The following is a 124,743-nucleotide window of genomic DNA, read 5'->3' on the forward strand; positions in this document are numbered from 1 at the left end:
GGCTGATTAGTGATTAATACAGATAATTACTACATGGCAGCATAGAAACTATTGCAACTAGCATTATAATTTAATAATTAGCCTTGTAGCATCAACTTGTATTACAGACCAACCTCATTTTCTGCTTGATAATTTGTGACGACCCCTAAGCTTAGCTTCTCAACAGCTGCTCAGAGCCCACTGATCATGTGAGTGTCACAGACACTTTTCAAGATGGTGACCCCCTGTGATAAGTCTGAAGTCCTGGATCATTGCTGCTATTGACAGGCTGAAACTTTAGTCTGGTGCAATAAGTTCAGTATATAACATATGACATTTTTAGCCTTATTTATTTTTAGGGTATAGTTCTCCTTTAAGTCTCATAAGAGTTACATTACGAGGTTGGGAGCTGAAAACTGGAGACTACAGCATTTAAAGTTGATCCATAAGGGTTGTGGTTCCTGTTATAAAAAAGTGGATAATCTTAAAAATTGCTCTTATTGCCCAAAATGTGAGGCTGAGAATGTGGACATGTTTCATTACTTCTGGTCCTGCCCTTTAATCTCTGAATTATGGGAGAGATTGGAAAGGTTTCTCTAGAGAAAAAAAATCAAACGTTTGCTTCATTCGATTTAATTGAGGGTTTTTTTGACAACTCAGCTTTGAAATTGGAGAAGGAGATTCTGAATTTATTACACCTCTTCACGGATGCTACGAGGAAACGTATGTGTCTTTATTGGATACAGAAGGAAGTCTCTGCCTTAAAGGAAGATCTTTCTCTAAGCCAGTTGTGCTTGCAAGAAGCTTTTAGATTTCATTTTGAGACAGAAAAGTCCTCCTGTTCTTTTCATTGTCTATGGTCCAGATATCTAGATTTATTTGAGAAACCCAAAAAGGAATTGCTGACTTAATTGGGATTGATAAGGTCATCTGAACACGGGAATTGAAAGTCAAAATATTATCTCGTTATTTCCCATTTAATGTTCTAAGTGCTTTCATTTTTTTTATTTCTTTCGTGTATTTTTTTCTTTGCTCTAATGTAATTTTTATTTTGTTTTGATTTATTTTGATGATTTCTGTTTGTTCATGAAGATTATCATGTGTTATTATATTTGTATATTTCTACATTCGATATTTTGTAATTTTTTTTATGTACTGCTCCATTATTGACTTATGAAAAATAATAAACATGTTAAAAAAAAAAAGCTTGGTCTGTGTGTCTGTGCAGTGCTGTGCAAAAGGGTTCAGTCTCTACGACCAGTTATCTCATTTTACTAAATAACAAATCCTACTCTGACATTTTGCACAGTGTTTAGGCCAAACTGACTCCCACTATCCCCTTTAAATTAAATATTAAAGGGACACTCACTTCTTCACAAAATAAGGATATTAGAACTCCTTGTAATTCTGTGACCTGTATAAAGGTTCCTGCTCTGTGGCCAGGTATCACTTTTGTGGCACAAAGCTCATTGGTGAAGTCTTCTATCCCTGGCAGCAGAGTCCAGTGTCAGAACAACAAAATAACATTATCGGGTGTCAGATTTAAAGTAGAAGTAAACCCTAAAAATAAATATGTCTAAAAATGCCATATTTTATATACTAAATTTATTGCACCAGCCTAAAGTTTCAGCATCTCAATAGCAGCAATAATCCAGGACTTCAAACTTGTCACAGGGGGTCACCATCTTGGAAAGTGTCTGTGACACTCACATGCTCAGTGGGCTCTGAGCAGCTGTTGAGAAGCTAAGCTTAGGGGTCGTCACAAATTATCAAGCAGAAAATGAGGTTTGTCTGTAATATAAGCTGATACTACAGGGCTGATTATTAAATTCTGATGCTAGTTGCACTGGTTTCTGTGCAGCCATGTAGTAATTATCGGTATTAATTATTAATCAGCCTTATATCGTGACCTTTCTATTCTATGTGTACTGTATATTGTGAGTGGGTCCCTAAGCTCAGTAAGTGACAGCAGCACAGAGCATGTGCAGTGAATCAGCAGAAAAGAAGATGGGGAGCTACTGGGGCATCTTTGGAGACACAGATCTTTACTGCTAAAGGGCTGTGGTTGCCTTGGGCTGAAACAGAAACCCAAAACATAATGTACAACATTTCTAGCTACTTCTTTAGTTAGGTTTTAGTTCTCCTTTAAGTTTAGAAGTCACGTAGTATTACATATAAGATAATCTGTTACAATGGTCATTAGTGTGTAGTGTGGGGGGGCATTGATTTAATATAAAATACATTTATTAAAAAAGCAGCCATGATTGCGGCTTATTTTATTTATCAAGTCACTTATGATTCAGTCCTGTCCCAGGTGCATTACGATTTGTAATTAGAGTTCAATGCATTGTCCATCGTCTTTTAATTAGTGTCCTTCAATTAGGTATAAAAAACAATATTTCCATTCCTGCAGATGATACAAAACTATACAATAGAATCTCATTTTACTGGCGCTTCTGCTCTCCTATCATTGGATGCAGTCGGCATGTACTGTAGGCTTTACACTGCAATGTCTTTCTAACTGGAGGGTAAGATCTTTATTGTTGCTATGGCCGGACTGGGTTCTGGCAAATGCCAGAGGGGCTGCTGTAAATTCCCATAGACAGTCACTATTTAGTGGGCTGGTGGGGGCTGCTTGGGCCTTTGTGTACTTGGATCGCCAGGGCCTATTATAAATCCCAGTCCGGACCTGTAAATGCAATTAACACTGAATCCCAAATCATTTGTGAAGGATTCGTCCGAATACCAAACCCAATGTGATAATTGACATATGCAAATTAGGCCAAGGAAGGATGAAAGAGAACCGCACACGCAGTTTGCGGTTACAAATTTTACTTCCTTGTTTGTGCGACTAAAAGTCACATGATTTTAAGGATTCGGATTTGGTTCGGCCAGGCATTCAGCGAATCCAAATCCTTCTGGAAAAGACCAATTCCTTAAGAGAATCCTAGATCCCTAATCACTGATAAGATAAGTAAAGGCAATGTGTTGCTGCAGTCAGGTCCTATGACTATGCAGCTTTATCCCTAATGGTGGCAATAGACACACAGATAATATTGTACAAAACTAATTTTTGTACGATATTCGGTGCTTGGATGGTGGGAAAAGAGCCGACCAATATCGGCAGAAGACTTGAATATCGGTCGATCGGGCTGGACGGAAATTTTTGATCGTGTGCCTTGAAGGCTTTATATCTTATATCTGACGATTCAGCTCTACACGTGTGTATTGAAACAAACAAACTTTCTTGGAAATATCTTTTTTTAAGAAAGATCGTAATTGTTACGTCTATTGCCACCTTAAGTCACAATGTAAACGCTCCGGAGAAGAGACAACAATAAACGTATTTTATAACGAAAGCATCTGATCTGCAGAAATTATCACATCTATGCCCTTTACGGCAGGTTAAACGCATTGAAAAGCATGCTGTAGAATGAGAGACTAAATAATATGTATTAATTATCTGTATAGCTCTTAATTGAATCTGGGGCAACATCCATACATCTATAATTCCCATATAATTGTGAGAAGCAGATAGAAAGAAATGAATGATACTCATGGTTGTACCCAGCAACTTCTATAAATGGACCAATGTAATAGAAAAAGTAACTGTAGGCAAAACTGGCAAAACCTCACGCCATTTCTTATTGTGATTGGTTTGTCTAGGTCTACATGTGGCCAATCAGAGAAGGCAGGATGCACCCCCCTCTAAACATCACTTCTTTCAGGATTCCAGGAAGAATAATCACGTCAGTGTCATTAAACTAAAGGACACATTATTCATTGCATGTCCTCAACGCTTACAGTTATTTAGAAGAAAGGCAGAGGAAGTGTCACGGCCGGCACCCAATACCAGAACAGGTGCCAAGTACCCTGGTCTCGGCTCGGCTTCACCAGTAGTGTGACCACCGTTGGGCTTCGGGAGGAGCCCTCAGCTTACTTGGGTGCCACCTGGACTTAACGAGGGGTACAAGGCGAGAAGTTCTGGCTGGCAGAGGGGCACGGCAGGTAGAAAGTCTTTTGGGCCGAAGGTCACGGTACAAATGGAGCAGGCAAGAGAATCGTCAGACAGGCAGGGTCAAGGCAGGCAGATATCAAGAATCGTCAGGCAGGCAAGGGTCAAACTGGGTAATCAAACAGATGGAGTCAGGCAGAAAGAGTAGTCGAGATGCTGGCAAAGGTCAGGATTCGGATATCAGAATAGTCAGGAACAGGCAGGGATCAAAACCGGAATAACAGATACAAATTTCACAGGAACAGACAGCACAAGGCTTCAGGAACCACCAGAATCAAGATTCTATCACGGGCACTGGCTGGGGGTCAGAATGGGCTTTATATACATTCAAAATTAGCGCCAAAACGAGCGTCAATACGAGCGCCTGTACCATTAAGAGGTGCGCCCTAGAAGAATCAAGATGGCGCCGGACCAGGAGCGCGGCGGCGTGGCGGCCGTCCACGCCGCCGCACACCAGGTAATTTTATTACAGGAAGTTGATTAAAAAAAAATGGTTATTGTTAAGTCAAGGTTAAGTCATTATCTCTATTCCTTACATACACCCTTACACCTTCATAGCTTGCATGTGCAATATGGTGTGTCCTTGATTCAAAAACAGTGACTCCCGAATTCCATTGACTGTAAGTGACACTGGAACCCCCATTGGTCAGACCCCCGAGTGTCTAACATGAGCCATTGCTTTGTCTGGTGACAGTATAAAATGCACCTAGAGATGTACCGGTATTTAGATATTGGCAATGTTGATCCCAATTCATCAAACCTTATTCAAACAATGGAACTTTTGTTTTTTAAAACAGATAAAACTTTTTATTATATATTTACTTCTCTATTTTAACACATAAAACTATATACAACAGAGTTGAAAGTTGCAGAAAGGATACAAATAAATATGCCGCATATTAACCGTTGCAGTTTATTCTGTCCCACCTAAAAGATGGATGCTGAGAGAATGGCTCGAGTCTATAGGAATGTGTGTGTCCTCCAGTGTTGTTGAGATGTTACACACATTAGTCCATAGAGTATAATAGTAGAAACGTGTATTTTAGTGTAATCATATGAGTGGTCGCCTCCTTCTCCAGCATGGCAGTTGCAGGATTGTCCAGGGAAAGCAGGAAGGAATCTGTCTATCCCTCAGACAGATTTTGTGTATATCCATATTCTGCACTCTTGCATAGCTATATATACAGTCTGGTGTGTGCAAAATACATTGTATAAGGCCGGTCTGTGATTTTTATTTTCGAGGCACTTGTGCAGTTTAAGGCACCGTACACCTTGCAGGTGGGATACACCTACTATAATGTATGTGTTATGACAGTACAGTTTATTGTGTCAAACAGTCTGTGCTGACCAGGCTAAACATGTACAAGAACATGTGTAAAGCTAAAGCATGTTCTGATCTGTACATTTCCTATCACAGTCACTGAGCCACGTGCAGCACCAGTTTCTGTAGCTGAATGGCCCAACACAATCTGTCAGTCATTTCTGAACTCGCATTGCCCCAGTCCCCACCGATCACTCGTTGTAAAGGAAAGTTATGTCTCTGTCCTCTGCTTTATTCCCCCACTGAGCATGCAGCAGTCTAGAAATAATCCTATGTGTGCCACAGTTTATAATAATGAGCTCCTAAACATGAAATAAATCCATTAACCACACATTATAAAAAAGAGCTTTTGGTATTTGCAGTGGCCTCCCCAATAACATCGCTGGTCCCCAAGCCTTGTGCATTGTCTGGATCCTACATGAAGATTAAACTGGACAATATGGCCTCCCATAGGCCCATCAATTTTAGCTGTGGTTGACCCTATCACCGGATTGGTCCCTATGATGAGCAGCTATGGAAGCTGCATTTGTGATCTTGCGGCTTCTAAGAGTCCAGTGTTGTTAGCCTTCATACACAGGGAAGATCACTGAGATTGCCCAACTGTATCCACTCCGCTTTACCCACATAATCCAGACTCAACTCTCCACAGACCCAATGCCTATCATCACATTACTAAGTAAACTTGTATATTTGAAGCTGCCATGATGCACTAAAGGGTCTCTTTGCCTAAAAGAATTGTTATTGTGAATCCTACACTAAGCCCACAACCTCTCTAGGTCATATAGTGCATTGGACTGATGTATACCTATACAGTAGCTCTATGTAAGTAAAGTTATACCCAACATACTTCTCAAGGAATTTATGCAATATTTAGTTTTAATATAGGGTCTCTATAAACTGTGGTTGCACATTATAGCAACTGGAAGTGACCTACTGCCTGGATCTTGACTACAGCTAAAAATGGTAGTGATCAGTTGCCTCATATGATATAAGCCTCGGCCATTCTTCTTGTTTCTCACTTCTGCAGCAATAGGACTATTTATAAAATACTTGTAGCTTAAAACATGTTTTTTAAATAAAATTAAGGAAAATTCACCTTATAATGAGCCCTGCCTGAAACCTCAATGTAATGTGTTGAGGGCAGAAGAGATAGAGGTTACTGTATTAAAATATTTACACCAGGTCTAGCAACCCACAGTCATTAGGCTGCATATACTGATCAGCCATTTAAAAGCAAATATCTAATGGGTTGCTGCGCCTGGTGCAAATTTAGCATTTTTATTACATTACCAACATATTGTCTAATAGTGTATCATGGTATAATATATATATAATATATATATATATATATATATATATATATATATATATATATATATATATATATATATTATATATATATATATATATATATATATATATATATATATATATATATATATATATATTAAAGCAAATGGCCACCTTCTAAACCATATCCCCTCTAATAAAATAGTTCTGGCCAGAGCATTCACCTATCAAGTATTACAGGAAGTATTTTCAGTCCCACAAAAATACAAACTCATCTAACAGCAAACTTTACACTGTTAAAAAAAAAAGACAAATGTACATAATAACCCCCCGGCAACTAGTGATGGAAAGAATGTAACACAGAATGTTCTTGGGCTAAAGCAGCAAGTTCTTTTAGGAATTCTGGAAACAGGACAGCAGCCAGCATAACATCCTTGTTTTTTTTAAATGCTCCCGAAAGAGGTAGTGAAGTGTTTGCTCTATGTTCCTTTGATGTTTGTACTACTCCTTTGGAAGATTCTGCAGCAACAGGTTCTTTCTCTGCGTTTGACATCATCTGTGTGTTGTCTGAAACAGAATCAGAACAATAGCATAATTATCGAATATCAAAAAATCCCAAAAAACCCATAAAAATAGTTTTTTTAATATTTAATTTTGAAACCTGACAGCTAGACATGGTGTCAGTTTCCCAGTTGCCTTCAGCCATGTGACTTGTGCTTTGATAAACTTCACTCTTTACTGCTGCGCTGTAAGTTGGAGTGATATCTCACCCCTCCCTTTCTTCCCAGCAGCCTATCAAGAGAACAATGCGAAGATAACCAAAAAACAGCTCCCTCACACCTGCATTGCTAAAAATGCTCCCATGGTATGAGAACAGTACTCAATAGTAAAACACCCAAACACCACCACGACTTCTCCAGTTACACTGAATAGGAGAAACAATAGCCCAACTGAAAGCAGTTCCATTGTGAAGTGCTGACTACTTCTGAAAGCACAAGACCAAGCACAATGACCTGTGATGGCTGCCAACACACACGTCATAAATAGTCAAAAAAAAAATTGTCTCCCATAGATTTTCATCATTTCACAAAGTTTTGGTGAAGCAAAACGGGTCAGATTTGCACCTTCCTAGTCATAGACATTCCTGTTCTGGCCAGTCCTACTCTCAGTTTCATCTTATACATTCAGAAGTTTAGCTTTTAATCTTTTAAATGGCTAAACCAGGTCATGCCTTTTTATCCTTTTTTGTACTTAAAATGTGTTTTGCCCCTGATGAAGACCACCATTGTGGTAGAAATGCGTAGAGCGTTCTGCTAACATGTAAGTGTTTGATATAATAAATTTGGACTTTTTATATAGACTGAGTGTGCAATCCTTATATCTTTTTGTCTGACTTGGGTGCTCCAGAACTAGTGGACAGACTATAGGCTTATATCTGAGGCAATATCTGGTTGTGGCAGAAAATACTTTTGGGTAAAGACCAGCGGCATCATAGAACTGGTGATCAAACTGAGAGGTCTGAATATGGCCCTACTATGATTTGGTAGTTGCTACATGATCAGTCTGATTTGGACCACCACCTAAGTTTTTTCTTTGTATATCTCAGCTTAGCTGCAACTTCACTGTTAATATACTGGCAATTGGGATACATTTTTTCTATGAATTATGAAGCCACACACCCAAATCACTACTTTGACTTTTGTTAAATAATATAGCAAGTAGAATATTTTGCTTAGGACCTCACATCTCTTGATGGTATTCCACTTGCATAAAGTCATCACAGCTACAATCCAGTACTGAGTATAAAGACACACACACAACCCATGCATCCTCTTTAGTATCATGTGCACATCAGCCGTACCTTCTAAACCTCAGCAGCGGTGGTGAAATATTAAAGACCTCACAACAAAGAATGCTACGGCAGCTGTAACTTTGAAGCCAGACATTTGTCAAAGATATGGAGCAAGCCATGAAAGAAAGATATTGCAGAGGGCAATCAGTGTAAGGCAAAAAGATTCATAATACAAATAATAATGGCAATAACAATGACAAATTGATGTGCAGAATAATAAAAGGCTTTAAATCCTGCGTTCCTGGACGACGAATGCAAATGTATCCTCTTGCTTGCACTCGGAAATGTTTTATAGATTAGGAGGCTCTCTATTCATTTGCTGCCAATCACTGATTTGCAAAACAAATGCATTTAAAGTTTTGTCTAAGCTGCCACAATCATTCCCTGATAGGCACAAGTTATGACACATAAAAAGGAAGATAATATTCATGCTCCAGCATATCTTGCTCTATACTATACAGAGTATAGGGAGGCTGGCATTAAAAATCATGCTAGGAATTATTATTATTATTATTATTATTATTATATAAAATATTTAAAGGCTACAGGTAGAGGCAGAGTTAGGCAGAAAGCTGCAGACATTGGTATGGGATAATACAACAGAAGGTTCCTGAACATCAAAAATGGACAAATTGCTTCTGGCCATGGGAATTAAGACAATATAATGCAACCCTCAAATATTAATGCATCAGGATTTTAGGGTAGATTAGGCAGGTAGAGGAAATTAAACCCTCAAGATATTATCAAACTTCAATTGATCACCACCAAGTTCCTGGGCCCCACAAACGTTAGTTCCCAGTTTCACTGCTGTCAGTAATAAGAAGAAGAAGAGGATGGCAATGCCTCAACTGCCAGCCAAGCTAAGTCTAGTACCAACCAACCAAAGACAGCTTTCTCTGCTTAATTCTGTATGATCTTCCTCTGTATGGCCAAAAAGCAGCCTGAGCTGATTTTACCTTTGTGTGAGATAAAGTTTATACATATCAGTATGTTTTTTATATAAAATAAACGGTATTACATAGACGTGCCTCTCTATAATTTAAAGTCACCCTGAAGGGCAAGAACAAGCCAATCCCCAAATCTGAGGGTGGCATGGAAGAATAATGAGAAGTAAGAGTGCAGACAAATAAATAGAAAATGGAGCATTACAAATGCGTGCCTTAGCTGTGCTATTACTTATAAAGCCAGGATGCAAGGGGAAAAATACAATATATTTTATTCATGCACATCAACCTCTTAAACTTGCATAAGTTATAATCAAATGTACCTTTGGTAAATGTATCTCCAGACTGGTTAGGCATGTCCATGCGAGAAAGCAGGTACTGCTGAGCTTCTGCAAAGAGCACTGGAAAATTCTGCTGTGTTGTAGCAAATTGCTCAATTTTCTGTTTGACAGAGGCCAGCACCTGAAATAAAGAGGGTAGAAAATGCATTGTTTATGGCCTTTCTTTCCTAACTAGCTTTTATCACGCTTTTTTTCATAAAGAGAAGTAGGCTATATTTATCTTATAAAGCAAAGATAGAGACATATGGATCCCTATGAGGTTCAGAATTAATCTGAACTCAAAATCAATGTCATGATAAAGTGTTTAAAGTACGGTATATATTACTTTTTTTTACATTCTTAGCTCTAGATATGAAGAGTCATTTAAAGGAGAAGAAAAGGCATCCTGCACTTGGGGATGCCAAATGGTAGACACCCCCAAGTGATTGTATTGACTTACCTGAAACCCCGGGCTGGTGCTCCTATCAGCAGAAAACTGCACCAGCCCGGGGTTATACCATTGAGCACCAGTGAGTGTCTAACATTTGGCACCCCCAAGTGCAGGATGCCTTTCCTTTTCCTTTAAATAGGCACATACCAGCGAATGGAATTGCTTCCTAATGTGCTATGGGTGGGGTTCCTAGGGACTAAAGTTAAATATCATTTAAAAAAGATTGCTACAACCTGTGTGCCACAAAATAATATGACATTTTAGAGCATTTATTCTCTTACTGTGAGACGTCCACGTGGACTTGTCACACCCCATGCACTGATCTGCATAGAGCCTATGTAAATGCCAATTTCCTTATTCTGCAATGAAGTGTATTAATTCCAGTGCTTTTCTTTCTTTTCATTCCAGTTCTAAAGTTGCATGTGTGAATTCTAACTAACCCTTTTCAGTTAATCATTTTTAACACTGAGAAAGATAAATCCACAAAACTAGATGTCAATACATGAATTTTAGGTGTGAAGCTTTTCCAAAAATACAATATTTATGAACAGGGCTAACAGCTACCAAATCATAACTGCCACAATACAATTTTCTTGGGAGAAATTGTAAAATTCACATTTTTATGCAACTTTAGAGGGGTTTGTGCAAAAAGCGTAAACAATAAATTGATAGAGCATTGTCCCTGTCTTTATAACATTTAAAATATACTACAGGTATGGGAACAATTATCCAGAAACCTGCTATCCAGGTTTCTGCTCCAAATTACAGAGTGAAATTCCGCCACTTCCCATTCATTTCTATGGGGTTTTTAAAGGCGTATTTATCAAAGGGTGAAATTTCACTTTCACCCATTGATAAATACGCCTTTCAAAATCCCATAGAAATGAATGGAGAGCTGCGGAATTTCACTCTAGTGGCGGAACTTCACTCTTTGATAAATTTACCCCATAGACTCCATATTATCCAAATAATCAAAAAATTTTTTCACAGGACCTGACCTCTCATACAAGTCCATATTATAACACAGTATGGGAGAAGTTGGCCCAACCACCTAATCAAATCTAGGAATGTCATCTAAAATTAAGATATGATGTTTTTAAATGTTTGTCAATAAATAATGTTATTGTAATAGCATTTAATAATGTAATGATCTCATTGTGTAAATGTACAATACCTGATATAGAGATCGCACACTGGGCTGAAAGACTATGTTGGTGTTGAGCAGAAAAGATCTGATGAGTGGCTGGGGATAGGTGGCAAGCTGAGTAATTATCCCAATCAACAGTAGATTAACATGCAAGGAGTTTTCCAGCATGTTCTCTAGTTTTGACAGTACAACACTGATGAATGGTCCTGTAGGAAAAATGAAACAAATTATAATAATTATGTGTCAAAAATAGCTGATCTGCCGGCATGAAATAGATGAACCCAAAAGGCGCAAGAAATAAATATCTGGCAATGCTTTTGTGACTGGCAGACCGAGCATACAGAAGGGTAATGAAAGGAAAAAGAGACATTGGTATTTAACACAAAGTCAGAATCTGCAAGCACTGTCAGAAACATCAATAAATAGATAGCAGAGACACTCGAAATGATTACTATTGCACAGTTACCTCTTTATATTCCATTGTAAGAGAAAGTTGAAACAATAAAGTATAGCAGTCCTTTAATTGTAATTGTAAATATTGTGGAGGCAGGCCAGCCACAGATTAAGAAAACAAAAAGTGGTAGACAATTTTTTTCAACCAGGGACTAGAATGATGTTTCTTGTACTTGGCAAAATAATAATAATACCCTTAATCAGTCAGTGGCCCGCTTTTCATCACGATTACTTTCAATGTATTATATTTGGAGTATTTGTATTTGTTCCCCCAAACCTAACTGTAGAAAACAAACCATCTTTCTCATGGCTCTACATTATATAAATGGAAAGCAAAATGGCAGGCCAGAGCATTGATTTAGTCTCCTACAGCTGCTTCTATATGAAATCCATTTCACCACTCAAAATTTCATTATTTCGTTATACCACTCACCCATACAAAGGCTGCAAGTGAAGGTGAAGTAAAGATGACTACCTTTGACTCTCAGATTAATAGAAATGATGTGATTGGGGAGGGGGAGGCCAGGTACTAGATGTGCAAATTACTGCTACTCAATCTTTAATTCAGTATTTAGTAAAATTATTATTTTCTACAATATTATATTTAATGTCTCACCAGTAAATGGAGCACCCTGAGGCCTTGGAAGATAATTAGTAAATATAGATGCATCTCGTGGCCCAAATGGCGATGGCATGCTCTCTGCCTGTGGTATGTCCAAAGAATATTTGTCAAACTCATCCTCATCTTCTTCCATTGGAGAAGCCAAACTGTGAACTGGAGAAACAATCTCGTCCGATGTTGAGGTTTTCAGTCCATTGAGCAGGTCATCATACCTTGCAATAAATTCCTCGCTGTCGGGGCTTAGCGTATTCATATTAGAGATATCATCTGCTGCAGAAGAAAGCTGAATCTCTATTTTTGGTACTGTTTGTTTAACCTGTTTTTTTACAGTGTCATCATTTAGATTTGCATTTTTATTGTTGTTTGTGTTGGTCTGGTTTCCTTCCTGAGGTTTTGAAAATGTATCATTTTTCTCTTGATCATTTTTGTCTGATATATCCTGCATATTTGCATCATTAGCATCCTTCTGAGCACATAATCTGTAAACCATTACATCATCCTGAAAATCTGATTCTTCAACATACGATCCCTTGATGAACATAATCGCATTCCGCTTCATCTCTTGAATATGGTGAGGAAGCTCTGGTGGTAAATTTGCATCAATTGATGGTTGAGGGGAGCAACTTCCAGAGTCAGGAGTCATCCCAGTATCATAACTGTCATCCCATTCAAGGTCTATCAGAGTTTTACCTCCTAGAGATGGTGTCTCAGAGGAAAATGAATCCATATATTGTCTATTTGCACGTCTGAATGTTGGAAACTCCCCTCTTCTACAATTATCCTCCATAAGAGCTTTAAAGGAGGTTTCAGGATCTGGGTTTTGTCCATCGTATGGGGCAGACCAAACTTTACAGTCTTCTAAGCATTTCAGAATATTTTCATGAGCTTCCCACAAGTACTCAAGGTAGTTATCATCAACCGGTTCTGCACAATCACCATCCATCAAGGTATCCTTCTCGTATAAACTTGAAGAAGGCTTGGAATCATCAGAATCTGTTAATGAAAGGATGCAGTGTTTGACCAAATCTGACAAAAGCCAGCATTTATTTCTCTAAATAATAATGATAATTGATATAAAATGTAAAATAGTGATTTGACTGCAATGATACCAGTATATACATTATATATGAAAAGAAGATAGTCAAACAAATAAAAATGTGAGTTGGCTAGTATCTGATTGATATTAGCACCGTACATTGTTGTTTGAAAAAGCTGAACTTGTGGTTGATTCATACTGAGATGGATATGGAAATAAGCATTATGCAAAACAGGGCACATTTACTAAAACTGAATAAAATTGCATTAGGGGTACATTTATTATTATTGGAGAAAAACATCACTGGTGATGTTGCCCACAGCAACCAATCAGATCTTTGCTTTTCTTTTCTAGCTTGTAGGTGACTGTTTAAATCTATTTGCTGATTGGTTGCTATGGGTAACATCACCAGTGATGTTGGTCTCTGATGTAAATAAATGGGACCCCTAGTGTAGCAACCTATCTCAACAAATCAGTAATTAAAAAGATTGCCGCATGCAGAGATATCAAAGTAAACTTTTAATTGGTTGCAATAAATTACTGCACTGAAACAGATTTGCCAGTGTTATTAACTGACCCCCCTATATCCATCTCTTAACTGAACAGACAGGCATCGTGTTAAATGCAGGTACTGTCAATCTTCAGCTGAGAAACTGTAACTGCAACCTTTTTCCCTGCCAACTGTCATAGAGAGTGGAATGCGGAGTACTTCAGTTCTACAATAGAGGTTGGCCTACAGCTTGCCTATGTCTGGTGAGTCTCTATATTTTTGTAAAGCTGGCCATACATAGGGAGATATGCTCATTTTGGCAATGTTGCCAAACAAGCGGATATCTCCCCAATATGTCCACCTTGAATGTGGGCCCTAGGGCCCAATGATCAGATCACAACGAGAAGATTACAGGAGGTCTGATCAAGGACTGCATTAACGAACTGATGCAGCCCTCAATCCGACAGGATTTTTAAAGGAGAGCTAAAGCTGAAGGTAGAAATGTGGTACATTATGTTTTGGGCTTCTGTACCAGCCCAAGGCAATCATAGCCCTTTAGCAGGGAAAATCTGTCTCTCTGAAGATGCCCCAGTAGCTCCCCATCTTCTTTTCTGCTGATTCACTGCACATGCTCTGTGCTGCTGTCACTTAGGGACCCACTCACAATATACGGTACACATAGAATATAAATGTCACAATATAAGGCTGATTGGTAATTAATGCAGATTATTACTACATGGCAGCACAGAAACCAGTGCAATTAGCATCAAAATTTAATAATCAGTCCTGAGGCCAACCTCATTCTCTGCTTAATAATTTATGACGACCCCTAAGCTTAGCTTCGCAACAGCTGCTCAGACCCCACTGAGCATGAGTGTTGCAGACACTTTCCAAGATGGTGACCCCCTGTGAAAAGTTTGAAGTCCTGGAGCATTGCTGCTATTGAGAAGCTGAGAATTGGGTGGTTGGGCGCAATAAGTTCAGTATATAAAATGTGGCATTTTTAGCCATATTCATTTTTTAGGGTTTAGTTCTCCTTTAAACCTGCCCAATCAACATCTGGCCGACTGTCGGGCAGAAATTGATAAGGGAAGGAGGAGGGTCCCAGATGCTGCCCAATAAGATGCTGTCTTAATCTGTCAACAGCTTATATCTGTACGTGTATTGGGGCCTCAAGAATTGTAACCAATATCCACAAGAACTAGAACCGCTGTTCTAATTTATGTATGCAAGTGCACAGTGCTAGAATGAATGCATAACTCAGTGTGCATTGAGGCTATTCAGAAAGGTATTTGAACTCATACACTGTACATGCTCCTAGCAACTTGCGATGAGCACTAAGGCCCTCAGTCTGCTGTCATGGATTGTGCTCATGGACACTAGGAAACACTGCAAATACCTCTAGCCTGGACTCAGCAGTAATTCTGGGGTTCCCAGTATAGAGTGTTGTGTCCTTAGTCAAAATATTTGGACACTAATGACATTACTGAAACTGCTGGCATAAAAGAATGCAACTTGCATGCTATTCACAAAAGTGCAGTCTATTTTGACACAAGATACTGTACTTAGCAGGTGCCCTCAATTACCCGTGGGGACAATCCTGCATTCTGGCTATAAGCATGGTGGTTTGCATCAGAATTATGATCTGGTGTGTAAAATTAAAGGTTCAGTTATAGAGGCCGAGCAGAGCTGATTTGTCGAGCTGAATGGAATGCTCACATCCTATTGTACAGTAACATCTTACATTGGATGGAGTATGTCAAGCCAAATACATAAAAAGGAATCTAAACAATATAATTTCGCTAGCTCTGCTTTTGTTTAAAGAGATGAATTAAATGCTCTTCTCTCACCCAGCTGATTGTAAATGGAGATGTTATTATTGCAATTGTTCTGCAGCCTGATCCTCTTAATCTTCTGAAAGCACATAAGGAGAGGGCATGTACGCTCCAGCTGACAAGTGAGCCACTGGTTTAAATTGTTCTATTGGAATGAGACTTTTGAGGGCATGATTGTTAGTCATTCTATATTTTGGTTAAAGAATTATCAGAAGAAAGGATCATATTTGCATTTCATTATACGAGAACACTGTAAGTATGCCCAAGTCACATTTTCTGCCTTGTTTTTAAAACAAATGTATATTCTTGTAATTTGCTGGGAGTCGTGCAACTGCTGCGTTACTCAGACAGACAAATTATAGTTATCATTTTGTTCTGGAGAACACAGACCTTATGTGAACTAGTTTTGTCATGCAACACATGGCTACCAACATATTGCAATGTATTGTGGGTAACAGACACATCTTATTACAGTTAGGCATATTGTGCTAAATTATAAATAGCAGCTTACTAGCTGTCCCCGTATAGTGTACCTATTTCTGCATAAAGTAAAAAATATATAAGCATTTATATGAAGATGCAGTCTTTTATATATATTCCTAAAGTTTTGGTAATTGAGCTCCAGAACATTCCTTTTCTGTGAATTTGCCATTACGTATGGTATTAGGATGATGAGATTGGGTTACACCAGGGAATCGCCCTTGCCAAATGCTTTGTGCTTTCCTCTCTACTCCATTTTTCTTTAGGCCTTTTCACAGATGTTTGTTCTTGCGCATCCTTGCTGTTAATTCTTCATGTGTCCCACCACTGGGGACAGCAGGAACAAACACAGCCCATCCTTCCCGATAGGGCTGCACTCATTGAGGCACATATAAACATTGTCTTTTTCTTTATATTTATCTAATTAGTTTATCTCTTCTTTCTCTTCTTCTTCAATATTCATCTCCTTTACCCTTTAGTCTACTCTGTTCCTTCCATTACACTAATCTCATATTGTCCTTTTCTCATCCTTCATACCCTCTTCATCTTTCTTTCTTCCCCTCTCTAATCTTACATTTTCCCAAACCTTTGGGGCAAATTTATTGAAGGGCAAAGTGGCTAACGCTGGCGAAAATTCGCCAGTGTGACGTCATTTCGGCACTTCACCTATTTACTAACAGGCGCTTGCATAATTCCGCTAGCGAAGGATACAGACATTACTACACAAATTCACTAAGTTTTTGATTTTACTGAACGTAACCTCTATTGCCAGACTTGCCTTCGCCACCTCAGACCAGGCGAAGTGTAATAGACTACTAGATAGGACTTGGTCCAAAAAAAGTTGAAATGTTTTCTAAGTCCCAAAAACGCTGGCAACTTTTTTTTTTACAGGGTGATAGGTAAAAAGATCATACTTTTTTTTTGGTACCCTCCTTCCCCCCTACATTTCCTTACATATGGCACATAAACTATTCTGTGGGCTCATGTGTAGGGCAATATCTATTTTCTATTATTATCTATTTTATTTTATTAAGGTTCCCTGGGCTTGTGTAGTGTATTTGCTGCAACATAAACTTCCATTGAAATTTAACTTAAAATTATCTAACGCAACTTTGCTATTCCTGCCATAGTAACGCTAGCGCAACTTCGCAAGCGTTCAGCACCGGCGACGAAACTTCGCAACTTAGTGAATTAGTGTTGTCTGTGCGAAGTTGCGCCTGGCGAAGTGTGGCGAAGGCGGCGAAGCTGTCGCTGGCGAATTTTCGCCCTTTGGTGAATTTGCCCTTAAATCTTTTGCTTTTTCTTTCTAATCTCCTCTTTCCTCTCACCTTCTCTCTCCTCTTATCTTGCCTTCCTCTGTCTCTTCTGATTTCTATCCCATTTTCTTCTGCTCTGCACTCTCTCCCTAAATGTTCTACTCATTCTTTACTCAGGCCTGTACAGACATGCATTAGTTATTTGATATGATCTGCTTCTAACAGGATTATATCATGCAGCGTATGGATAAACCGGCAGAATTAAAATGAAACCTTCTGGCTGTGTATCCAAGGCACTGAAAAATAATGAAAAAGCTTCAGCACATCAATGGATCTGGTTTAGCCTCATGACATTGTAGCTGCACAGACACAGGGAAAATGGGTATGATTGGCATGAAAAAAACAGCCGCCAGACATATTGTTTGAAAATATGTGTCCTATGTTTTGAAACCCGCTATTGTGATTCCAAGACATCGGTAGTTACCCTTAAAACCTTGCAAACAGCTCCAGTTATATATACAAAAATAAGAACCACATCATTCAAGTTAAAGTTTATGTTTAAGTTTAACATTAGTATATCATGGACAGTCAGTTGCCCAAACACAGATGGGCAAACATTAATAAAACAGCCCCAGTTGCAAATGGTCTTAAAGGAGAAGGAAAGGTTAAAACTAAGTAAGCCTCATCAGAAAGGTCCATCTAAATATACCAGTAAACCCCCAAAGTAGTGCTGCTCTGAGTCCCCTGTCAAAAGAAACAGCACATTTCTTTCCTTCTATTGTGTACTCATGGGCTTCTGTATCAGACTTCCTGCCTTCAGCTTAAACCTCATTGCCCTGGGCAAGAGCATGCTCAGTTTGCTCCTCTTCCCCACTCCCCTCCCTTTTCTACTGTAATCTGAGCCCAGAGCAGGGAGAGACTCAGGCAGGAAGTGATGTCACACCATGTTAATACTGCAGCTCCTATCCTAAACAAACAGAGAGTTTCTAGAGCTTTTTACTCAGGTATGGTAAAACATTCTACAGAATAAATATAGCATTCTAGCTTGCACTATTGCAGCTAATCTATTGGCAATAAAATACCTCCATAGCTTTCCTTCTCCTTTAACACTAATGTTTATAATGCACTAAAGATGGTTTTAATGTCCTCCTACACTAAAGATGCCTTCAATGCCCCTTTAATTAGCCCTTTAATCATTCCTTTTTTTCTATGTTAATCTCCTTACCTGTCCTTTGTCTGAGCTTAGAATACATGTTCTGCCTTCTCTCCAAATATCCAGTGCTACTGACAGTAATAACGCAGCATTCAGGAGCCAAAGACATGAACTTTGCTGCACATGCAGAATAGCAGTCTTGCTCTCTGACAGACGATCGCTGAGTGACCATTACATGATTGCAAGGGATTAAATACCTAGAAAAATAAAGTTTTAATTAATCCATGTGCTTTCTCCCAGTAATACGGCAAAGTGGCCCAGCCCGAGGAACAAAAGAAATAGAAAAAAGGCCCAGTTTGATGCAATTCATGGTGAGATTTGGGGCCAAACACTAATATGCATTTTACGTACTGGCAGAATTCTATATAACAGGGTAAGTCAAGACTTCATGCAATTTTGACCAATAAGCAACGAAGGTCTGAGTATACAGTATGTTAACCATAAAGCAGGTATAAAAACTTTTGGCCAACGGTAATTTGTAATCATTTTTTTCCTGAAGAAAAATTGCTCTCTTTAGTCTCCTAAATTACTGTCACTAATTCCAGTATGAAACAACAGAGTATTATGTATAAGACTTTTGATCTTGTGTACTATGAACAAGCCCAGCATTAGCAGCAAAAGCATACAAAACTTTGTACATGTTAAAATACCCTATCTGTACCATATTTTTTTGTACCTAGCACCTGTGCACCCACTGTGTTTATTAAAGTGACACAATGCACTGAGGCTCAATGGAGGCTCTATGCCTTAGACCAGTGATCCCCAACCAGTAGCTCGTGAGCAACATGTTGCTCTCCAACCCCTTGGATGTTGCTCTCAGTGGCCTCAAAGCAGATGATTATTTTTGAATTCCAAGCTTGGAGGCTATATTTGGTTTCATAAAAACCAGACTTACTGCCAAACAGAGCCTCAATGTAGGTTCACAATCCACATAGGGGCTACCAAATGGCCAATCACAGCACTTATTTGGCACCCCAAGAACATTTTTCTTGCTTGTGTTGCTCCCCAACTCCTTTTACTTTTAATGTTGCTCACGGGTTCAAAAGGTTGGGGATCCCTGCCTTAGACTTTACATTCCTTCCTAGAGGTCACTGCTCTCTCCACATTCCACCAGTTCTCTTAACCATTTAATTGTGTAACCAGGGCATGGGGATGGACATCAGGTCTCCCATTCTGGTGCACAAACAAGATTCTGAGATGACGCAAGGATTGTCTTAATAACTGTGTCCACAAAATGGCTCCTGCCTGCTTGTTATAATTATGAATTCCCAGACTGATGCAAACAAGATTCAAATAATTTATACAGCGTAATCAAAGTTAATTTTGCTTGACTAACATGATAAAATAGGATTTGGAATAATTTTTTTGGGTGACGGGTCCCTTTTAAAAGGTATAAAAGTACCAAATTAGCTTCATCTGTACCTTGCACTCCCACCAGACACCTAATCCAGTGTTCATATGTGGGCAAAGTGGATTTGATAGTACGCATACACAATCTAGAAACCTTGCTGCAAACCTCAGTTCCAATAATCCATGTAATGTAGAAAATCAGATGGCACACACTGTGGCAATTGTGCTTGAGAAAGGAGGTTGTACCTCTGAAACGTTGTGTGGAGATCTCAATAAATTAGAAATATTCAGCACAATTACCACAGTGTGTGCAATCTGATTTTCTACATTACACACCTATTATTACAGCATATTGTTACTAAAAGTCATCAAAACCAGATTTTCTTGAGTTTGGACTTAGGTTACCCTTGTTTAAATATATAGCCATAGACCACATTTGTAGGCCAAAATGAGGGGGAGAAAGATCACATCAGTGTGACACATTTTGGACTGAGAAAACTGGAAACCTATTCACCAAAGTGTCTTAATTAATACAGCTCCTTTAATTGTTTCTTAGGGGTGTTTTTACATGATCATATTGACTGCTTTGTGTAATTTCCTAATGATTTATGTATTAGGGGCATCACTTATGTTAGCAATGCTGTTCTCACTTGATTTTGTAGCTAGGAGAACATTACATTCTGGCCATGTACATTAATGATATGTTTATTTTATTGCTGTTTTTGGATATTGATTGACCATATAGGGGCAGCCATCAGGGCCATGGGGGGGAGATACCATTGATATGTAAATTTCAACCATTGCTTCCTACCTACCACCTCCATTACCTAGATATAGATATAGATATAGATAGAGAGAGAGAGAGAGAGAGAGAGAGAGAGAGAGAGAGAGAGATTAAAACATCTGAGAACCAAAAAAAGAATGAAACTGCAACCCTCTCATTCTGCTCTGAGACACCATGTATGTACTGACCACCAGCAACTGCTGCTGTAAATGATTAGAGAACAAAAACTCTCACTAAGGAATCTTGCATATTTTATCTGAAATTGATGTTCTACATAAAACTAAGGATTTATCGAATAAAAAGGCAGCTTTGTTCCCAGCAGGAAGTCAATGAGGAAGCACACATAAAGGTGCAGACATCTCGAGTCCATCCATGCTGAAAATAAATGTGACCAGAGCAGCTTTTGATTAATTTTAAGCCTGTCTGACTAATACCCACTACAAAAAGAATTCAAATCATGCAGGTCTTTCATATGTAGCCTATTTAACCTAATAAAATGAACGCATGCCACTCTAAAAGAAGGCATTGCCACTGCCCAGCATTCCACTTCTTTAATTATTGGTGGTTCCTGGCAATATTGGTACATCAAGGATCTATCATGCTATAATCAAGGGTAAAACATGACAGGAGTGTGCAACTACAAAGCAGAGATTGACTTTTCACATATTCTGAACTCTGGCATCTTTTTCTGTGACTTAACAGAAAGACACAACTCATAGTTTCACCCTAGATATCCACTCTGTAGCCTTATATTTTATTAATTACAACATAATATACTTTATTAATTACAGCTGTAAAAAATTCAAAGATTGGGTTTCAGGCAGATGTACCCTACAATATTAAGCAGGTTCAGCTAAAGGAGCCATACATTATTAATAATTGTAAAATAACGGCTTCCTCCCACCAATATTGACTTGACCCACTAGTACCCTATGACAACTCATCTTGTGAGTTAAGGCATGTGGTAGGGATCATTTATGGAGTGCAGAGTGCTTTCTTGTTTTTGGCACAGGGCAAAATATTCTTCATCATGTTGAATGTATAAAATATGTGTTTTTTAAAATAATAAATTTCCCTCTGTATTAATTGGTTGCACTACAATTGTACCAGAAACCATTTTAATGTTGGAAGAGTGTCATACATTATTTTAGCCATGATCTCAGGAGAAATGTTCCATCTGTCATTAGTCTATGAAGATGCCTTTAAAGTAACAGTTCAGTGTAAAAATAAAAACTGGGTAAATAGATAAGCTATACAAAATAAAAAAAAAGTGAGTGGATGTCTGACATAACAGAAGAGAACACAACTTCCTGCTTTTCAGCTCTCTAACTCTGAGTTAGTCAGCGACTTTAAGGGGGGCTACATGTGACATAACTGTTCAGTGAGTTTTCAATTGATCCAATTATGACCCATGTGACCCCCCCAAGTCTCTGATTGGTCACTGCCTGGTAACCAATCAGTGGAAACCAGGAGAGCTGCAAAACAGAAAATAGTGCTCTGGGTGTTACGTTAAACAGTCATCAGGTCTCTCCAGCATTTACACATTATATTTTTGCCTAACTAACTATATTAGAAACATTTTTTTATTTTGCACAACCTATATAAATAATCTATTTACACCATTTTTATTTTTACACTGAACAATTCCTTTAAAATGAAACACTTAGGGGCCGATTCACTAACTTCGAGTGAAGGATTCAAAGTAAAAACACTTCGAATTTCGAAGTGTTTTTTGGGCTACTTCGACCATCGAATGGGCTACTACGACCTTCGACTACAACTTCGAATCGAACTATTCGAACTAAAAATCGTACTGTCTCTTTAAGAAAAAACTTCGACCCCCTAGTTCGCCATCTAAAAGCTACCAAACTCAATGTTAGCCTATGGGGAAGGCTTTCCTAAGTTTTTTTGATCGAAGGATATTCCTTCGATCGTTGGATTAAAATCCTTCGAATCGTTCGATTCGAAGGATTTTATCGTTCGATCGAAGGAATAATCCTTCGATCGTTCGATCACACTATTTTCGCTAAAATCCTTCGACTTCGATATTCGAAGGATTTTAATTCCCAGTCGAATATCAAGGGTTAATTAACCCTCGATATTCGACCCTTTGTGAATTGGCCCCCTAGTGTGAAGTCCCAGTTAACTTGGCTTACAAAATGCATCACAAGCCTATGCTAAAAATTCACAAGGAAACTGCAGGAAACTTTGTAAAATGATAGAAAACATATAAATATTCCTTGAATAATCAAGAATATAATGAAACCATTACCTCAAAATGAGTTGTAACATCACGTCTTCACAATGTAAACCAATAAGAGTTCGGAATAATGCCAAGGACACAACACAAAGCTAAGGGAGAAAAAAAAACCTTGTAAATCACTAAGTTACTGGCCTTATTTGTCTGGAGATGATAATTGGCACAGTGAGATACATAGCCCGAATGCTTTCATTCTAATGATGCTTCAAGCTAAGGGATGAGTCCCTTTAGAGTAAATAATCTTTCATAATATCTTCCGTTTTCATCACCTAACTTACTGTAAATGTCTTCACAAAAGCTTGTCACAGCTTTATTAAATATATCTCCACATTGCCATGGTCTAATGTAATAGTTGCCTACAATCAATTAGTTTTGCACAAGGTAGACAAGATTTGGTGTGACATTAAATTCTGCAAAAGGAAAACTTGTCACAGATGTATGTTCTGTAAAAAGAAATGTTTCTAAGCAACAGATCTGAATTCGTCCCTTCTTTTGCTCCAACGGGTTAAAGAAGAGGAGGTCAACCCTGTGTTACACATGCTTGCTAAGATACAGAGAGAAGACTAAAATGAGTATTGGTAGTAATAACAAGTGCAAAAGCACAGTACAGTGCTATTAAGGCCATAACAAACTGCAATCTGATTTTCTCAATTGAATACTGCATAGAAAAAAATAGATGCCTTCGCCTGATCTTCTTTTAATATTCTGCAATGCCAGTTTGGCTTTTACAGTTCATTGATTTTGTTTGCATTGCTGTCTGGTTTATAAGATTCACAATGATTTGTTTCTTATGCACAGCGATTCACTATTCAGAGAGAGTAGACTGTTAAGTTTGTAGAATCTCATCATGGCACTACCATCCTCAATATTTCAATGTGAATTACCTGTGCTGTAGACAGGGCTTGAATATGGATTACAGCTTATATACAGTGAACAGCGAGATCTTCCTTATTAATGCTAATTAGAATTACATGCAACGTGGCAACGAAAAAACATTATCTCTGGTCTTAACAACAAAAATCTCAACCTTTTTAAGATGGTACAAAAATATTATTGAAAACAATGTCAGGTCGCTCTTCATGCTATGGGCTTAATGCAACCGAAATGTGATATTGGGTTTGCAGGTTGGACATTTATGATATTACAATGCATGAAAATAAATAGTGTCCTAGAAATAAGTGAGATTTGGGCTAGATCATAAAGCTATCACTAAAGTGTTAGAAAAGGACTGACTGTCCACATAGTGAGAACCAGCAGTGACAAAGCTTTAAGTAGAAAGGGTGAAAGGCAGAAGCTATAGAAGGGAAAGATGTTAATATAAACACTTGTTGTTTCCAACCTAAGGCCCTCCAGCTTGTTGCTAAAGTACAATGAGTAGTGCTCACCAACTGTTAAACATTTTAGGGAGAATGGCAGTCTAAAACCAGCTTGAGGGTGGAATTTATTTTGGCTGAAGGCCTAAATGCCATCCCTGCTTATATGCTGCTATCAACTAACTTTGTTCAGGTCCTGAACTGATGAGACTCTAGACAAAACCCTAGAGAGCATTATGCATACTCCAGCACTGTGTAAGGAATAGTTTTGGAGTCTTGTATATCAAGGCATTAACCAAAAACATGCAATTTGCCAATAGTCTTTATCACCAGTTTTTAGTCTTTTTAGTCTATGATCATTTAATTTCTTGCAGATTCTATATATTATGAGTTTACAGTACTTAAATTATATAAATTAGTGTAAACCTTAAAGAAAAAAGCAAGAAAACCAATGATACAAATATTATGTATTAATGGTAGCTACTGTATATAATCTAGGCCACTGACATTTTGCACAGATTAGTGATTGATTGATATGTGTATGTGGATTCAGAAATAACTAACTTCATGTGCCTTCAGGTTGTATTTCTGATGGCAAATATAGGATGTATAGAAAGAAATAAGAGCAAATTCATTCTGCCCAGGTCTGGTTTTACTGTGTATGGTCCTAGCAAAAGGACAATTAAATAATTTCACCGTGTACATGGTCAGATATGAATGTGTAGCTATTTTAAGTGGCAGGGTTGTATCAGACCAATACACTGCAGGTTCTCCCAAATAATAGCACACAAGTAATGGTGGGTGATACTGATAACTTATATCCAAAGGACTGGTTGGTGGTCAACAACAGCATATTAGTCAGTAATCATGAATGCAGTCTAACTATTGCTAATAGTATACAATCTATATTACACATATCACAACTGTATTGCTCTCTATAATGTTATACAAATGGCTGTAATAACTACAGGAACCCACTGTGACTTACCCGAAATGGGGTATTGATACGACTAACCAGTGTATCTAGGATGTGCACCTTCTCATGTTGATGAATCAGAATAAAACGAAGTAAAATCTTAAGTAGGATGGGTTCTGAGACACTTCGCAGGAACAGATCCAGATAAGCAGTAGTAGTCATTACTTCCTCCACAGTCACCTGAAATGAAGCAAGTGCAAGAATGAGTCAGGTTACAGTATGCTAAATATTACTGATGTAGGCATTATTAGGTCCAGCATGAGTTTGAATACGCTTTTCCTGGTCCATTACTCCAGGAGTTGGCAACCCAAGAAGAAAGGTATGGCTAGCCACCCCTGATTATTTGATATAGGCACACCAACTATTGAGCATTATATAACCTTGTCTGACCTGAGGAAGAGCAGTGAAAGGAGAACAAAAGATACAAAAATTATATTGACAATATATTATTGAATATTATATTAAAGAATAAAACCCCATCTCAGTGTGTATCCCCACATACTCTTAAGGAAGTCAATTTATTTTGTAACCTGCTCTAAATGCATAATTCTTTTAGCTATAGCTTGCCAGCAATAACAAAGCTGCAGATGAAGTCTGCAGTTCTTTTCAAGAAGGGCAATACAGCTGACCTTTCCAATGCTTATTCCTACATGACAGCCAAACAATATTAATGCACCCTCTTGTGATCGCATTTAAAAACATAAATTACTCAAGGCAAGAATATAAAAAGCCTTCTTCTCTTTGTAGGGAACCAAATTAAAATAGTCTTAGGAAATGATGCATTCCACAAATGACAACATTATGATTTCATTAAAATAATTACTGTTCAATGGATTATTAAATGTCATTAAAAGTCACTTATGAGACATATTTCATTTACAAAGTGCAAAAATTATAGACCTGTGTAAGCTGCCGGCACCTTGAAAAAAAAACCTGATTAAAAATCTATAGCTTTAGAACAGAACAGCGGGAGTGTTCCATAGTTTGCAGAAACAAAACAAGTTATTGGCATTATTCTTTCTTTTATTGTTTAGGAAATATATATTTTACATCCCAGCATGGCTACTTTACCAGGTCAGGAGTCCTGCTGAATATAAAGATGTTCTCAAGATAAGCAAATTATAAAACATTTGTCTTATTTGTAGAACTAGCTAATCAAATTAAAATTCAGAGACCAGCAAGTAGATGTGGAAAAGAGTGTACAATTTCCCAAGCCCCAGCACAGGTACTTTTCCTAGTTTGTTCAACTATTAGACAGGCCAGGCATCTTTATCACAGGAAGGTATACAGGGAATAGAATAACTGACAAGAATCATTCCAACAGATAATGAGATTCCCACTTTGACATTGCTGGGAGCTGCAGGGATGTTGCATATAAAATACAGAACAGTTCAGTTATCCAGGAAAGTGTCTTTCGGTTACGAGCACTACAATTCTTCCATTTGTTTGTTCTTAGAAAACTACAGATGCCAGTGGCAGTACATTTTCATTATGAAACCTGTACAGTCTGGCAAAATGGATTTTTACTACTAGAGCAAACTGAAGATACAGTGGAAAAGAATGTCATTTGTTAAAAGGGGCATAATAACGTATGTCTGTATATTGTGTATATTTTTATTAGTATGCTTTATCATTTACCATATAGCAATAAACAATCACATAGTACTCTAGTCAGGATTAAACTAAAGGTTTCTTACAAAACATATGGGTGGCTTTGGAACACCAATTTATTTGCAGCATGCCAGGGGCATCATTTGGTATGGGATGACATTGCAAGAACGGATGGCATTGAAATGCTGTGAAATCTCCATGGGTGTAAACCTGCCTCGCTGGCATTAAGGCTGATGCATAAGTGAACTGTTACAGCCTTCTAGTTCCTAATGAACCTGCCCTTTTCAGAGCAGTTAGTACCCACTGGTCCATAAGACCATCCTGGAGTCTTTTATTCCTAAAATGCTCCTAAATTACAAAACAAAATGTCTAGTTACTATGCAACACAGTATAGCCCTAATTTTTTGCCCCTGGGTCTTTCTTTGGAAGTGATGCCACTTTTTCCTCTACCCCACACAGACAGCCTGTCTGTTTGCTTTCTCTGTATTTACATTCAAACAAAACGGGGTTCTTCTAGATAACATTTTGTAACATAGGTATCCCTAACCCAGAACTAACTCACAATGTTCCGGTCTAAGCCTGCTCTTCTGCATTTAGCAGCCGCCTTTGACTTCGGGTCGAGCCCTCCACTACTCAGAGAGAGTGAGACAATGGAGATTTCCCCAGTCAAATCATAAATACCCCTGGCCACTAAACCAAGCCATCTTGTCATGGGGATTATAAAACAAAAAGGAGCCTGCAACAACTGTAGTTTAGGCACGACTAACTGCGAGCCTTCACATATTACTAATGTAAATAGTATATATTTCCATGAGACACATGCAAAGACAAAATAAAATGGCAAATTTAAGTAATAACAGAACTCAATAAATATGATATGTGACCCTGAATGATGGATTGCTCAGAGGCAAGAATAGATAAGAGCATTATACAAGCCAACTGAGAGAGAGAGAGAGAAAGAGAGAGAGAGAGAGAGAGAGAGAGAGAGAGAGAGAGAGAGAGAGTAACACATGATTATATCCAACATACACATGTCAACCCTGGAGGATCAGTGAAACAAAAATCCTGCTTCTATAAGCTGGCTTCCTCCCTGTACATCCCATGTAAAGCCATGCAAAGTCACTTCACAACTGTATGTTCCCTTATAAATAGCAGCTAAAGGAGAGTTTTATGGGTGCCAAGGAACTACTTCAACAATTGGGGTGCACCTTATGCAGACGTGCATAAGTAATTAGTAATTGTATCCCAGTTTACAAGCCTAATGCCAACTTCTCTTCAGCTGAGATCCCTTACCTTATGAAAATTGGTACTGACAAGAAATTAGCAGAGCACTGACAAAAAAGCACTACATTATATTTTAACGTGGAACCTGAATATTTCTCATTTCCATTAGTCTTAAAAGATATTCTGTTTACCTTCAATTTATAATAGTCAGCTCCATTTAGAAAACAGTAGCAAGAGGCAATACTCTACTTTTAAAAACCATTAAAGCAGAAACACGAACTAGCTATTGTTTACCACAGCGCTCTGAAATGAAAATGCATCCACAGAATTTATTTAAGGCTCACTTGAAAATAAGAGGATTTAGGAAATATTCATAAGGGCAGCATTTGAACAACATGCTGGCAGTATTAAAATCACAGTGCCATTAAACTGTGTGAACCATGGCAAAGATGAAAAAAAGGATTATATTTTTAAAATATACAATATAAGCAAATTTTGTACTTTTTAAATATAGAACTGTAGTAACTTCCAAGTACAAAGAATATACTTTCTCTCTCTCTCAACAATAATAAATAACTTTTTCACTTTCTAAGACTTGAGAGTGTGGACATTGTTGTTCGATTATTCTATATTTCATGACTGCTCCCAGGCACATTGATTTTTTTGCTCTCTCTCTCTCTCTCTCTCTCTCTCTCTCTCTCTCTCTCTCTCTCTCTCTCTCTCTCTATATATATATCTATCTATCTATCTATCTATCTATCTATCTATCTATATATACACACACATTAAACTTATAAGACTTATGTGAATAAAGCAATATTTATTGTGAAGACACGTGTTCCGACTGTGTCGTTGTTTTATATGTGGTTGACCTTCATATTCATGGAGTTTACCCAGGCCCAGCTGTTCTTTTTGTCCTATTCACATTGCTGATTCACTGTTACCAAGTAAACATATTAATATATCCCCTGACTGTGCAGTGTCAAACTGCCAGGCTGTTTTCCATCACCTTTTAAAACTAACCTTCCATACCCACAAATCTTACTACACTCAAGATGACAATGAATATATCCAGGTTGGGATTGAAATAGGCAACAGCTATAGTAACAAACATGTAAGGTATACAATAGCATTCAATTATGTAACAGCTTCATTACAGAATAATATGAACACTTAGGGGCAGATTTATCAAGGGTCGAAGTGAATTCAAGGGAATTTTCAAAGTAAAAAAATTCAAAATTTAAAGTCATTTTTTGGATACTTCGACCATCGAATAGGATAATACGATTTTGAATTTACTTCGAATTCGATTCGAAGTAAAAATCGTTCGACTATTCGACCATTCGATAAGCAAAGTACTGTCTCTTTAAAAAACTTTGACTTCAATACTGCGGCAACTTAAACCTGCCGAAGTGCTATGTTAGCCAATAGGGACCTGCCAAAGCGTATTTCTAAGTTTTTGTGTTTTGAAGGAAAATCGTATACGATCGTACGATGGATAAAATCCTCCCACTTCGAATTCGAATGTCGGAGAATTCTATTCGATGGTCGAATTTGGAAGTATTTTCCACTTCGAAATTTGACCCTTGATAAATCTGCCCCTTAAGGTGAAACGTCAATTCATACTTATTATCATAGTTATTATCAATACATATGCTTGCCAAAACCTATGACCCAAATGCCATGCTGAGGACTTTCAGTTTTGGGAGGGCAAGTGAGAGTGATCAAACTTAATGCCTGGCTCCTGGAAACCTTGCCAAGAGTGAAATCAATACATTTGTGCATAATGTTAAAGTACAGCATTTCTCCAAAAGTTATGAAAAGTGACAAACTACTATCATTAACCAAACCAGATAACCCCCACACGCTATATTAAACTAAATTGCTGCTTGCATAAATAGGCCTTCCTTGCCTCCTGACCTGCTCACTATTCGATCCAACCTTTTTTCTCCTGACTTTCCCTTGACCCAGAAGAAGGGGTTTTGTGGATCTTTAGTGTGCCTTCTCCTTTTTTGGAGTATACAGACCTGCAGCAAAATAAAAAGAGATCCACTGTGCCCCCCAACTTTTTTCTTATACCCATACCTTCGTTTGCAAGGAAGTCGTTGAGGTCTGTAGTCAGTCAAAAACAATAAAAATCTTGGTCGCTAATGCTCACAATGGTCTTTGTGAACATTTTTTGTCTTAACAAAACATATTACAATCCCCCATTAGACTATAATATCCACATCTATTTATTTATATTTCACACTGTTTCAATAAACTATAATTAAATAATATGATCTTGTAATTTTCCTCTATAATTACATTTTAGCTTTCACGCTTGAATGATGTGTCCTTTCAAATATATATAACTTTATTTATATAGTACTACTGGGACACGCAGCACTGTATAACTATATAATGTAGTAAAGAATATTCAAGTTTTTTATTAAATGTTTATATCTTATTTAAACTAGATTCCCCCACTTCTTTTGTATGCTGTTGTAAAATCTACAAATACACGATTAAAAAACTTTTTTTTATTTTAGACAAAAGGCCTCATTTAAAAGAAAAAATACATAAATTTATACCGCAGATATGCCCAGCCTCAGATACTGTTTTTCAAGTATGGCATTGATTAGAATTCATGTACTGAAAGAAGTGGCATGTAATAAATAGCTGCATGCAGTGTAACTAATATAAGTTGTGACATTGTCCTGCTTGTCCTTAGCAGTACTAAGGGTTTCATTGTTTGACTGGTACATGAGTTTTCAAATTAAATTGTCAACAAATATTCCCAACTGTTCAAGGTGACCTTCACATGTGACAAGTATGCCACCTACAGTACAATGTCGATAGATATGCAGATAGATATAAAAACAACAAATGACTGTGTACTCTTGCTCTTGTATCACTAGACATACATGTTGGAATATATTAAACCTGTATTTAAATTTTACCTTACCTGGATTTAGCTAAGGATTGCAAGCTGGCATTGGCCAATGACTCATTTTTTTTCAGTGTCTCTTTTATTTACACACTAAAATAACAGCCTAAGAGAAAGTACAGGCATATAAATACAGTGAGATTCATGTTTGATCTGTCTGTGCTCTCCCAACACTCTTGTTTCAGGCATGAAGCTTAGGAGGTTAACTGTATTTCGTTATTAACCAGCATAAGAACAAATCTGTTGTCAGGCTGCTTTGTAAAGTACAAATTTGGGCTTGCTTACATAACACATATATATGAGACAAGATTCCATTGGTTGCCTGTTCCTGACTTATGGTGTTAAAATGAGCATTATGAAATATGCAACAGTATTCTAGTTAACTAAAGGGGGAAATGTACGGACATTGTCTGAGTGACAGATTGCGTTCTAATTATACAGTGCAATCATTTGTGTCCTAATTTGACCTGATGAAAAGCAAAACATTTTTGTTTCCAGTCCAATTGGCGATAAAGAATTGCACCATATGTCTGAAGGGCAGTTTAAAATAAAAGGTCAAATGCAAAGGATTAAGCACTTGTGCTTTCACTATTAGAGCAGAAAGAAATTCCTGTAGAGTAGAGAAGGTGCATGTGAGTCTGCTTAGCCCTGTTTCTCACTCTAATATCTTCAGATCGCTGCTTCATAACTGGGATCTGGTGACTAAATCTTTGGTATTACTGTCAAAAAAACCTTGCCACAAAATACCACTGGGATACAAATAAAATCACTTTACTACTAAGAATTCCTAGAAGGAAATAAAGCTATATATATATATGGCCAGCTGTATTAATAAGAACTACACCACCTTCGTATGGACCATGGAAATGAATGGACTGTGCAAGAACAACATGGCTAGCTCCGAGAAACAACATGTCAAACTAACACTGTTCATCACGTTTTAGTACCTCAGGCCTCAGTTTCAAATGAATATTTTCAAGATATTAGTGTTATATTAGTGCCCTGTGTAGACAATGCTCTCATTTTCTCATTTAAGGTTGCCAAGCTCTCATTAATAAATCATTTCAATTTAAGATTTATTTAAAAATAGACGTAGCAGAAGTCTCTGAAGTATAAGATTGTTCCCAGTTGACAGAAACTAAGGCTGTGGATATGTAATCTATTGGAATTTCACGACAAAGTCAAAGTGAGGTTTGCCCTAATCATTGCATAAAAAGATTATACAGCCTGGTCAATTGAAGCTCAGGGAGCCTTTGTAATGCCATTTATTTATATACTTTATTAGGTTTTATGGCCATGTTTTTTTAGCATCCTTGTTAAACTAATGCAAATCGGATAACCACAATGGGATTACAACTTGCAAGTATTATATTTATTATAGAACTCAAAATTCAGTTTTATATTAACCAAACAATTCAGTCACAAAGCATTTGAGTTCTAGATTCTGCTAAGCAATGTCTATTGATATATTTTTTGTGAGCTATATTTCATTCCTGTATAAGCATATATGAAAAAAACACAGTGAAATATAATGATAAAAATGATAAGGCAACAAAGATAGTTTTTTCTGAAAAATGTCTCAAAGTTTGGATGGATCACATACATTGTAAAACATGTTGTGTCCACTTATTTTTTATGTTCTCTGTTGAATTACACATTATGGTCTCCATTCCACATATAGATTCTCTGGCAATAAGACTCTTGGTACTTGACAGAGGAGCTTAGAAATCTTTCTCTAAGCCTCTCAAGTTACTTGTGAAATAGTTCAGATGTACACATTCTACATTCACCACATACTGCACCATGAGGACAAGGGGTGAAGACATGGGGTCAGTCTAGGGCACAATTACAGAGGCTTAGGTCAAAAACTAATTCTATTCCATAAAATCCTAAAGAAGACATAGGATCATGTTTGCAATATCAGTTACACTTTTTCTTAACCTTTTTTTTCCTGGACCTTTTGAATAAATGTATCTTTCTGTTTATCTATCTCTATAGAAACCATCTATTTTTCTATTATCTGTCTATCTCTATATCATCTTTCTATAGCTATCATTTATTTCGCTATCTACCCTCTACCACTCTCTGTCTCTCAAGCTGTTGTCTATCTCTCTATCATCTCTCTAGCTATCATCTATTTCTTTATCTTTCTATCATCTATTTCTATATAATCTACCTATCCATCCATCTAGTATAATGATCTGGTTGGTTGTGGCCCAGGCAGGTATCATCTTTCTGGCTAAAAAAAGTACTGAAAAGTAGCTCTATATAAATAACAAATATTAGACATTCCTAATTATTTAGCCCAGGGACCTAAACAACATCAACAGAAAATAGACTATGAGCTAACATGCTCATATAGGTGATAAAAAGAAGTCTGCCACCTGTCCAAACATTCAGAAATGATAGTCTATTTTGCATGCAAACAGATTCATAAACATGGTGTTTATTAGGATCATTAATAACATGCCTCTGAGCAAGAGAGACCTCATCACTATTGCTGCTTTGCTTCTGCTGAGGTAGAAGCCGGTTGCTGTCCCAATAACAAGTCTAAATCTGTACTGAGAGAAACCTACTCTTTATTATCAGCAGTATTGTAGGAATGGCCTGTATGCACAACAATTTATATGCACGACCAGCACTGCTGCTAAGCATAACCTTACTGACAAGTATCACTCTCACACTTCCATATTGAGCATGTAAATGTATAGGATTGCTTTTACTAATATGAGATATCATTCAATCATTCACAGACATGCATGCCAAGAAGGGTATCAAACTTGCTGTTTGGCCATGCTTCCCTTGTAATGTTGCAGACCAACTGGCAGGTATCAGCCAGCCTGGGTGACATGACAAGCAAAAGAAAAATAAACTGGCATATTTTATAAATAAGCAGGGTTTACTAACAATGACTTTTTCGTGCACAACATTTCACATATAATGCACCGATTCCGGCCACATCAGCTCATGAACACGTCATATAGGTTGTAGAGCTAATTACAGATGAAATAGCCAACGTTCTTATAAAGTAACACATATGTGCTGGGGGCATGCATAGACGAACTACTAAAAAGTAAAACATATCTATGTGCTAATGTGCTTAATTTAAAGGTGCTCAGTTTCGTGGATTAATGCTTTAAAAACTAAGCATCTCCATGTGCCAACAGCAAGACTGCCTACTCACCAACCATAAATTTTACTAAAAATTCACATTCACAGGGCAGGTTATAAATATGCAAATGGGGAGCTAAATATAGTTTAGTACTTTTATTATAAAATTAAAAAAAAACAAAAGATCATCTCCTGCTCCGAGGAATAATACAGCATTAAAGGGCAGAATCTAAATAGAAAAAAATCAGCGCAGAATCAGCATCGAAAAAACTGTATAAAAAATTGTACATTTCCAAGTGGGTTTTGTGCCGACATCTTAGTGCTTCTTCAGGGTAAACTTATTATAAATGTATACAGTTTTTACTCTTTTTCAATTCTGTTTTTTAACTGCAGAACACTTTGACCACTGTTAGTAAAATAGGCCCACAATACGTTATGTTCTACATGTCTAAATAGGATCTATAATAAATTTATTTTATACTGTGAAATTATTCATGATTTTTCAAGAGCATTCCTCTGAAAAGAAAGCTAATATGGCAATAGCATTTCCAATGGTGCCTTTAAACAAGCAATCAAGTTGATTAATAGAAATATGCCAGTGTCAATTTAAAGCATTTAAAGCCGTCACTCAGGGGGGGGGGGTTCAAGTACAAAAAATATGCATAAACACTAATCTAATTTAATGCACCATAAAAATATATATTGTTTTACATAAACATGATTTCTCAGATTGAGATTAAACCGTGATTCACTGGAGCCAATTTCCGAACCCTGCTAAGCCTAGCATTCAACACCTCCATTGTTATTATCATGTATTTATAAAGCCCCAACATATTTCACAATTCTGTATAGTTAAATTGTGTAAACACCGAATGCACAAATTAGACACAACAATAGTACCCATAAAAGATATAAGAGGAAAAGAGGTTCATTCCCAAAAGAGCTCACAATCTAAAGAAGCCTCCATGCAATTTCTATACACAATTAAAATCTTTGCAAAAAGTTGATTCAGTAGAGTTTTTCCTTGCAATACAATTAACAAGGCTATATTCAGTTCAATGCTTTCCCGTTATTACATAATGCATTTTTTACACTTCTAAGACTGTGGTTCCTTAGAGAAATACTTAGCAAAGAACTGATAAAAGAAATACATTCATTAATAGCATTATCTAGCCTGAATAGCTTAAGTGCTAATGACAAGAAAAGGAAGCGTAAACAAGAATTAGAATCCATTTTATTACCCAAATAATTTTACTTTCATAATAAACAACTTGAGTAGAATTCCTATTTATTATGCCATAGGAGATACTGCATAACAGGCATAAAATTTATGCTCAGGCATTTATGTTAGCTTTTTGGGAAATAACATTGTAAAATCTAAACAATACCACAGGGTGTACATTATGTCTTCACATTCTCCCCCAGCAAATCAAGTAAGACATTTGCACTGCTTATATTCAGGGACTGATAAGGCAAACAATGAGTGTGTTACTGCTGACCAGCAAGAAGTTGTGCTTTGGAACCAATATACAGCTGCAGACTTTATGAGTGCTTTAATGAGAAATTAATTATTAATTCAGTGATATGGGATAGTTAAGAAATTAAGGATTTTTCTTATTCCAAGAGGACAGTTTTAATTGCAGTGCTATCCTTTCACAAACAATCTTATACTATCCTAACTTTTTTGGCCAAATTCAGTTTTACTGAACACATCATGAAAGGTACACTGTTTTTTAAAAAATATTAAATGGCTTAATTTGCACCAGTAAACCCTTTGAGTAATCCATAATACAAGAGTTTAGTCTACATTTCCTGCATATCATACTTGCAGACACACGTTGCCATTAGGTTTATTCAAAAAGCTATAGGATCCCTAGCTGCTCCTGTTTAGGCAACTTCTGCTTCACTCTCTTAAAGTGGACCTGTCACCCAGACACAAAAATCTGTATAATAAAAGTCCTTTTCAAATTAAACGTGAAATCCAATTTCTATTTTTTATTTAAGCATTCATAGCTGTTGTAAGCTCATTTAAAAATTTCAGCTGTCAATCAAATATTGTCTGCCCCTCCTCTATGCCCGTGGCATAGAGGCGGGGCAGACAATTACTTTCACTTTCAATTCAGCACTTCAGCACTGCTCCCCACACATTCCCCCAGTTCTCTTTACCATATAATTGTGTGGTCAGGGCATGGGGATGGACATCGGGTCCCCCATTCTGGTGCACAAACAAGATTCTGAGATGATACAAGGCTTTTCTTAATAACAGTGTCCACAAAATGGCTGCTGCCTGCTTGCTATAATTTTGAAATCCCAGACTGAAGGAAACAAGATTCAAATAATTTATATAGTGTAGTTAAAGTTCATATTCCTTGACTATACTGATAAAATAGGATTTTGAATAATTTTTTTGGGTGACGGGTCCCCTTTAACATCCCACAATTATATTAAATAGTAGAAAGCAGAGAAAAGCAAATAAATAAAGCAGATTAAGGACCCCCCAAAGAACCCTTTCTCAAGAGTCACACCAAAAACATGTTGCGTGACTAATGAAGATTTTTGCAGTTAGGGCTCTTACTCACTGGCGTTCTGACCTGCGTCCCCCTGCGTTCCGTTTTTTGGCGTTCAGCCGCAGGGGAGCGCAGGAATAGACGCATGTCATTATTTCAAATGGGGCTGTACTCACTCAGGCGCGTGTAGGCGCCGAACGCAGGTTGAGACGCAACATGCTGCATTTTTCCTGCGTTCGGCGCCTACACGCGCCTGAGTGAGTACAGCCCCATTTGAAATAATGACATGCGTCTATTCCTGCGCTCCCCTGCAGCTGAACGCCAAAAAACGGAACGCAGGGGAGCGCAGGTCAGAACGCCAGTGAGTAAGAGCCCTAATGATATTTTATGGGCTTACTGTCATTAGGTTTAGTATCTTTATTCCTGCATAATAATCCTGACGGTATGAAGCTCTATACTGACTAATAGGGAGGCACCGAATTCAATATTTTAGGATTCATCCAAATCCAGAATCTTTCAGAAAGGATATGGTGGAATTCCAAACCGATTGGGCAAATATGCATATGCTAATTAGGCTAAGGAAAGAGCAGGAAATCTGCATGTGCAGCACGTGAAAAAACTTTCCAATATTCTTTATCATATGAAATAGTGTCACATATTTTAAGGGTTCTTATTCAGTTAGGCCAGACACTTGATCAACTAATACCAGTGGTGTCCAGCATCAAGTTTTAACGACCTTAACTGGTAAAAATTTAAAACTACCCATTCTTGACTCCATAACGATTAATTGAAAGGAAAATATAACCCCCCTTTGACAAAAGATCATTCAGTTGGGCGTATGTAAAAAAGTTGTATAAACACTATCTGAAATCATTTTGATGAACATACCTGATTTCACAGATTGGGCCAGATTCAATTTGATAGTAAATCTTATCTCCTTATATAATTGCAGATTGTCCCATAGAGCCAAATGCAATTCAGTGAGAAAAATGTAGTTCATCACTGATGGACTGAAGTGTTTACAGAACTAGAGTTTGAGCTAAGAGATGAAGACAGATAAGAAATGACACAATAACCTAGGCACAAGATCACTTTTTACTATGGAGACCAGACTTCTAGTCAATATAATGTACATCACAAAAATTGTATAGCATATTCATGTTTATTCAGGTCAGTGACAGCAGCCATGATTGTTCTGATGATGTCTCCTTATTCAAAGCCTTGGTTTGGTTTATGTTTATTATCAGATATTTTTTCCCCTGAACAAAGCACCAGTTGTTTGAAGGAGCTTAAACTGTCAACATTTAGATGATGACATTTTGATTTGGGGTTCCACAGAAGTTGACAGCGAGTAAAGGTTAGTAAAAGTCATACAAGTAAAAAAATAAAACGAGCACAGACAGAAATATCTGATAAATGTCAGTTTTAGAAAATGTACATTTTTTTTAATTAAAAGAAAAAACATGTCCCTTGAGATGAAGCCCGATTTAGTTAAAACTGCAATAATTAAAGAAGAATAAAGTTTTGGCAAATGTTTATCGTTTACGTCATTAGACGCTTTTAGGTGCTTTCTATAAATTTTCTGTAGTCGGATAATATCTAGAATGTCAAAGTCTGTGCAGGTTTATTAAAAATACGGCTTGAAAGAGTTATTAAAAAAGTGTCAGGAACGATAAAAAGACGACCAATGAGAGGTCACAGCTTGACAACACTAGTTTTATTCTTTTCAATGCAAAATTGCAACTGTCTCAGAAGCTAGTGAAGTAATTAAGGGATCACACTTCTGAAGTTTATAAGATCACTAAAGTTCTTCTCCATCTCTCATTTAAAGAAGTATGCTCAGGGATTACAGTATATAACGTGTTTTGAACTCTCTAAACTCTGCCTTATCCCTTGCTTTGAAAAGCTTTTATTCAGTGTCACTTTTGTGCTGCAAAGGCAGATTGGGCAATCCTTATGACTTAAAAACTTTAAAAATATGATGGCACATTTTAGACTTTTTTTTCTTTGCTGAAAAAGGTTATGCTGACTAAAACCCTGAGTTCTGAAGTAGAAACATCTGCTGTGTTTGTGTAAGATATACTTGGCCACAGACACACAATTTGCTAAAGAATTTGCCCATTATAGTACTTTCTGCCAATCCAATGTCATTTTCATGACCAGATTTAGCTCAGAACCCTATATTATGATTAGATGCATATTCTCATCTGATGCAAGTCAAATGAATACTGATTAGAAATAGCATCAGAGTGACTAAAGTGACACAGCTGCAAACATGGGGCTGGTACAGGTTGTTTGTGAGCTGCCTGTATATAATGACTAGTTATTGTGGGGTAAAAATAAAAGCACTTGTCCTCATAGGCATATCCCAGATCCAGGTGTCTTTGTACAGTCAAGTTGGGGGTGGGTTTCATGAAGGAAATCCTTAGAAGGTGGTCAATCAGCTGGTTATACTGTAACACAAACTGATGGAGCAAGCCCTTTAGCACCAATATACATACATCTAGGCACGTCACACATATTCTGAACATAGGAATCTGTAACATGCTGTACAATATAATACATAAAGTTCAATGAAGTACCAGGTGATGTGTTTAATTCAGGTGTTATAAACTATAGAAACTGAACAGTAGGCCAATAAATGCATAAGTTGATATGCTACCATGGATTGGTAGACAGCACTACAGCTAATATAATTAAGGATTCAGCATTTGTGCCATGTTAATAGCAATAAATCAAATGTTTGCTTTCAAACAAGTAATTTAGGCTTTATAAATTAGGCTAAAGTGAATTATGTGGCACAAACCATTTTTATGACAAGAGAGTAAGGGCTTCATGTTAATTTTTCCTAATACTGCAGATTTTTATGTCAAATTTACCAGGGCCGGAACTAAGGGTAGGCAGAGTAGGCAAGTGAATAGGGCGCAAAGCTGGGGGGGGGGCGCCGGGCATATACCTACCTGTTATTATACTCTCTGCACCTGTTGTAACCAATTAAAGTTAATGGAACAAATTTAGACAGCAAAGCATTTGTGGCATCAACAATGATGTAAAATGCATTGTAAACAGGGCCAGATTTGTAGAAAGGCCAACAGGCAAGCAGGCTTCACCTGACATCTATAGAAAGCTACCAGTAAGGAAAATGCCACCCGCAGAAATATGTGACATCGCTGTCTTAAATCTTGCAACAACTTACACCTAACAAACAGAGTATAGTCTATTTAATTATATTGGATCTTGGTAGAGCCGCACTTCACATAAACGCCTTCTCTGATCTGACAGGCAGAAAATATTGAATTCCTCTGGCCTCACACATTGATGTCACAGTGTAGCATGTAAGCACGTGTTGACATCACTGTGCGCGACAATTTAAACTGGCTATGCTATTTTTACAAAATGCTAAAAACATTGTGTATTGCAATTTACAATAAGCCCTTATATGTTAACAGGTGTGGATACGGGAATGTATCAATGAAAAACTGCAGAAAGGTATAGGAATCCAGATTATAAATTTCATAGAAGAGAAAGAAAGGTGCTTTGCAGGAAAGTTGCCAAAAATCATACAAAAGTATCTCATGGACCAAAAAAGCCATCATAATAAGTTTTCTAAAATTGATCTTTATCTAAAATAATAGGGTCCATTGAATGATCCAAATGTGGATTTTAAACAGCCTAATGACACATTTTACACCTTTACCTACAGAAGTCACCTTTGGGTGATAAGTCATATTTACACTATGATCTGTTCACTTTTCCTATGAATGTTCCACTACTAGCATATTAACATACATTCCCCCTGTCCCAATATATGGTGTGCTTACACATCATTCACAATTTGTGGCTTAGGGAGTTATTTATCAAAGCCCAATGTTTTTTACGCTTATTTATTATTACATTTTCCCAAAAAATTTACTTTGTGGGAAAAAAATCAGATTCTGATTTTTCACCCGAAAACTCCGATTTCTTATGCTTTTTTGCCCGAAAACTTGGGAGTATTGCGCGACACCCAGGGCACATCAAAAAATCATTGGGACTTCTCCCATTGACTTATATGCAACCTTGACAGGTCTGAGATGCCGGATTTTCTGATTCGGACTTTTCCATCCTCGGGGTTTAATAAATTCCGAAAAATCGCGATTTTTTAAAAGTCCGATTTAATAAATTAAAATACACATTTTTCGGGATTTTTGCATTTGGAGTTTACTAAATAACCCCCTTAATGTCATGTGTTTTGTGGTATCCTTATTTTTTTGAGTAATATTCCAACTTTTTGTCAAAAAGCAGCAGCCCCTGACAAGAATTCGTAATATCTATTCTAACATGAATATGTTCCTCAAAGCACATTTTTACAGAATCTAAATGTGACACTTTGTTACTGGTTTTATCTATAGAATAAATATCTGGCATTTCAAACGATGATTCTTCTTTTTATTTATATATTGCCGACATGTTCCACAGTGCTTTACAGGGAGTTATAATAATTCACAGCAACACCAGGCCCTGCCCCAGTGGAGCTCACAGTCTGAGGTCCCCATCACACACACATTTTGGTCAGTTTCATCAGGAACCAATTAACCTGCCTTTATGCTTTGCAGTGGTGAAGAACACCAAAGTACATGGAAACTAACAAACAAGGGTAGAGCATTCTTGCAGATACTGTAGGATACACAGTTCTTTGAGAAAGGTCACATTATAGTGACTGGAACGTTGGAATATGCATATGAATAAATAAATATTTCTGATGTATTTGCCAAAGACTCGTGAGTGAAGAAATGTTTTCGTTTATTTTTAATTTTAAATGTACCAGGCAGCTGTTTTTTACATTGTTTGGTGAGCACTCTGTGTCCTGCGAGTGCGGCCTCTCCATATTTGTTCCTATACATATATACAGGTACAGTATGTGTGCATACATCTTTTATATCAGTCATATGGATCCCTATACTTCATATGTATTGATGTATATAGCCCAGTAGATTAAACAGCCATAACACAAGTAAATATGCTTGACAAAAAAATTCTTGCATGTTAAATAAATAGTAATTTTTTAATTTGTATAACTAGAAAACTAGATAACGAGAAAAATAATTGTAAGTACATAATAACAAAAATTACCTTAAATATACTACTGCATTAAACATGCCCATAATCCTTATTAGGATGAGAGAATTTTTTCGCCGGGTGTCACGGAGGAAATGACGCCCATAGACTTTAATGGGAGAAATAAAAATGATGCACTTCGAAAAAAAATTGTTGCCCATATTCATTTGGGAGAAATTTTGCCAGCGGCAAATTTTTGGAGAAACGGGTTAAATTTGCCCATCCCATTAAAACAAAACTTGAAACTCTCTTATTTTCCCTTAAATTATCTGTTTCTCACTTGAACGTGTCTATATGATTATGACTAACATCAATATAATTGCATGAACTTTACTCATTCTAACTAAATTTATGTGCTGATTAACAATGTGCCACCAACCATCTAGCTAGATGTTCTTTATGAGCATTCTGGTTGTATTTCCTAATGGTAAGGACAATATAAACATTTGTATATTTAAAAGATGTCAATAAAAGCTCAGCTTATTCGATGTACCTTAATAAATCATTGCTGTATCAAAAATGACAAAGTGTTTATATAATCATAATGTCTCAATTGTACCCTAACCTTTTAGTTTGTAAACTCTAATCTCTAGGTCCTTCTAACCCTATTGTACTCTGTAATCCTTGTTTTTTTTTATCGACCATTTATTCCCTGTTTGCTATAACTGCAGTAAAGCACTGCGTATCTTGACAGCGCTATATAAATAAATGATGATGATGATGATGATGATCTGTTCTAATGGATAACAAATATAATTAAACACAATGCAGTGACATGAAGCAATCACTGCTATCCAGACAAGTGTAAAATGCTGAGATTTATAATTCAATGACAGTTTCAAATAGCTACAGGTTAACAATGTCAGTCCTGTGTTGGCACAGTTACCAAACAAAACCAATATAAATACAAAGTGACACATCTGCCAAACAAGAAAACTGACCTTATGCAATGCAGGAGCCATTACCGGTAACAGGAAACCATTGTATATATAATCTACAAGCTGGGCACGGATAAGAGGATGAGCCACCTGAAAATACAACAGAATATTGTCATTGTCCCCAATAGCATATAATTTCTTCTTGTTTCACATATATACCCCACAGAGCTAGCAGGTATGATTGATGGTGTCAATGAATGCAATTGACAATGACAAAGATGTGCATAAAGAAATATCATTCCAGCCAATGCTTATTAACTCACATGATATGGTTTCATTGGCTGCAAAAGTCTCCTTAAATACAGGCTGTTGAAAATAGTTCTGTTTAGTAGAGAGCAACCTATGCTTGTCTGGTCTTTATTTAAGCAAGAAAAATACACAAAAAAAGGACTCACTAAGAACAATGTGCAATATTCAGACATCATTATTCTCCAGCAATTCAGCATTCTGCTAAAAAAGCATTATGGAGAGCATGGCATGACTTCCAAAATCGAATTCACTTGCTGCAAGTCAGTTGTGTCTATGACGCTAAGGGAACCATGGAATGGAATTGCATCCATGCGTGCAATTGCACACAACTCATCAAAGTAGGCTAAGTGGGTGCATTGGCTCTCAATGCACATTCTTAAGAAGCATGTATGGACCTGTTGAATTGTGTTAATAAACACCTTTGCCTCAATTTAAGGGGCAGATTTATCAAAATGTTAAAAGCTTCATAAATAAAAACTCACCCATGTTCTATTCATTCCTATGGGATTTTTAGAAGAAAGAACTCACCATTTGATAAACATGGTTCTAAAAATCCCATAGGAGTTAATAGAATGTGAGTTTTTGTTTATTAAGCTCTAAACTCACATTTTGATAAATCTGTCCCTTAGTGATTACTTTTTTTAAAAAATAAAAAGCAATACCTTTCATTTATTAACCATTCAAAGTGCAGAACAGAAAGTTCAGTTTATAACATACAGCATTTCTAGACATATTTTAGGCTTTATTGCTTCTAAACTAAAACGGTGATTTAATACATTATACCTGAATAAAAGCGATTTATTTAAACCTTGCATTTACTATTGGATCTGTAACATATTTGCTGTATTAAGTCTGTCTTACATCTACTTCCTTCAGATATGGGGTTTACTAATTTTTCGGGATTTTTGCATTCGGACTTTAGTAAATAAACCCCTAAGTCTCCTCCATAGGAGTTGCGGCTGGTATGGTCTGAATTAAGCTACTGAATTCCTGTTGATCTTCAATAAAAGCTTTTTTGCTTGTTAAGTAAAAGTTTGTTAGCCTAGCCATGACCATGCCTGCACTACTAATCAAAAGAATCTTAAAAGTTCTTCCTGACAATGTATGTTAACAGTCCAAGAGGCTCATTTAAGATTTCTTAACCCTGCATGAGGTTTTCTTACCGAAAAAAAGCTCCTTTCTCCTCTCTGTTCTATTAATATGTTATATGAAAATGATACATATATACATTCATACAAATGCAAACATGGGTTCCAAAGTAAATGGCAAATTAGCTATATATTGACAACTGTTTTAGCTTCACGCTCATTGGCATCTAGGTGCTCATTCATATGCATACTCCTCACAGGCTTTAAACTTCTGTGGTCTGTTTTTTTCCAGTGTATTCCTTGCTTTTTATTTGACTCTTATATATTAACCTCAACTTGTTTTCTTGAGTCTTCTTGTACCCTTCCTGTCCCAAGCCTTTGGTTACTTCTTGGTTTCCTGCTTGCTTTCTGTTTTGTACCTATTGGGTCCTCAAGTAAAAGGATTACACTCACAACCACATGGGACACAGAGTCTACTTCCTTAGGGGTCCGTTTACTAAAGTGCGTTAAAAATATTCGCACAATATATAGACAGAATTTTCGCCAAATATGTTATCGCCAGTTTACTAACCTGCGGTAAATATAAATTTGCGAATTTTCTTGCGCAAGAATAATTGTTCGCCAGTTATCGCATTTGCTGAAAATAACGCTACGTACACATTAACGCATGGTTTACTAAACAGCGAAATGTGCTAAAGACAAAATTAACGCCAGAATATTCGCAAACTTTTACCGCCACCTATGAAGTGGCGTAAAAGTATTTTTTCCGCCAGAAAATTCTCAAGGGGCAGGAAATATCCCATAATAATGTTTTTTTTTTTACCCATCATTCTTTGCTGACAGGAGACAGATCTGTAGCTATTGCTGACAGGATGTTTTGGCTTCTGCTTCTATCTGGTGCAACAGCAGCAGTTTCAGCTCAGAGGTGTATTATTGGCAGTGGCATCACAGTCCAAGGATTCGTCAGCCTCTACACTTTTTGGTTTCATTGGGATTGGCTACATTAAACTGTGCATTTCTATGAAGCAAAGAGATTGACTGGTATCATTTCCTATGATTCTATTGGCAGAAGGGTTTATATGATGCAGACATGTTTGATTGGTGTTACTCTGGTGATGTTGTTGGATGGTATAATCATCAGTCAATAAAGTTTATAAGTTTTGAAGATGCATTTCTGGCCATAAATGTCACAGTAAAAATTGCCATAATAACCGCCATAAAACAAGACTATTTTATAGCATAAATATTCGCAAAAACTTAATTTTTCGCCAGAAAATTCGCAACTCGCTAAAATTACCGCTAACGTAAGCTGGTTCCTTAACGTAGTTACCGCAAGTGATCGCAATGACTTCTGAGCGCATCGCTGTTTAGTAAACTTAGTCGCTGCGAATATTCTGGCGTAAAAATATTCTCAGCGATAACATGCGGAAACTTAAAGTCAGATTTACCGCACTTTAGTAAACGGACCCCTCAATCTAAAGCCATTTGGCTGCAACATCCTGGACTAAAGGGTTCCAGAAATTGTACAGTAGAGTACAACAGCACACACATTTCTTTTCTTAGATACACCAAAGTTATCTAACATCTTAGATGGACCAAACAGAATACTTCAAGCAGCTAAATGTATTAGTTTATTTTAAAGCTTTTAAAACTTTGAAGTTTTAAAGCAGGGCCTTACTGCTTCCTGCTAAAACCCATCAAAGTCATTAATAAAAGGCTAATTATCAGGGACAAAGTGTCTTGGTGTTATTTAGAGCCATGTGAAAATAAGAAGCACATTTCAAGTAGATTGATGAAGTTTCCTCTGCAGAGTCAATGTTATTGATGTCAGTCTCAAAAATATCGCAGAGGTAACGTGCATGCACAGAATTCTAAAATGACAAGGTTAAAAAGTTATCATGGAGCAAATTATTTTTCTAAAAGGGATAAGGGCTTATCCTTGTCTAGTAATTCTCCAGGCTACAATGAGACAGCAAAAAAAGAACAAATACATTATTTGTTTACCTTGTGATTAGAAATGCTTCTATTATATCAGTGCAGCAATAAACATCTTCATATCACAAATATGGTTTACTGATTGTATAAAATATGACTTTAAAACATACAAATGGCAATGCTCTGATCTATTTCAGTAAGAAGATAGGTCTTCTGTGTATTGAGCTATTCCACCATGTCAAAGCTTAACAAAGGCTGCAGCTAAGGGTTTTTATATTATACAGAACTCATTATACCCCATTAAAATTAACCTATTAACAGAGGGTAGGAATGGGTCCAGGGGGAAACAAAAAGAATTTCATTAGTGCCTTATATTGGCAAAAAAATATATTGTTTTCATAAAAAACAGGTACAATACATTTTTAAACATTAGTCCTATTTATTGTACTGTATTGTACCGTTTAGTAAAGGTGTAGATAGGAGTATGTTACCCCTTTAAATATAATGCCTGTACAGCACAAAGCAATTCTCTATTCAATAATCATCTAAAAAGGCTATACGATTACATATAAATGTTCCTTTTACTTTTAATACCAACAGAAATATTGTATTAAATATAATTCCAAGAAAATGTGAGTAATAATAAATCCTAAGCACTGCTTTAGGAAATGTTGTTTCAGAACTGAATCATTAATCTCACAGCAACTTTCAAATGTTCTTTAACACAGAAAAGCCTTCATGATTATTAATGTATCACATTCCTGAGGTGGAAAAACTTACTATTAATTATGTTACAACTGCACAATATTTTATACTAGCTATTTATAAAATAATCATAATCAAAACCTGAACTATCAGTCAACAGAGGATTTTTATTAATAGATAAGCTCCCTATATAGATGTTTCATACCTTACACACATTTTGGTTTACAATTATACATAAAATGTGTCTGGTGAGATTGAAGTCATTTGTTGAGCCCTTTGCCAGACTTGGCCACCCAGGTGGTGGGTCAAGATTGGGTGCTTTATCAGTCCATGCAAGCTATATTGTTTTGCTACTAGGTGAATGATGGGAACATAACAATGTGGTCCTTGACAGAAGGGATTTTACAGCCAGCCTTATTGATTATGTCCAACCTTTTCACCAGATATTGGTCATTGGCGTTTTGGAAGCAATAACTGCATACAAAGTGATGGCTTACTTACTGTCTCATTATAAAGGGAATGCAGTTTGAAGTTACCGGTAATATATACTCAGCAGGATTATTTTTCCAGTTATTCTCTTTGGTTCAGGCAACTGTAACCATAATGTTTGACTTGCAAGTCCAACAGATCAATGTCAGTCTGAATGGAAATGTATCTGGTGATGCTCCTTCTCAGTGTCACAATTATAACTCTGGACTGCATAAATCTTATGTATTCTTCTATACTGAGCTACTTGAGACTCTCTTCAATCAGCTTTGATAACACATTTTTTAGGCATGCAGTGACAACTTTACAGTATATCTACGTGTCCTGTTTTGACTTTTTTTAGGCAAGGAACTCACATGAGCCCAGAAGCAGGTAATATACAGGCAATGCCAGCAACAAAGGGTTAGCTTATTAAGTTTCTTGATCACAAGATTAAACACATCTGGTTTTAGGTAAATGTCACAGTTGATAAGTTTTCTACCAGCAGGAAAATGGTAGTAAAGAATGACAAAATTGGCAGATTCTGCCGGGCCTGCAGTCATTGACATGAATGTAATCTGTATCTCCCCATTGTGGTCAAGTGCACGCCCTGTAGCCAAAATCTGCCCCATCATGCTGTCACACGCAGATGCCATTTCTGTCACAGTCGCGAGTGAAATCAGGTGGTGTTTTCTCTGTCCTGCCCTAACCTATAGAATTTTTACCAGTCTTTGCTTTTGCTCCCAAACCTGACCTCTAGTCTATTAACTGGACTTGTACTTACCTGCCACATCGATGTGCAATGCTTATCCTCTGCATCTAACTCCACTGGGACTGATCTACCAGCAAACCAGGAACCGCACTTGCCTCACACTTATGATCCACTTGCTCTGTGTGGATGTGCATTATGCACAATATTAATCAAAATTCAGAAAAATGTTTAAACTGTCTTTGATTCCAGGATGAGGCCATTAACCTGTTCACTCCCTTAGTTTAGGCTGAAGGGCATAAACACCATTATCAGGGGCAGGTTCAAAAAAAACTTTAAATCCCCAGAAATGCTTTAGAATTAACATTCAATACGAATGATTCTGTAGATTAAGGTAAGGTAGTAGAGCTAAATTCTTTTTTACCTGTATTACTGCATTGCAGAACTCTAGAGAATTCTGGAACTGGATGAGTTCAGGAATCTGTTGACAATCTTCCTTCAGCAGACAATGCCACTCCTCCCCTTTGTCATCTAACTTTGTGGGTAAAGAGGAGTAAAGGCCACTGAGTCCTGTGGCAAGAACCTGTGAACAGTGATAGGATAGTATTACCATCAACCTTTAAGCCAAAAACAGGACTGTCACATATCCATGTAATCAAGCTCTAATTAGGTCCATGACATAAATTCTTTAGAGATGAAATTTTACTGTATGGAAAGAATTCCAATGTTTCCATCACTACATGGGATTTTCCTCAGTAGTAATTGGACAGTTGGAATCATCATAATTGATCTTTGATCTTGCTGAGTGTGGTACTTTGATTAATATATATATATATATATATATATATATATATATATATATATATATATATATATAATCCTCTCCAGAAGAAGCCGCACAACTCAGGACTTATTGTAAAGTAGTAAATTTATTGAACACACTAACGTTTTTTTTGACAAAGGCTGATGTTGCAGCCGAAACATTAGTGTGTTCGATAAATTTACTACTTTACAATAAGTCCTGAGTTGTGCGGCTTCTTCTGGAGAGGATCGTATGAAGTGTCATGAGGCATGCACCCAGGCAAGGAGAGGATATTTATCGTGAGTGCTGGGAGTTTGGGGAAGTATATATATATATATATATAATACACAAAAGCCATGAATATCTTGTAAATTATATCCTTATAAACGGTGAGTAGTGATGTCATCAGTTATAAACGGTGAGTAGTGATGTAATTTCTGTCACATGACTCACTAAAATTTGTGTATTATAATAAATAAAGTACCCCCAGTTGTAAAATATGAGGATATTAGAAGTTACCTCGGAGTTCCATGACCTGTATAAAAACACTCGGCCTTCGGCCTCGTGTTTTTATATGGTCATGAAACTCCTCGGTAACTTATAATATCCTTATATTTTACAAGAGGGGGTACTTTATTCACTATATATATATATATATATATATATATATATATATAATTCAGTAAATGGACCCGCACTCATTCTTAAAGGTGAAATAAATGTGCTTTTATTCACAGGTTCATTGAACCTGTGAATTAAAGCACATTTATTTCACCTTTAAGAATGAGTGCGGGTCCATTTACTGAATTGTAACATGGAATTTTGACCAACGCACCACCATCAACAGAATCTGAACCGGGAGGAGTGCGTTCACTGTACAAACTTTATATATATATATATATATATATATATATATATATATATATATATATATATATATATATATATATATATATATATATACACACACACACACACACACACACATAGGTGTGTATATATATATATCTATATATATATATATATATATATATATATATATATATATATATATATAAATATACACACATTAAAGGAAATCCACACTTACAAGTCTTGTTTTGGTCAAAAAGATTAACATAGTCCAAGTCCATAGTTTGACAACATCTCGAGGGTTGCATGATGGACAATCCACATAGGTTGTCTACTGCATAATCCTGAAAACTGACATTATCTAAAAATGATATCTCCTACCTGAAATAATTCAGTTTGCAATTCTCAGAATCACTGCTTAGGAGTAGGAATTAGAAATACAGTAGAACATCAATTTATATTTATTGTGTCAAATCCAGAAAAATGTAAAAGGAAATGTATTATTTGTTGTAAACTAGCGGGACCACAGAAAAATGGTGTAAAATGCGGGAAAATTGAGGTTTCACTGTAGGAGGTAGAGTACTGCACAGGTCCATTTTTTGGAACCCGACCGGTACCCGCAACCTGCAATCCGCAACCCAGACCCGCAACCCGCATTCTTACCCGCTATCCGACCTGCACCCGCAAGTCCCTTATCCGCAACCCGGACCCATCAAGAATTAGGAAGTGCTGTCATTGTTAACAGGAAGTGACATCAACGGAAGTAGACATGATCAGAAAAAAGGAGCAAAAATCGCTATTGAGAAGACCCGCAGCCAAACCCGCAACCCACAGAACCGCTGACCCACGTCTATACCCGCATCCGGAACTTCTACCCGCAACCCACAGGGTACAGCAGGTTTTTGCGGGTAACCTGTGGTACTCTAGTAGGAGGTAATCATTTTGTTCTAACATCAGCAATATGTATAAATAATTTGTGATTGAGGAGATCCACTTGTTTAAACTGTCATGTTTATTTCTAAATGTATTGCAAACAGCCACTGTAACCTTTTGATGATTTACAACAAGTGATATACAGAAATTACATGCCAAAAGCAACTGTTAGCAGCTAAAAAAACGTTAAGTAGGCTACATGAGGGACCTTAGTTAAGCCTTTGCACACCTTGATGGAAACATTTGCATACATATGTCCACTTTCCCACACTCATTTCCAATACATTCCAGAATCACAGCCCGTGTACAGTACTAACACCCCTTCCAAGTGCCAACAGTAAGATCACTGCATGACTCAATCAACATTCCCAGCAGCACTTTGTCTATTTTAGTTACTTAAGGCAGCATAATTTAAGAAGGATTAAGATTCTAATCACAATAGAACATATTAATTCTCAATGGCCATTCTACTTTTAAACAGGCAATAATCTTCTGCCAAGGACAAAGATTTCTCTTACTTATGCAAAAAAATGCAAGCATAATAATAAGCCACTGAGTCGTTTGTGTTCTGTGTAAGCAACTGCAGTGCAAAAGTACACCTCCACTAGAAATATTTACAGTTCTAATATTAAAACTCAGCTACAAATCTCATTTGCTGATTTTCACCTACATATTAGGTGTGTTCTATTTTAATAAAGGACACAGCAAGCTTTTTTTCTCTTTGCTTTTATTAATCCAATAATTTTAGTTGTAGAAGGACAGACAGAAGCTTACTAAAACTAAAACCTTTGAGTTAGCTTCTAGTATGATGTAGAGAGCTATATTCTGAGACAATTTGCAGTTGGTCCTCATTTTGTATTATTTGTGGAGTTTGAGTTATTTAGCTTTTAATTCAGCAGCTCTCCAGTTTACAATATCAGCAGTCTGGTTGCTAAGGTCCATATTACCCTAGCAACTATGCATTGAGTGAATGAGAGACTGGAATATCAATAGGAAAGGACCTGAATAGAAATAATGACTTGGCCATTCTATAACATCCTAAAAGTTAACTTAAAGGTGAACCACCCCTTTAAGAATGTGTTCTGCCTAATATTTTCATTAAAATAAATAACTAACAGATCATTGTTTTGCTAACTATACTTCCTCTGGGGGCATGGCTAGCTCATTGAGCAAACTATAATTCCAGCCAGGTTTTCGGATGGAGGGCTTCATTATACAGAGGCTTTATCTGTGGATAAGTTGATAGAAATAAGAGGCTTGTCTTAAAAACTGACTTTGATGGAACTGAAAGTGCATCCCTCCTGGCCCAAATGGGAATCAAAGAATGGGATAGGGATTAGAGTAATGTGAGTGGGTTTGGGGGGGAATTAAGTGTTTTTGTGTAATGAGATGTGGCATTTGTGTCTGATTTTGAATGGCATAATTTTTTAAATGCTATGTTCTGCCTAACCACACACTCATTGGAGTATATTGTATTTTGAATACTGAGCATGATACCTCCTGTTAAAGGCATCTATAATTTTATTACAGAAAGTATCTAAACCTACAGCAATACTGCTGACTCCTATCAAATTTTTTTACAAAATCAAGGATAAAGAAAGCAGGACAGTACCCAGCAGTGCAATTAAATTAATATCACTGCTGGGTTCTGTCCTGCTTTCCTTATTCTGTTTTTTGTGTTTTTGGAGAAACACCTGCACATGCACCTATGAGGATTCAAAACCCAAGGCTGCATTTAGGAAAGAATGCCATATGTTTAAATTTTTCGACCAAGAGAACAGACAACAGAAGGGGTAACAAACACTGCTTTCAATTTCATATATGTCAACAAACAACGTCAAAACCAATGAAAAGTTTTAATTAACTATAATGCGAACTTGCTTAGAATTATATTTACTTATGTAAAAAACACAGTGTTTGGATCAAACATCTCTTAATCATTAAAATGGAATGCTAAACTTTGCTATTCTGCAATGTCAATAACCTTATTTGTTCTATAAAGCTCCTCATTTCAGGTACTCATACAAATCACTGCTCCATCACAGGCCACAAGAAAGGTACCATTTTAGTGTATTTTGAAGCCTTTGAAATGGCAGTACATGGCAGCATCGTATCAGAATCTAACTTTGTATTAACATGCAGCTTTCCTCACAGCTCTTTCAAGGAGCAGAATGACTTATTGATGGTTCTCCTTTCGACTGTTGCAGTTTCTAAGGAGATTTATGATGGCAAATTTATTCTGTGGGCAGGGTATTGAGTTACAAGAAGGATGGAAAACATACATTTTTAAAGAATAAGATAAAAAATCTGAATGAATTCAGAGGTCCTGTAAAGAGTTCTCACCTTGCATCATGGCAGGAACAGCCCTTCTGCCAAAGAAATAACAGTATGGAAAAAACCTAAAACCATTTTCAGACTTAGCTGAACCCCTGAACCACTGCACTACTGCACCTGAGCTTTACAGCTTTGTAATGCTGAGTTCCATATTGTGATAGTTACTGATAATCTTAGCAAGCTTTTAGTTTCCAACGTACCTTCAGACAAACACACAAGTGATTGTTTTTAATGGAAAATAATCATTTAACTTATTTATGTGCAAACTCTCATAAATATTTCCTGACAATGAAATCTATGAAATCAAGATAAGAGATGTGTTATATATGAAAAACAGTATATTCTAAGCTGCACTGCTAAAGAGTGCAGCTACTTTAAGATGACTTACTGGGCAGAAATAGGTGCTCTCGACAATGTGTTTAGCGACAACGTTATTCTCGGCAGACAGAGACATGATGAACAGCAAAGCATCCCGAGCCTGTTGCCCCACTGTGCCTTCTCTATGGATAAATGGTATTAGGAGAGAGAAGATAAGAAAATTGGCAGCTCCTTGGTCTTCACTAGTGTGGAAAAACAGTTCTAAGATAGATGGATCTTTGGCAAGAATTGAGCAGAGTTGATTAAGAAGAACAGCCAGTTTTGTCTCAACCACTGGAGTAGATGTACCAGAGCAAGCACTTAGTAACATCATCAGAGGTTTCAGAATTGGTTTGTGATGAAGCAAGGGTTGATGAGACTGAGTGATCAATAACTCATACATCTTGAGCTGTTCATGCTTTGTTTCATCTGTAAATTCTCTCCTAAGGCTCCACAAGAACAGCTTTTCCATAATATTCTCAGACACAACAAATTCCAGAATTGGTCCCATGGCAGCATCCGTCACCTCTTCCTCAATTAAAAGCATGAGCATATGCTCAACATAATTCTGTACGGCACTGACTTCGTCACCAGAAATCTGTCTATATTTGGCCTGAGTATTCTTAAAAGGATCGTGGCTCTCTAAAATACGCTGGACCTTGAAAAAAAAAAAAAATAATAATTAAATATTTAGAGATAGATCAAATCATTGTAAAAATTTATTTAATATAATATGGGTTGTATTTCATTAATTTCTCTTAAAGATGAAGTATAGCACCTTGTTCAACATGAGTCAATGAATGAGGGCTTGTCCTGCCATACTTTTTGACTTTATTTTGAAATCATAAATTGTGTGGTGTTTGTTGTTTCTTGATCTGAATAGGGCAATGTGGAACATTGAAACTAGTCTATGTTTTGTCAAATTATATATTCCAATTAATATAACTTATCTATAAGTTATATTACTTATCTATAAGTTATATATTTTTATCCAGAGGAAGGCAAAAAAACCCAGCTTGAAGCCAGTGCCAATTATGCCTCAAGAGCATCCACTTAGTAATCATCACACAGGTAATAAAGTTAAAAATGTACCCTCTTGTATTCATTTAAAATCAAATACGAGGTTCTAAAATTCATTTAAAAACAACAGAATCTTGTCATTCTTTAGCTATCGATATGGTTAATACATACAATAAAAAAACATGAGCATGTGGTAGACAGCACAAATGTATCTATTTAAGAAAGATAATTTGCATTCCCCTTCCTGTGTCGGATATTCTGCTAACCTTTTCTACTTAAACTTGCTCTAATAAGGAGTTGCCTGTTAAAACCCATCTCACATATCTGCAGATAAAATACTACTAGCCTGCGTCAATAATCAAGTTATAAAATGTGCCAGATTCAGTAAGAATTATGCTAATGAGTAGGGTTTGACATAAATCTGTGGTTGTAATCTTTTGAAAAAACAGCAAATCTGGCACATTAGTATAGACTAATATCACTACTGACACATATTTAATAAGAACTGGAGAAAACTCTGCCTGCATCATGCTTATATTTCTTTTTAACTATCCACTTATTCAAAATTAAAATACATTCCATTAAACAAACTAAGAAGTCTTGTAAAACATTTAGGTTTACTTTTAACGGGTGAGCTTGAATGTAATCTAGAGAAAGGCATTAATTAATTTCTTACTGAAACTGATGCATTTTTTTAATTCAAAATGAGTCCAAATTAATGCCTTTTAAATTATTTTTTCACACTTCAATGCCCAGTATCCAGATCTGACCTTGTGTCTCAGAAATAAAAAAGAGACCACATTTTAAGTCAGTCTGCCAAGGGAATGCCATGATGTGCTGCCCCCTGCCATAGTGCTGTTGCCAACTTTTCCTACTAACTAAATTCTCGAGTAACTGCCTAACATTTGAACTGGGTTGCAGGCATGAGAGGGGCAGTATACGCCTTCAATTAATAGGGTTTGTGCGGTACATACTTTTTGGCAATTTGATTTTATCACAAAAAAAGCTTGTTTTTTGTTATTTCTTGAGCTAAACAGAGCAAAGAGGAAGATTGAAGGTACTCCATGCTTGGTCCTTGCGAGGTAGATAATTACCTCTTTCTTTCACCATCTGTTGTGGCTTATTATTTACCCTGCAAGGAACAAACATATAGCTTCAGTCTTCATGTTTGCCCTGCTTGGCTCAAGAAATATAAAATAACATAGATTTTTCAATCTGAAAACAACAGGCAAAATGCATGTTCAGCACAAGCCTTATTCAATGCACTCATGATGAAATACTTCCCCTTTAACTGACAGCAAACTGAGATGTCTGCTACTAATTCAGCTCAACAATTGTCTGGGCTGTTTGCTGCAGGCTTGGAAAATTACTGCACTGGGTATTATTTTCTCCTTTTGTAAAGACATACAAATGTTATAATATCCACTTACAACTAAATCATATACATATAGTACACAGTCAGTAAGCTCCTGAAAAGAGAGGAAGGATGTTACCACCTAGAAACCATTCAGTCTATAGTAGTACCTGACTTCAAGTCTTTTAGAGAGGGTTCGGGATTAAAGCGCTTTATTCAGCTCTATTCAGTTCCATTTGTTTAATTTATATTGTAATAATAATTTATAGGAAAAATAAAGAGCAATAATAAGAATACATCTGACATTTAACTGAACAAAGACTGCAAACAAATTGTTAAAAAGGTTTTTATTCAGTGTACTTGAGATTTGGAACATTTTATAATAAACTGATAATATGAATCCAATGTTATCCAATGAAGTCCAATGTTTGTCTTTCTGCTGGCTACATTTTTCTACACTAGGAGGCACATTTACTTAGCTTGAGTGAATGAATAGAAGAAAAAATACTAATCGAACGATTCAAATTAAAAATCGTTCAACTATTCGACCATTCTATAGTCGAAGTGTTGTCTCTTTAAAAAAAAATTCCACCCCCTACTTCGCCAAGTAAAACCTACCCAACATCAATGTTAGCCTATGGGGAAGGTCCCCATAGGCTTTCTAACAAATTTCTGGTCGAAGGAAAATCGTTCGATCGATGGATTAAAATTCTTCGAATCGAAGGATATAATTGTTCGATCGAAGGATATAATCGTTCGATCGAACGAATTGCGGTAAATCCTTTGACTTCGATATTCGAAGTCGAAGGATTTAACTTCGACAGTCGAATATCGAGGGTTAATTAACCCTCAATATTCGACCCTAAGTAAATGTGCCCCTAGTTGTTCCTAGGAGTTGTAGCTTACAAAATCTGCAAGGCCCATGCCCTATCATTGCTCTATATAAGGTGATGTTTATATACTCTGAAAGAGGCACTTTCACTTACTGACACCAGACTTACAACAACCAATCACCACTTTGTTTTTTTCAGCCTACTACAAGTAAGACATTTATGGCTTACTTCAATAATGCCTTATTGACTTAACTGAGCCGGATGAAACTACCAGCCATGATGAAACTTGCCAGCCCATGAAAGTCCTGGTGCATCCTTGTGCCTAATGCCTTGAAAGTTCGACCAGTTTGGCTTGAACAGCTTGAAGATTTGAAGCCTAACAATATGGCTAGAAATCACTAATTTTACATACTGAAGCTATACCAGCTTAGAGGATCAGCAGCCCTCTAACAGTAATAATCCATGCCTTCAAATTGTCAACTATTTTTAATTGTCAGTGACAACCGTAAGGTCTGGGTGTTGAATGGCATAAGGAATTGGGGGACTACAGCACTCTAAAGGCAGCTTAAAATGGTTGAAGAAGCCTTTAACAGTAATGTCAAAACTGTAAAAGAAATGGATAAATGGACACTTCTAAAAAAAAATCTAAATCTATATATAGTACAGAAAATATATTTCTGTAGAGAAAGAAGAATAACAAATAACAGATGAACATAAAAATATGTTATTTTATTTTTTACACTTTATGATCTAAATATATAAATTAGATCATACCTTTCTTTTGTTGATTTGCAATACTGGATTTCTAAATTCATTACAAACTGCAGTATATAATTAAGTGATCCATGCAGTATACAGGGACTCTTCATCTCATTCTAAAAAGTGTTATTTTCTACCCACGCAGGCACAACTCGTGCAACTATGGTAATGACTCACTACATTGGCCATTGTTCTTCAGGTAAGAGGAATGAATCATGGCATGCTATGCAGTTGTTAAGGGGACCAATGCTTTAGAACAATATTATCCTACAGAATACACAGCCCCTAATAAATTATGTCTTTGTTCGTACAATTGTATTATTTTACTTCAGAACTAATTAATATTTAATGTATGGACTATGTTATTTGTACATGTAATGAGAGGGGATTTTTTATTTTGACTATTCTGATAAAGTTGTATGTCTGATCAATGAGAGTGTACTGTGTAAAAGCAATGATTACTGTACAGAGGGTGCAGGTTCTGTGCTCTCCCTTCTCCTATACCAGGGGTTGGCAACCTGCGGCTCTGGAGCCTCACGCGGCTCTTCATCCTGCTTGCTGTGGGACGTCTATACAGCCCTCGCACCTGCTGGCGGCTTCTTGAGTGTGTGACCACGGTAAGCTAACGGTTAGCTTACCACGGTCGTACACTCAGAAAGCCGCCAGCAGGTGTGTGGGCTGTATAGACGTCCCAGGAGTGACAGGCAAGACCGAGCCACAGCAAGATGATTCATGGTCCTTACTGCAATCGCACACTCAAGACAATAGAGAAGCCTCCAGAGTCCAGGTGCAGCAGGTGCGAGGGCTATAAACATGGACGTGACGCATATTTTAACCCTTTAAGTGCCACAGAACGTAGAATCTACGTTCTGTGGAAAAGTAACTTGAAATGCCACAGAACGTAGATTCTACGTTCTGCAGCACTTCCGGGTTGTGGAGCGGAGGAGCGGCTGTTCGAGCCGGTCGCTCCGTTCCGCTTCGATCCCCTGCCCCTAGGCAACGAGCAGAGCAGGGGATCGAGTGGCCCCTGGGGCACGATCGCCATGGGGCCCAAAAGCAGCAGCAGGCACGTGTTACTTACGTGTCCTGCTGCTGCAGCCTGCACTGCGCCGTTGATCTCCGCCCCCACAGCACAGGAACATGCAGATCGTCGCAGATGTCTTCCTGGGACCCCTCCACATCGTGTGCAACACTCTTCAGCGACTTTTTCAGGTTAGTGCAACAATTACACACACAAACACACCAACACACACTTATTACAGTAATACACACTTAGATTCACACTTACACACACTTACACATACATTTTTGGGGATTGGGGGGGTCACTTACACTCACTGCACTTACACACACGTGCACACGCACACACGCGCACATAACATGTAATTTACCATTTGTACACACGCACACGCACATACATGGCATTGTGGCTTTTTTTTTTTTATCGCATCGTCTCTTTTTTTGGCTGAAAAAAATGTTTTATTGCCATTACGAATAGCGTATTCGCTAACCGTACTGTGCAATATCTTTTGTATGTTATTTCGGTGATTATATTGCAATTTTGGGTATTTTGGTGCATTTTTAGCCATTTTATTGAATTTTTAGCCATTTTATTGCATTTTCAGCTCTGCATATGTTGTGTTCACTTGTTTCTAGCCGTATAACCTGTTTGGCCCAGCTAAAATATTCAAACTGTGATTCTGACGGCCGATAACACTAGTCTGGAAAAAAAACATTGATTTTGCCTTGTAAAAATGTTATGTTCAGCATTGCTTTGCAGTTTGGCAGTTTGCAGTAGAAACACATATTTACCCATATTGCATTCGTCAGAATGTATACTTTCTGAAAATATATGGTTTTCTGGGGTCTCTGTACTGTTAGGGGGGTCTAATGTCGCATAATACACACACCAGGTGCTTATATTGCAGCAGCCAGCGTGTCAGCTGTGAAAATGTATATACACTATCGTCATTTGGGGGTCTCTGTACGCCACATAGTTTGGTATATCTATGCATATTGGGCATCAAAGTGTTCAGTAGACCCCTGGCGTTCATATTTAGGATGTTTTATGCTGATACGTTACGAAATGTGGGGCATATAATGGGGTAAAATTCAAGCTTTCTGACGATTTTCAGAAATTTGATAAAAAACCGTTATGTTCAGCATTGCTTTGCAGTTTGGCAGTTTGCAGTAGAAACACATATTTACCCATATTGGATTCGTCAGAATGTATACTTTCTGAAAATATATGGTTTTCTGGGGTCTCTGTACTGCTTTAGCGGGGTCTAATGTCGCATAATACACACACCAGGTGCCTATATTGCAGCAGCCAGCTCGTCAGCCGTGAAAATGTATATACACTATTGTCATTTGGGGGTCTCTATGTGCCACATAGTTTGGTATATCTATGCATATTGGGCATCAAAGTGTTCAGTAGACCCCTGGCGTTCATATTTAGGATGTTTTATGCTGATACGTTACGAAACGTGGAGCATATAATGGGGTAAAATTCAAGCTTTGTGACGATTTTCAGAAATTTGATAAAAACCGTTATGTTCAGCATTGCTTTGCAGTTTGGCAGTTTGTAGTAGAAACACTTATTTACCCATATTGGATTCGTCAGAATGTGTACTTTCTGAAAATATATGGTTTTCTGGGGTCTCTGTACTGTTAGGTGGTCTAATGTCGCATAATACACACACCGGGTGGTTATGTTGCAGCAGCCAGCGCGTCAGCCGTGAAAATGTCTATACATATTGTCATTTGGGGATCTCTGCGCGCCACATAGTTTGGTATATCTATGCACATTGGGCATCAAACTATTTAGTAGACCCCTATGTTTATATTTAGGATGCTTTATGCTGGTAATGATACATGGACAATACGATGCTGGAAAGTTGAAGCTTTGAGGCAATTTTCAGATATTTCACCAAAACCGCCAAATTTGGCAAAGCCTTGCGACTCAGTAGTTTGGAGCAGAAAGGCATGGGTACCCATTTTAGATTCTGTAGAATGTGTACTTTCCAAAAATGAATGGGTTTGGGGGGTAAACATATATTTCTGTGTTTTTACCCCACAAAAATGCAGTCAATGTGCTGATTTGTCATTAGCTGAAGTTACCCACAAGACAATTTGTATGTGCTAACTTCATTTTGGGGCCTCTAAATGCCATATACTTTGGTAAACCTATGCACAGTGGGCACCAAACTGTTTGGAGGACCCCTGGCAATCACAATTTGGGTGCTTTTTTGTGATACGTAATGATACATGGGCGATATGATGCTGGAAAGTTGAAGCATTGAGGCAATTTTCAGATATTTCACCAAAACCGACAACTTTGGGAAAGCCTTGCGACTCAGTAGTTTGGAGCAATAAGGTATGGGTACCCATTTTAGATTCTGTAGAATGTGTACTTTCCAAAAATATATGGGTTTTGGGGGGTAAACATATATTTCTGTGTTTTTACCCCACAAAAATGCAGTTAATGTGTTGATCTTTCATTAGCTGAAGTTACCCACGGGACTGTTTGTATGCGCTAACTTCATTTTGGGGCCTCTAAATGCCAGATACTTTGGTAAACCTATGAACAATGGCCACCAAACTGTTTGGAGGAACCCTGGCAAACATATTTAGGGTGCTTTTTCTTGGTGCATAACGATACATGGGTGATATGGTGCTGAGAAGTTGAAGCTTTGAGGCAATTTTCAGATATTTCACCAAAACCGACAATTGTGGGAAAGCCTTGCGACTCAGTAGTTTGGAGCAGAAAGGCATGGGTACCCATTTTAGATTCGGTAGAATGTGTACTTTCCAAAAATATATGGGTTTTGGGGGGTAAACATATATTTCTGTGTTTTTACCCCACAAAAATGCAGTCAATGTGTTGATCTTTCATTAGCTGAAGTTACCCACGGAACTGTTTGTATGCGCTAACTTCATTTTGGGGCCTCTAAATGCCAGATACTTTGGTAAACTTATGAACAATGGCCACCAAAATGTTCAGAGGAACCCTGGCAATCATATTTAGGGTGCTTTTTCTTAGTACATAATGATACATGGGTGATATGGTGCTGGGAAGTTGAAGCTTTGAGGCAATTTTCACATATTTCACCAAAACCGACAATTTTGGGAAAGCCTTGCGACTCAGTAGTTTGGAGCAGAAAGGCATGGGTACCCATTTTAGATTCTGTAGAATGTGTACTTTCCAAAAATATATGGGTTTGGGGGGTAAACATATATTTCTGTGTTTTTACCCCACAAAAAATGCAGTCAATGTGTTGATTTCTCAGTAGCTGAAGTAAAGTCCTGATCAATTTGGATGTGCTAACTTCATATTGGTGTCTCTACCAGATACTTTGGTAAACCTATGCATAATGGGTATCAAACTGTTCAGTGGACCCCTGGCGATCATATTTCAGGTGCTTTTTCTTGGTACCTAATATAGTTTGGGATATGCGGAGCAGCAAAATAAAACCTTTGAAATGATTTTTCAGAATTTTGATTTTTTTTTTGAAAAACCGCTATGTTCAGACAAGCTTTTATGTTTGGTAGTTGGGAGTAGAGAGACATAGTTACCCATTTTGTAATCGGCAGAATGTGTACTTTTCAAAAATGTATGGTTTTCTGGGGTAAACCTACGGTTTCAGGATTTTCTGCCTTGGAATCTAAAGCATGCCGTTTTCTGCCTTAGTGCTTTCAAAATTCGGTAATATACTGCCGGGAGTATTTGAGGTACAGAAGTCCTAAATCTCCCTAAAACTATACATATCTGTTATTGGCACGTTCGAGAGACATAAGGCTTTCCAAATCATTTGGATTTTCATCCGTAAAATGAAATATTTTTCTGGTATAAATTGATATACGATGAAAAATGGTAATTTTTCATTTTTTTTTGGTATTTAGCACTATAAATTTTTTTGCACAGGTGGAAATACATGAAAACTCAGGCAGATTTAGAAAGCTCAGTTTCTACTGAAAAAAACAATGTATAGTTTTCCTAGGTAAACTATAGGTTTCCCCTCAGAAAATGCCCCTAAAGTGAGAGAGCACAAAATTGAAATTCTGCTGGCACTTAAAGGGTTAATGACGTCTATAGCCCTCGCCTTTAAAGAGATGAGAACACTAGCATTTAATAGGGCTATTCGGTGTTTAATTTATTTCAAAGTAGGCCTACACATGCACACTGCACTAATGTTTGTTGTATTCTGTTGTTGTAACAGTTAAAATTAAAAAAGGTTAAAACTTTTAAAAGTTTATAAGCTGTGTCATGTTTTGCGGCTCCAGACTATTTTTCTTTAGTGGAAGAGGGGGCAAAATGGCTCTTTTGATAGTAAAGGTTGCTGACCCCTGTCCTATACAGACGAAAAGCAATAATGCAAAGCCATGAAGCAACAAAACTGTAACATAGAGGACTATGTTACTTTTTCACAGCTCTCTGGTTATAGGGCAGTTAATCATCATAAATAATGGTTCAGTTCTTGATTACTCTTCATGCTAAATGATAACATGAACTAAGGTCTTAAAAAGTTGACAGGTGAAATGACTTCTCTGCACAGGACTGTTGTATGAGTCTGCAGATATGATATCCCAATGACAGCAAAGTTGGAAACACAGGAATAGTCAATGCACCTTTCTGTCATTCAGAGACCTTGTTAAGTGATGGACTCAGGGATAAATCAAAAGGAAGAACCATAAAGTGATGGGTGAAGTAAGTCATAAGAAGCAAAGTCAGCCTTAACCGTACAAATACTGTGTATAGTATGAACATAATAAGTAAAATCTGCTTAAAACTGTTTATTAATATAAACATATAAAGGGGCAGAATGGTAGGTGTATCTTCAGAATTCAAGCAAGTTGATGTTCAAGGGTTTTTTTTGTACTAGTACCAATTTTTAAAGCTTATTGGAAAATTGGAAATTTCAGCAAACAAGTTAATGTGATTAATCCATTCAAGATTACCCATAAATACTGATGGGCGGATTTATTCGCCAGGCGCGAATTCGCAGCTAATTCCAGCGTTTCACCGCCGGCGAATAAATTCGGAAAACTGCCGTATAATTTCGCCAGCAAAAATCACCCCTTAAAAGTCCATTTGGTCAACTATACATGATTTTTTTTTTTTAGATAGAATTGTGTTTTAATAATGTGTATTTGTTTAAGCCCATCACTATAAACTTTCTGGGGGGGGGGTTGCAAAATTTATCCTGTAATTAAATGTTTGTATGTACCCCACCTGTTCAACACTGTTATATAGTGCTACTGTAATGAAGGAACTGTGCAAATAAAACCCCTTTATTAGTCTCTCTTTACAATGTTAAATCATCTTTTGCCCTACTGTCAAATCATGTTTGTTTTGCCATATGAGAATCATTCCGTTCTCTGAAATGAACCTCCTGTAACTGAACCACAACAACATCTGTTGCTTTACAGCTGAATTATTTCCGCTGCCACTGTACATATAAGCCCATGTCTGTCCTCTTCCAGAACCACTATTTATTACTTGTTTACCTAATGTACTCCTGTGCTCTTGGCAAATTAAGTATTCATACTACTCCTGTAAAGCTTCTGAAATATCACAGAATTAGGAGACAGCTGGGAAAAAAACAAAAGAGATGGTTCTAGGATGTAGAAAGAAGTGTTTGTTTAATTATAAAACACAGAACAAGCTGTTTATTGTGAATGTACCTTTGACATACTCTGTTGAGAAGCAAGCATCACTAGAAGAAATCTAGATGCAAAACATAGATACCACTTTCCTCATAGAATAACATAACTGCTAAGCTTTATAGAGAAACCTCAGTTATGGCAATGCACATCTTGCCTTGATGTGTGCAGTGCAGCCTCATTAATTGTATACAGATCACCACAGATCTATTGCTCTTCAAGTACAAGGCAAGCACTTGGACTAAAATCTCATGCTGTAATGGGGACACCTTCAAATAGAATGTTGTATAAAAGGAAGCTTGGGAAATGAAATGTGGAGAAACATTTCAAACATATATATACCAACTGGTGGTTCATGCCTCTGGCAAAATATATAAAATATATTACTTTATAAAATCTTCAGGATCCAATTCCTCAAAAGGTCCTCAGATAATAGATGATAGATAACATGGATGGCAGTGTGATGATGTTAAAGGGCAAAGCCATAAAAGAAAGGGAAGAAGAACTCCAGCAAATTAACTGCAAACCATTTATGCCAGGTAGTGGTTACACAAGCTCTTCTTGCTTTTCTTTTTTGTTGTGCTGAATTGAGTAGTTGCAGCACAGAGCAACTACAAGGAAGTAAGACTTGAACGTTTTCTAGGACATTGTACAGACCACCAACACATTTATATGTTATAATTTTTAGGGGCAAAGTGGTGATGTCAAGTGGGAAGGGCAATAACCTAGTGGTCAGTGAATTTAGCACAGTTTTGTCCAGGTTTCAGAGCTCTAAAACCTGGACAGCTCCTTATGAAACCAAACAGCCTAAGGGAAAGCTAGATTGTCTGGTTTAAAACCAAACAAGCAGCAACCCTTTCTGTGGAAGAGATAGTCATAATATCAGACAGTACTGCTACATTGTAAATGAAATGGTGGGACATAACTTAGCTAATATTAGACATATTGTTTCCACTCATGTCTTAGCAGTTATAGGAATGGTATCATGTCTGTTGCCGCACAGATTTTGTGGACTTGAGTTCAAAAAAACACATGAACAATTTTACAACTCTTTCACAATACTGTGCTAAATGAAATGTTTCCCTTTAATCACATATTTTATACACATACTGAAATAAAATGCTTTGAATTTCTGTGACTGGGATTCTATAACTTCTCTTCCAAGTGATTCAGAAAATGTTCTTTTAAAAATCTAGGGAAATAGTACCAAAATGATCAGGGTATTTAAGGAAAGGTAAAAAATAGTTTACTATCAAGTCACCTGATTCCAGTGGTTCTTGAAGACCATAGTGCATGTTTCTGAATCTGCACTGTGCAGGTTAACAGACTTCAGTCTGTTGCTGGCACTTAGGATTTGGGACATTATGCCTGTCTTGTTTTTTTCTCCTTCTTACGAGGCCTGTTTTTCTAAGTCATGTCCAACCTGTTTTCTGAACAGACGGTCTGGTTCTTCAGGTCATTGTCTTCAGAAACTAATCTTTGCCATGCTTTTTGTCTGGAACTGACCTGCATTGTTAAGCAAGGGAGATAAAAAAGCAGACATTTCATTAAGAGGTTTAGGCTCTCATGCAAAATACTGATTTGTGCATACTCATGAAGACCTTCAAGCCTTACAATGCAAGCAGCAAGTTACTAAGCAACAGCTTAGGCCACATGTAGTATTAATAGACCATAAGTGTTTCTGTGTGACAAATAGTTGCATTTACACAGCATACTTACATACTTTTATTTAATGTCAAAAGTCGCAAATCACTTGTGTGGCAGCTTGCAGGGGAGGTTGGCGTTTTCACTTCATGAATGGCCAGAAACATTATTTGTGTGGGATAGAAAGCAGCTTTGCAAAATAAATCATGTGTATTTATAGTATACTTATTCACTTCCCTTTATGAAATGCAGGTGTGAAACAATCCTCATTGTCCTGCATATTAATCATCACCCACTCTCCAGTATAATAAAAGGGGAAATCTATCACTAAGTGATAGATTTTTAATATGGCAAAAACTGTGACAATGAAAGTTCACAGTGCATAATTTCACACTTAGGGGGTTATTTATTAAAACCCAAATTTATCTCATGTCCCGATAAAAAAAGCTTGACCAAACTCCCATGCCCTATTTAGCCTTATTTATTAATAAATTAACTTGATTTAATCAGATCGTTAAAAAAACAGTAAAAACCCAAATGTATGATTTTTTACAGGCTCTTCTCACGAACAGCTTGATTTTTTCAAGTTTATGCTCGAAAAACTCCGAAAAAGTCGACTTTTTCGGGCTAAACCCACCAAAACTGTGACAATGAAAGATCACAGTTTGCGGCACTTGAAAAACAAAGCCCTAACTAGTGGGGCAGGTGCGTAAGCAGTCCAATATATCAGGAAGGGAACAGTAATTCTATCTTAGTAACAACTGTAACACCTATATCATCTCTGCATAATTTCACACTTAGGGGGTTATTTACTAAAACCCATATTTATCTCATGTCCCGATAAAAAAAGCTTGACCAAACTCCCATGCCCTATTTTGCCTTATTTATTAATAAATTAACTTGATTTAATCAGATCTTTAACAAAAGAGTAAAAACCCAAATGTATTATTTTTTACAGGCTCTTCTCACGAACAGCCTGATTTTTTCAAGTTTATGCTTGAAAAACCACGAAAAAGTCAGTTCTTATGGCGGAATTTCAGATTTGGGCTTTTTGCAGCATCAGGGTATATTAAATCTTGAAAAATTCAAGTTTTTTTCCTTGAAAAATTCATGTTTTGCCCCAAAAAGTACGATCAGAAAAATTTGAGGTTTAATAAATAACCCCCTTAAACTGGTCATACACATATATTGATAAAATTCAACACTCTTCCTGCTCATCTAATCATTCAAGCTTACAAATAGACTTTATAATTTTTTATAGACTATAGTTTTTTTTGTATAGATTTTTGAGGTATAAATGATCTATAGTGCTTTTTAAACCTTACATTATTTTTCCTACACAAACAACTGAATTATGCTGTTGTCCCACAATCAGTGTAGAAAGGCTGAAAGTCACTTTACAAAAACAAAAAAACAAAAAAAAGTAATAATAAAGGCTGTTTGTGAAATCGATATAATCTATTACAGATTAGTGCATTTATTATTGTGCTGTAAGTGCATTTCCTTTAAGGTGCTGTCCAGCTTTATCCACATAGTGGGGCCAAAAAACACAAATTGCCCCATTTTGACAATGAAAAGAAATGTATACTGAATTGTAAAATGAATTTGTTATAGATGAGGCACATTAAAGGGGTATTTGGTTACATACAATATTCTTTTTCTCTCCCTCTAAAGGTCTGTCGGGCGAATATTCATTTTACTATATTACAAAGTGGACGCAGAGCCTAGTGACCATGGAGGTGGTCTTTTGGAATTTGGCCATCCAGAAGTGGTAGAACGTGGAATAAGACAAGCAATTCAGTAACAGGGCATAGCAGCCTCTTGGTCACTAAAAGCTCTCTCCCTGTCCTGATATGTCAAAAGGAATGTCAGGCTCACTAGAGTAAAAAATTATTTGGGTAACAAGGAATGTCATAGCAAGAACGTTCAAAATCCGCATGTATAATTAGAACAGGTAATGCTTTACAAAAAGCTTGGGAAATACATGGAAACACCCTCTTTGCCCCAAGCCGGTCTGATTCAGCCTTTATCTGGTGGAAAGACAGAGGAGTGACATCCGCTCATCAGCTTACTGATGGATCTAGGCCGCTACATATGGCGGAACTTATTCGCAAATATGCAGCCCCGACTACTGAAAGCTACCGGGTGATACAACTATCATACTTTGCCGCACATTTCTGGAATAAAAATACAGTCTCTAGAACTTTTTTGAAAGCTACCTGCATGACCTCCCCGATGAGTACATGAGAACATGTTTTATCAACCATTTATAGCCATCTGAACCATGCCATTGTACCGGAGAAACTCCAACACATGCTGGACTGGGAAAAAGACTTGGGGAAAACGTTCTCCCCGGAAACATGGCTCAAAAGCTACCTGAGAATTTTCAAAGGGAGCTATAATGTCACCATAGTGGAAACCTCGCTTAAGCTGGCCATAGATGTTGAGGTTTTTAAAAGATCCGTTCATCATCGTGAGACCGTGATTATCTCGGAACGATCGTACAATCAACTAAAAAGACCAATTTGCCAGGAAAACAAAGGGTAGCTGCCTGCTTGGCCCTGCAAACATAGATAGATTGCACTGGGACCGACAAAGATTTATTTAACCTGGCCGATCAATTTCCTGACAGATGTCGGGTCGAAAAATTGTAAGATGTTCGATCGTTCAAACTAACCGCATGATAATTGCGAAGGATTCGTCGGAGTTCGCTAAAATCGGTCGTTCGGCAAGAGAAATCTTTGCGTCTCTGGGGACCTTTAAACTCTTTCACAGAGCATATTATGTTCCAGAGCGACTTCATTGTATATATCCAACTGTCTCACCTCAATGCTTTAGGAACTGTTCTACTAGAGGGACGGTATGGCATACCTGGTGGAGCTGTCCTACAGCACAAACCCTATTGCAAAAGATATCTCAGGTATTATCTAAACTTTTCTATACCCCTATTGATCCATGTCCAGAAGTCATGCTCCTTGGACATAAGCTTGAAATTTGACACAACATATCTGCATGGCAGCGAGGATTCATTTTGCAGCACAGTGGAAATCACCTTGCCTCTCTTTCCCTAAAGTTTTGGAAAAGATAGAGTTTGTACATATTAATGAGCGTATGAAATACCAAATTGATAGCCAGTTGGAGAAATAGACAGAGATATGGGACACATGGATTCTTAATAGATAAGACTTTTACACTCCTATGAGTTGGAACAGGGCAATGGGCAGAGTTCATTCTATTAGAGAATATGTGAGTCTGATATCTGGGCTTTATGGCAATAGCTTGCAGTTAAGGTAGAAGTTGTGAGTGAGTGGTATATCTCATACACACAGTGGATTTAGTTTATTACTTGCTTTCTCCTTATCTATTCCTTTTCTTTTCCCTTCTCTTTTTTCTTTACTTTTTATTGTACCTTTTCCCTTGAAAAGCAATTTACTGTACCATGCATTCATGTGTTGTGCACTATGATGTTATTGTAAACAATCATATGGGAAAAGTGAAAAATGGTTGAAATAAAAAGAAAGTTGACAAAAAAAAAAGCTTGGGAAGCTGTACAGTATGTTACATTCATCGAATAATATTTATGTTCTTCAAAAAAAGTTTAGGGCCAGTTAAAGGATACAGCACTTTGTTAAAGTCCAAAAGTTCTGCTACAATGGGGTTATTGTGTGCTATCTGTGTCCACATTTTGATGAGTTGGAAGGTGGCTGATGTATTGTAAATTACCAAAGCATTCCAAATGGCACAGCCAAAATGTGGTACCTCTTCCAAATTGTTCTGAGGCACTCATGACTTTTGTCTTATTCCAGAAGTTGGTTTAGCACGGGTTGCTAATTTAAAATATACATCCCTGCATCAGCCACAAGCCAAGTATCCATCACATGCAGAAAATTAGGGTGGGTGGCTGGCACAACTTCAAACACCCTTGTAGCAAAGCCACTTGATATAAAACAGTATGCATGTCACAGACACAGTCAGACCAAAGAGAAAAGGAATGAATAGCATACTTTCTTTGTAGCATCTGGCAGGCTCATATTACATCTTGGTCCAATGATAATAATATAGCTATTGCTAGATCAAGACATATTAAGTATTTATTATTCAGGCAGAATTGGTATATAAGATGTGCAATTTGCAGGAGTGAAACAAAGAAACATAATTCTTTAATAGGTTTACTGTGAGCAGGTCCAACAAATAGAAAAGCCCTTATTTTATCCCTTGGACACAATTCACACTGAACCATGCACACTACCACTTTTGGGAAGCATACGACAAATTGTTTAATTCGTTATCAGAAAATAACACAAAGCCTGTGACCATGATACCATCAGCACAGAAGGAAAACAGAAAAGAAAAAGCACACAAGTAAATTAAAATGAAGAGGGAGTCTTGAGCACAAACACATTTTATATGATCTGTTGCACTGCAGAATTTCTCGGCATGCTTTCTACCTACCAGCAGAACGGGAACATAAAAGGAACCATTAGAAATTAAAGAATTGTACCATACTTCAAGGATTTAATTGTGATTTTAAAACATAAAAATAAATTAGTTCCAGAAAAAAGTAAACAAAATAAAGAATCTGCCTTTAAATTATTTAAATGTCACAGATGAAACAGAGATCTAGCAAATTCCATCTGCCATATTGGTGCTTCCAAGAATACAGAAAAACCCAGCATGAAGCCTCTGCATGATAAATAATCACAACACGAAATTCACATAAAAAGCAAGATAATACAAGCTATACAGCTATAAGACACATAATCAGTATTTTCCTATTCAATATTAACAGAGATATGTGCAAACCTGGGTTGCAGTTAGCACTGAGCATTCGTGCTCTGTATATAGTGAATAAAGTACTCCCTATAGTAAAATATAAGGATTTTATAAGTCACCGAGGAGTTCCATGACCATATATACAGGTCATGGAACTCCAAAGTTACTTCTAATATCCTCATATTTTCTAACAAGGGGTACTTTATTTATTATAATACACAAGTTTTAGTGAGTCATGTGACAAAAATGACATCACTACTCACCATTTATAACTGATGACATCACTAGTCACCATTTTTAAGGATATCGTTTCATATATAATTTTCATATTCATGGCTTTTGTGTATTATACAGATATATATACTGTACACATATATCTATAGTCCTATATAAGGTAGATGCCACAACCCTGCCGTATTTTGCCTCCACTTGTATTTTTAATAGAAAAGGTTGCAATCCTACTGCTAATTGGTTGCTATAGATTAATAAACTTTGGTTATACCTGACCCTCAATATATTTCTCTTTTAGGGGTAATGTAATAAAATTTGAAAAAAGTAAAAACAAATCTGCGAATAAAAATTTGCAATGCAATATTCTTCATTAAACTTTTATTGTATTGTGAATATAAACTGTGCATTGCGAACCTTTAACACCTGCTGGCAGTTGGCGTAAACTTTTGGAGCATACGTAATGACTTTTTCATTAAGAAGTTTTATTACATACACTGCACACTAGCACAAACTATAAAATTCGCTATCCTACTGTTGGGCAAAGTGTTTGCAACGGAATAAACATTTATTCGCATTACGAAGGAATTATGAACAATTTTTGCATTAGCGACCAATCTTACATTTCCCCAGGTGTACTTTTTACCCAAAAAACACTCAACTGGGGTTCCAAATAACTTCCTTCAAGTCATGGGCTGAATATTAAACTTTACTTATCCTGTCACTTTTCCCAACCACTCACAAAAATGCAGACTGCACAATTGTGTGGAACTAGAAAACACTCATGACCAGTTATATCATATTTAAAGGGGTGGTTCACCTTTCAGGTAAATTTTAGTATGTTATAAAAATGGCTAATCCCAAGCAACTTTTAAATTGGCCTTTATTTTTTGAATTATTTGCCTTCTGATTCTTTCCAGCTTTCAAATGGGGGTCACTGGCCCCATGTACAAACAAATGCTCTGTAAGGCTACAGATGTATTGTTATTACAGCTATTACTTTTTGCTACTCATCTTTTATATTCAGGCCTCTCCTATTCATATTTCAGTCTCTTATGCAAATCAATGTATGGTTGCTAGGGTAATTAGATGCATTGCAACCAGATTGCTGAAACTGCAAACCGAAGAGCTGCTGAATAAAGAGCTAAATAACTCAAAAACTAAAAATAACCAAAAATGAAGAAGAATTGCAAATTGTCTCTGAATATCACTCTCTACATCATACTAAAAGTTAATTTAAAGGTGAACAACCCCTTTAATTTAAAACTGAATAGTCCTGAAAAACCAATACAGCAGCCTGGTTCGCACAACAGGTTTTTAGCTAACAATTAGCTGACTAGGTGGAAATGGCTGAAAGTAATTCATAACAAGGGTGTTATCATGAACACAGTTTACAACGTATCTCCAATAACCCAAATAATGTTTTTGTGTTTCTACAGTCACTAGCGGTATGAACTTACAAAATCAAAGGTAAACAAATGTATAATAATAAACAACAATGCCATCTTTGCCAATCTATCAAGAACAGCTGTATTAATAATGTAGTATGGCATAGATCTTAAACTGTGCAGCGGCTATGTGAATGCTTATTTGCTGCCCTAGATATTAATGGAAGCCAAATATGGTGCTAGGCTGAAAACTTAGTTGCTGTACAATATATATTTGACTATAGCAGGAGAATTGTTTTAATAAAAATGTAACCTTGGTGGACTTTACTATTGCCCCACTAGTGCTTTAATGTCCTGTCTGGGAGTGTCTAATGTCCCATGTGACCTACACAAAATATTTATAGAAGGGAGCCATTTAGAAATATCTTCTAGCTCCCACTCAGGAATGAGCACAGATTGTTAGATTGATACATAGAGTGTTCTACAGTTGGGGCACCAGTCCCAGTGTGAGTTGTAGTTAGGTGGTCATGTGAATAATGATAAGCCAGAGCAGAGCTAGATCAAATGTTGGGTCACTTTAGGTGCAAGAATAAATTAAGGCTAGGTAGACAATGGCATATGCTGCCCCATCCACCATGGGCTTGGTTGTAGGTTCAATACCAGTGGTAGAGCCGCAAGCCTCAAGCCCCAAGTTGCTGCTTAGGCCCCACTATGTATTGTGTCCTGGCCAGTAGCCCTTGCTTGAACCCCCTAAAGACAGATCTAGCGGATACTAACCACAATTTTAAGCATCAGCAAACCTAGTTGTGTTTTGGAAAAACGATATGTTTTAGGATAAACATTCTTTATCTGTATATCATTAGTGACGTTTCAAGGTGGAAAGTACCTGTCCCTGTCCCATTTAATCTGTTATAGTCTGTATTTGATTAGATTATATATACTGCCAAATCAGAACTCGTAAACATTAATGAAGGACTCGGTGCTGGCACGTACTCCATGCATATTACCCAGCCATTACCCAGCCATATTTTAGTTTGTCCACTGATCCGCACAAAATTATATGGATATTGAAATAATCACCACAACTAACAGGATAAGCAAGATCCACACACAGATATATGTCGACAGAAACGAATAATAAATGTATTGAAAAAAACTGCCAATTTTCACATTTAAAATTGCAAACAAATAGAAAGTGGCATGGAGGAAACATTTGCTGCTTAGCCAAAGCCCACAGAAAACTGACCCTAGTGATGCACCAAATAAATCCTTTTTGATCAATGGCAATGTGTAATGATAGCTATTCAAGTGTAGCGACTGAGGCAACAACTGGGCATTTTTTTAAGGAGAGCTTGTTTTCTGGCTCATCATGCAGAAGTAAACAAGAGTCATTGGCTTTCTTACAACTTGTATGTGAAACAGAGTTTGAAAGTCACAGAAGCCAGAAAACTGAAACTCAAATAAACAGGTGAATTTATTGTGACACTTTTATCATGATTACAAGTCCCTAGATATTTCCGTGCAAATTCTGTGACACTGGGAATAGACTAAAACTTTAATAAAAATCTGACAGCCCTCCCATAGTAATTGCCTGCTGGATGGAAAATCAAAAGCAATATATATATATATATATATATATATATATATATATATATATATATATATATATATATATATATATATATATATACAAATTTTCCAGATGACTTGCTCAGCCCCAACAGCAGTCCTACCCCCATATTTCTTTATATTTCTTTGGGCTAAAAGCTGGCAGACTGTATGGCGACTGGAAAATACAATGAGTACTATATGAAAGGCTACTGCATATGAGAGCATTTCTGTGCTATTGGTGTATACTGTATACATGCTCTGCTGGAGCACAATTGGTCCTGAATAACTATAGTAGGCCAGGGATAACAAAGGGGTTAAATTAGAAATGTCTTACAGCAGCTCTGTCAGCTGGGGATTTGTAGTTGACAACAGCTGGAGAGCTGCAAATCTGATACTGCAGCTTTACATTTTGACAAATTAACACTGACACTAGAAACAATGTGAATAATTAATAAGTCAAGATTCAAACCCATAAATGGGGTGATTGGTTTCATCACTGTTGCACTGTGACCGGCCTAAAATCCCCTTTAATAATTGACAGTTTGGAGAAAGAGATATGGAGTAAATGTGTTCAGAAAACAAAGCTGTACCAACCAAGTGATTCACCTATATCTAAAACAATAGATAGTCTAAGATGTTAGTATGAGCATCTAAAAGTTTTTTTCTTTAACTCAAATTCCATATTTTTGCTTTTAATGGACAGGGGTGGCAAAACTAGTTTTCGAACAAGGAATATGCAAATGCGCTTCTCCGCACTATCGTTGCAAAAAGGTGAGGGGGGTGGCAGAAGCAAGCCACCTCAGGTGGCAAGGGGGCCAGGATCGCCCCTGTGGACATGCTAAATGGGTTTAGGATCTCCACCAGGATCTCCACCACTAGTTACTGTAAATGCAAGAGTTGTAAGGAATGGCAACGGCATAATGTTTTATAAGGCAAAGAACTAATAAGGGATAGAATAATGATTAAAAAGAAAAATTGTAGGACAGGTTAGGGCAGAAGGTGAGAGTCTCAGCCAACGGGTTCTTTTCAGTTGTAATAAGACAAATGCACAAAAACATTTAGAGGAATAGCAAACGAGACCTTGCCTCTAGTAAGTCATAGTGCTGTAATGTATTTATGTTTGTATGTGTATTTGTACACACAGCATTACTTGTCAAGCTTCTGAATTCTTGTCAAGCTAAAAGCTGCCACTAACTCGTCGCCTGCAATAGCTATATCACATAGGGACATGATGGCCGATTTAGTGAGTAAATGGGATTATGATTAGCCCTTTCACATCATTACTTGCATAGGTAACCAGTACAATTAACAAATATTTCTTATCTTCTGCTACAGGCTATTGGTTTTAGTGCAAAGAAAAGAAGATAGCTCATGGAAGGTAAGACTCCCTCTGAACACTTAAGGTGGCCATACATGGAAAGATCCGCTCGTTTGGCGATGTCGCCAAACGAGCGGATCTCCCTCCGATATGCCCACCTTGAGGTGGGCAATATCGGGCAGATCCGATCGTGGGCCCTAGGGCCCAACGATCGGATCCTAGCATTCTGAAACGGGCGGTCGGATCGCGGGACCGCATCAACGAACAGATGCGGCCGCGATCCGACGGGATTTTTAAACCCATCCGATCGAGATCTGGCCGACTTTCGGCCAGATCTCGATCGGGGAAGCCCGTCGGGGGCCCCCATACACGGGCCAATAAGCTGCCGACACAGTCTGTCGGCAGCTTTTATCGGCCCGTGTATGGCCACCTTAAGGCTTAAAGTGTAATCCTTCAAAGGGCCTTTCAGTAGTAAATTAATTCTAAAAACACTCACATTTCAATTTAATAATGAAGAGTATTAAGAAAAAAGCATTCAGAGACCCAGTGAGTTCTAGCCGCTGAAAATGAAAGTGCTTCTGATGAGAGAATATACAGAACACTTTTAATTTTATATAAAATAGAATGCAGGTATATGTGTTATCTACAGATGGAGCTTAGAATACCATCTGGCACATCCTGTGTTCCAAGTGAAAAATGGTTTCATGACATAGTGGGATTTGCCAAAGAAGTCTAAAATAACAGCCAGTATATATGCCGAAGTTTAAATAAATATTTAATAAACAGGGCTAGTATTGAAAATGTGGTCTGCTTTGCTTTTAATGTCTGCTGCTGATTATAGTTTCAGTTTTTAACCCCCGGAATAATACATGATTTTATACGCCCCGTATTCTACTTTATGTCTCTGTCTTATGGCATTATGTAATTAAATACCATACCAAGGAGGTATGATCAAGTCTATGAAGCCTGAAATTCAAAGTGGTTAAAGAGGTTGTTCCCCTTTGAGTTAACATTTAGGGGCACATTTACTTAGGGTTGAATTATCAAATAATCGTTCGAATCAAACGTTTCGAAGGATTTTAATCCATCAATCGAAGGATTATCCTTCGATCAGAAAATTGTCAGCAAGCCTATGGGGACCTTCCCCATAGGCTAACATCGGCCTCGGTAGGTTTTAGGTGGCGAACTAGGGGGTTGAAGTACTTCGATTATCAAATGGTCGAATATTCAAACGATTTTTAGTTCGAATCAAATGGTCGAATATTCAAACGATTTTTAGTTCGAATCATTCGATTCGAAGTGGAAGGTCGTAGTCGAAGGTCGAAGTAGCCAATTCGATGGTCGAAGTAGCCAAAAAAAACATTCAATCCCTCTATTTTCCTCTATTCCTTCACTCGAGCTTAGTGAATGGGCCCCTTAGTATGATAGAGATTGATATTCTAAGAAAATTGATCTTCATTTTTTATTTGTGTTTTTTTTTTTTTTAATTACTGTATTTCACTTTTTGTTTAGCAGCTATCTGGTTGCTAGGGTCAAAATTACTTGAGAGTGGTTTGATTGAGAAGCGTGTATAGACAGGGTCGGACTGGGCCCCTTTGGCATGGCTTTTGATCTCCCTCTCTGGCCTCCTGTGCCTACCTTTTTCCTTTTACGGCGACACGGGGGGCCAAGGAGGGCCAGAGGGGGGGTGTTTGTGACACGGGCAGGGGGGCGGAGGGAGCTTTGCTTCTGGGGCTGAGGGCCTGGTAGGGGGTGTGGTGGGCCCCAGTTAACATTTAGGGGCACATTTACTTAGGGTTGAATTATCAAATAATCGTTCGAATCAAACGTTTCGATGGATTTTAATCCATCAATCGAAGGATTATCCTTCGATCAGAAAATTGTCAGCAAGCCTATGGGGACCTTCCCCATAGGCTAACATCGGCCTCGGTAGGTTTTAGGTGGCGAACTAGGGGGTTGAAGTACTTCGATTATCAAATGGTCGAATATTCAAACGATTTTTAGTTCGAATCATTCGATTCGAAGTGGAAGGTCGTAGTCGAAGGTCGAAGTAGCCAATTCGATGGTCGAAGTAGCCAAAAAAAACATTCAATCCCTCTATTTTCCTCTATTCCTTCACTCGAGCTTAGTGAATGGGCCCCTTAGTATGATAGAGATTGATATTCTAAGAAAATTGATCTTCATTTTTTATTTGTGTTTTTTTTTTTTTTAATTACTGTATTTCACTTTTTGTTTAGCAGCTATCTGGTTGCTAGGGTCAAAATTACTTGGGAGTGGTTTGATTGAGAAGCGTGTATAGACAGGGTCGGACTGGGCCCCTTGGCATGGCTTTTGATCTCCCTCTCTGGCCTCCTGTGCCTACCTTTTTCCTTTTACGGCGACACGGGGGGCCAAGGAGGGCCAGAGTGGGGGTGTTTGCGACACGGGCAGGGGGGCGGAGGGAGCTTTGCTTCTGGGGCTGAGGGCCTGGTAGGGGGTGTGGTGGGCCCCAGGCTGACACCATGTATAGGAACAGGATAGGGGTGAATAGAAAGATAATTAATAAAAAATAAAAATAAAATTGAAGCCTCACAGCAACAGTTTTTTGGTTGCTGTGGCCATCTGAAATGTTGCTTAGAAATGGTCATTTATAACAAACTAAAAGGTGAACTATTTTAAACAACCGGGCAGTAGTTTGGAAGGTGGGATGCAAGATAAACAAGAGAAAGTCTCTAAAGAAAGATAATGAATAAAAAGCAACAACAATAATAATCTAATATTAAGCTTGTGCGCGCACAAACAAACTGTGAGGTTAGTGTACAGAACAAAGAATTTTGTGTTTGAACACATCATTTTACTTGCGCACACTGTCTTTTAAAAGTGAGCACACAGGTTTAGAAAGTGTGCCCGCAATAATTTCTTTTTGCACGCAAGAATTTTTTTTGCACACAAAGCCAAGAAAAAATTAAAAGGAACATTGGCTGCAAGCTAGAAATTAAGAAAAACATGAAAGCAAGGAATTCAAATCAATAAGAATTGAAGAATAAAAATAAAATAACTATGAAAAAGCAAATTTAAAACACATTGACAGTTAATTTAAAGGCGATCTGTTCCTCTAATATCTAACACACAACATCAGATATTTCTGATAAAATTAATAGGCAACATGACTTGCCATCTTCCTTCTTTCCTTAGTCACCTTGCAAGGCTATAACAGCCCTGACTAGTAAACCATTCTATATTGTTTCAAGCAAAAAAATATACCAATAATATAACAAAAGTCTACATTCACATAAAGCATAGTTTACATTTTAAAAAGTCACATATAATGGAGTATGGCTCCCCAAATCAATAACTGGCTTATCAGCATGAAAAATATTAAAATTTTGATAAATTGAGTACATAGTACAGAGTAATTACTTCCTTTTTGTTAGGATAATATCAAAATAAACCAAGAACAAAAGCAGTTTGGAAGTCACAGTGAAAGGTGTGAAGATAGAAGTAGTACAGGGCCACCCCTAAACACGCAATACAAAAGTAAGAATAACAATACAACTGAAGGGTAACAATTTGAAAACCAAAAAATGAAATGAATGAAGACTAACTGAGAAGTCGTTTAGAATTGATCAAGCTATAACAAGCTAATAGTTTATTTAAATATGAAGCTCCCTTTTATACTAAACGACTTTAATAGGACTGTAAATAATAACTTTTGCACTTAAAGGCTAGTGCCACATGGGGGACAAATCAAGCCCGTGTAGGGACTGAAATCGGTCTGTTGCATTTCAGTAGGTTGATTTTGGCCCCTGCGTAGCTCTAGTCTAACAGTTCAACTGTTGTAATTGCTTATAACTATGGTATATCTCCCTACAGATTAAAGGTTAGGAATAAATTGTCAATCCTTACGGTATGGCAAAAAGTGTATCTTTAGCAAATTTTGTAGTAATGATGAGAGCTTCCCTTAATCTAGTAAGTTTTTTATTGTTCTAATGGCAGTAGTCCAGTATCTGATAAATAGTAATTAGTTGCCAGGGGTTTATAAACAAAATTCGCTAGTGCTAGTACACTATAGACATGACAGCAATTTCAGTAGTCTGTCTTCCTCATGAGAGCGCAGCATGTTAGATACCCTTAAGAAATGCATTGGGCTAACAAAGAACGAATGGGCTCAGCAGGCATTACAATGTTGCAAATTCCAGATAACAGCATTTTATCTAGATGATGTACTTTGAAAGCAATTGTTGAAAGATGACATGGACCAGCACAAATGAAGTGTTGTAAGGAAGCTGAAATGACTTCTCAAACCGGAATTTGCTACAGGAATTTGTAATAACAAAATAGCTTGGATGCTTCATAATGATGATTTTTTTTAACTAGAATTAATAATAAAACTATGTAATGGGACTGGACACATTTTCCATCACAAATATACTGCACAGTAGGAGTCTACTTATACATTTTTCCTTGTCTAGGTCCAGGACTGCTGTACTACAGCAATGCTACTGCTACTCCTTGAAAGAGCTAGGTTTAATTATGAGCTGAAGGGGAAAGTGGGAACAATGTAAACACTAGACATATTGTTTATGAGCCCGATCAGATGGCCTGGATTTATGAGAAGGCTTTTCTTGTCCTTTAAAATGAATAAATTGAGTAAATAAACCTGTATGGCTTTTTCATTCAGAGAGAGAAATGGGTTTTTTTTTGTTATTAAATTATATTTAATTTGTTAGTTATCTTTTAATATAAATAAAAAAAATGTAATTTATATAACAAGGATTACAAAAACAGGAAGAGTATATTTATACAATTCATAACAGTTCTTACTTCTAAAAGCAGATTGTTATATAATTAATGGTGATGCATTAATATCCCCCATAATGACCTATTATTTTCCAGTTCATCATTCTGCAACAGATTATTGGTAGATCTTTACCACTAATACAATCATATGCTCTCATGTGATTTAGCCGACCATCTGTCTACCCACTATGCTTGGCTGGCTAAAAGTCAAAATAATGGAATTTAACATAAACAGGGACACCTTTCATGTGAATACATCTAAAAAAAAAAGTTATATGTGTTTTTGTGTGTTAACAAACATATATATATGTTATGTACAGTATATGTTTTCATTAGGGGATACTATCAGGCAGAAATCAATTATTCATACCTGATTACAATGCATGATGTTTTAAGTGGCTTAGTGCCATTAAAAACAGATTTTATTGTGAGCTAAAAGGGCACATTTACAAGGGATGGGCACAAATGCTAAATAGCAAAATAACACTTCTACAAGTTATTGACCTTTATATGGCAGCTGTCCGCTTTCATCTTTTTGCAACTTTTTCATTCACTACAATACTTTGACACACTGGAGATTTTTTCCTTAAATATATGTAGTTCTACAAGGATGAACAGGCATAACTGCTCTAATGAGAAAACCTAATTCACAAGCTTTATGAAGGAATAACCTTTATGCAAGACAAGCCCAACAAACCCATAATTAATCAATATGCAGCGGAAAAATGGGTATGTTACCTTGAATAAAAGATAATATATTCCTATTTTAATAGAAATCATCTAGTGGTATGATAAAATAAATAATGGAAGGAAAATGAAAAGGGATCCAATATCATAAAATTATATGACTGATAAGTCTAATGTTTATTTTTGGATAGGTAAAAATATTGCAGACATTGCTGCTGGCAGTGGATTAAAAGGCAATCATACTGAAACCTTGTCAAATAGAGATAATAAGTTGGCTTTTCAAACATGTATAATACACCTGATGTAAAAATAGAATAATGGAAGAGCCATCATGTTTTAATATAGAGAAAGACATTATAAAAGAAATTATATTAAAATTCTAAATTTCCGCTGATATTAATCTTTTAGCAAAGACCTGCAACAATAATTTGGTGGGATGGCAAGAGAAAATAGATGAGAGATTACAATGCATTCAGCATTGAATAAACAAACTGAATATAAAAAAAAGAATTAAAGCAAGTGATCAGAACAATGAAGATGAAAGGTGGGTTTAGTCACTCAGATTGTATATTTCATTCAGCAGACTTCTAAACCACAAAATACACTGTTAAGGCAAGGGTTTTTGTAGTCTAAGGATCATTTGTATACATTCACTGAATAAAATTCAAAAGGATCTTGGTTAAGTCTATGCCACTCCTCCATACCCAGGCCACACATTTGCTGACCCAAGGCGGATTCACGACATACAGTAGACTATAGTAAAATACTACAGGGTTGGCATGCAGAACATCACATAACACTTTTGCACCTCTTAGTGTGCTTGAACTTGCACCCGAATTCTTTGTTAAAGACCCCATTATTTGCTGAAGTCACCTTTAAAAAGTAAAATATATGTTATGGAGGTGGAGTATGCATGGTGTTAAGTGTGTAGTGTTGATATATAGATGTCATTTGTATATTTCTAATATAATATTTTTGCTGAAAAAAAACAGTTAACGCCTCAGGGCTACTGTACTATGTATAACCATTTCTAATATGAGTAAAGGTTCCTTGGGTACCTCCTTACATGAACTGCGACCTATTAGGGAACAAAGCTTTTCTATGCTTTTCCTAATACCTTTCCCTCTATTTTTATCACTTGGCCACATTTCTTTCTTTCCCTTCTCTCCACACATAATTGTCCTTAGTATTTCGTTTTTGTTTGCAGTTCTTTCTAATAACTAGTCCATCACATTTTATTATTGAATTGATCTCTGTTGATTAGAATTAATTTATCTGAAGTGAACTGACCCTTTAATTTTACCTCAGCAGAGCAAGCAATATCATAGAATTAACCCATACAGATAATACCAATATGGAGGAACACACACATCTCTATGCAGAATAACAATCACAATATGTTTTGCTGAAAGTAATAAAATTGAAGGTGAACTGCAATTAAGCAATTGTCTTAATAAACAATTCCTTGCAGAATTGTCTGGTACTGCCTGTGTGTTTAGTTGTTGTTAGCAATTTACCTGTTTTATCCTTACAGCAATAAAAAACGGTTTCTGCTGCACACCACTTACTTGTTTAGTTGGGTGCATTGAATTCCTTTACCATCTCTAAGTCAAATGACATCCAACCTATATATAGGGAAGAAGTACACCAACTTATACAGGCACACACCTTTGTCACATTTTATTGCATAAGTTGTAGCTGTGCCTGTATAAATTTGTGTGCTTCTTCCCTATACATAGTTTGGATGTCTTACTTACAGCAGACATATTTACATAAGCACTTAAGCATTTTATAATCTACAACTTCTAGCATTCCCTTTATCATTTACATTATTAAGGGCCATATTTTGTATGTCTTGCAATGCACATATTGTTGGATATAAGTGAACGGAGGTTATTTTGGGAGGTATGCATTGTACATGTGGGAGGTATGCATTGTACTTACAGGTGTTTGCAATATTTCAAAAAATTAATGATTGTTTAATTAAATCAATGGAAACAGTGGCGTTATTCTCCCATTTCTTAACATTGATTCCTTTTTATCAGTCTTGTGCAATACGTTATGACTACATATAAACCATGTATTCCCATCTAGTACTACCCACATATGCTTGCTCTCCTCCAACAGAGATTAAAACTAAACACTGTTTCTCCCTATGGGATCTCTGCCAGGCATTGAGCCTTTTGTTACCTAGACACGGGTTTGTAGATGAGCTCACTTGAACAGTTAGTGAGAAACACTGATGACAACAGTCCCTCTGGAAGTGTACACTTGGCAATAACAATCATGATATCAATGACTAGGCTCCTCCACACAAAACTCAATGGAGATTTTCCAAGATTGCATTTCAATGAGTATAAATAATGCATCATATATGTGCATATGTGTATGTATGGTTAACCGACATGAGTTGCACAACCTTCACAGAGATCAAGTAAAGATATATAATCCCATAGATGATGTCATATTTAAATATATTCATTATGTCAGTCATCTAGTGGGGTATCAATGAACCAAGAACATCAAAATGCTGAAATAGTAATGTCACTGCTGTCAAACTGTTATTTAAATTATAAAACGGCAAACAATGACTTGGACAGATGTAACATATAATATCCCATTAACTAAATAATAATTTATGACAACAATTACAATGAGGACTTTTTTTTTTTTTTTTCAAAATAAATTTTTTATCAGGGCCATGAAATAATGGGATGTCACCAGATCTGAGCTGGAAAACAAGATCTAGTCCTTTGGATGTATACAATATGTTAAAGTAAGCTGTAGCAGTATAAAATATAAAACATATAAACAATATATAAACAATACAACCAACCAATATTTTGCTAAAAAATTTTCAGTGGCACTTTAAGATAGTCATACATGTGCAAATAATTTTGTACTATAATCTGTTATCTGTGCTGTTCCACCAGTCTTAACCAATATCCATGTCAGTTTGGAGATCAAGCAGGTTTGCTGCTTCGGCAGTAGAGGAAGTGAAGAGGATCCAAAGTACTTCCTGCTGTTCCAATTTTTTGTGGGCTCTGAACAGCCCCTTGTATGATACTTGTGGCTGATCGGCCAGAAGATGTAGGAGATCGGCCTGTGTGTGGCCACAGTAAGAAACTGACAATTTGAGATCTCTTGATCTCTTTCACAAAGAGTAAGGGTCAAGAGCATATTTTTGCAGTATTGATAATCCACACAATCTATGAAAGGGCAAGTCAACCCCAAAATAAAAAAAAAATGCCTAACAAAAGAAAACATAATTCTAAGCAACTTTTGAATACACATTTATTTAAAAAAATTCAGTGCTTTTAAAGTTATTTGTAAAAATAAAAGCTATTGAAAGCATCATGTGCTTAAATCCTGGTTGTTACTTTTTAAACAAAGTTAGTTTCTCAGCAAAAACAGGTCTGTTAATCAGCTGCATTGTCTTCCATTGTTTCATCAGCAGAAAAATAGAGAAGACTAACGGATAGGCAAACACTGCTTTCAATAGCAATATATATATACAAATAACTTAAAAACCATAGAACATTTATAGTAAATGTATATTGCAATGTTACTTAGAATTATGTTTTCTTTTATTAGGAAAAAAATGTTTTTTTGGTTGACAGATATAGTCCAAAACAGTTTTAATTCTAGAGTCTGGGTATAGAAATTGCTTCTCGCCTCTAGGCCGCATGCAGTTCTACTTTTATGTGCAAGTATGATTTGCTCTCATGAAGTTGTGACACTTACGACAGTTTCAAATAATCCACTAAAATCTAAGTTTGATGCAAGTGTTATTTATAGGGTAGAAGGCAAAAAATTCTACTCTAGTTATAATTCAGTTATATAAAGTATGACAGCATTTTTATTTCTAGATTGGCTCTAAAAGTGATAATAAATAGGGTCCAATTTAACCTAAATTGAATAGAAGATGAATGGAAGAGCCCTCAATAGAAAGATAAATAATGAAAAGCAATAATAACCCTTAAATTGTAGCCTCACAGAGCAAGTCTTTTGGCTGCAGGGGCAAATGAACTATATGAAAAAGGGCAGAAGAGGAAGGCATATCAATCAAAACTATAAAAAAGTGATGGCCATGAAAAATCTAAATAACTGTACATGTACAGCTAAATAACTGTGCATGTACATGTACAGCTTGTAAATAGTGGTAATTAAAAAGCCTAACTGAGCAAAAACCTAGACCACTGATTACAGATACAAGAACATTGTAAATGTATTTGATTTACACAGGGATCACAAGGTAGAAGATTGTTCCTGTTGTGACAGGTATGCTTAAAATTATGAACAGTGATAAGATAGCAGAGAAAACTTCCACTGATTTTAAATGATCTTCATGACTGTTGGCTAGAGTTAAGAAATGCATTATTTATAAAGTCCCGAGTAATCTTTCATTAATTTTCCTAATATTGCCCCATATGGTGCAGAGTATTTTATGTCAATAAAAAAATCACAAAGGGATGCATAGGTCTAGAGATGTAAACAAGAGGAAAATACAAAATATTTTGAACTCTAAATTGCCATGGGCTCTTTATGTCTTTTTTTAAACACTTATAATTATCAACTGTGGAAACTTTTTAAATGGAAACACTTTATTGTGATCCTAATGTCAGTTTTTCTATCTCCAAACAATGTACAGTTTCCTGATAGTGTGATCTAAAATAGTACTAGCAAATGGTGCATTTCATTTACAATATGAGTCAAAGTTTTCCAACCGATCCTCCACAAGTTTTTATCAGGCTCTTCAACAGGAAAAAAATACCGGCCTTTCTATATATTTATCTGTTTTCCTTATTAATAATGTAGGGCCCTATAGGGTTAATTGGCCCTATAGAGAGTTAATCTTTTCATTATTTCTTTGGGTTATTGGGTAAGAGACCATGTAGTAGAATAACCTTTAGCATTATTGGCTGAGAGGTGTAATGACACTCCCCAGCTACACTGCTATATAGTGTGTGTAGAGAGTGGCCACTTTCTCTTTTGCCTGTGGATGGTGATCCAGCTGGGTGTGCTCAGGGAAGCCTGGGTACAGCTGGGCCCAGAAAGGCCCATGTACTTTGGACAAGAAGTCGGGGACCAGGAAACCCGTGAATGAGGGATAGTTACACTAGGGCAGACTTGTAATAGTCTCTCTAGGAGAGAAAGGCAGAGGGGTGAGAGAGAAAGAGCAGCTGAAGCTCCAACAAGGATTTGCAGTAAGGGAGTAGCTTCCCAGAGGCTCTGTGTGTTGCCTCCAGTGCAGGGACCTCAGTGAAGAGGTACTGTAGTGTAGAAGCTGCTTTCCTGACAACTTCCAGGAGGGAATGTGTGTAATACTGCAAATGCCTAATGGAGACCTTTCCTCTGTGAGAAATGCCTAATGCCTGCAGCTCTGTGTGAGTAAATGTTACTTTTGCCTCAGCTCCTGCGTGAGTACTAAACCTGATGTCACTTGCCTCGTGCATAGTTAAATAAACCGTTTCTGTTTTACTGCAAGAACCTCCTGGCGCCCATCTTTTGTATGTTTTTTGTGCACAGTAGCCTGAGGGATGTAGTTGCACTACACCATAGAGGGAACACTTCCACATGGCGAAGGCCTTGACCCTGTTGTGTAAGTCGCATGTAGCAATGCTCTACCCTGCTAGTGGGTATTTGACGAAATTCCGCCGAATAGGTGCTACAATAACATTGGGATCAACCATCACTTTTACCAGCTAGACCAGTAAAATACCAGCCAGGGTGGCAACTCTAATCATATGTAGTAAGTACTTGCAACCAAGGAAGGACCCTTGTGGTTTGAAACATGTAGTGCTTCAATAAATCAACACTGATTTTCATTGGAAGGCTCTCCAGTTTTTCTTAATACATATGCATCTTATACAAAGCGAGTTCAAAGTGCAAGATGCTATTTTTTTAAGCAAATGGCCTTTAATTTAATCAACAATGTTGTGGTTCTTTTACAACAATTCACAGCATGCACTATATCCATTATATTCATATTGGAATACCGTCACGACATTAGTAGCATAACTAGAATGCGCTGGGACCCCCTGCAAAGAAATCTTCAGAGGAGCCTGGCGCACTCCGATCTCCATCCTCCCGCCAACTTCCCACCCCGGTCCTGCCCACACCCGCCCTGCCTCCACCCACTCCCCACCCCATGCCAACTTGTGCCCACCTTACCCCATATTTATTTATATTTACCCCTTACCCCACCCCCTGCATGTAAGAGAGCAGATGGGGAGAGTTTTTCTTTCTTGTTAGCTATAGAGGAAACAGACCAGGGTTGGACTGGGGGGCTTGGGGCCCACCGGGGCTACTGCCCCAGGGCCCCCTTCTGGCCGCTGCTGCCATTACAGTGCACCGTGTTGCGTTTCTGAATACCTGCGCGGTGCTGGGTCTCTGCATGTACGCACGGCACCACGTCAGTGCGCAATGCGCAAAATTTTTATTTTGCGGTGACCCCCAACAAAGAGGGGTCACGCAACACTAAGAAGCCGATCTGGGCCGGCGGGGCCCAACAGGTTTTTTCCCGGTGTCCCGTCGGCCCAGTCCAACACTGAAGCAGACCCTTCCTCTATAGTTGGGGTGTCCAAAATTTTTGCAACGAGGGCTAGATTTAGTGAGGTGAAAATGTGTGAGGGCGACCATTCAGCCTGACATCCATTCCGATGTAGCTAGCTTGTGATCAGGATCATTCACTCCTGGAGATGGACTCATACACAGCGTTTAGTAAGTGGACTCTGTTTGGACTTATTCTCAGCACCTCATTTAAACAAGAAATCGCATAACCGTAGCAGTAATATTTAGGCACATGATTAGTGAAATGATCTGCCACTTGGTCTATCCTGCTGCCTGTGTGCTGAAGGTGTTAGCAATAGACACGTAATGGCACGTAGTGACACACTAATGTGCTGAAATATTTTTTTTCTACGGCTAGGCGATTCCTGATTGCACTGTGCTGGGAGGCCACATTATTATTAATTTCATGATGAAGGCTGAGGGCCAGTGTGAATTTATAAACGGGTCACAATTGGCCCACGGGCCTTACTTTGGACAGGCCTGCTCTATAGTTACGCCACTGCACTGCATCAATAGTGACATTAACCAGTAAGTTATGGATACTGACACATCTCGCTCCATTGTAGGTGTTTCAGTGAAAGTGGTTCACCAATACATATCTTTGATATTTACACAGATTTTTACTGCTTTAATAAGTGAAACTGTATGCATAAAAATATACAGAAATAAACAAGAAACAGCAAGACATCCATCAAGAAAGTAGAGAGCACAGCAAAATCCTACATTTGCTTAAAATTGGCTCTTACCCATCTGTAGATTTTAGCAGACAGATGGACACCATTGCTTAACTGACAAAACTAATCATTATTTCAAACATGTCTGACATATGGAGGACATCAAAGCAAAAAAAAAGTAATCAACAAAAATAAACACACAGTAAAAACATTTACTAGTCAAAAGGCCACAACTCTCCTTCCCTACAGGTTGATAGGAACACACAAATATTAAAGGGAAACTGACATAATAAATGTAATAAATATGCACCTATGTGCACTGCAAATCACTGACTCTCATTGAATCATCCAGTTAGAGCAGGGGAAATCATTCAGTGACTCACAGCTTGACTGTCTTGTGTGCACATCTGGACAAAATGTTAGGTTGAAGAACATAACATAAATTGTGAATATCTAAACAACTGTAACACTGTTGGTGGAACAGATTTATAAAACATCTAATACAGTTTGGTTGATTTTTATTTTTGTAATAATGTGTTCCCCTATACACATTAGAATGTAATTTAGTAAGCATTTCTAAAAAAAAACAACTTAATACAACACAAGCTTATAGGAGAAGTCTCAGAGGATTTGCTTGCAGATTCAGATGAAGTATTGTTGTATCACTACTGAAGTTTTGAGGATTATCCCAAAACAACTCCAGCTGTGGGTTCAGACAGGTCACGGGTATCCCTGTGCCATTGCTGAAATGGCTGCACCTACCCAACCAGCTTCCATATACCCATCTTGGATATCAGGAGAGGGTAGTCAGGACAAAGACTTGAAATATTTTTAACTGTTTTCCGATGGGTTTAGGTGTGGAAGAGGCAAGCTACAGGTGCATGGCTGAGCTGGAAAACGCACAAACAGCTAAACAAATCACCCCATGTGCCAATGCCCTAGCATTTAGGGGCAGATGTATTAAGGGTCGAATATCGAGGGTTAATCAACCCTCGATATTCGACTAGGAACTAAAATCCTTCGACTTCGAATATCGAAGTCGAAGGATTTAGTGCAAATGCTGCGGATTATTCCTTCGATTGAACGATTAAATCCTTCGAATCGAACGATTCGAAGGATTTTAATACAACGATCGAAGGAATATCCTTCGATCAAAAAAACTTAGGCAAGCCTATGGGGACCTTCCCCATAGGCTAACATTGACTTCGGTAGCTTTTAGCTGCCGAAGTAGGGGGTCGAAGTTTTTTTTAAAGAGGCAGTACTTCGACTATCGAATGGTCGAATAGTCGAACTTTTGTGAGGAGAATTTATAGTGAATTTTTGCTAGTACATTTTCCTGAAATCTGGATTTTATCAAAATCCTGAACTTTGAAATTACAAACCATGGTTCACACTTGCACTAACTTTGTTATAGAATGGCTGATTCTAAGCAACTTTTCAATTGGTCTTCATTATTTATTTATTTTTTATAGTTTTTGAATTATGTGACTTCTTGACACTTTAAAGTTTTGAAATGGGGATCACTGGCTCCATCTAAAAACAAATGCTCTGTAAGGCTCAGGATCGGTCTGGGCCATTGGGACAACAGGAAAAAACCTGGTGAGCCCCAGCTCTCGTGGGCCCCACCAGCTCAGACCCGCTCCCTGCCTTTGCTGCCCCCGACCACCCTCTCCAGGCCCCGGTCACTGCAAATGAAGGTATGCTGCGGCGGGGGGTCTGGAAGGGGCTTTGCGGTAGGGGCAGGGGCGCCCTGAGACAGCCCTGCCCCCCCCTGTCCAACCCTAAGACTATAGTTATTGATATTATGTGGCCCGCAACCCTCCCTTGTGTGCCCCCCACACGAAAGTCTGTCTGCTGTGTCTGTTTACTATATGTAAGATTTAAAAGGTATCACTACAGAGAATAACTGGCCCCTGCGTTGTTTAATCAAATTCAGACTGTAATCCCCTGTATTGTTCACATATGTAATCCCTCTGCATTGTTCACACTTGTGACACCTCTATTGTTCACACCCTCTGCCTGCCCTATTCTCCCTTTGTGTACAATACTATGCCTGCCCTATGCTCCCTTTGTGTTTCATACTCTGCCTGCCCTATGCTCCCTTTGTGTTTCATACTCTGCCTGCCCTATGCTCCCTGTGTGTGCCATACTCTGCCTGCCCTATGCTCCCTGTGTGCCATACTCTGCCTGCCCTATGCTCCCTGTGTGTGCCATACTCTGCCTGCCCTATGCTCCCTTTGTCTGCCATACTCTGCCTGCCCTATGCTCCCTGTGTGTGCCATATTCTGCCTGTCCTATGCTCCCTGGGTGTGCCATACTCTGCCTGCCCTATGCTCCCTGGGTGTGCCATAATCTGCCTGTGTGTGCCCTGCTATGTTTGTGGAACATAAGCCTGGTATTTGTTTTGGGGGTTTGCATTTGAAAATTATTGTTAGGGGGCCCTAAGGTGTTTAATCATGTGCTGGGGGTGCTGTGTTATCCACAGGGGAGGAGGAGGCATATGGAGCATCTAAGGACTTAAAGGAACCGTTCAATGTAAAAATAAAAACAGGGAAAATAGGCTGGGCAAAATAAAAAATGTTTCTGTTAGCCAAAATGTAATGTATAAAGGCTGGAGTGACTGGATGTGTAACATAATAGAACAGAACACTACTTCCTGCTTTTCAGATCTCTAACTCTGAGTTAGTCAGTGACTATAAGGGGTGCCACATGGGACATAACTGTTCAGTGAGTTTGAAATTGATCCTTAGCATTCAGCTCAGATTCAAAAGCAACAGTTATGGCCCATGAGACCCCCCAGTCTTTTAGTGTGTTACCACCATTAATCTGGACATGGACTTGTGGTAAAATGGGTGTGGTTTAAAGTGGGTGTGGTTTAAAACAGGGAGTGGCCCTCCACCATGTAGGCCAGAAAAAGGCCAGAAAAATTCCGGCCCTCGGTACCACAGAAGTTGAACAGCACTGCTCTACATCATACTAAACTTTAACCCAAAGATGAACGACCACTTTAACAAGAACAAAGAGTGCTAGAATGCAACAGCAGAGCAAATATTTATTCTACAAACTACTTCCTTCTGTTGTGGTCAAAGCACTGCCATAAAATCATGTGAAATTAAATTTTCAAATAAAAAGAATCATGTATGGCCTAAAACAAAAGTTTAATATGCCTATAGATGTGAGCTAGCAAATATAAATGTATCATTATCCACACAACTAGAAGTGCCTACCAGACACTGACGAGTCCTTTTTTGAACAAAAGCATTATAAGCTTTATTTACTATGGGTACCAGCGCAAGTGATCAGGTGTATCTAGCAATGTGTGTATTCTGGTGTAATTTACACGAGCCAGCTATACAAGTTCACACTGATTTTTTTTAGGCTTTTTCAAACCTAACATCACTTTTTACACAAAGTTTTTAAAATCAACAACACATATGGTCAAATTCATTATATGACTGTATAGGTACACTGCATTTACACAGCAATACCATTCAGATGGCAACCCAAGCAATACCAATTCAAACGGAAACCCAAGCAATATTTATTCAGATGTTGTCTATGTGCCATTCTTTTACACAGCTTTTAACAGCAGGGATGCACTGAATCCATTTTATCCAGATTCGGCCCACTCCTCCACAAAGAATCCTGAACTGAATCTTAATTTGCACAAGCAATCAGCAATTTCTGTAGTCACTTGATTTTAAAAGTCCAGATTCAGGTCATCCAGGCATTTGGACTGGGTCAAATCCTGCTGAAAAAGACTCAGATTCAGAGCCTCCCTAATATATAACCATTCCTCTGATCAAATGAAAGGTACAGTAAGTACGTTTCATTTAGACAAAAAGGCTGAACTCGTTGCATGCTTGTCTTTTTTCAACCTAAACTATGTTACTATGTTGTGTAACCAATTAAAGTCAATGGGACAAGTTAGAAATGATTTGACTGTGGTGAGTTCTAGTTTCACTATTTGATAGATATGCCCCTAGAAGTATACTATTTAGTTTGTTAGTAGTAGTTCTGTACCATCTTAAACTATTAAGGTGTGTTTCAAACTGATTTTTAAAGGGATTGTTTACCTTGAAACACTTTTTTCAGTTTAGGTTTTTTTCAGATAGTTCACCAAAAATAAAGATTTTTTCCTATTTTCTATTTATGACCATTTTTCTAATATGAAGGTTTTTTTGGGCCTTCTTATGTCTTTCTAAAGCAGCTCTGGGAGGGAGGGGGGTCACCGACTCTGTAGACTGTTTACATGGATACATTTAGTTGATACATTTCTTATCTTTGGCCCGATGACCAGAATCTCTGTGTTTCATTAAAGGTAGCTGTTAGAATTGATACAATAGTTGCTAATATTCCAGAGATCCTGCTGAGAAATGTACACTAATGTAGCATATTGTAACAGTTCAAAATTTGCACTTAGCTGCCAGACTGAAATACTAGAGATAGGAACAGTGCATTTTAAAATTAAAGTTTAAATAAACAATGGAAAGCAATTGAAAAATGTCTTTATTTCTAGTGAACAATCTAAAAACAGCTCATCTGCGTTAAAGTGTTAAAGTGAACAACCCCTTTAATAACCTTTATATAACTTTTACATTCATTATTTACATTGTGCTGCCCAGAAATTGTGTATATTTGAATTCAACTTAGATGCTATTCATTTGAAATCTGTCTGTAAATAATGCTACATACAGTAAGTGAATCATGATAACCACCACCGAGAGCAACAACTGTTCAGAATTTCTGACATTGGGATGAGTGGCACCCGTTGAAAAGCGTTATTGATGCCCCTCAAAAGAAAGATGAAAAAAAACCGATTTGTAAAGTATATTATTTCTGTCTTTCTGCGCAGGCTCACAATTTGATATTATATTCCAATGTAGTTTAATTTTGGAATGTTACAAGCTAAGTTGTATTAGGAAGATGAGGCATCCTGTGTGCTTGAATGAAGACTATGGCACCTAAAATACAGCAATCTGTATCCACAGAGAAACAATTTTTTTTTATTGTTATTATGATGATACAGTGACACTGTGCCAGATGATTATAGATGTTTAAACCTGTTCCGGGCCAGAGTGTAATAAAATGATATGTTGTCAATAATTAATAATCTGTGACCTTGGGCAGGCTTGATGCCATAAAAATATAGCAGAGAACCACAACTAGCCCATGCGGCTGCCAGCTGACTAGACTTGGTTAATTACTTTGCAGCTCAGTGCTGTATTTACACTGGTCATGTCATAATGACACAGCATTCAGCAGCCCCTTCCTATCCACATGTCAGCTCTACAGGTCAGCCAACTAGAACCCTTAATATTTTAAGTGAAGAGGTTAGCTTTTAGTGTCAGGATCCAGTGTGTGTAAAGTGGATTTTTTGCTAGGGCTTGCTGCCTGTGAGTCATAAGAGGATAAATGTAGGCTACAAACAAAAGCATGTTACATATGAATCATCACATACCTACAGGATCACATGAAACTGTATGCTATATTCCAAGCTGCTTTTGAAAATGCTAAGCAGTTTATTTGTAAGAATATTTCCACATACTGCAATCTCCTTAAGAGCTCAGGTTCTTAGTACTTTTCATCCAAGTCTCCCTTGTGTGCTGCAGTGTCTCTGCTTATCCCTCAGGGTTATTCCACTGCAGTATATGCTGGCGCTTGAACGGTAAAAGATAATAATATTCATATACTGATAGCTGGATATAACAATTTAAGAAAACCATTCAACGCCTTCACTGATCTTTATTGCAAGTTTAAAGGTAAAGTGTATTCGGAAAAGGTAGATAAACACAGTAGTCGTGCAAGTGAACCTGAATGTCTATGTCAACATGTTCATCTGTGAAACAAAAGTTAATCTCTGGGTTACTCATTTTTCCATTCAGTGAAAATACATATAAATATAAGCTAAAATCTCACACTTTTGTCACAATGCATGAAAATCTATCATCATTCTGATCCAAATGAACTAATGTGCAATGGCTATTCTTTTGTTTTATCCATAGAAAGAACAAAATATTTCAATACAATTCAAAAAAAAAAAACATGATTCAAGTCAAACCCTACACAACCCTACCCTGTGGCTATCCACAATCTAACCAACCACATCCTGACCCATCCTTAACTGCACCAAATATTTTGGAAGGTCAAGGTTCGATACATAATAGAAATCACTGGCTCAGTCCTGGGGATGTTACATCAGATCAGGCTTGATTTGAAAGCTTCCAATTTTAATGGTTATTAATAGGGCAATATACCCCTCTATTCAATTTGAGTTCAAAAACAGGGCTTGTGTGAACACACTTTTTGCCTACTGTTTTAATCAAGAAAAATGGTTCTTGTTATTTCTTGAGCTAACATGGAGACTGAAGCTTCAATTCAAGAAATGCATGTGTGCTGTTGCATTCATTTCCATGCACCAGGGGCAACACAATTACATTAGCATTATAGGGAAAATACAGTATTGTGGGTAAAATCTTGGTAAATAGGGTCCAAAATTGCATTCTTCACATAAGTGACCCTTTATGTCTTCAAAGTCATTCCCCTGAACTAAGCACAACTGAGAAGTAATATTGTACAGGTACTTTATACTAGCCCTTTAAAGGGGAACTCCGGCTTCAAAACCTCTTTTGTAAAGAAGCCCACATAAAACAGAAATCCCTAATATACCCATCACAGTTATCTGTTTCTTCAAAATGTATGAATAAATGCCATTTTCTATGCTGAAATCCAGCTGTTTAACAGTTCTTCTCTTTCTGCATAATTTGAAATCCTGGCAGGGGAGGAAGGACTAAAAACTGATGTTACAATTTGTAACACCTTCTCCACAGTTTACAGACAGCAGGCAGGATCTACATAACCCACAATGCATTGCACTATGATGTTCCATTCCTTATTGAAATCACGTGTGCAGGGAATTGTGGGGTTTGGAGGATGCAGGCTAAGGACAGCTGGCTGCTGATACAAAGTGACAGTTGTCAGCCAGCTCAGCAAAGTAGTCAGACAGATATCAGGGGGCTAGGCTTAAAGAACTGTTCTAAACCATTAAAAATCATGAAAAGTCTGCATATATTTTAATTAGTAATATTTATATTATTTTAATATTGCAAAGTTGCTTGAAATTATGTTTACTTTTCAAAAAGCTTAAGTTATGTTTGTATGGATTTCCCCTTTAAGCTTGCAGGTTCAAGCTCGCTGATTTCCTGACTGAGAACATGATCCCTTTAGCCGCCTTATCATCAATCCTCCATTTCAGACCATTCCATCACACAATTCACCAATCCATATAGATTAGAGTTCAGATTATAACTGAATTTCATATGTACCAATGTATGTACATAACCAGGGCCTTTATTCATCTTAACTTAGCCCCCTGAATAATCTGTAGGTTAAATGTAATTTCAGCATTTTCTTGCTAACATTTAGAAATTACAGGAAGCAAAGCATATATACACATATCTGTTCTTTTTATTTCTGTTTCCCTTCAGAAGCACCTGAGTGCTAACACTAGCTCTATATCATTTTCTCATACAAGTAAGGTTATGTATGTACATGCCTGAGAGGGAAGCTTAGAAGATGATACTATAAGGCTTTTTCAGCAAAAAAAAGGCTGTAAAATCTACAAGCATCTCTTCTGCAGAGAAAATATAACAGAGAAAGTGTGTGATAAATTCTGGATAATGTTTATGCAAACACTAAATAGCTAGAGAAAAGTAGCCTGTGTAACAGGATGAGAGCAGCTTTGGCATTATTGCATAGGATAAACTGTATTCAGAGCTGAAATATCTGTATAGTCACTCACGGGAACACACCTAGGAAGACAGCTTAAGGAGGACAGGCAGCCCACCTTGCCTGAAATTGCCCAAATTTGTCCCCAGAATGAGAAGTAGCTTTTGTTAAGCTCATTTTGACCATGACACATTTGAGATGACTGGTGATTGAAACACCACCTATGTCATTGCCCAACTTCTTGGTGTATGACAGCAGTCCCAGACCAGTGGCTCGTAAGCAACCCATTGCTCACCGACCCCTTAGCTCAGTGATCCCCAACCAGTAGCTCGCGAGCAACATGTTGCTCTCCAACCCCTTGGATGTTGCTCTCTGTGTCCTCAAAGCAGAAGCTTATTTTTGAATTCCAGGCTTGGAGGCAAGTTTTAATTGCATAAAAACTTAGTATAGTACCAAGTAGAGCCTCTTGTAGGCTGCCAGTCCACATAGGGGCAACCAAAGAGCCAATCACAGCCCTTATTTGGCACCCCAAGGGACTATTTTATGCTTGTGTTGCTCCCCAACTCTTTTTACATTTGAATGTGGCTCACGGGTAAAAAAAAGGTTGGGGACCCCTGTTAGCTGTTGCTCCCAGAGGCCTCAAACTAGCTGATTATTTTTGAATACTTGGCTTGGAAGCAACTTTTGGTGCATAAAAAAACAGATTTATGGCCAAACAGAGCCTCCTGTATGCTGATAATCCACATAGGTCTACTAAATAGCCAATCATATACTTTATTTGGCACTCCCAGGAACTGATTTCATGTTTGCGTTGCTCCCCAACATTTTTTTACATTTCACTTTGGCTAAAGGGTAAAAACGTTGGGGACCCCTGTGGGACAGAAGCTGCAAACATATATTGTGCATTGAGAAATGCATCATATACGAGGCACATTTAGATGAACAAATATCTGCAGGGTTTTTTTCCTTACTGCTATTGATGTCAGAGGAAATTATTAATTGTATACACAGAAAATATACTGGTAAAGAAAAGCTTAAAGGGATACGGTCATGGGAAAAAATGTTTTTTCCAAAACGCATCAGTTAATAGTGCTACTCCAGCAAAATGCTGCACTGAAATCCATTTCTCAAAAGAGCAAACAGATTATTTTATATTCAGTTTTGAAATCTGACATGGGGCTAGACATATTGTCAGTTTCCCAGCTGCCCCAGTCATGTGACTTGTGCCTGCACTTGAGGATGGAACTACTTTCTGGCAGGCTGTTGTTTCTCCTACTTAATGTAACTAAATCAATCTCAGTGGCACTTGGCTTTTACTATTGAGTGCTGTTCTTAGCTCTTCCAGGGAGCTGTTATCTCGTGTTAGGGAGCTGCTATCTCATTACCTTCCCATTGTTCTGTTGTTAGGCTGCTGGGGGGAAAAGGGAGGGGGTGATATCACTCCAACTTGCAGTACAGCAGTAAAGAGTGATCGAAGTTTATCAGAGCACAAGTCACTTGGGGCAGCTGGGAAATTGACAATATGTCTAGCCGCATGTCAGATTACAAAATTGAATATAACAAAATCCGCTTGCTCTTTTGAAAAATAGATTTCAGTGCAGAATTCTTCTGGAGCAGCACTATTAACTGATGCATTCTGAAAAAAATATGTTTTCCCATGACAGTATCCCTTTAACTAGACCATGCTAATCTCTAAGTGCCTCACACCTTACTTGTATGCAATTATCATACCAAGACAGCCCCACCCCTCACAATGACACACTGTTTTACCACAACAAAACTCCTAGAAACACACATTGATCTTGTGTTCTTAGTTTCTCTGTGCCATGGTAACATCATTTCAGATAATTCCTTATTAGAAAAAGGCACTCGGGTATATCCGATATATATTTGGACTGATGTCACAACTATTTTCTAACTCTATAATGTTGAATTTCTACAACCAGACCTACTTATTTAAAGCAATGAGTAAGAGCGGCAGTATGTTTCTTACTTCAGTATGTTTACTAATTCCTGTTGCAAAGCAGGTCAGTAATCAGATTCATGAAGCAAACACATCTTGTTTACACATATAACTACATATAACTACAGACATCATTGCTTGTTACTCAATACTTGGTCATCTCATAAGGTTCCAGGAAAGACTAAAGTGGTATGGAGACAACACTTTAAATACAATTTAAAAAGTAATTAACATAATATAAAATTTTGTTTTGCACTGAACAAATAATTTTAAGCACAGTCAGGCAAATTTGAACAATTGCAGTAATGCAGAGCAACAAATAATAGTTTTTATTATCTAATGGTGCTAGACCAAACAGTGTAAATTGCTATTTGGTAGCTATGTCTCAAAAAAAAGCCTTCACATCCTCCACTGAAGAGCCTACAATCTAACATTAGTCTGTGGGTAGATAAAGGTAAAGTAGCTTGCTTGTGGTACAAAGGACCTGCAGATTGAAGGACTTTAAAAGTGTTCCTGGATCAACATGTAGTGGCTTATGAACATCAATGACTTTTGCACATTTTCCAAAAACATTTGAAAAACCTGACATAATTACATTTTTTGCACATGTTTTGTTCTTGTAAGGCCAGATGAAGATACAAAATACAAGCAAGAATACAAACAATGTGACAAACAGAAGCAAAGTGATTACAATGTAACAATCAACTGTAACAACTGAAGACAGGAACTGCCAATTAGAGCTTTAAAGATTATTTGAAAATTGTTCAAACATGCATTGCAGTACAAAAAAAAATATCTTTAATTTAATTTAATATCCATCTTTAACATCCACTTTAACATATGTAGTAAAAGAATAAAGCCAAACCTAGGGAACTCCCCTAAAGATGGTCTTGTAGGCCAATGTTCAGTATAGTCAGTCCCATCTATTACTATGGATTTGCAGCCCAATCCTAATTCAAGTCAGCCAGTGACTCCACATAGATGCCAATGGCATTACCAGTCAATGATATTACGTGACAATGGCATTATCACTCTACCCCAATTTGTGGCATTAACAATGGTGAAATTCCATGATTTTTAAAAATGCATATTAATGGCCACCATACAGACATATGTCATAAACTGTTGTTAGTAATGACTACATAGAATTACCAATGTAAGACCTTAACAGACTACTTTAAAGGGGTAATATACATCTGTGTTTAACACAAGTTTCACCTGTGCTCTGATAAGATAGCAAGAGTAACATTCATTTTTTTAATACTATCAGCCTTACCCTAGAATTTAATGAGTCACTGTAAGATCATGGTAACAAGTCAGATTTATTAACCCAATTCCTTCAAACGCAGAACAGAGAATGACATAACTCCTGTGCTCCCAAAGATACTGAAGAGTTGGTTAAAAGTGTTGATACACGATTTGATACCCACAGGAGATAGGACTAATGGTGTTCAGTCACTCTTGTAGCTTATGTCTTAGGTCTGGTCTTAAGGTGGCCATAGACACACAGATCCTATCGTACGAATCGAGGATTCGTACAATTTTCGGATCGTGTGTGGCGTGTGCCGACATCTTTCGTCCGGCGGAGATCGGTCGTTTGGTCGATCGGTCAGGTTTGATTTTGACCTGACCGATCCCGCCGGAACCCAGGGAACATCGTAATCGGATCGTTCGGCCATACGGCCGAACAATCAGATTACACCCGATATAGCCATGTTTGTTAATGGCATATCGGGGAAAGATCCGCTCGTTTGGCGATGTTGCCAAACGAGCGGATCTTTGAATCTATGGCCACCTTTAGGCTAAAGCTTATTAGTATTCAGCTATTATAAATGAAACCATTTCTCCAAAGTTAGGCTCATCCTAAAAGGTGCAGGTCAGAGTTGACTTTGGCAAGAGGCCTAACATTCCTGCGATCACATTTGCAGTCATGGGGCATTTAAAATTAGGTGTCTGTGGAATGTCATAAAACCAGAACTTTCTTGATAATTGCTATTCTACGAAACACCTACTTTTATAATTAGGAACAACCCTAATAAGATATATTAACATATGCTGAGTTCCATTTATTGTCTTGGCACATTCCAAGGTATATGTCTGGTTTGCTTGCAGCTAAAGAAAGGACACTAAACATGCATTTAAGAATTAAAACTCCTTTGTGTGTAATAGCTTCTTAATGCCCATACACATTAAAAATAGCTGTTGACTCAAGAACTTAAAATAAGTCTGATGAAACTATGATAATAACTATATTATGCACACAGGCCCTCTAAATGGGTTGTTTCACATTTAGTATGAATAGTTCTGAGCAACTTTTCAATCTAAAATACGAAATCCTCTGTAAGGCTACAAATGTATTGTTATTGCCACTTTCTATTTAGGCCCTCTCCTATCATATTCCAGTATTTAAGTCGAACCATTGCATGATTGCTGGGGTAATTTGGACCCTAGCTATCAAATTGCTGAAATTGCGTGAGAGCTCCTGAATAAAAAAACAAAATAACTCCAGAACCACAAATAATAAAAAAATTAAAAACAGTTGTAAATTGTCTCAGAATATCAATATATAAGGTCAACAACTTCTATAAGTATGTAAATTTGCATGTTCAATGTTTATACTCATTTATGTGGAATTTATATAATAATAATACAAATATAAGGGATTAGCTGCACAAGTTTTCATTGGACTGTGCTCCTACATTGTGTCACTGTGAAGTAGTGCAGCAAGTTTTAATTTTACATCTCCTGCATGTAATGGGCATCTTGGACCAGTCTGCATCATGCTGCATTTTTTTACTTCTGTGGTAATTGTGTGGCACTTTATACCATGTAATCTCTGTTTGTACATGTGTATTTTCTATATAGTTTTCTTGAAGGCAGCTCTCTGTATGAACATGGAATTCTGAATAATAAAAAAAACGGGAGGTGTTCTGTTTCATCTAAACGCTGTGAGCGCGGTCATCTGTTCAATGCTGTTATTTACATGTTATTTATTATAGTGATTGTTACTCAGGCACCTTGTCTTCTTTATTGCGGGCTTCATGTAGCTCTGTATATATATATATATATATATATATATATATATATATATATATATATATATATATATAATACACAAAAGCTATCAATATCTTGTAAATTATATCCTTATGAGTTCTGTCATTTCTGTCACATGACTCACTGAAATTTGTGTATTATAATAAATAAAGTACCCCCAGTTGCAAAATATGAGGATATTAGAAGTTACCTCGGAATTCCATGACCTGTTTAAAAACACTCGGCCTTTGGCCTCGTGGTTTTTATATGGTCATGAAACTCCTCGGTAACTTATAATATCCTTATATTTTACAAGAGAGGATACTTTATTCACTATATATATATATATATATATATATTCGGTAAGGCTGCTGCACACACTGAAAAGGAGATAATGCCTTGGTGCTAACAGAAGTATTATATATAGTTTCCAAGAAATGCTGTTGCACTCTAGGGACTTTTGCAGTAAAAAAAACTTTATTGGAATCGACGTTTCGACCCTCAATGGGGTCTTTAGGGGTCTTGACAAAGACCCCATTGAGGGTAGAAACTTCGATTCCAATAAAGCTTTTTTACTGCCAAAGTCCCTAGAGTGCAACAGCATTTGTTGGAAATTATATATATATATATATATATATATATATATATATATATATATATATATATATATATATGTGTGTGTGTGTGTGTATGGAGAGTATGTGAATAGACATTATGTTAATAAATAATGTTCCCTTTTGGTGTATGTAGTAACCAGGTACCACCCAATATGAAGCAGAGTATATTCTCACAGCAGCAGACCATAAAGCAAAGCTGCCACTGTTCCAAGCTTAGAGCCGCATATTGTTATGCAACAGGCGTATATAAGGGCAGATTAGTGTTACACAGAGGTAAATAAGGCAACAAGCAGACAAAGGGGCCAGTGAATGAGAACTGTACCTGGAGACAGCAGCCAAGGTGGCGGTGACCGTGGGGATAGTCAGGCTTCTGTGCCTAAAGTTATGTGGGCGCCACTCATGAGCAGTTCCAGGCACGCAATAGTCAGGACGCTGTTCTACAGGTTTCCCTTGTTGCACAGAGCGGGAGGCTGTCAGGGGAACACTCCTGGGAAGTGACAGTTCTCAGTCGCACTCATTGCACAAACAGAACGGAGGGGGGAATAGAGTGAAGTGTGAAGCAGCAGCAGCAGCAGCAGCTCAGGGCTTATCCTATCAATCTCTTTGCATGGAGCTGCACTTTGCTGTGGGGTGGGGAGGCACAGACTGAGAGTTTGTGACATAAGATCAGTAAAGGCCACAGGCTAAAGGAGGGGGCAGGGAGGAGCTTTAGGAGGAGTTGCCAGACTTGCAGGTCCCGGGCTGAGGTGAGCGAAGTAGAGCGCCCCTCCCCCAGTGAAACCTGAGGCGTGTGATCTCATCAGCATCCATTCCCGGCAGCCCAGGGAGCTCACGGGCACAGCCACCTGTAGCTTCTTCTGCTTGAGTCCAGCCGCACATAAACATTACTACTGCAGCTAAACACAGCCCTTCTGTTCTCTCATCATAACATACAAGTAAATGACTTCACGAGTTACTTTTATTCATTTAGATGATATTTTGAGCTGTTATAGGTGCCACAGGGTGTGGGGGAGGGTTACAGCATGAATATACCAAGATTGCAGATGACTTTTGTTTGCTTGAGATATCTGTGACTTACCCCAAATGCAGTGGCAGCAGAATGGCATTTGTGTTTTCTCAGATTTGCTTAAAGAGAACTTTAAAGGGTTGTTCATCTTTGAGTTAACTTTGAGTATGATGTAGAGAGTGATATTCTGAGACTATTCGCATTTGGTTTTCGTTTTTTATCATGTGTGGTTTTTGAGTTATTTAGCTTTTTATTCAGCAGCTCTCCAGTTTGCAGTTTCAGCCATCTGGTTGTTGGGGTCCAAATTCCCCTAGCAACCATGCCTTGATTTGAATAAGAGGCTGGAATATGAATAGGAGAGGCCTGAATATAAACATGAGTAGTAAAAAGCCCCAAAGCCTCTCAGTCAGTCAGTGGCACATGAGCTATGGCAGTCAACTTCCCAAATCAAGAGTACATCCCCACAAAATGGTTGCATCCTATGCAGGTGCCACCTCTGGGTGGGAGGGGGAATGCTTACATGCCTCCTCGTCCTCACAAATACAACACAGATTTGTATTCATGAGCTGCGGGGGGGGGGGGGGCAGGAGGTATAGGGCCATATGATGTCCTAATTCATACCGTTTCAATAAAACAGGGCAACCTCTAGACATTTTGGGAGACTGAAAAATTATTTCTTGTGGGGCCCAGTAATATCTAATTACACCACTGACACCTTGCCATGCACTTGATAAATTGCCCCTCATGTTACTTATCAGAGCCAGGCCACCAACCCCCTCCCCCTGCAACTCTCCTCTCAGTCTCTCTAAAGTTCAGCAATTCTTTTCACCACTGCCCCCCATCCCCATTCAGCTACTCCCCTCACTCAGAAACTCTGCTCTCTATCTTCTGCTGCTGCCCCTGCCTCTTTCCAATCAGCAGGGCAGAGCAGAGAGCAGGGTTGAAGTTGGAGGCAGAATGGGCACATGTCTAGGGTCAGCTCCCCCCCCCCCCTCCACAAAGCTTGCATGAACTAAGAGAACTTTAACTCAGCATCACTGAAATGTATGAATTTAACATCCTATACATAAATATATAGGACTAAATTGTAATAATAATAATAATAATAACAATAAAAAATCATAAATCATAACATGCAATATAAATGCATGGCTTTGCAGGAACACAGGCTAGGATCTTAGTTTAAAACAGTATTATTATTATTAATAATATTAATAATAATAATACATGTATTTATATAGCACCAACATATTCCGCAGAACAGATGGGAGCTAATAAAGGAGCTAAAGAGCAATCTGTTCAAAAAAGCTTACAAGCATTTAGCATAACTTAGTGTTCTAAGAAATTTTGCAGTTGGTTTTCTATACAATTACTTTATTGTATGTGAATGATATAACTTCTTCTTCATCTCTTCAATGCAGGGCCCCCAAGTCCCACCCACACCACAGTTAAAAGACCACACAGACATCAGTGCTAAAAACCGTAACTTCGGCGTTGAGTCTTTATGCGGCTTCGGCTACTTTCATGGCTTCAGGTCTTTTCATGGCTTTAGGTCTTTTTGGGACTTCAGCTCTTCGGGACTTCGATTCTTCGGGACTTCAACTCTTTGGAACTTTGACTCTTTGGGACTTTGGCGGTTCGGGACATCGGCAGGTGCAACACGGCTTCGGGGCTGTCAAGGGGGGGTCCGGCTATTTTGAAAAGCGCAGGCCCAGGCCCGGTACAACAGTACCCCCTGTGTCCCTCTGATAGCGGCCCTGCTTCAGTGTCAAACCTAAATTTATTGGTTTACCCACAGCCAGTGACATAGATTTTGCATTTTCAGGTTCTGTTCAAATGAATGGGTTCAAGTCCAGAGCAGTCACGCTGGATGCCAGTGGAAAAGTCAAAGAACAGACTATAAAATCAATAGTAGAGGAAAGACAGTTGATGATACAACATATTATTAAGGATAAAAGGCAAGCCTGAGGATTAATCTGCTTTCTAGTTGATGGACTCTGACAACCAAATAGTACATTTCTCTTATCTTGCTTCTCTGTCTCTAGTTGCCACAAACAGTCACTATTTATTGGGCTGGTGGGGGGCTGTTTGGGCCTCAGTGTACCTGAAATTTCAGGGCCTATTTTGATTCTCAGTCCAGACCTATCTACACTCTGCTACTCTCTACACAGCTGGTCAGTCGTTACACACCATGCAAAGACTTATCTTGACTTATCTTTTTGTACCTGTAATAACATCCCTTCCCTTTTTTTGCCCGGACTCTGGTTTCCAAGAGTGCTTCCCCTATTTGAAGTCCTGGTTTCCTATACCTGTTCTGAAGATTTGGGACATGTGCATCCAAATCAGACATTACTACTGTTGATCATTTACTGTAATTTTTAGCAATAAACAGTATTTTTGTGTTATTTAGGAAGCCTATACCCTCAAAAATTATACATCTCTCTTTTCCAGTTGGCTTTCAGAAAGTGTGACAAGGGCCAACATTAATTCATCTCAGCTTTTCCAGTTGTTTGGTTGTTGACCCACACATAGTTGTTGGCCAAAATAGTGGTTGTAGGCCAAAATAGTGCCTTTCCAACCAAAATCTGGTATGGTTCAGCTGTTTTTGAAGTCGCTTTGAATGTAATAGACCAGGTGCTCCATAACACAGAAAGATACAAGGGGGTAGATTTACAAAAGGGCGAAGTGGCCGTCACTAGTGAAAATTCGCCAGAAATACCATCCGCAGGGACATTGCCAATTTACTAACAGGCTTAGAGGACAATATGCTAGCAAAAGTGACTATCACTTGTGCAGTTTTGCGCCATCGTTACTCCACAAAATCACTAAAGTGAGAATTTTACAGAACATTACCTCTTTCACCAGAGTTTCCGTCACCAGCTTAGACCTGGACAAACTGATAAGCTGAAGCTACATCCTCCTCAATCTTATGTCAGTGACATCATATCCTGTATGCCGAAAAGTTATTATTATGATAAAAAACCCTGGCGTTTTTTCATATTTTAAAGCGGTATTGTCTTTAAAAGTTGTAACTATTACAAATTATTGTTTTAACCTTTTTTAATCAATTTGAGGGGCATGCCACATTTGTTTAATGGTTGGTTTTGGGCACTAGTCTTTCAGGGGAATGTAATAAAAGTCGCAAAGAGCAAAACAATTCGCACCAATAAGACTAAAAATCCACTTCTCGCAATGTAATATTGTTCCTTAAACTGTAATTGCATTGCGAATTTTAATTGCGCATTGCGAATTTTAATTGCGCACTCATAAGAAGTGCTTGAAGGTGTCGTAATCTTTTGGAGCAAACATAACGACTTTTTCAGTAAGAAGTTTTATTACATTAACTGCGCATTGGCGCAAACAATAAAATTCGCAAACGGTCTTTCACTGTCGGAAGTGGTCGCTAAACAGTTTCCGGGCTCGCAAAAGCTATATTAAATTCGCACAAAGCAAAATTTGTTCGCGCAAAGGCATAACTTTTCGCATTGCGAATAGTTTTTCCGTTAGCGATTTTTATTACATTCCCCCGTTTATCTTTTAATAATAAGTGGCCACTTCAAGCATTTGCATCAACATCTCTAATAAAGAAATATATCTGACCTGGATGTATCCGCCCTATTCAAACTGACCTAAGCGCAGGTATAAGTTTCGATAGGCGGAAATTAACGTTACCGAACTTTTGCTATGAAGAGCTCCCGATGACGAATTAACGCTATCGAAACTTTGCCAGTGTTCGGCTGCTGAGACGCAACTTTGCATTTTAGGGAATTAGCATAGTGCTAGCAAATTTGCACCTGGCAAAGTGGCGCGAAGTGTGGCAAAGCCTTTGCAGGTGAAAATTTGTCCTTTAGTGAATTTGCCCCAAGGTTTCCAGCATTCTGGTTAATAAATATATACAGAATATGTATAGAAAATGTTTATATGAATTATTTACTGAGTTTCATAAAAATATAACTAACACGAGGAAGGGAGGGACATCCCTATGGGCAGAGAGGCAAAAAGCAGGGACCATCCAAAGAAGTAATATGGAAGAGACACTATTAAAGGGGTGGTTCACCTTTAAGTTAACTTTTAGTAGTTTATAGAATGGCCTGTTTTATATATTTTTTAGTTATTTGATGCCTTCTTCTCACTCTTTCCAACTTTTAAATGGGGGTCACTGATCCTATCTAAAAAATAAATGCTCTGTAAAGCTACACATTTATTGCTACTTTTGATTACTCATCTCTCTATTTAGGCCTTCTCCTATTTATATTCCAGTCTCTTATTCAAATCAGTGAATGGTTGCTATGGTAATTTGAACACTAGCAACCAGATTGTTGAAATTGCAGAATGGAGAATTTTACTCTCTCAATCATACTGATAGCTAACTCATAGGTGAACAACCCCTTTAAATCGTAGGTGCCTTTGGTTTGTAAAGAGAACAACAAATGTTGTTAGGAATAACCGTGCAAGAAGTGCAGATTAATAACTGGTACATGTAGTTAACTAGAAACTGTTTTTACTTATTTTTTAATCAGGGCCCAGGTTGATTCAAGATTTGGGGTTTCGTGGTTTCAGGCAACCAAAAAAATGTCTGATATTTTGTTAGACAGATAGTATATACACATACATATAACTTTCCTTTAGTATTCTACCATGACCAGACCCAGATTTGTGGCGAGGCCTAGGGCGGCAAAATTTTATGTTGTCTAACCACGGTGTCCATATCAAAGCTAAGCAACCAGCTGTAAAGGAATATAAATTGTTTATAAATTTCTTCTAAGGAAGTGGCTGCATATATAATATAGTATTCTATTCAATATTAGGCAAGTTTTTGAGCTACTAAGAATTTTTTCCCCGTTTGAAAATAATTCACCTTTATAGTGCTTCTAGACCATCATTTGAAATTCAATTTGTCAGTGCAACAGCTGTCATTTTACACTATCCTGAATTTGCTAAATTTTAGTATAATTAATTAGGCAGCAATTCAGATTAGTTAAATTAATGACTGTTTATGCAGACACAGAAATTCAATAATCATTTCTGGGATCAGCAAGATGTGTGCCTAACAATTAACTTACAGAAAAACTCTGGCTGTTCTTTGTATTTTGCCATATTATGTAGGTCCTGAATCCCTAGGAAGGTGACAAAAACAAATATTGAAAACTTAGCATAAAAATGTTATTAAATATTAAATAATGTGTCTTTTAAAGGATCGTTCAAATGCCCTGCTTTGTAAGTATTTACCTTGCAACTTGGGTTCAATAACAATGCAACAATAATGATATGAAACACTGAGACTTGTAGTAGTCTAGAGGGATAGTATTGTTGCCAAAAGAAAGGGCATGTTACAAAAGAAAAAGCATCAGGTTTTAATAATGGTATAAATAAAATTAGAGAAGGATATGAAAGAGTCAGGCAGCATCATGAATGAACAGGTTAAATCACCATGTCATCAGTAATAATTGTAAAAAGTGGAGGGGGGGAGTTTCCAATATCCATTGGACAGGAGACATTAATTCATCCACATGGTTGGGAGGTAGTTAAAGATCTGGATATCCATGGTTAGTAAAGAGCCATCTAAGTATAATATATCTTGATGTTGCCTGCATACAAGTGATTTTGAAGCTGAATAAACAGATAACGTCTCAGGAAAAACAAGGGAGGGCTGAATACAGGAATCCCCACACTAAGCTGAACTGGAAAAGAGGATTTGTAAGCGTGAGAGACAGCAAAGGATTGGTTAGAAAACTAGGACGAGAACCGGGATGCAGCTTGATTATGGATGCTAAGCGATTGGAGAATTTGCATTACAACAAAATGGTCAGCAGTGTCACCTATTCATACATTTGAATTGTTTTCATGTGCTGCATAAACAATCCAAACAAACTCATTACAAGCTATAGTTCTTTTTACCTTCAACAATAAAAACAAGCCCGCATAAGTTAACATCAGGGGGTAGATTTATCAAAGAGTGAAGCTAGAGATCACCACAGTCCGCAGAGTGAAATACCTCCTCTCTCCGTTCATTTCTATGGGGTTTTTAAAGGCGTATTTATCAAAGGGTGATAGTGAAAGTTCACCATTTGATAAAAACACCTTTAAAAATCCCATAGAAATGAATGGAGAGAGGAGGTATTTCACTCTTCAGACTGTGGAGATCACTAACTTCACTCTTTGATAAATCTACCCCTTGGTATGTTATAGAATGGTCAATTCTAAGCAAATTTTCAAATTTACTGTATTTTATGCCAGAACTGAATTCCCCTAGGGGTATATTTATCAAAGAGTGAAGTTAATAGTGAAGTTCCACCACTAGAGTGAAATTCCGCCACTCTCCATTCATTTCTATGGGATTTTTATAGGCGTATTTATCAAAGGGTGAACTTTCACTTCACCAGTTGATAAATACACCTTTCAAAATCCCATAGAAATTAATTGAGAGCTGCGGAATTTCACTATAGTGGCGGAACTTCACTCTTTGATAAATTTAGCCCCTAGTGTGCAATTATAAGTCATGTGCAATTATAAGTCATGTGCTTTGCTTATTACAAGTGTTGGATCCATTATCTGGAAACTCATTGTCCAGAAAGCTCTGAATTACAGGAAGGCCGTCACCCATAGACTCCATTTTATCCAAATAATCCAAATTTTAAAAAATTATTTTCTTTTACTCTGTAATAATAAAACAGTAACTTCTACTTGATCCAAACTAAGATATAATTAATTCTCATTGGAAGCAAACAATAGCCTAATTAATGTATTTAATGTATAAATGATTTTCTAGTACACTTGAGGAATGAAGATCCTAATTACAGAAAGATCCATTATCCTGAAAACCCCAAGTCCTAGCATTCTGGATAACAGGTCCCATACCTGTACTTTAAATTAAACCAGGGCTGCTCTACTGTAGACTTGTGGGCTAATCTAGGCACTCTTCAGAAATTTTTATAGCACCCCATGCTTACTATTTCAATAGACTCTTTGGGGCAAATTTACTAAAAGGCAAAGTGACTAACGCTGGCAAAGATTCACCAGTGTTACCGTTTCCAGGGACTTTGCCGATTTACTAACAGGTGCAGGCATCACTTCACTATCGAAGGAGATAGACATTAGCGATGATTCGCACTCTATCGCCAGGCAAATTTTCACTCTGGCGAATGGACAGATTCACTAAGATGTGGATTTTACTGAACATTACCTCTTTCACCAGACTTGCCTTTGCCAGCTGAGACCAGGTGTAGTGCAATGAAGTGCATAGATCTTCCTCATTCTTCTTTACTTACATCAAACGCTGGCGTCTTTACCTTTTTTCAGAGTTATAGCCTGCAAAAGTCCAAATTATTTTGGGTAATGGGGTTCCCCCATACATTTTCTAACATATGGAACATTAAAGGGATACTGTCATGGGAAAAACATTTTTTTTCAAAATGAATCAGTTAATAGTGCTGCTCCAGCAGAATTCTGCACTGAAATCCATTTCTCAAAAGAGCAAACAGATTTTTTTATATTCAATTTTGAAATCTGACATGCGGCTAGACATATTGTCAATTTCCCAGCTGCCCCAAGTCATGCTCTTTTGAGATTTCAGTGCAGAATTCTGCTGGAGTAGCACTATTAACTGATGTGGTTTGAAAAAAACATGTTTTCCGATGAAAGGATCCCTTTAACTATACAGTGGGCTCATGTGTAGGGCATTATAACAACTCTATTTTCTTTATTAAGGTTCCCTGGACTTGTGTAATGTAATGTATTTTCTGCAACATATACATCCATTCAACTTTAAATTTCCCACCGTAAGCAAATGAGCCTGAGAGAAGACCTCTAACAAAGTTGCGCTAGGATTTGCTCGCATTGCCGAAGTATAGCTAGAGAAAATTTGCCAGTGTTCGGCACCCTGGACGCAACTGCATTTTAGTAAATTTGTGTTGACTACGCGTATTTTCGTCTGGCGAAGTGTTGCTACGGCTGTAAAGCCACTTAGTAAATTTACCCCTTTGTTTGACATCATGATTATATTGTAATCCGGACCCCAAACATTACAGAGAGCAGGTACATGCATATAAAATCGGTTGTTGATTTGTTTTTTTTGAGGGGGTGCCAAAATACCATGAATGGCCTCAAATCATTTCCCTAAACAGATAAAAAATTAATAGGTTGTAACTGTGCTATAGAATGCACTTTTCTTTTAAGTAAATCACTGTATTATATTGCTTATCCTCATCACTGAAGTTAAATATATGTATTATAAGTGTATATATATATATATATATATATATATATATATATATACACACAAATACAAGATTCCTCTGCACTCAACCCATTATCAATATATTTAAGACAGCGACATTTTGTGCATACTGCTACTGAAAAATGCCTTACACTTTTAACAAAACAGGGATTGTTTGTACATATATTGCAATATATTTAAGCTGGCCAACTACGTCAAAGTCATCCCAAATCTGGCCAGTCCTATGCTCAATTTTCATCTGATTCATTAAGAATTCTATGGTTTAATTATACATTTTATAAAAGGGACGAATACGTTTTACCTGCAACTTACTAGCTGCTTTCAAAGTAAAACTCCCAAACTTGGCTGCCCTTTTATTAGACACCAGTGGGATCACCTGACTTTAGTTGGAGGGGGTGGGAGCTACAACATGGAGCTGGTCACTGCTCTTGTAGAACTATAACAAACAAGGGAAAGTTGTGCTCACCACTAGTTTTTAAAATCATTAGGCGGGGGTGCAATATATATATTCAGTAAAGAAGGTCCTCACTCTCATGACTTAAAAATTAAATAATGTTTTATTAACAACAGACTAACGATTCGGCCTCTCCGAGGCCTTTCTCAAAGAGAGAGGCCGAGTGTGGACCGAGTGTGGACACTGAGAGTGTGGACCTTCTTTACTGAATAATTATTTCAAAAATTTTGGACCCTGCACCCAGGCAAATTGAACCTAGTGACGAGAGTGCCGACTCCCCCAAAGTTCATATATATATATATATATATATATATATATATATATATATATAATAATTTAGAATAAAGTTGATAAATGTAGGAATGTAAAGGCCTTTGTGTGTTTCTGTGCTTGTTCTTCAAGTACTTGCCATTCTGTAAAAATATCTCATTATTAAGTCATTTAATAAATAATGCAAATTTAGCTTGCGTCTCTCTATTACTGCAATATACATTATAGCTATAGCATAGGAAACAACTGCATGCTGATAGATTTACATATATATAAACTTGTACTTGAGAAACTAGTCCATTATCACAAAGCCTCTCCCACACAGTAAAGACTATGAGACCCCACCCTTGTTTTCTGTGAATAGACGTCAAACAGCACCCATTCATACACAGATGATACTTGCTAACACATTTGTTTTCCCAGTGCAAAAGGGTGTATCAATAGTTCACAGGAAAAGGCTTAAAATACCCTCAAATATTTAAAGGAATTGTTCACCTTCGAACTAACCTTTAGTACAGTGTAGACAATTTGTGGTTAGTCTTCATATTTTTGTTTTATAATAATATAGAATAATACTTTGAAAAATGTTGCTGTTTCAGGCCTGTAACTTAAACCATTTCCTGATGGCACTCGGGTTACTTAAGCAATACAGTGTTTTTTAGCTGCTGACTGGAAAGACCCAGAATAGGAAGACGAATAATTTGAAAATAAATACTGTTTGTTTGTTTGTTTTTTTTATATAACATTTTGTCCTCTAGTTTAGAGCTTAAACCATTGGTCATAATAAAGGTGTAACATTTAGGAATGTTTTTCTAAACTGATTAGGGTACAGGTTTATGTTCCATTTAGAGCAATGAAACATGCATAATGCAGTAACTATATTAGTTGTCAACACTCTGATACCACCCAAGAAATATCTAGTCAGTGGTTATGCTAAAATGTGATGTGAATTTACACTATTTAAAGAAATAGCTGTGAAGTAAACATTTGGACCATGCATTGTGATACGTTCAGGTGTTTCTTATTCCCTTATTACAGATAACTATGGCTTACAAAGCAATTGCATTTGGCAGCTCCTAAAGCTACATTACCCATCCAGGCTTAAGCAAAACATATTAGTAACAAGTAATATCGGCAGTGACGTAACTACCATACTGTAGTACCCACAACCTCACGGGGCCCAGAGAAGAGGGGGGGGTCTGCTGGATGTTCATCCTGTCTGCCTGCTGCTGTTTGATGAGGGGGGTGACACTGAGACCCTACATAACTAAAGATCTGTTATAAATAATAATGGGTCTGTACCCCATATGTAAACCTCCAGCGTTTTTGGGGATTCAGAAACTGAATTCAGCAATATGTAAGAGTGCTGGTTCTCTTACATTATGTGATGTCCTTATCCATGAAATATTTATCAAAGTTTGCTGTATTTTCAACCTTTGATAAATATGCCCAGAAAAATCCTGAACAAGTATTGACAAAGCTGTGAATGTGCTCTATTTTCACTCCATAATAAATACTGTATACCCCTTTGTGTATATTGGCTAGATGACACCTCTGTACGCTGGTATATTTAAGGCTATACACATATAAGGATGAGGATTTGGCAAATAAATGTCAAAAATGTTTTCACAGTCCACAAAAAGCCAAAGGCATGATCTCCACACTACAAGTATAGAGCTTGAAAAGCCATGCTTTAGTATGTTCATATCATTTTCAACTCAACATGTCTTTCATCTGCTCTAAGGCTGAAAATATATGACACTGGTGAGATTTAATGCTGGGAGAGGGATAAAGCTAAACTTGAATATTTTAAGTGGATACAAGAAATGTTAGTAGACACAGAGGGGCCCATTTACTTAGCTTGAGTGAAGGAATAGAGGAAAAATAGTTCGAATTTCGAAAGGTCGAATATGGCTACTTCGACCATCGAATGGGCTACTTCGACTTTTGACTTTGATTCAAATGATTCAAACTAAAAATCTTTCGACTATTCGACCATTCGATAGTACTGTCTCTTTAAAAAATTCTTCGACCCCCCATTGACCTACCGAGGCCAATGTTAGCCTATGGGGATGGTCCCCATAGGCTTCCTAACAATTTTCTGATCGAAGGAATATCCTTCAATCGATGGATTAAAATCCTTCGAATCGTTCGATTCCTACGATCGTTCGATCGTAGGAATAGCGCAAAATACTTTGACTTGACGGGTTAATTAACCCTCGATATTCGACCCTAGGCAAATCTGCCCCATGTCACTGATGTATACAGTAGGTAATCCAAAAAAGTATATTTTTCAAGATTGGTTTGATGAATAGGGTTTGCACCAAACAAAAGTTTTATATATTCTTATAAATATTTTTTTGTTGTTATTTCTTGCACTAAACAGGGCAAAATTTGAGTAAAGTCACATTATGCTTCCTACTTGTGTGAGCACAGTTAAGACCAGTCCACTGAGAAGATTTATGTATAAACAAACTACCCCTTTCCCCAGCTGAACCCTTTGGTATGCTGTAATATAATGAGCATACACAGAGACTTTTCAGTGGACTTTTTTGATAGGGTTCATATTAACTATACCATTGTGCAAATGGTACAGAAACCAAGTGCTTTGTCTTTCCTATAATCAGTGGCAGAGTTAGGGCTTCATGGGGCCCCTATACTTCCTGGGCCCCCCCTGTAGTCGCAGGGTCTGCCTACTCTGTAGTTACGCCCCTGCCTATAATAGTATGTGAAATCTTCCATTGATTTTTGACAAAAGCATTAGAAAAAGATTAAACATCTATGGCCATGACAAAGATTCAGAATTTGTATCATTATTGAAAAGCATCGAGAACAATCAGAAAGAATTTAAAAGTTTTTTTGTTATTGTTAAATATTTGATGATGTGTATCCAACCTTTAGAGAACATATAAGAGAAAAACAATTATTGGAGAGCTTTTTGGAATCTGAGTCTCTGCTGCCTTGCACGCTGGATCATAAAATCTTTTCTTAGATCAGAAGGTCAGGCTGTGCCACCATCAAAAGTTACAGGAGGTGATAGAATCCTTATAATGTGTAGGTGGTACAGGTATGGAACCCATTATGAAGTAAACTCTTAATTATGGAAAAGTCATCTGCCATAGACTCCATTTTATTCAAATAATCCAGATTTTAAAAGTTATTTCCTTTTTCTCTGTAATAATAAAACAGGACCTTGTACTTGATCCAAACTAAGATATACTGTAATTAATCCTTATTGGAAGCAAACCCAGTCTATTGGGTATATTTCATTTTTAAATGATTTTCTAGTAGACTTAAGGTATGAACATCCAAATTACAGAAAGATCCGTTATCCGAAAAACCCCAGGTCGCGAGCATTCTGGATAACAGATCCCATGCATGTATGATATTTTCTTTTGCAGAAGAAAGCGCAAGTCCTAACCGTTACCTTACAGTGATTAATTTGTTTAGAATAGATTATTTATACATTCATTTTTGTACATGTATCATAAAAGTGAACTTTAAATTTCAAGAACTCCTGTCATAACCTCAGGGAAAAACAGAGATCCTGGCAAGGGATCAAGAACTTGTCCTAAAAAGGGCAGAGACCAAATGCCAGACCAGAATATGTATAAAAAAACTGATGCTAAAATGTAGTCCCATTATGTCTTTCTGGTAAACGTATAAGAGTGAGAAAGGGTGTCATTTCCTGGTCAAATTTATAAAGCTGATTTATGGTTCAGATTTGCTTTAAAAACTGCATTTGATATAAAAGAACAACAAAACCTTAATTTGGTAGTACTGAATCAAAACATTAAAGAGAAATTATCACTGTTATAAACCTGCACCCAAACTGAAGCAGATACATGATTATTAGTAGTATTATTATTATCAGCATCAGACTGGAGGGTCCAAGACTCACCAGGGCTTCCGCCATATGCCCCCCTCAAGGCCCCAGTGCCCCAGCCTCAACTCCCTCTGGTTGCCCCGTGCGTACCTATCATGTATCTAGGTTTGATGCTTCCAGTTGGATGCTCTCAAGCAACACCTTCAGATTCCACAATATAAACCCCTGGAAATGAGGACAGGGGAAAGATTATGTAAATAGGCAGAAGTGCCGGTAGTGGATGGTAATGGATCCAAGGAACCAAACGGAGGTCAGGGTTCAGGCAGATACGGAATCGATGTCAAGGTTTAGGCCAATGTCTGTTCAGGTAGCGAAGAATCGGATACGGGAAACGGGTCGGGTCAGGCAGCAGAGAGTCAGAAGTCAATAACAAGCCAAAGTCAAACCAGAGAATCAATCAGAATAATCAGGAACAAAGCTTAGAATCTGCAGGAGCAAAGATCACTTAGCAACTTGTCAAAAGTCGCTGGCGTGGGAAGTAGGCAAGATGCATGTGCTGAATTGACTCAGGCGACGAATCAGACATATGCCTGCATCGGTATAGGCACCAAATTGGCGCATGCGACGAACGACTGCGAAACTCTTAAGCCTACACGTCATGAGGCCTGTGTCCATCAAGGACGTCGAACTGGACGTGCGCCTCGGAACCTGCGCAGGACTGAAAACGTTGCGGGCATGAATTCACAGACAGGTGAGTATCTTTACAGTACCTGTTCTCTAGTTAATACCAGATTTAAATTTTTCAGATTTTCAAGATTTCAAAAATTATTTATTTATGTTGCATTTTCCTGAAATGTGACTTTTCCTTTAGCTACCATATTTAAGGGAATAATATTTAACATCTGATAAACTGAAAAGGGAAAAGAAGCAGTGAAGAAGAAAAATCATATAAAAAAACATTTCATTATATGCAGAGTTTAAAAGCAGGCATCTATTGTGTAAATTCAACTGCATCCATCAGATCCTCAGATCCTCTTTTTTTTCATGTCCTTCTGCAGTAAATTAGGATTTACAAAATTCTCCATAGAAGGAAATGTTTATAAATGAGACGAGACAAAAGAAGGAAGAATGATTTTAGTTGGAAAATATATTTTGGAACAGCAAACAATAACATAAAATGATTACAAGACCTAGATCAGACCTCCTACAGGTAGAAATAAAGTACAGAGAGTCTAGAATTCTGTAATTCCATTAGCAGTACATCAAGCTCAGTTTCATACCAGCAGGTTTCAGAGATTGTAAGAAACAGAAACATTTCCATTCCTGGTATGTAATAGTGAAATAACGCCTAGTAATATATGTGCTTGTTTCATCATAAGGTAAAGCAGTATATCTTGTAGAATGTACTTACTGGTCAAAAGCAATCTGCTTGCAATGTAGGAATGCATCTGTACAGTCTGTTCACAAGAAGAGTAATGTGGTTATAAAAAATAATTCCGGAAAATAAATGACCAATTGGAACAAGACCTCTGTGTGTGATACTGGCAAAAAGGATTCTTCTGTAGGAGAACATAGTTGCAAACTATATGTTCCTTCTCGTAAATCTTGCAACAAGGCCAAGTGGGTGACTTTGCTATGAGATATGAACTTTTTATTAATTCCAACAAACTTTTTAAACTTTTTATTACATTTTTATTTCTACTCTTTCTATTCAGGTCCATTACTATTCACATTTCAGTCTGTCATTCAAACCACTGCCTGTTGCTAGGGTAGTTTGAACATTCTATGGCCTTCATTTTCTCCATAGCTTTAGAATTATTTGCCTTCCACTTTTGCCTCATTTCCGCTTGCAATTAACCAGATGTATATCAGGCAAGTTTGAAAACCCATTCGGGTGAGCCTACTATATAATCAGTCTGATTTGGCCCAGTTTACAGATGGTCAGATAGAGCACTTATTTGCTGACCCCATCAAACTAGAGAGTCTCACACTGTATGGCCTCACTGTTTTAACTTTACTTAAAGGGATACTGTCATCGGGGTTTTTTTTCAAAACACGTCAGGTGATAGAACCAGCGGACTAAAATCCATTTTTCGTAAGAGGAAACAGGCTTTTTTATATTTCATTTTGAAATCTGACATGGGGCTAGACATATTGTCAGTTTCCCAGGAGCCCTCAGTCATGTGACTTGTTCTCTGATAAACTTCAGTCACTTCTTACTCCTGTACTGCAAGTTTGAGTGATATCACCCAAGAACAATTGGAAGATAACAGCTCCCTAACACAAGATAACAGCTCCATGGTAGATCTAAGAACAGTATTAAAAATCCAGGTCCCTATATTGAGTAGGAGAAACTGTCTCTTTCTGAAAGCACATGACCAGGCAAAATGACCTGAGATGGCTGCCTACACACCAATATTACAACTAAACAAAATACACTTGCTGGTTCAGGAATGAAATTTTACATGGTAGAGTGAATTATTTGCAGTGTAATTTAGAAATAAAAACGACACCATAAAAATCATGACAGAATCCCTTTAAAGGAGAAGGAAAACTAATCCATATTCTTTGCAGTAATTAAAGTTCACTTTATAGTGTGCTGAATCGGTAAGGTATTTTTTTTTATAGGCATTTGGATTGTTAAAATCAATCTTCCTAGTGCAAGGCCAGACGTGGCGTTTTTTTGGTGCGTTTTTAAAAAAGCTCCATTGGACGTAAATACGCCACTGAAACCACACGCGTCCGTCAACATGCGCTTTTCATTTGTTTTTCAGCACCTAGGTTTCTTTTCCCAAAATGCACTTCTCATTGTTCTCGTTCCCCATAATTCCACTAGCTAGAAATAGAAAAACTATTTATAAATAGAAAAGCTATTTAAATGGAGCAGGAATTTGCTGTATATGTATAAAATATATATGTTTAAAATATATATGTATAAATATATATGTATAAAAACGTATATGCGTCATTTATCTCGTGAGATAATATTTTAAATTTGCTGCGTTTTTACGTAACGTGTGGTTTCAAACTTGCAGATCCCATAGAGTCTATTGATTTGGTAGTTTCTTGATGTATTGGCTGAAAAACACCAATACTGGCGTCCTGTGGCGGATTTCTCACAGGCAAGTGCCCTGTGAGAATGCGTTTTCCATTTGTTTCAGTGGTAGTGCAGTTTATGCGTATTTATGGAGCAACGGAGCTTTTTTTAAAACTAAATGTAAAAACGCCACGTCTGGCCTTGCCCTAAGTCTCTTAATTACATTCATCGTGGGGCTGTCTTAATGGTAAACAGTTGCGCATGTGATTCCTTAGCACTTCATCAATCAAGGAAGCAAAGCAGCAATTATAAGTGGAATGAGGCTGCGCGTAATGTTAGAACAAAAAAATGCTGCAGGTCTCCATCCCCAGGCAGTGGGAGGATGGAATGTAAGGAATTTGGTGACGTCACCATAGTGCAGCCGGCAGATTTTGAACAGAGCAGCATACAAAGTGAAGGAAAGCGCCAATAGGAGAAACAGTAAGGGGGTTATTTACTAAAATCCAAATTTATCTCATACTTAATATAAAAAAAGCTCAACCAAACTCCCGTGCCAGATTTTGCCTTATTCAATAATAAAATAACTAGAATAACTAGAATAAATTGGATCGGGAAAAAAACTGAAATCAAGCAAAAACCCAAATCGTCCAATTTTTTATTTTTTCCAGAAACACTTGGGGGCAGATTCATTAAGGGTCAAATTTCGAAGTTAAAAATACTTCGAAATTCGACCCTCGAATTGAAATCCTTCGACTTCGAATATCGAAGTCGAAGGATTTAGCGCTAAACGTTCGTTCGATCGATCGAAGGATTTTTCGTTCGATCGATCGATTCGAAGGATTTTAATCCAACGATCGAAGGAAAATCCTTCGATCAAAAAAAGGTTAGCAAACCTATGGGGACCTTCCCCATAGGCTAACATTGACTTCGGTAGGTTTTATCTGCCGAAGTAGGGGGTCGAAGTTTTTTTTAAAGGGAAAGTACTTCGACTATCGAATGGTCGAATTGTCGAACGATTTTTCGTTCGAAACGTTCGAATCGAAGGTCGTAGTCGAAGGTCGAAGTAGCCCATTCGATGGTCGAAGTACCCAAAAAATACTTCGAAATTCGAAGTATTTTTCATTCGAATCCTTCACTCGAGCTTAGTGAATCGGCCCCTTGATTTTTTTCGTGTTTTTGCCTAAAAACCCCCAAATTTATCAGATTATTGGGCTAAACCCACGCAAACCACAATATCTTCAAATCAGGATATGGACATCTGACCTGGACAGGTCTGAGATGGCGAATTTTTGGATTGAGGATTTTTGCAGCATCGGGGTATAATAAAATCTCAAGAAATTTCAGTTTTTAAGGTTTAATAAATTTAAGGTTTAATAAATAACCCCCTAAATTTCAACCTTTCCTTGTCCTTTAAATTGCCTCTCAAATTTGCCAAAGGCGGTTGCAAAATCAACACAGGGCAGTATGGGTGTCCCAGAGCGGTCTCTATATTTGGGCAACAGCTGCAACACCCGGTTGCATGGTTAACAAGAAATATTGGTGGTTCATTATGCAAATCAAAGTTTTACCTGATGATATACTTACTAAATCAATATTTTTACATTTTCAATCCAAATGAGAAAGAATGCTAATAATTACAAAGATATTTATATTTTTTATTTATAAATGATGACCAGTTAGACCCAAAAGAATGCTGCTTTTTTTCACTTGAGGGGTATTTAAGTCGACCTACCTCCCATCTGAATTTACCTAATTTATAAAAAAATCAGGTCGAAAAAGTTGGTGCTGGAAAATCATACGACTTTGTCAAATTTCCAGATCGAATCATGCAACTTTTTCTGATTAGAGCCCGTATACTGTCTTCGAAAATTAAATTAAATAGTTAATATTTCAGAAGATTTGGGACACTTTGTTATATATGGAAATAATGGTCTAAAGTAAGAGTTAGAGAGTACCAATACAGTGCTTGTAGACCTCTCAAATTGCATTTCTCCTTTTTTTAATTTTTGGGTTGTTTTGTCATTTAGCATACATTTATTATATATTCGTAAGTATTGTTTTCATGAATAAAATTTAAAAAGCTTAATGTATCAAGCGAACTGTGTACAATAGTGATGTGCAGGTTGAGAAAATCTTGACCTGAACCTGACACGGACCCGCACCCGCTGACCCACTCCCGCCCGCACCTGGCTCCTCCTCCTTTTATAGACCCACCTGGCAAACTGATAAGATGAAGCTACATCCTCCTCAATCTTATGTCAGTGACATTATATACTGTATGCCAGAAAGCCATTAAAGTTCTAAAAAATGCTGGCGTTTTTTCATATTTTAAAGTGGGATTGCCTTCAAAAGTTCTAACTGACTAAAGATTTTTGTTTTAGCAATTTTTTGTTACAGTAGTAAGGACAATTCTATAAGACTATATATGACCTAATGGTCTTATTTTATGAAAAAATATTCTCAATCTTAGAGCAAAGATAAAATAGTTTATATAAAATGCTTGCATGAAAATAATATATAAAATTGCATCAACACCACGCTGCTCCGGATGATTTTAGTTTCCTTGCTCACAGTATCATTTGCAAGGTACTTTATCTCTGGCACATTAAGCAATTTGTCAAAAACAAGAAGATTAAATTGTTCTTGCAGGGCTGATATGTGGACACAAGTGAAACCAATCAAGGTATTGCCTCCGCATAACCATTTGTCACCTTTCCCTTGACAGACTATTTCTATTTCTGCCTACAAATATGGAATTTCACCACATTAAGAGAAATACAAAACTCAGCAATATTTTAACATAATTTAAAACTCATTTTTACACTTGTTTCCTATAACCTGATGAAAGCACATAAAAAAAGAAAAATAAAGAAAACCATAACTCTGTGTTGCCTCTTTCAGTGTGTTAATTCCTTCTGTGGGTGTTGTATAAGTTACTAATGGATGCTCTAATATAGTAATACAGTTACTTTTAATTACTCTGATAGATCTAACAGACATTGCCAACTTTTTGTTATTAGCCAAGCATACTGCATTCTGTTTCATAAACACAAATTACTTTTCAAAAGGATGCTACATTTATGGCTGAACAGCATGGCTTCTTTGTGCCCACGATGTTGTCTTTTATACATCATGCACAATGGGGGTCATTTTTTCAACACTGGGCAAATTTGCCCGTGGGCAGTTACCCATATCAACCAATGAGTAAATTCAAAAGAAAAGGAAAAAGAATGACCCTTCTAGTTGCACTCATTTTCTTTTGAATTTACTCATGTTTCTTGGCCCTGCATACCACTAATTTGTTTTTCTGTATTCCATCCAAAGGAAGGCGCATATATGTTCATAGCAATCAATCACTGATTAGCTTTTTAAAGCCAGCTGCAAGTAAAATAATGAATGCAACAATTTGATTTGCCCAGTGTTGATAAATGACCCCCAATGTCATTAAAATTTCAAAACTTTATTCCGTTAAGTACAAATTAACATTAGTAGTAGAAGAAGCCAACCTAATAGCATTTTTATTGATACTTGTCTGATTTTCTATATTTCACCACAAGGAAGATTTTATACTCCCCAGTTCATAATAAATACATAGTATCTTTTTACTCAAGGGAATACCAGGGTTATAGTAATTAGTGATTGACTTGCACAGCCTTTGTTCATAGAAACTTTTTGGATGAGGGATCAAAAGTTGAAGCTTTCACTAAAAAATCTATAGTTTAATGTGCCATTAGATCTAAAATTATGCCTTTGAGTTCTGTAGTTCTCTAGTTTAATTTCTGTGATAAAAACACAGGCTGCATGTTCCTATGAATATTCTGTAAGAAGCCCATCCTTCTCATATTCTTCTTCTATGGTAAGTTCTACTGTCTCACCAGACCTTTGCCTGCTCTGTCGCCAGTGTCTAATACATCTGAAATTTGTTTTAATTTCTAAATTAGACTGTTGACACTGCAAACAATTCACTCTGTCATGTAAACTTTAATTCCTGAACCAAAAAGTGTATTTTTTTAGTTGTAATATTGGTGAGTAGGCAGCCATCTCAGGTCATTTTGTCTGTTCATGTGGTTTCAGAAAGAGCCAGTGCTGCACTGTGGAACTGCTTTCTGACAGGCTGTTGTTTCTCATACTCAATTTAACTGAAGGAGTGTTGTTCTTATATTTACCAGGGAGCTGTTATCTGGTTACCTTCCCATTGTCCTGCTGATGGGCTGCTGGGGGGGAAAGGGAGGGGATGATATCATTCCAACTTGCAGTGTAGCACTAAAGAGTGACTGAAGTTTATAAGAGCACTTGTCACATGACTAGGGGTACCTGGAAACTTACAATTGTCTAGCCCCATGTCTGATTTCAAAATCAAATATAAAAAAATCTGTTTGCTCTTTTGAAAAACTGATTTCAGTGCAGAAGTCTACTGGAGCAGCACTATTAACTGATGCATTAAAAAAAAAATTCTCATGACGGTATCCCTTTAAAGGACTAACTACCTTCCCCAACCTTTACATCAGGAATTCTTCTTCAGTCCCAGGGGTCTCTCTTAACAGATCAGTCACAGATCTAGACATCTATATACTGTACATTGGAAGTTTAGTCACAATGTCTAGCTATAATCCAACATTAAAATTAAACAGTACCTAGTAGTGATAAGGCTAAAACAACTGTACTTGCACCACTCATCCTAGCAGCTTTTTAGTTCAAGTGGTAGGCACTTGTAGGCATTTAAAAAGGTCAATAGCACACAATGTTTTACTAGCCAAGTATCTAATAGTTCTGGGTGGCTAGCAAAGTAACTGAAATTGCTTCCAATTAATTTGTTTATAACAATGAATGTGTACTAACCAACAGGGCCGCCATTAGAAATCACAGGGCCCCTCACGCCTAAGCCCCACCCCATATCCCACCAACTCCACATCACAGTTAAAAGACAACACAGACATCAGCTCCTAAAAAAGTAACCCCCTACACACACAAGTTATAAAAAGCTATTGATGGTCAGGGCCCCCTTACAAGTTAAAAAATTTTTTTTTTAAAAAAATCATCATTACCAGCCTATGTATGCTTAAATGTTTGTCCTATATACTGTATTTTTAATATATAAAATGTATACATTATTAGTTTCTTGAGCAGCCTCGCCTTAATTTTATCATTTTATTAAAAAAGCAATTTTAACAGTTGCTCCTATTTATATGATGGATTTGCCAATTCTGTAATCTGAATTCAGCTCTCGATTAGGAACGGAAGGAAAAGCATTAAAAAATCATTTTCTAAACTGAACTTCAAGGTCATGAGAGCTTCAAAGGTCATAGATAATAATTCAAGCCGGATAATGAGTTTGCTTATTAAATATTTGTTAATGCAAGAAACTTATATATGCTTTGTATTATTGATCAGGAAAGATAAAGAAACCTTTTGCAGATTGATTATGTCATCTTATTTTCACAATGGGATTTATAAGCATCCATCTTTGATTTCACATGCTCTTTAATGGAGAAATTCACAGCATGTTGAATTTCCTTTTCAGAACTAAAATACCTTTTGTTGTTTATGAAATGTTAAAAAGTTCAGCTGTACAATACATACAAGACTGAGGCATACAAGTTGAGGAAGCTCTCAAAATTATAAAAAAAACATTAATATTAATTACATCATATATTTTAGATGGTGAAGAGCAAACAGACACTTTAAATCATCAGTTTTATATTTATGTATAATGCATTCCTCCACTGTGTAAAGTAATCTCTGCCTCAATGGGGGCAAGGTAGGTTATTGAAGGTACTCTTGAGCCTCTAAAGAATCCTTGCCTGTCACTTGAAACATCGCTCTACATCGTAACTACTCAGACACAGATGCAGTCGCACAAGTGCTTTTGACAAAAACAAAAACAAACTCTTGCCTGGGCACCCCACCTCTGAACTTATACTCAGATAGTCCCCATAAAGGTGCAACCCACCTATATGGCCAACAGAAAGAAGACGCAACAAGGTGTGTGAACTAAAACCCTGACTCAGCTCGCCAGATCTGTTACAACCTACCTTGCACAGCCCACAGCTATACTATACCACCAACACCCATTATGGCATCATAAGACGATTATTTCCCAGGAAATAGATCACATGAGCACCTTGAGGTGAATCAACACAAAGTAGGTACCCTTAATCCTGATGGCTCTGTTGGACCAATTTAAAGGAATAGTTCAGCGTGAAAATAAAAACTGTGTAAATAAATAGGCTGTGCAAAATAAAAAATGTTTCTAATATAGTTAGTTAGCCAAAAATGTAATGAAAAAAGACTGGAGTGACTGGATGTCTAACATAACAGAACATAGCCCGACTTCCTGCTTTTCAGCTCTCTTGGTTTACACTTACTGGTTACCCTTCCCTCACCCAAAATGTTATGCCTGGCATTAGTCACCCTTCCCAACCATATACTTCCTAACACGTAGCATGGTGAAAATTGGTTGATCGTGCCTTTTGTGGCTACACCCCCTAAATACCACATCCATTTTATTCAATTTAATTCAAGATTCAAAATGTTATTGCACTTTTATTTAGGTACAAAGTACATGTACAATGAAATTCTTACTTGAATGCCTTCTTCACAGACTACACAATTAACACTCAGTTTGGCTAATAAAATTGCTGTTTAAGCTGCAAGTCTCTGTTCCCCCAAGAGACCCACTCATCTTATCAGTTGTTACAATTGTAACTAATTGCAGAGGCTGAGTATTCTGGGATCTCTGCCAAAAGCCTTTTATTTAATTAAGTTTCAAAAACTTTGTATATTTTTCTGGCGTTCTGTGAAGGAAACTAAAGGTAAATGCAAGAAATATTAATAAGAATCTGGGACTGAGCTGTCAAAATTGTGACTGTCCTCTGAAAAACAAGACACTTGGGAGGTATGCAACTGCTATTCCTGGCTGGTTTCCAGTGTGGAACTGCGCAAAGGATACCTTTGTAGGGTTTTCTTTTCCATTTTTGTATTGGTTTGCTGGTGACAGTACAAGACACTCTTCAAGAACCTGAAGGTAGATACT

The 124,743-nt window shown here is 37.4% G+C and overlaps 1 protein-coding gene across 1 annotated transcript; it reads right to left on the reverse strand.

The window, feature by feature from the left end:
- Nucleotides 1-6,648: 6,648 nt before the first annotated feature.
- On the reverse strand, nt 6,649-101,531 carry fhip1a.L (FHF complex subunit HOOK interacting protein 1A L homeolog). The gene is made up of 12 exons (XM_018231420.2): nt 101,204-101,531; nt 65,124-65,368; nt 53,265-53,891; nt 48,380-48,538; nt 42,808-42,894; nt 25,400-25,567; nt 23,111-23,190; nt 18,717-18,901; nt 12,389-13,387; nt 11,347-11,525; nt 9,725-9,863; nt 6,649-7,172 (listed from the first exon to the last, which is right to left on the reverse strand). Exons 2-12 carry the CDS (start codon nt 65,223-65,225, stop codon nt 6,943-6,945), a joined length of 2,955 nt encoding a protein of 984 aa, XP_018086909.1. The 5' UTR covers nt 65,226-65,368; nt 101,204-101,531; the 3' UTR covers nt 6,649-6,942.
- Nucleotides 101,532-124,743: the final 23,212 nt, after the last annotated feature.

The sequence above is a fragment of the Xenopus laevis genome, chromosome 1L (genome assembly GCF_017654675.1).
Source record: "Xenopus laevis strain J_2021 chromosome 1L, Xenopus_laevis_v10.1, whole genome shotgun sequence".
Classification (NCBI taxonomy): domain Eukaryota; kingdom Metazoa; phylum Chordata; class Amphibia; order Anura; family Pipidae; genus Xenopus; species Xenopus laevis.

Bases quoted from the DNA above. Each gene is read 5' to 3' on its own strand.
- fhip1a.L (XM_018231420.2), bottom strand. From the start codon at position 65,225: ATGTCCCAAATCCTAAGTGCCAGCAACAGACTGAAGTCTGTTAACCTG. The intron at 11,526-12,388 runs GTGAGACATTAA...TTTTTCCTACAG, and splicing joins TCAGGGTGCTCCATTTACTG to GACCATTCATCAGTGTTGTA. The intron at 7,173-9,724 runs GTACATTTGATT...ATTCTGTTTCAG, and splicing joins TGGAGATACATTTACCAAAG to ACAACACACAGATGATGTCA.